Source organism: Acomys russatus, chromosome 14 (assembly GCF_903995435.1).
Source record: "Acomys russatus chromosome 14, mAcoRus1.1, whole genome shotgun sequence".
Taxonomy (NCBI): Eukaryota; Metazoa; Chordata; class Mammalia; order Rodentia; family Muridae; genus Acomys; species Acomys russatus.
Window position 1 is genome coordinate 28,994,569 of NC_067150.1, and position 142,622 is coordinate 29,137,190.

The 142,622-nt window shown below is 42.8% G+C and overlaps 7 protein-coding genes and 1 pseudogene across 12 annotated transcripts; 3 read left to right on the forward strand and 5 right to left on the reverse strand.

Moving 5' to 3' along the window:
• Positions 1–3,478: 3,478 nt before the first annotated feature.
• On the reverse strand, positions 3,479–22,797 carry Ddx25 (DEAD-box helicase 25). 2 transcript variants are annotated; one of them, XM_051156160.1, is made up of 12 exons: positions 22,606–22,797; positions 21,975–22,041; positions 21,676–21,720; positions 21,083–21,218; positions 18,885–18,977; positions 18,673–18,775; positions 16,773–16,887; positions 15,322–15,499; positions 8,590–8,827; positions 7,417–7,579; positions 5,067–5,255; positions 3,479–3,715 (listed from the first exon to the last, which is right to left on the reverse strand). In XM_051156160.1, exons 1-12 carry the CDS (start codon positions 22,666–22,668, stop codon positions 3,654–3,656), a joined length of 1,452 nt encoding a protein of 483 aa, XP_051012117.1. In that variant the 5' UTR covers positions 22,669–22,797; the 3' UTR covers positions 3,479–3,653. The 2 variants fall into 2 exon arrangements, with proteins under 2 accessions (XP_051012117.1, XP_051012118.1); XM_051156161.1 differs by having other exon boundaries at positions 3,483–3,715; positions 21,975–22,018; positions 22,606–22,711.
• Positions 22,798–23,675: 878 nt separating this feature from the next.
• Positions 23,676–31,841, forward strand: Pus3 (pseudouridine synthase 3). Of its 3 annotated transcripts, none has more exons than XM_051156163.1 (4): positions 23,676–23,807; positions 29,053–29,459; positions 29,570–30,132; positions 30,974–31,835. In XM_051156163.1, the coding sequence occupies exons 2-4, from the start codon at positions 29,085–29,087 to the stop codon at positions 31,473–31,475; spliced, it is 1,440 nt and encodes a 479-aa protein (XP_051012120.1). In that variant the 5' UTR covers positions 23,676–23,807; positions 29,053–29,084; the 3' UTR covers positions 31,476–31,835. The 3 variants fall into 3 exon arrangements, with proteins under 3 accessions (XP_051012120.1, XP_051012121.1, XP_051012119.1); XM_051156164.1 differs by lacking the exon at positions 23,676–23,807 and having other exon boundaries at positions 28,747–29,459; positions 30,974–31,522; positions 31,705–31,841; XM_051156162.1 differs by lacking the exon at positions 23,676–23,807 and having other exon boundaries at positions 28,747–29,459.
• Hyls1 (HYLS1 centriolar and ciliogenesis associated) lies at positions 25,404–35,173 on the reverse strand. 3 transcript variants are annotated; one of them, XM_051156167.1, is made up of 2 exons: positions 35,127–35,173; positions 25,404–26,434 (listed from the first exon to the last, which is right to left on the reverse strand). In XM_051156167.1, exon 2 carries the CDS (start codon positions 26,407–26,409, stop codon positions 25,501–25,503), a length of 909 nt encoding a protein of 302 aa, XP_051012124.1. In that variant the 5' UTR covers positions 26,410–26,434; positions 35,127–35,173; the 3' UTR covers positions 25,404–25,500. The 3 variants fall into 3 exon arrangements, with proteins under 3 accessions (XP_051012124.1, XP_051012123.1, XP_051012122.1); XM_051156166.1 differs by lacking the exon at positions 35,127–35,173 and adding an exon at positions 35,037–35,094; XM_051156165.1 differs by lacking the exon at positions 35,127–35,173 and adding an exon at positions 28,323–28,530.
• Positions 35,174–55,991: 20,818 nt separating this feature from the next.
• Pate4 (prostate and testis expressed 4) lies at positions 55,992–58,804 on the reverse strand. Its single transcript, XM_051155865.1, has 3 exons — positions 58,738–58,804; positions 56,975–57,085; positions 55,992–56,113 (listed from the first exon to the last, which is right to left on the reverse strand). The coding sequence occupies exons 1-3, from the start codon at positions 58,802–58,804 to the stop codon at positions 55,992–55,994; spliced, it is 300 nt and encodes a 99-aa protein (XP_051011822.1).
• Positions 58,805–81,044: 22,240 nt separating this feature from the next.
• Positions 81,045–81,365, forward strand: LOC127198773 (small ubiquitin-related modifier 1-like; annotated as a pseudogene).
• A 6,150-nt stretch (positions 81,366–87,515) lies between these two features.
• Pate3 (prostate and testis expressed 3) lies at positions 87,516–88,193 on the reverse strand. The gene is made up of 2 exons (XM_051156804.1): positions 88,046–88,193; positions 87,516–87,640 (listed from the first exon to the last, which is right to left on the reverse strand). Exons 1-2 carry the CDS (start codon positions 88,191–88,193, stop codon positions 87,516–87,518), a joined length of 273 nt encoding a protein of 90 aa, XP_051012761.1.
• A 9,783-nt stretch (positions 88,194–97,976) lies between these two features.
• Positions 97,977–99,401, forward strand: Pate2 (prostate and testis expressed 2). Its single transcript, XM_051156805.1, has 3 exons — positions 97,977–98,028; positions 98,760–98,888; positions 99,214–99,401. The coding sequence occupies exons 1-3, from the start codon at positions 97,977–97,979 to the stop codon at positions 99,348–99,350; spliced, it is 318 nt and encodes a 105-aa protein (XP_051012762.1). The 3' UTR covers positions 99,351–99,401.
• Positions 99,402–117,244: 17,843 nt separating this feature from the next.
• Positions 117,245–119,614, reverse strand: Pate1 (prostate and testis expressed 1). The gene is made up of 5 exons (XM_051155788.1): positions 119,563–119,614; positions 119,253–119,288; positions 118,590–118,622; positions 118,189–118,311; positions 117,245–117,479 (listed from the first exon to the last, which is right to left on the reverse strand). Exons 1-5 carry the CDS (start codon positions 119,612–119,614, stop codon positions 117,346–117,348), a joined length of 378 nt encoding a protein of 125 aa, XP_051011745.1. The 3' UTR covers positions 117,245–117,345.
• Between the last annotated feature and the right edge of the window lie 23,008 nt (positions 119,615–142,622).

Consider the following 142,622-nt stretch of genomic DNA (forward strand, 5'->3'; position numbering starts at 1 on the left):
CATAGATGATTATGAGCCGCCGTGTGTTTGCTGGGAATTGAACTCAGGACCTCTGGAAGAGCAGCCAGTGCTCTTACCCACTGAGCCATCTCTCCAGTCTCCCTAATGGTGGACTTTAAAAGTTAGTAATCTTCAAAGCATACAGTTAACTTATATTTCACAGGTTGGGAAGCAAAATGACACACAGGTCTTAGCTACTCCTGATTATTCCTAGAAGTGGCTAAGGGCTGGAGTGGTCAGGATGGAAGAGAACAGAACCTTCTGTACCTTCCTTGAAAGTCTAGTTAGACACCCAGTGCTGGCTCTGGGAGACCCACTGAGAAGATCAGTGTGCGTGACTGCTGTTCAACGGGGCCAGACAGAAGAAGGTCCAGTGGGAAAAGACATGCAGACCCAGACTGAGAGGCTCTAGGTCTGGGCTTGCATTTCCATTTCCAGCCCAACAGCAGGGAGGTCTCTGCTTGAGTTCTTTTTCTAATCTAGGCACCTGCATGAACTAAGAGGCCCAAGAACCAAGCAGAGGTATGGTACGACCAGCATTTTCCCCGTGTCTGGTAAGGAATCGCTCACTTCCACAGCCCCGACCCACTCCTGCAGTCCTCTAAGAGTTTCCATCATTGCTCAAATGTGCAGACTGCCAGCGGCTGTCATGGTAACCAGGCTCCACCGAGGAGGATCAACACCTTCTCTGAACACAGGAACGTCCTTTAAGCTCTCAGACAGCCTAACAGACCATGGGCAACTCTTCTGCCCTTTTAATTGTCAATGGCTGCCTTAGATCCTGCACCTAACATCACAGCACAGGGCGCAGGCTGACTGATCGCTCACAGTTCCCCAGCAAATCACAACCCTGCTGCACAGGACCACAAGGTTTAGTATGCTAACCCTACTGAACTGGCCAATGCAAACCTGGATTTGCTTTAGTCCCTGGCTATTTCTTGCCTCTCCATTTCTTCTTTCTTCCAGCCAGCACTCAGAGAGATGACCCCAGCCATGCCATTGTAGAGATAGGAAAATTGCTTTCCATTCTGAGCAAGGAGCTGCTGAGGCAAAACAGTCTCTGGATTGCTGTCTCACCAAACTGTGACAGTGGTTTAATGCAGCTGTGTCCTTGATGCCTAGGTGGTGAAGTAAGAGAAGGTGGGTGGCAGGAGAGGGACAAAGGTAAGACAGAAGAGGGTCTAGTGTCTGTAGACCCTGTGGGAAACGCTGTCAGGTGGGGCTTACCAAAGGCTCTTGTGGTGAAAGGGACCTGCGGAGGCCTTACCAGAGATCTGCACTGAAAAGAGTGTGCATGTGTCATTTATTTAGGATACACCAAGGCTGAGCTGAGTGGGATGGAGGGCCTGACTCATTTCTCAAATAGTGAGACAGAAATACCTTGTTTATCCTGTGACTTATGACTGGGGTTCAAAACTAGGGAAGATGCTACTGGCTGAGCAGACAGCTTTTTGCTAGCTACTAGGGGAGCAGCAGCTATTCATGGAGGTGCTCTCATGGGTACCATGATGGGTGAGGTGCTGTGTCCACAAGACTGGCAGTCTCCAGTCATCGAGAGGAAAGCAGACACAGTGTAAACAATGGCGCGGATGTTCCCAAATGACGGCTCCAGGATGAGCTGGGCCTGGAACGCTGCCTCAGGGGACCCATGTTAGGAGACTCCCCGCCTCTCCCCTCTGTAGGCCTGGGACAGCTTATCTACAGCTGGCCTACAGTAGGGACCCATCTGTGTGACCCTAGATACATATGTTCTTCTTTAGCTTCGCTGATGCTGGCTTGTGCTGGGTCTCTGCCGGTACACTGTCTGCTGGAGTGTCCTGAATCTTATTTATTTCCATTTTCATGCCTTCTGTTGCATGAAGCAGCCTGCGAGTCTCCCGTTTCTGAGCCCTGTACTTAGGGATCAACATGGGCACAGTGGTATCCAAGTGGACTATCAAAATAGGTAAGTCCCAAAGCACATCCACAGCATGGTGGCAGGAAGGCCCACTGGCAGCTTGGGGTGTGGCAGTGTGGTGGGCTTCTGGCACAAGTGAATCAGCTTTGTGAGAATCTAACCTTTACTCCATGTTTTCATGATCACGATTTAATTTGTAAGTAGCAAATGTGGAAATTAAGAACAATTTTGTGTGCTGGGCGTGCTGGTACACGCCTTTAATCCCAGCACTCAGGAGGCAGAGGCAGGCAGATTGCTGTGAGTTCGAGGCCAGCCTGGTCTACAAAGCGAATCCAGGACAGTCAAGGCTACACAGAGAAACCCTGTCTCGAAAAACCAAAAAAAAAAAAAAAAAACAAAAAACAAAAAAAAACAAAAAACAAAAAACAACAAAAAAAAAACCAAACACCAAAAAAAAAAAACCCAAACAAACCCAAAAAACCCAAAAGACAGACAAACAAACAAAAAACCACATAGAAAATGTCCATGGAAGATTTAAAAATTTCCTTAAAACCCTTGTCTGTCTGTCTGTCTGCTTTCCTTCCATTTTGGGACAGGGTCTTGATGTGTTGACTAGGCTGACCTCAGACTTGTGGGAATCCACAGACAGTTTCCTAATGCTGGGATTACAACTTTGCACCACCATGATGTTTTTATAAACAAACTCTTTGACTCTCTGGGCTTATTTTGGTTTTGCTTAATTCTTTTGTGGATTCATGTAATGCATGCGAGGGTATGCATGCATGTGTGAGTGTGCACACGTGTGTGTGTGCACACGTGTGTGTGTGTGTGTGTGTGTGTGTGTGTGAGCACGGATGCTTGTGGGCATGTGAAGGACCTTGAGGTTGGTGCCACTCTTTTCACCTTGTTTTCTGGGGCAGCGTCTCTCACTGAACCTGGAGCCTGCTCTGTCAGTGAGAATGACTCGGCCTGTGAGCTCCCTGATCTCTGTCTCTGTGCAGACCCATTCTCCCAGGTCTGGCCTTTCCACTGGTGCTGGGGATATGAACTCAGACCCTCATGCTCGCACAGTCAACACAGCCAGAGCAGTACCCGCTGAACCTTCTCCCCAGCTCCTGCCTTGATGTTGTTAAAATCTTCAGTGATCACTTTTTGGAACTATCTAGGATAAAGCCACATTTTTAAAGCCTATGAGATAACATTACGGAATAAGTATTTTCTAATATGTAGACAGCAGCAAGCAAAAGAGGGAACTATTCATAAGTTCTGAGTGTCACCTGGAATATTAGAAGGCAAAATGCTCTCCCCTGCAAAGTTTTACAGTACACATTCACCTCAGAACATGGGGAGGGAATGGGGAAATGACTACGCAGAAAGGGCAGCCTGTGAGTGAGGCCTGAAAATGGGTGGCTTTTCTTAACTGCTGTGTTAGTTTACATTCTAAAATTGGTGATGTTCTGCTGCCCCCTTGTGTCCAGGTTCACACACAGGCATGATCTACACAGTGTATAAACTAAATAGAAAGCCAGCTAAGAAGCCCAGGTAAACAGGTTAGAAGAAAAAGGGTCACATGCTTCGAAATCAATTTGGTTTCAAAAAGACCTCAGGTCTTAGAATGAAGGGTACCATGTCATTTATTTTGTTATCTGTGACAGTGTCAACCTTGACAGAGCCTCAACATAGAAAATTATCTTCAAAGCCGGCTGGAGCATTCTCACATAAACTAGGGAAGCCTACCGACAACTAGGACCTCACTTCAGTATTCGATCTTTTCAATCTCATCCATGTCTTCTGGGTCGAGTTGTTTAATATTGCTGTCTGAAAGAATGAGAGAGAAAGGAACCAGTTTCATCCTAGCTCCTAAATGGAAGTTCAGTCCACCAGTGATACATTTCTGAAGACAGTGACACCTTTGAAAATACACACCCAAAGCAGGATGTGGTGGCGCACACCTTTAATCCAAGCACTGAGAAAGCAGAGGCAGGTAGATCTCAGTGAGTTTGAAGCCAGGCTGGTCTCCTGAGTGAGCTCCAGGACAGCCAAGACTATATAGTGAGACCCTGTCTGAAGAAAATAAAGAAAAGAAAAAGCCCTCCTCCTGTGGCATTTTGTACAGAAAGGCCAAGATGAGTAGCCCATACTTGCCAAATAGCTGACCCACATAAACAAAAACAGCAGCAAATGGACTACATCCATAAAGTGCATATCTGGGTCCCTTGAGCAAAAAAAGAGGCTCAGTAAGAAGAGCTGGGGAGGACCAAGCCTTTTCACTGTAGTTACTTCAGCACAGCAGTCGTGGCCTTCATGAGTGCATCTCACCCTGTCACTCCAGGTATCTCAAGATGGGGGTGCCTGAGCAATTTATTGAAGGGTCAGTGGGATGTGCAGCAGTCGGCCTGAAGACCTTTACAAATCCTGTGCCAGGTGTCCCATGAGTCACTTCCTGGGGGCTGCCCACTGCTTCCAATAAAGTTCCATTCAAGACGACGGGACTTCGTGGCTTTTAGCCATGCTCCCTGCCCATGTCTGTGCTCTCTTGGGCTTAGGGTAATTTTTTGTTTGTTTTCTTTCAATACCGACTATCATTTGTAGCTCTGCCTGTCTTTGATCTCACAGAGATCCTCCTGCCTCTGTCTCCTGAGTGCCAGCATTAAAAGCATGTGCCACTACACTTGGCTTTTGGCAGGGAGGAGGTGGAGCTATCAGGTGACACAACCCTGGATGTAGCCGTGAGTGCATTCTGCCAGTTTAGGGCCCCAGCAGGATAGCTGAGCCTGCTTGTTAGGTGTGGGGCTGGAAAAGGGTCGTAGAGCTCAGAAGTCAGGACTGTCCTGTCTGAGAAGGTGAGACAAAGAGGGGGAAACCATGCATTAAAGAGGAAGTTGGGACACAATAAATCCTAAAGGGCATCATTACTTTGTGGTAACATTCTATGGGCAGAAAAGTCCAGATTGTAGAATGTGCTCCTGTGAATTCTACTTGACACTCAAACTTCTGTTCAGCAAACATGAGGGAACTGTGTAACCACTTGACCTGTGTTACGACTCTCATCCTATGAGTTAGAAGCTTTCTCCTCATGGATTCTGTGTGACACAGCCCCTCACAGCCCACATGGCCTGTATGAGCAGGTCTACTGCGCCTACTGTGAACGTGAAAGCCTGCTACTTACTGAAGTGGTCCTGTATTTTCATAAGCAGCGGTAGCTTGTCCACTTCAATCATGTTGAAGGCGAGACCTTTTTTCCCAAAGCGTCCTGTCCGCCCTATACGGTGGAGGTAGGTCTCATAGTCTGGCTCTTCTGATTGGTTTATAGGAAGGTCAAAGTTTACAACAATGGTAACCTGCTTCACATCAATTCCTAGGAGAAAAAAGAAACTATAGAATTTTCTTCCGATATTTTCTCTAGGACAAATCCACCAAGAACTGTATTTGCCGAAGGAATGCTCACTAGTAGAAAAAAATTTGAAAAATTCAAACTGGCTTGATGTCATAAAATAGGTCAGTTTGCTTATAAGCTGTCATGTCTGTAAAGCTAGTAAGAGTGATAATGAAGGTTAATTCTGCATAAATCTAAATAGGTACAAGGCATGTATGTATCCATTGAGTGGGGAAGGGGAGAGAGGCCCTCCCTATTTCTGTTGGGCTATGTCCCCTGCAGGCTTGCAGGTCCAGAGTCTCCTGCCCCATTACAGGTGGCAGCTCCATTCCATTCTACAGCTATGTTCTTTCTTTCTTTCTTTCTTTCTTTCTTTCTTTCTTTCTTTCTTTCTTTCTTTCTGTTTTTTCAAAACAGGGTTTCTCTGTGTAACAGTCCTGGCTGTCCTGGACTCGCTTTGTAGACCAAGCTGTACTCGAACTCACAGCGATCCACTTGCCTCTGCCTCCCGAGTGCTGGGATTAAAGACATGCACTGCCCGGCACACAGCTATGTTTTCATCAGGTTTTCCTTCTTCCCTCTTCCTCTTCTTTTAAATCTCTCATCTCTTCTTCCATTCCCCTAACGTCTCATAGGATGGTCACCACCCTGGGCCAGCACTTGTGCTCAGAGCCTAGAATACAAGTTCCTCAAGCCCTTGTATTCTAGCTCAGTTACAAGGGCTAGCCATTTTCTTGCCTACTGAACTGTTCTACTGGCTAGTGCTGTGGCTCAGTGGAAGCGTATCCACCTAGCAAGCACAGGACCCTGGACTAAAAAAACAGTCTGCTGGTGTGGTGGCACACGCCTTTAATCCCAGAGGCAGGCGGATCGCTGTGAGTTCAAGGACAGTTTGGTCTACAATGCAAGTCCAGGACAGCCAAGGCTACACAGAGAAACCCTGTGTTGAAAGAAAAAAAAAAAAAAAGTCTGAACTGCTTTCCTTTCTTCAATACCTGTCAGCCTTAGTGCTGCCTAGGGTACTTCCACGCTCTTGGGGCCTTCCATGCCCACACTGACAAGCTGCCCACATCACGATCTTGCCCTCTCTGCTCTGAGCCTTCATCTTGGAGCCTCCTTTGCGCCCCCGACTCTTTTCCCCCCCCCTACGGCCCAGGATTGTTTAGTCCAGAAAGAAAACCATGAAACCTTATATGGCCGTTCACATTTAAACTAGTCAAATTAAAACAAAAAAGTTCCTCAGTCATACTACAGTGTTTCAAGTGCTCAAGAGCTGATACAGTTCGTGGCCACCATCTGGTGAGCACAAAGTCCCTTGGGGGTAGCCCCAGGCAAGAACAGTTCCCAAGGGTCAGAGGCATCACCATTTTTCAGGCAGGCTACGCTTTCAATCCTATTTGCTAAACTCCAAATGACCTATAGAACACGGTCCAAGCAAGGACGTGGGGAGGATGAAGAAAGAGGCAGCTCCCTTTCTTAATACACCCCAGCCCGCAACTGTAGGTTTAAAACTGGAAATAACTGAGATACTAATAATGCTGGCATTGTTTGTTATTAGTGAAATCAAAACCATGTGGAGATACTATACACGTGCATCTGAATTGTTGAAACAAAAAAACTGATGAGGTTAGTGAAGGGCAAGGCTGGGGAAGCAATACAGTGCGAGCGCACCCTGCTGGTGGGAGGGCACAATGGCTGCAGCATGGTGGAAGAGCTGTGCAGTTTCTTAGAAGCAGTCACACTGCTAGATACTTACCCGAGAGAAACAAATGTTTTCGTGGATACAAGTGCCTGCATACTAGCACTATAGATGCATTCAAAGTAACCCCTAGCCGCAGGCAATTCAAATGCCCAACTGGTAAATGACTATCAGTGGGGGGTACTATTCCCAACGAAAAACAACAAACTACTGTTGCATGTAACAAACAAAGCTAGAGACAAAAATACACACAGCAACCTCATCGGCAGTTGCCAAAGGCTATGCTGAGAGGATATGACTGCTGAGAAAAAGAAGGCGAGGTTGGGGAGGAGGCAGGAATAATGTGATTTTGCTTACAGAGGTGTTTACATGACTGTGCATGTCAGCCAAACTCTACATTGCATTACCCATAAATTCCATGGGTAACACCCAGCTTTCACATACCTCGGGCACAGACATTGGTTGTTATAAGAACCTTCTCTTTGCCATCTCGGAACCTCTGAATGATGGAAGCTCGCTGCTCCACTGTGAGTTCCCCACTTAGCAAGGACACCTGGTGGCCATCCTGCATCATCTCCACAGTCAGCCACTTGGCATTCCGGCGAGTCTACGAGAGAAATAAAAGCAGTGGTCAAAACAGACTGGCTCTTCCTGTTATGATCATAGGCGCAGGGCAAACGCTGCAGAGGAATTTTACTTCCTTCCTCCCTCAGCCTTCCAAGAAGCCTTAGGACGTGGCATAGCATTCGATGACTGAAAGTCTAAGAGTCATGTTCTCTTAACCCAGTCAAGCGTTGGCCTTCTCTCCCACAAACTGATGACAGCAAACCAAAGCAACACACACTGCCAGAGTTCTTTGCATGACCATTCGACTACCATCTTTATGTACAGAATAAGATGGCTACCCAATTTCCATTTCTCCCTCTTCTTTTTCTGTTTTCTGCTTCTGCTTCCTCCACCACCTCCTCCTCTTCTTTCACTTCCTCTCCTCTTTTTCTTCTCTTCTTTCTTCCTCCTCCTCTTCTTCCATTTCCTCCCCTCCTTCTCTTCTTTCTTCTTCCTTCTTCCATCATCATCGTCGTCATCATCATCACCATCATCTCTTGACCCATTTACATGGCTATCCTGGGGGGGGGCAGAGCTCATCTTGTTTTCATTCTACAAAGGATTTCAGTTCTGTCCACATGTCAGTAGACGCCTAGTTCAGGAGATAAGTCTCAAGACCCTGCTCATAATGTTTAGGAAGTTCACATGGCAGGGACGCAAATAAACCATATGTGCATGAAAAATGTCAGAAAGAAGCAAAACACAAACCCACATTAAACAAGCATAGTGGCATGTCAGTATCGAGTAACATCATAGATGTGGAGAAGCTACAGGGAACTGTATGGTAGGAGCAGGGCCTCTAAAAGGAACCTTGTTTAGCATCACACTTAAGGTCCTACCCCATCATCCAACCCTCCTAAGTTTTACCCCAGAACTGGAGACTCCATTCAGAGATGTCTGAGGATGACATTGATCACAGTGCCCGGCTAGAAGGCATTTATTAACAGTATCGTCTCCCCATCCACTTGTATGAACATCTGTCCATGGCAAAGACACAGGCAGCAGGCTTACCTGGCAGAAGATGATGGCCTGGCCAATGGTGATGCCACCATAGATGTTACACAGTGCTTGGTATTTGTCTTTCCTGTTCTCACACAGCACATAATACTGCCGGATGTTGTTCAGGGTCAGTTCCTCTTTTCGCAACTTGATAACATTGGGGTCAGGAATGATTCGCTCAGCAAACTGCCATACAGAGTCCTCAAAGGTGGCTGAAAAGAGGAGCATCTGACATTCGGAGGGTAAAGCTCTGAAAGAAAGAAAGGAAGATGGCCATCGCCCAGCTACCAGACTGTCACTCTTCAAGCACTGCCATCAGCTGCTCTGTGCATACTTGTACATGTGTGGGTACTATGTGACGTGATCAGTTCCGCTTTCATGCAAAAGCCAAACATCCTGACTGTGAATCTCAGAGCAAAGCTTAGGTGTACATTCTAGAGGGTCAACAGTCACTCAGGTCAATCTCCTGCCACTGTAAGATTCAGCAGTCTCACACTGGATATACATCTAAAGGGAATGAAATGAACCACTTATTTAATTGTTTTAACTAAAAGAAAGGAAATGGAATCGGGGGAGGTGTTGAGCAACTAACACAAATGCTCTAATTAGTATATAGTATTTTCCTGAGTTGGAAATAAAAGGATCCTTTAAGAAAGCTTCCCTTTGCCTCCTAAATTGTTCACTCTAAGACATAAACATATTAACTTGCTGGTTAGGGGCTGGCAAGAGGGAGTCTTCCTTGGCCTCTGGCCATAAGGAACAGTTGGATCCATTAACTTCAGGCAACTAAGCACACACCATCAGGAGACTAGGGCAGAAACTCTCGATTTGGAGATACTTTAATGGTAGGTAGAGATAAAATCACATGGCTAAAGGGAATGAGTCATAGGAAAACATGCATACTTCCTGGAATCCTCCTATCAACCCAGACTGCCAGCAGCCAAGCCTTATCTCTTGAAAGGAGATCAGAGCACCACATAATTCTAATGCCCCACCTGACAATCATCCTGGGATAAAGCTTCCAAGTTACATGTACACTGGGCTGTCTACTGGGATCCTCAGATTATCAAAGAATGGGCAAGCACTGCCAGATAGGAAGAAGTGGGGTCCACCTTCTGTGAAATACAGACGCAGCAGCAGCAAACAAACAAAACAGGAGAACTGGGCTGGAGAGACTCAGAGGTTAAGAGCACTGGCTTCTAAAGGCCCTAAGTTCAATTCCCAGTAACCACATGGTGGCTCACAATCATCTATAATGAAATCTGGTGCCCTCTTCTGGCCTGCAGGCACACATGCAGACAGAATACTGTATAAACAATAAACAAATCTTTTAAAAACAAAACAAAGCAACAACAACAACAACAGGAGAACTGGCCAATTCAGAGATGGTGTTGAAAATGGAGGGGGATAGGCTAAACCAAGATACCAACAACATGGCCCTGCAAAACAAAACAAAACAAACAAACAAACAAACAAAAAAAAACACTGAAATTAGCATCCTCAGAAGGGAAGGCAGATGTTGTGTCTGTAGCACAAGAAAAGGAAGTGTGGGAAAGAAACAACTAGAAAATACCACCAGTAGGGTCCAAGGAGGAAAGAGAAAGCTAAACTGCCATTTTAACTACAGACAGAGAAAATGCACAACAAAACAGATTAACATAGCACCCGGACTAACAGGCTTTAGGATGAGGCACTACAGACAGGGCCAATGTAGAGACAGACGTGTAGGTTTAGGGAGAGGAAGGCAATGCTTCCGAAGTTCTAAATCTGGCTTCCCCAAGATGCCAGTGCTGAGGGGGAAAACAGTAGTCTGTCAGTTGTCTCAGCCACCGCACGCAAATGAGCATGCGTGACTGTGCTGTCCCTGGTCTCTATCTCCGTGACACTCTTTATAGCACAGCTTCCTAAGCTGTGGGCTGTGGCCCCATCTGGGGTTGTGTCCTGAATGTGGGGGATGTGAAATAGTCTGAAACTCAGTAAAAGGTATATGAGCAGACAAAGATCAACAATTAATTCAAACTTAAGCACATGTTTCTATCAGAGCTTGCCTGGGCTGCACAGTGACCTCACTGTGGTCTTGTTTCTGGGCACCTGGCATGTGCACTTGGTGCTGTGCATGCCACCAAAGCCACACAAAATGCCGACAAATGCTGCTCGGGACACATGGCTCCAATTGGTCTCCTCTGTATGCTTATGAGTTCCCTACGCAGCTTTCTGCTCCTATGGACACATCCCTTCATTATGTTCCTATCACATTAGGATGTTGTAATTGTTGTACTGTTTGATTTTAAGACTGCTGAGCTTCTGACTTGAGCTTGATAAAAAAATATTAACTGTGGCTTGGGGTTAGGAAAAAATTTTCTAGAAATTTCCAAAATGGGAAGAGACATATTTGCTATTTGTATTACATACTTATGCAAAGTGGTATTCTCAGCATTGGCAATTAAAAAATATCAATCAATTCTGGAAAAATATTGAATATATTTTTAGACAAGATTTAATTCTCGAAATAAAGACAAAAGGCATATCCATCTCATCACTATGCAAATTTGTTTTATATGCATACTAACACACTGTTTTTAAAATAAACCTGTTTATGACCTATTTTCAGTAAATGCTTGATATACATACTTACGTCATGTACCTAAATATCTGGAGTCATGTAAAAATTTCTTCCATGAAAATGAGTCCCAAGTAAAGAAATTTTAGGAGCTGGTTTATACAACTCTAAATGGGATGTCGCCATGAGATCCTTCACGAGAGCTCAGAGAACATGAAAGTGGATGCAGAAAGAGTGTAAATCCAGAGGGGATGGAGGGACAACAGGAGACCAAGGCCCTCTTGAGTAAGGCTCATATGAATTCAAAGAGATGGAAGTAGCAAACACAGGGCTGATGTGGGTCTACACCAGACCCTTTGTGTGTGTGTGTGTGTGTGTGTGTGTGTGTGTGTGTGTGTGTGTGTGTGTGTGTGTGTGTATAATAGCTTTCAGCTTAGTATTTTTATGGGAGTCTGAGTGTGAGAACAAGTGGGTCTCTGATTCTTGTGCCTGCACTTGGGACTCTTTCCCCTCCATTGGTTTGCCTTGTCCAGCCTCCATGTGATGGGTTTCACTTTATCCTATTATATTTTATTTTGTTCTACTTTTGTTCTACTTGGTTGTTATCTTTTAGAGGCCTGTTCTTTTCTAATTAAGGGAAGTAGGGAGTAGATGGGAGGGGAGGAAAGGGGAGGAGAGGAGGAACAGGGAGGAGGGGAGGGAAGGGGAAGAGAGAAGGAACAGGGAGGAGGGGAGGAACAGGGAGGAGGGGAGGGAAGGGGAGGAGAGGAGGAACAGGGAGGAGGGGAGGAACAGGGAGGAGGGGAGGGAAGGGGAGGGAGGAGAGGGAAGCAGAGGCGAGGAGGAATAGGGAGGAGGGGAGGGAAGGGGAGGAGAGGAGAAACAGGGAGGAGGGGAGGGAAGGGGAAGAGAGAAGGAACAGGGAGGAGGGGAGGAACAGGGAGGAGGGGAGGGGAGGGGAGGAGAGGAGGAACAGGGAGGAGTGGAGGGAAGGGGAGGAGGGGAGGGAAGGGGAGAAGGGGAGGAACAGGGAGGAGGGGAGAGAAGGGGAGGAGAGGAGGAACAGGGAGGAGGGGAGGAGGGAGGGAAAGGGAGGAGAGGAGGAACAGGGAGGAGGGGAGGGAAGGGGAGGAGAGGAGAAACAGGGAAGAGGGGAGGGAACGGGAGGGAAGGGGAGGAGGGGAGGGAAGGGGAGGAGAGGAGGAACAGGGAGGAGGGGAGGGGAGGAGGGGAGGGAAGGGGAGGAGAGGAGAAACAGGGAGGAGGGGAGGGAAGGGGAGGAGAGGAGGAACAGGGAGGAGGGGAGGGAAGGGGAGGAGAGGAGGAACAGGGAGGAGGGGAGGGAAGGGGAGGAGGGGAGGAACAGGGAGGAGGGGAGGGAAAGGGGAGGAGGGGAGGGAAGGGGAAGAGAGGAGGAACAGGGAGGAGGGGAGGGAGGGGAGGAGAGGAGGAACAGGGAGGAGGGGAGGGAAGGGGAGGAGAGGAGGAACAGGGAGAAGGGGAGGGAGGGGAAGGAGGGGAGGGAAGGGGAGGAGAGGAGGAACAGGGAGGAGGGGAGGGAAGGGAAGGAGGGGAGGGAAGGGGAGGAGAGGAGGAACAGGGAGGAGGGGAGGGAAGGGGAGGAGGGGAGGGAAGGGGAGGAGAGGAGGAACAGGGAGGAGGGGAGGGAAGGGGAAGAGAGGAGGAACAGGGAGGAGGGGAGGGAAGGGGAAGAGAGGAGGAACAGGGAGGAGGGGAGGGGAAGGGAGAAAGGAGGAACAGGGAGGAGGGGAGGGAAGGGAAGGAGGGGAGGGAAGGGAAGGAGGGGAGGGAAGGGGAGGAGAGGAGGAACAGGGAGAAGGGGAGGGAAGGGAAGGAGGGGAGGGAAGGGGAGGAGAGGAGGAACAGGGAGAAGGGGAGGGAAGAGAAGGAGTGGAGGGAAAGGGAGGAGAGGAGGAGGAACAGGGAGGAGTGGAGGGACAGGGAGGAGAGGAGGAACAGGGAGGAGTGGAGGGAAAGGGAGGAGAGGAGGAACAGGGAGGAGAGGAGGAACAGGGAGGAGTGGAGGGAAAGGGAGGAGAGGAGGAACAGGGAGGAGGGGAGGGAAGGGGAAGAGAGGAGGGACAGGGAGGAGGGGAGGGAAAGGGAGGAGGGGAGGGAAGGGGGGAGGAGGGGAGGAACAGGGAGGAGGGGAGGGAAGGGGAGGAGAGGAGGGACAGGGAGGAGGGGAGGAACAGGGAGGAGGGGAGGGAAGGGGAGGAGGGGAGGGAAGGGGAGGAGGGGAGGGAAGGGAAGGAGGGGAGGGAAGGGGAGGAGAGGAGAAACAGGGAGGAGGGGAGGGAAGGGGAAGAGAGGAACAGGGAGGAGCGGAGGGAAGGGGAAGAGAGGAGGAACAGGGAGGAAGGGAGGGAAAGGGAGGAGAGGAGGAACAGGGAGGAGGGGAGGGAAGGGGAGGAGGGGAGGGAAGGGGAGGAGAGGAGGAACAGGGAGAAGTGGAGGGAAAGGGAGGAGAGGAGGAACAGGGAGCAGGGGAGGGAAGGGGAGGAGAGGAGGAACAGGGAGGAGTGGAGGGAAAGGGAGGAGAGGAGGAACAGGGAGGAGGGGAGGAAAGGGGAAGAGAGGAGGGAAGGGGAGGAGGGGAGGGAAGGGGAGGAGAGGAGGAACAGGGAGGAGTGGAGGAGGGAAAACTGTCATCAGGATGTACTGCATGAGAAAAGAATCTATTTTTAATAAAAAGAAAAAAAAAAGAAGCCTTATCTATGGATCTAAATAATATGTCTTTCAAGTAAACCAATGCAGAAGTGCTGGTAACCGGTGACACAGTTCTTTCAGTGTGAGGCCTGACTGACTCAAATCTATGATGATCGATTTAGACCACCCTTTCATACACGCATATCCCGACCATAGAAACATGCCCATGTCAAATATTTTGGTCATGCCTGTGATCTTAGCATTTAGGAGGCTGAGGTAGGACTGCCATGAGTTTGAGGACAAGCAGGGTTATACAGTTAGTCCCAGATCAGCCTGGGGTACAGGGAAAGAGTCTTTCTACACACACACACACACACACACACACACACACACACACACACACACACACACAGTAAGAGACTTCATTTTTAAGAATAGAGATGATATTTATGAACTTTTCATAAAACAAAATGAAAAACAGGTCTGCTCATACCTTATCCAAATATAAACTAGCAGTAGAGTATAAATACAAATTCTGGCAAATTCTATTTACCTAAGGAGTTTATGAAAGTCCTTAGCAATCCAAACAAAACCACTACCAACAGCTTCATGTCTTGCATACTTTGCAACTGACATCTTACAAAGCAGCTAATATCTGACCCTCAATACCAAGCCTTTCATTATCAAATGCTCTGGCCACTTTTCAGTTTAAAGTTTGAACTTGGTAAAATCTTTGAACTGTGAAGACATGTGCTCATATGCTGACTACCACTGTTGGTGGCTCTGGCCTGGACTTGCTCTGCTTGGCCTCAAACAAACTCATCAATCTATTCTAATCTTCTGGCTTCTTCTCATTTTCTGGCTTGTTCCATCTTCACCTGAGTTCTCTCTCTGTGCAATCCAACTCTCTGTTCCAGTCCTGGTAAAAACTGCCTCCTCTCTCTGGAAAAACTGCCTCTTAAGTAGCTGCCTTTCCCCTCTCTTCTCCTGAGAACTGGGTGTATTCTATTCTGTCAAATCTTCTCTGATTATTCACCTTTTCTGCCATGCAATTAGACATCACTTTTAAACATGGGTGCTTCCTTTTACAGGCTAATTTTACCTTTGTTTGGGACTAAAGGCATGTACCACCACACCTGGACCTAAGCTTTTCTTTACCTGATACCTGCTCTATACCAGGCTGACCTTGAATTCAGATCTGCTTGCCCCTGTCTCCTGGATTAAAGGCATGTTTGTATTCCAGCTGGATCACACAGACCTAGAAGAAGATCTTTGGATGTGATCTCTTGCCAGATGGAGCACATAGCCCTAGAAGGTCTTTGGATGTGATATCTTGCCAGAACAGCCATGTCCTGAATTAACATTTTTCTGCAAAAGCCCAGAGCCAAATTGGAGGTGAAGGTGGCAAGAAATTAAACAGTGAAAGTAATTAGGAACAGGAGATACGGAGACACACACAATTCGCCACTTAAGACAAGAGTCCCCGGGGAGAAAAGGGTGAATGTGAAGATTACCTTTGGATACGAATACTCTGATCCGAGAATCCTTGGGTGTCGATCATCACATCTGCTTCATCCAGGACAAACACACGAATCTTAGTCAAGTCAATCAATTTTCGCTTGAAACACCAATCTAGGACCGTCCCAGGAGTACCGATTATAATCTGTTTGGTGACTTCAGTGCCTCTAGGAACTGTGGAGAAAGGGGTTTTAAGTGTTCCCATAGATGAAAACAACCACACTCAACTCTAACCGGACACAAGTCAGGGTGACATGTGCAAGCCCTGAGGGCTATGGGCATATATAAATTCTGCAGAATTTTAGGATAGATTTCCAAGTTGTAGGTTTCTGGTACTAATAGCCCTATATATTTGGTTGTGCTCTGTGGTCGTTTAAGCTATGCTTGGATACGCTGGATTTAGTGGCATCCTGTAGGCCCAGCCACTCAGGAGGCTGACGCGAGAGGATCACTCGCTCACATAAGCTTAGGGCCACCCTGAGCAACACAGTGAGACCCTGTCTCACAACAACCAAGCAACCAAAACAAAACAAAGCAAAAAACACCCACCACCACCACCACGACCACCCCCACCACCGCCACCACCACCAAACCTCAAACCAAAAGCAAAGCAAACAAACAGAAACCACATTTGGCATTTCTATTGTTCTATGGAGACAATGGCACAATGGTGGGGAAACCGGTTAGGTATGGCAGTACAGGCAGGGAATGAACAGCCAGCTGCTCTGGAGGGGTGAAGCTCATAGCCAGCCTGCTACTGCATGAGCTGAGAGACCCCATTTCAGCTACAGGGGTGACATACACTGTGTGGGATGCACTTAGGATGGGAGCACTCACCTACCATGCACAAGGCCCCAGTGTTTTTCTACAGCACCCCCACACCCCGAAATAAAACAAAACTCTACAAACTGCAAAGCTTTTCCAAATGGGAAACAAGGATAATGTTTTCAGTAACCGGCCAGATGTAAAAACCACGGGATGCTCTGAAGCTACACAGGAGGCGGTGTGCTATGCTTCCATTTTGTGAACTCTCACTGCAGATAGAGGAGCTCAAAGAAGAGTGAAGACTGGCTTTTTGCCTTTCTCTGGAGGGCAAAGAAGGGCAAACTTCCATCTCCTAATCTTCCATCCTTTAAAGTTTCATTTTACATGACAAGCATGTAATATTTTAATGGGGAAAAAAATCTCCAGATAAAACTTGTGTGGCACAAAATCACCAAGTTTCAAGAAGCAGACTATAGGAAAGGCAGCCTCTTGAAAGACGTGGAAATAAGGTACCGCCTGCTGTGTACTCATTACATTTCAGGCGGTGCCAGTGCTACAGTCTGTGTCCCCCATTTACTGACACCCCTGCTTCAGAGACGGGAAGGCAGACAAGTTATAACCGCTTTGCGAGGTGTGAAGGCAGGGTTTAACAAGCAGCCAGGACAGGCTGATTGGTACATACTTCGATTTCCTCGAATGGCATACATCACTTCAACATCCACACAGAATTTCCCCATCCTTTCAACCACACGGCCAGTCTGCAGAGCCAGTTCATAGGTAGGAGCCAGGCAGAGGCACTGCGAGATAGAAGAGGGGAGGAGGAAGGGTCACACAAGCCACTGTTCACAGTGGAATCACCGTGAAATGCTGCATATGAGGAGGCATAGAAATGACACTGAGGAGTTATGCTGTGGGAAGCATTTTAATTTGAGTATGATTTGACAGCTGATAAGTACTTGTTAGGTCTGAGGTGAAAAAAGAATATATATAGAGAGAGAGAGAGAGAAGAAGAAGAGAAGAGGTGGGGTGCTGAAGGACCGAGAAATAGCTACTTTATACATTCCTCTCTACACAAGTGTCTGGTCACTGTGTTTTGATGGAGAGAGAAAGGATGTTGGGAGCAGGGAATCCACAAGGAATGCAAGACAAATCACAGCTTGGGCAACACCTAGCACCTCTTGCTTGCCCATCAGCGTCTGCCTGTTTCCAGCACGCTGTGCTTAACTCACATTGTAAGTATGTACTCCTGCCAGAATAATATGGCCCCTACTCCCATTTGCTAGGCCACCTCCCACAGAAGTCATGGTCGTTGAATGAAGACGCTGATTAAAGAAACGGGTAGTATTTTGTGCGTCATGTGCAGGATCTATGGTAGAAAAGGCCACTACAAAAGTGCTAAAAATTGAATCTCAGCACTCGGGAGGCAGAGGCAGGTGGATCACTGTGAGTTCAAGGCCAGCCTGGTCTACAAAGTGAGTCCAGGACAGCCAAGGCTACACAGAGAAATCCTGTCTCAAAACAAAACAAATAAAACAAAAAAAAGTGCTAAAAATAGTTTCCACACATTTTCAACTCATGGGCTCAAGCATAGCTCTCTTGCATAATTTTGATCAATACCATACTTTAAATATAAATTTCAGCAACCTTATCTGGAAAGTACACTTTCTGTGTTTGGCCTCTATCATGTGTGTCTATAGCTTATAGGAGTCACTGGACCCTTGCTGAGAAAGGCTTTTAGCACATATGGGAAGTCAGCCTATGAAAGAACTAGGTGAGTGCCCTTTGCAGGAAACAGGGAAAGAGTACCAGATCCCCCTGAGGCCAGGAGAACCATGAGCTGGGTGCCTTGACCAGCCACTCTGGGACACTTCTCCCAGGAAGATACCTTTCTCCCTAAGAGTCTCTGATAAATGAGTGGGGTGAAATGAATGACCTTCTGGCCCTACAACTAAGTAGCCATCATCACTATATTCTTACTTATCCCAAACATAGCACCAAAAGGTATGTGATTTTGCTGTATCCACATGCTGATCTTAGGAGAAAGACAGTCACTCACTCACTCATTCATCATGAATGGTCTCTACAATCCAGGCAGTCTGCTGGGTGTGATGAGTCAAGTGTGAGCAGATCAATGACGATCTATACCTTTCAAGTGCTGCCTTTACAGGAAGGAAACAGTCTCAGGGAGACTTACTAACCTGCTCCAATCCTCAGCTAGGTGGACAGTGGTGGCAAAGCTGGGATCCTCAGCTGGGTGGACAGAGGTGGCAAGGCTGGGATCCTCAGCTGGGTGGACAAAGGTGGCAAGGCTGGGATCCTCAGCTGGGTGGACAGAGGTGGCAAGGCTGGGATCCTCAGCTGGGTGGACAATGGTGGCATGGCTGGGATTGGAGGCAGCTGGACTCTAAGGCCGGTGCTGCGTATCACTATCCCATATTCTACCCCATGCTCTAGGATTTTATGAAGGAATGCCTATTCTGCACCTCGCTGAAGTAATCATATGTTTGCAGAAGGAGCAGACACTGCTTCAGCACACTGCTGGCACTGCAGTTACAATTATTTCCACCACAGCTCTCCCTTACCTGTGGAAACAATTCCAAGGCATTCACTCTGCTTAGCATTGCTAAGACAAAGGCAGCCGTTTTACCCGTTCCGGACTGGCTCTGGGCTATGAGGTTCTGGGGACTGTGAAAAGGAGAAGACAACTGGACATAAACCGAATACAAGATTCTGGGTGTAAACAGACGAACCCCCAAAACAGCCAACGTGGAGGACTGCCCCTCTGTACACTCACGGGTGTGCAAGCATCATGGGGAGGGCCATCTCTTGGATTTTGGACGGTCTATTAAATCCCATTGCGTAAATCCCTTTTAGTAACTCTTCCTTTCTGTAAAATAGATGATAGATAGATAAATAGGTAGTTTCTCAGACACACAAAGCCTCTGCTGGTCAGCAGCCCATTAATACATGTACCAGTAGCTTTCGGAAACCCACACTTGAAAGGTGCACTTCTGAGGTACGCCACTTCGCGATTGAGCACTGTCACTTTTCTATGATATGGTGCCCGACATGTATAAGAGAGTTATTTTAGTTCATGGTTTAAGAAGGGGTAAAGTCCAATATGGCGGGGAGGGCATGGTGGTGAGGGTGGAAGGCTACTGGCCTCATTGTGCCTGCAGTCAGCTGCGTTCTCCTTTCCTGCGTTTTACTCAGTCAGAGATTCCCAAGAGACAGTGCCACCCATGGGCAGGACGCTCTTTCCTCCTCACCTAAATCCCACTGGAAACACCCTCAGAGAGACACCCAGATGAGTGTGACCTAGGTCATTTCCAAACCCGGTGATGTTGACAAGGAAGACTAACGAACTACAAACACCGAAAGTAACACTTAGAAATACATTAATTATACCTCAGCACTGCCGCCCCACCCCCCAACTACATACAACTATGCTTCAAGTTGGACTACTAAAATAATAAGCTGGGCTAGAAGCCTAGCTTAAGGGAAGGAGTAAAGGCCTCAGGTCAAACTTTCTGTTAGGGAGATGATGTGGATGAGGACTCGTCTGACGAAAGGAGTATGTCCATTTACAACAAGTGTTATTTTTCCATAAAACTGGGTAACAAAGTGACATGTGTGGTTTAATTTCTTTTTATAAGTGACAGAAATATTCAGAAAAGAAAAAAAGTATCGAAGCAATTCTTTTAACATTTCTCTCAGATTTGTTATCCGATAATCTCATCTAGAGGATGCAGGAACCTCAAATGCATCTTTCCTGTATTCCTCTGCAAAATGCCAGAATGACAACAGCACAAGCAGGCAGGGGCGGTTACACCTTTCATGAGTCACTGGTACATTTCTAAGTTCTTTTCTTTTTATTCTTTTTTCTCCTTCTTCTTTTTCTTCTCCTCCTTCTTCAAGATAGGATCTCTCTGTGTAGCTTTAGCAGCCCTAGAACTGTCTCTGTAGACCAGGCTGGCCTCAAACTCATAAAAGATCACCTCTCTCTGCCTCCCAAGTGCCTAGCTATGCTTGTTAATTTGGTATGTTGGTGGATGACTGGTGGCCACATTTTAATCATAGGCCTCTCTACCACTTAGAAACTGTCTGGGCATCAGGATGTTAGATATTTTCCTTTATATAAGTTCATACGTTACCACAGCTTCCCCTTGGAAACCAAATATTGGGTGTTCCCAATATTGGCAACAATTGCCAAACGAGAAACAGGAATGCAATCCTCCATAATCTGTTTAGAATCTTTCAGAGCCATAAACCATTTTTCTACTACAAAGTAAAACTGTGTGCTAAACATTAGCAACACTGAGGTGCAGTAAGGCCTGGGATCAGCTGCCCACACTCACTCACAGGCTCTTAATTCAAGTAATGGAGCCCCTGCAGCACTGGCAAAAGGTGTGTCTAGATTTGCCTTTTGGGAGGTTGGCCAAACTGCTACCTAACTAGGTCCTTTCTGCCTACTGTGCACGGCAGGCAGAGTAAGCTGGGTTTGGTCACACCTATCTGCGACCTTTTCTTTTTGTTTGAATATATTTTCCTCATGTCAATTTCAGCCCTAGGGGATGAAAACTCCTTTGAGAAAGCTACTCATTTTAATACCATTTGAAATACATTACGGTGAGAGAAGTAAAACTTTTATTTTTATAACTTTTTAAAAGGGGGGTTAATGTTTCTCGATCACCAATGCCTGTGTCTGGATTCTGGTATGGATTGTGACAACATGGCTGTGCTTGGCTTGGGTATCCCCACGACTCCTGCAAGATTAAATATTTTCTACCAAAATGCGCTCAGTTTGCTAGGCAACTTGGGGATCCATCCAAGTGATCCTTGACTTATATTCTAATTGCATGTAAAATTATAGGATCTACCTTGAGACTGCATACTAGAAAATGAAGGGGTGCCGATGGTCGACAGCACGGCCCAGCTTATTGATGCTTACGAGCATAAGTGTTCTCACACACCAAGAGTTAAGATACTCACAGCCGTAGCTCTTCAAACGTTTTCACTGAGTACAGCGGAGAGCTGGGATCCTTCTGTAAGACTTCTACTCTGTGGCTGGATTCTACTAAGGACTGACGGATTAGCTTGTTTAGGAGTGAATTGGCTGCCAAGTCCACTAGAAAAGCAAAACCCAAAGGTGCCATCAACCCTCCAGAATAGCAACTAAAATTGTTATCTCCCACTCAGCTTCGGTCTATAAAACAACTGCAGCTTATTCTCATCTTTTTCCTAAAAGAAAGTTCTAGAAGGAATGCCACAGCACTGAGAATTCCCTTTTCTTATGCTCTGTTGCACCACCCCCTGACCTTGGGCAAACCAACATCTAATTGTAACAGGACCTAATCTTTCTTGCCAAACTGAAAATTCTTAATCCACTCGTTGCAGTTTTCATTTCAACTTAGCCTAAAGAAATATGCCCCCTCCTAATTTAGCATTTTTTTTTTCTGATAGTACTCATTCAGAAGGAAAACAAAGACAGTCTTTTCCCAATGAAATCCTATTCATTAACGCCATTAAAACGATGATAAACCAAGCAATGCTAGCAGGTACATGCAAACAAACTTGTCTCCTACCTATATCATCTTCATCATCATCCTCTTCTGCGTTAAGAGAGCCGTCTAAGCGGGTGAAATAGAAATAGTAAATGTAAAGAAAAATGTTGAGCAAAAATACCCAGTTGCATGCTTAAACATTTTTCACAGATTCTACAGTGTATGCAGACAGCCATCTCCTGGGAGAGTAAAGTGACTGAGGAGGTGGAGGATCTTGGGTGTAAATTAAGGAAGCCAAAGCTATTTCAGCTGGCAGACACACAGCGGGGAAAGCAATGATGTTTAATTAAGCCAGTAGGCTTTCGCCTCACAGCACTCACCTATGTTTGGGACTGTGGCACTCCTACTACCACGAAGGTTCTTCCTGGGGTGGACGAGATTTGAAAACTATTGAAAGGCACAAATTTCAACCAGTGTTAGGAAGCAGGACATCAAGCAGGAAGTAGCCTAGTGCTATCCTACAGCAGGGGCAGGGAAGCCCACCCCAAATGGCTTCCTTTGCAACGTTAGGGGTTAATGATTTCATTTTAGGAATCGGTGTACTGTATGAATCATCAGACGCTAGGCTGGGAGTTTGTTTCCATGGTCTCTCTTGATAAGGTCTCTTAGTCTGAATATGGGCAGTACCTGGGTGATGGGATGGTTTTACAACACCTACAAGGGGAAGGTAGCTATGAAAATGGGAGGCCAAACCGGGAGAGAAGAGGTAGGACTAGCAGCTGCGCGCTCTCTCTGGATTTCCAGGGGTCTCTGCCCTTTCAAATAAAAGGTCGCTCCTCTCTAGGAGTATCCTTTTCTGTGGCCCTTCCACCCAGCCCACACCTCCCCCCATCACTTGACAGACACCCCACTCTACACGCCAGCCGGTCGCTCCCCATCCCGGCGGACTTCCCTCGGGAGTCCCTGTTCTAGCCCCTGCCCCTGGGCCCTCCCCTGCTCAGCGGCAGTTACGTGGCCGTTCAGCCGCTCGCTCTCCGCCGCCCCAGCGTCGCCTCCCCAAAGTAACGACGCCATAGCTGCGGTCTCCGCTCTCGCCCCCGGCACGTGCAGCCACCCCTGCGCGGGGCAGGGCTCCGCTCAGCGGCCAATGGTCAGGCTCCAGGACCGGCGTTCGCCTCGCGACCACCCGTGGTGCGGCGCAGTGCGCAGGCGCGGGCCCGGCACGGAGCGGGCGGAGGGAGAGCGGTGCGGGGCGCAGCTGTGCGGGACAGCCGCGAGCTTTCGCTTTGGCCTGTCCGCCATCCGCACAGCTGAGAGAAACTGGGCACCAAGGAAGCTCCCACACTGAGCTGCAGGCTCTGTGCGGGTGTCTCCCACACAGCGCCTCTTGTGTATCACAAGGTGTGAGGTTGCACAGGACAGTGGAAGGACAGATGGCCTTGACCGGAGGTTCGGAAAGAAAGCAAATTCAAGTGTAGACATCTGTCTCAATCCAGGATATTTGTACTATTCTATTTTTTCCTAAGGTGTGATCTTTTTAAAGCAAACCGCACCACTACCACCTATGACAGATATTGCACAGATCTGTGGCAAATCCCTTATCCTAACTTTGCACCAAAGAACCAGGATTTTCAGTTTTCCAACTGGAATTTTAAGAGTTGGGGGACCATTTCTAGAATTGGCAAAAATAAAAAATCAATAGTGTCGCCATGATCTCTCCGTGGTGCTGAAGCAGAATTCCTTGGCTGTGTTCTGTCACAATCTTTCAGTTTTCAGTCGATAGCATTTCCCTTTAGCCTTTTCATTTACATTATACTAGGTTTTTTGTTTTGTTTTGTTTTGTTTTGTTTGTTTTTTACACTCAATGTTCTCAATGTTAAATTTGTTAATTAAAGGATGTGCTAGATTGGGACAGGCTCTTCAGTCTCTTAGTTTTCACATAGAATAGCCAGCATTTGAAAACCTCTTTTCTCTCATTTTAGATCAGAACTATAATTTCGCCATTTGTCCTTGTATTGATTGTTCCTTGAGGTGAAGAGGCTGCTGCATGAAAAACCTGCGCATGCGGTGGGCTTTGGTTTAAAGCGGACACTCCGGCATTGGAACTACATTTCCCAGAACCGCAGGCGCACACCTAAGGGCCGCGCATGCTCACTGGGAACATAAGGGCACAGCTTCCGGATAGTGCTGTGCCCCGCGCTGAAGACCGGAAGGTAAGTGTGGACTCTCCTAGGTGGGAAGCTTTGAGTTCTAAAATGAGCAAATGGAGGCTGAACGGCTGCCTCCTGTCCTGGTACTTAAGTGTTTCAGGAAGGCGCCGGTGTATGAAGTGGGATTTAAGATAGCGCGTGCCGGATCGTGTCTAGGACTTCTTAGAGCTAAGGAAGTCCCATTAGCGGGCCTTAGATTCTGTAACTAGCTTGAGGGCCTCTGCCGTACCAGAATTGCTCAAATACTAACAGTAGTTCATTAAGGATGGTATGGAAGGCGTGGCGGGAATTAGGTAATTTTGGGTTTTATGTATACAATACTCTTCAAAGTAAGTGATCGTAGCGCGTCCTGAACCCTTTGTCATGAGGAATTGTGTACCCACACCACTTTTCGTACATTTGGGCCTATTTTAGGGTGGATACTTAGTTGACCCAGGAATTCCCTTTTTGGGTGTTTGGCCATCGACACTAATGCCTGTCTTTTAAAATTTATCAGCAAATTGATAAACCTAGTGTGCAGGAGCAAACAACCCTGGGCCTAGAGTTTTAGGGTCATCTTTTTAAAAAATAAATCTGCCTGGTGACCGGATTAATCTCCTGGCCCAATTCATGCTTATAAGGAGCTGAACTGTGATACTTACTGTTGAGGTTCGGACCGGAGACAAGCAACTGAGGTGCATATTTAACATATAGCAAAGTGGACCTGGTCTCCAGACTCTTCCAACATCCCTCAGCCCCTGCTACAGGGCGTGGCTCGCTATACCCTACCCTCTACTGTGAACTTTCTTTCCCCTCCCTCCCATTGGCGACTTTCCTGGCCTTGCAACCAGTGAAGCCACCAAGAGCTGCACCCAATAAACCTGCCTTTGTTTTAATCTGACTCATTTCGTCAGCAGAGAAAACCTACAACTTACCTTGAAAACTTTTTAATTTTGGTAATTTCAACTTTTAAGGTTCAGCTAAAGGTAAACTATTTTTTTTTTTTTTTTAAATAAAGCGTTTTGGAAAGTTAAAATACGTTTAATCATGCACCTAGAATTGTTTGACTTCTTCCCTGTGCCTCTGCATGGCAGATCTTGCTGTTTGGCTCAGACATACCACTGAGTTTGCAGTTAACTCTCTTGGATCTAATGTGTACACAGTAAGTAGCTGGGTCACTGATTATCTTTCTTCCTGGTCTAGCAGTGGGTGGACCTGGGTAAATGCATTCTATCTGTAGCATCAAATACTGTTGAGAAAGTATATTTTAGGTATTAATTGCCAGAGCTGTTTTTCCTTCTTGAAAAAGCACTCTGATGCCAGCTTTCAGGTCAAAATTTAATGCCTGAGATAGACAACTCTGACTTTTAGTTATTTCTTACTGAAGATACTTAAAACAAGGTTAATTGCATCATTTTCTAAAATTCTTTAATAGATGAGCTTAATACCCACTAAGTTAAAAACAAAAACAAAACATTTTGTCGTTTCAAAATGACAAAATCCAAATTTCAGGTCGTTTCCCCTCTCCCAACAGCTGTATTTGAGAGTGGCAATTTAGACATTTAAGTGGTGTAGATAGCTATGAGACCATAAAACTAGGAGGAACCAGAGAGGTCCATGTTCTGCAGGCTTTTCAAGTCAGTCGTATTTAAAAGTGAGAGAAGGAACTAGGTTATCCTAAATCCCATGGAAGGAGAGACAGGTTTTAAAAAAAGACTTAAGAAGGAGAAAGAGGGAAGGGAAGTTTCTTGGGCATGACACCATTTGCAAGGTCACAACGGACACCCCAACGAAGGGCAGATCTTTTCTTCTCAGTTGGTACTAGGTAGTTGTTTGGAACATACACATGTTGTGGCTTGGCCTGGGGTTCTGTTCTGGAAAGCATCTGTCCTCGGACATTCCATCGTAACTCCTTTCTATGATCTTCACCAGGAAACCGCATTGAGTCCCAGTCCCTTTTGTATTCAAAGTATCTGGCTACTCGGTCTATCTTGCCCCGGTTTCGGCCTAACTGATCCAGCCTGGGGAGAATAAAGGACTTGGGTCTGCTGGCAACAATCAAGTCTTGCTCATAAACAGGAGGGCCCATTTCTTCTCTTCCTAGGTAGCAAATGAGCCGATCTTCTTGTGAAATTCCTTGGTATTCATGTGGCAGGTTGAATTTTTGGGAAGCGTCCACTGGGGACTCTGTGCCCTCTTGGAACTGCAGGTTCATCAGCCTGTGTCTCAAGTCCCAGAGATCCAGCTCGTTCTCTGTGCCAGATTCCGATTCACTGATAATAGACTCATCTGTCACTAGTACTTCCCCATCTGGCCTTCTGCGCAGCACCTTCCTCTTCATCACTGGCTTTCTCCATTTTTGGGAAGCCTCTGAAACTGTTGATGAAGTGACACGGTTTCCTGTAGCATGTGGGTAGTGCAGCTGCACAGGAAGAGCAGGTCTCTTTCCTGCTGTTATCGAGGCTTTACTGTAGGGATCATACTGGCCAGCCTGGGCTTCTCTCCTTACATCTCCTTCACCCTGTCCTGCACAGATGTGTGTAAAAGCTGTAGCAGCAGCTAACATTCGTTCTTCTGGATCCATATTGGCCCATTTTTGTCCACTAGGTGCTATCAGTTGCTCCATTGCTTCCTCTACACTATAAGGCTGCCTGTAAGAGATAACACTGGTTAGTTTCTTGTGTGTTCTTGTCTCAAATGGAAAATGGCAAATAGTTGTGTAGGCATAGGGTTGCTGTGTGGTTTAAATTCTGATTTCTGCTTCAGTGTTGTATAAACATTGCTCTCCAAATGGAAAATGGCAAATAGCAAATAGTTGTGGTAGAGATGTATCTATTTCTGCTTTCATTTCTATCCTTTTCTTACACTTTCTATTGCCTTGTCAAATTTAGTAGTTCCTATGATAAGGGCTGAGTTCTACAAATGTAAAGGGGGAGACTTACATGTGATAGAGCATGATGCTTAATGGTCATTACATAACATGTTTAGAAGATGCTTTATGTACATGGCCTTACTCTCACATGTATATTGATCCATATAATCCTTCCATTTTAGGATTAGTTCCTTTTCACAGGAAGCTCCAAGGTTGTTAACTTGCCAAAAGCTATACAGCTAGTAAACAGTGAAGCTAGATGTAGCTCAGGCAATCTGAATCGGGCTATATCCTTGCTTTTACTCCTAAATGATCCTAAATGATATTACCCAACCACCAAAGACACACACACACACACACACACACTCACTCACTCGTAAATGCATATACTCCAAGACAAATCTGTTCTAATAAAAATACTTGAGTGTCCAGGCTCCTAAACACCCAATGGTTGGTTTCCTAACTGGATTTAAGGTAGGTATCTATTGTCTGTTACTTTGTTTCCCTACTCTTTCTCTTGAAATTGAAAAATCATGCATATAATTTTAAATAAGGATTCCCCCCTCCCTGGAGAAATTTCTATCTAAAAATTTCTCTTAGAAAACTGCAGCTTCTTAGCAGTTTTCTAGAATTTTCCACATTTCAAACTAACTTTTTTTTTTTCACATTATAAAGGAGCATAGTGCTAGACCTCTTAACTTTAAAGAGTTGTGGTGATGTCTGTCAGTACACAAAAACTTGCTTCATTTAAAGTGTTGCCAAATTTGTCCAGTTCCTTATTGACATAATCTAGACTTAAGCATATAGCACACGTTACATTTCCAGCAGGGAATTACCTTTACTATGCTATACTGTCACACTTTCTCATCCTTGTAGACTGTTCTACAATTAACTCTTCTCATATACTTGAACATATTTTTATAAGCCTTTCCTACTTTTGCATAAAATGGCTGGTGTTTGCTCATTTACCTTTCAGTTTAACATTTAATTGATCCTTATGTTAAAATTGGCTATATATTTACATACTAAGTTATATACAAGTTCTAAGTGTGTGAAATCAAACCTAGGCCTTGCATAGTTTAGGCAGGTGTTCTACCATTGTGCCAGACCCCCAGGTTTTGCTTACCTTTTAAATTTATTCTTGCCAGCTTAAGTGTTTTATTTTTAGGTAGTCACTTTTCTTTCTCCTACAATTCCTGGGTTTTTATAGTGTTTAAATTAGAAATGCCTTTTCCCCTAGGGCTACAGCTCAGTGAGAAGAGTGTTGCCTAGCATACAGGAGGCTCTAAGTCCAATTCCTGGTGGTGTTCCCCCAAAAGATTTCTCTCACAATAAAGGCATTTTTCTGTATTTCTTCTAGTAATTAGTTTGATTTATAACATTTAAATATTTAGCCTTCTATCATAAGTAAACTCCAAAGATTAAAAAGAAACTATTTAGACATAGCCTTAAACAGATGGAGAAATGCTCACCAAGTAACCACAGTCACAGGTTAGTTAGAACCACCTCAGTGTTGACACTGTGGTATTACTGCCCTTTGCTTACTGATATACACCAGAAATTTCAACTTCCAGATCCAAATTATGTCAGACTAACTCTTGTAACTGTAATAGAAATCTTTTATCAACACATGAATTTGGTTGTAAAAAATTGCCAGTAATTATTACCTTTTTTCTGACATTAAAACTGCTTAAAGTAAGAAAATTTTGTCTCCAGGTTTTACTCCCAATGGGAAATACAGTCATTGATAGTATTTCTTTAATTAAGACAGCTTCTGTTGTCGCACCTTTAAAACAAAACAGTATAAGATAACAAATGGGCCACTTACTTGAAATACTATAAAATAGAAACAGGAGTCATAAGTAGCCCACATAAATATTTACCATTAGAAATACTAGACTAAGAAATACTAAGAAATCAAGAGGAAATGTTGTAGGGAGAAAAAAAGCCAACACGAATGCTCAGTTATCTTGGTTAGTGAGAAATAGAGAAATGAAATCAAAGAATTTCCCTAAATTTAAAAATAGTTGAGTTTTTTCTTTTATGAAGTAGCCAGATAGAAAATAAAAGAAAAGTCAATGTTGAAGAAAATAAAAGAACAGTGAATGTTGAATCTATAATAATCAAACTGGTACCTTTGGGCACCTTAGGTAAGCAAAACCTACGTTCTTTAACGCCACATTAAATCTTAGCAGTTCTTTTGTTTTCTTGAGGTAGTATCTTGTTCTGTAGCCCTGGCTGGCCTGGAACTTGTAGTCCTCCTGTCTCTGCCTCCCAAGTACTAGGACTCTACACCTGCACTACTATGCTCAGCTTAGATATTTAATCATGTGACACTGACATCAACAAAGGAACCAGCACTGAAATTGATGCATTACCTCACTATCTTTTCCACAGGTGGACCTGCATGATTTCTTCCTGGGGCTGTCATGGCTGAGGACACAGACAGAAACCAGATTGAGAAGCTCCTAAACAGAGTAAAGGAATTGGAGCAGGAGGTGGAAAGACTTAAGAAAGAACAGGCCAAAAATCTAAAAGATTCAAGCATCAGAGAAAGTTCTTTAGGCTCTGGAAAAGCTAAGCGTGCATTTGATTTCAGTGCTCATGGGCGAAGACATGTAGCTCTAAAAATAGCCTACCTAGGCTGGGGATACCAGGGCTTTGCCAGTCAGGAAAACACAAGCAATACCATTGAAGAGAAACTGTTTGAGGCTTTAACCAAGACTCGACTAGTAGAAAGCAGACAGACATCCAATTATCACCGGTGTGGTCGAACAGACAAAGGAGTTAGTGCCTTTGGACAGGTAAGGCCAGTATACTGTTTCTCAGAGACAGTAACAACAGGAAATCTGAGTGTACATACTGAGCTTTCAGATCATCATCTTTGAAACTGTTTCTCTCTATAATTCTTCAGGTGATTTCTCTGGACCTGCGTTCTCAGTTTCCAAGGGGCAGGGATTCAGAAGATTCTGATTTAAAAGATGAAGCTGATGCTGCTAAGGAGATCCGCTATACCCACATTCTCAATCGGGTGCTCCCTGCAGACATCCGAGTATTGGCCTGGGCCTCTGTAGAGCCTAGCTTCAGTGCTAGGTTTAGCTGTCTTGAGCGGACTTACCGATATTTTTTCCCTCGTGCTGATTTAGATATTGAAACCATGAATTATGCAGCTCAGAAATATGTTGGCACTCATGATTTCAGAAATTTGTGTAAAATGGATGTAGCCAATGGCGTGATTAATTTTCAGAGGACTATTCTGTCTGCACAAGTGCAACTAGTGGTCCAGAGCCCAGGTGAGGAAAGAAGGCAAGATCCTTTCCAGTTATGCCAATTTGAAGTGATTGGCCAGGCATTCCTGTATCACCAAGTTCGGTGTATGATGGCTATCCTCTTTCTGATTGGCCAAGGAATGGAGAAACCAGAGATTATTGATGAATTGATGAACATAGAGAAAAATCCCCAGAAACCTCAGTATAGGTAAGTTAAACCAAACGAGTATATCCTTGTCCCCCGCATGACCACTAACATAACTCACCATTGACTCTGCCCCCATAATTAAACATAATTTGAAAAGAGCTTATTTTTTGTGTCTGGGCATTTTTGTCTGCATGTATGGCGGCTGCGCACCACGTGTGGGCCTGGTAACTGCAGAGGCCAAAAAAGAGTGTCAGTTATTTTGGAACTGGAGTCACGGAAAGTTGGGGGTCACTGTGTGGGTACTGGGAATGGAGCCCAGATCCTCTGCAAGAGCAGTTAGTGCTCTTAACTACAGAGCCATCTCCCCAGTTCCCTTCATAAACACCTCATTTGTAGAATGTTATGAACACGTAAAGAGGGGGAGCTATCTACTAGCTTTTCTCTCTTTCCCATTAGTGAGGAATTAGATATTTGAACTGGGCTCCTAAGTCCCAGTTTCTGAAATTACAGGGAAGGTAGGAAAGACTGGGGTTTTTTTCTTTGTTTTTTTTTTGTGAACAAGCTGTAGCTACACAGGCACCAGTAGTTCATTCTTAGGTTGTGAGAATGTCATCAACAAATATGGATATAGAACCTGTTCTAAATTTTCTGATATCATGGGGAGCCCTATCAACCCACCTCCTGGCGATGTTACCACTGACACATAACACAGGTCAAACTGACCATCATTGCTCTTCTCCCTTTCTAAAAGGAGTTATGAAGTTGCTCCAGATTGAGACAGTGCTGTTTTCTGGCATTAGTGGAGCTTCCTTGCCCCCGTAATCTCTATTAGACTAGCTCAGTATTTTAAAAAAGAACTATTGGCTAACTGCTGTGTGTTCTCATACTTGTTTCTCTTTAGCATGGCTGTTGAATTTCCTCTAGTCTTGTATGACTGTAAATTTGAAAATACCAAGTGGATTTATGATCACGAGGTTCAGGAGTTCAATGTTACCCACCTACAACATCTGTGGGCTAATCATGCTGTTAAAACTCACATGCTATATAGCATGCTTCAAGGACTAGACTCTGTTATGGTAACAGGTGGGGCAGGAACAAAAACGGATGAAGCAACAGAATGGAGAAGCATCAAGCCCCCTGTCATAAAGCACATTAGTGCCTTCATAGAAGGAGTGAGAACACGCACATATAAGCCCCTCATGGATCGCCCTAAATGCCAAGGACTAGAATCCCGGATCCAGCATTTTGTACGAAGAGGACGCATTGAACACCCACATTTACTCCATAAAGAAGAGTCAAAAGCCAAAAGGGACTGTGCTGAAACAGAAGAAGAAAATACTGTTTTGGAGAATCCAACAAAGAGAGTCTGTATAATAGATGCAGAAATTAACAGCACTGTATAATCCCAGGAAGCTAGGATCTCTACCGGGATCTAGGAAGCAACCACTAGGTAAAAATCTAATGATTAGCCCTAGCAGGTTCTTAAACAGTTATGGGTCTAAATATTCTCCCCAAAGAATTATGAAAGAAGCAAAAGGCACTTGTCCCCTATATGCACCTGGAAATCTGTGCTTTGCATTCAAATTCATTAAAACGTGATCTCACAAACATCATTTGTTGTTCTTTTTCAAGGCAAATCTGATAACTATTATTCTGAAAGATCTTTGCCAAAGTGTCTTACTTTTACAAACTTAGAAGTTTTAAGTTCCATCAAAGAAGAGATCAATGGGGTCAGTGGCAGGTATGAATCTGCCCGAAATCTACCTAACTCAATGTAGCACAGCATATTTTTAACAAGGCAGCTAAGTGCAGGGACTGGCAAGCTTTTCCTGCTATGGGTAACAGCAAGTATTTTGTAAGTTCTGAAAAAGTGCTATGCTTCATTTGTTTTATGACCCTTTAGAGATGGTAAAAATGTCTGTGGTTCTTGTTGACTAGGAAGGTTCAGCTTTGCAGAATTATGAAACAGAGGTGGGAAAGAAAGTTTTGAGCCAACCAGGTGTAGAGGCACACACCTATAATCCCGGCCTTTGGGTGGAGACAGGATCAGGAATTCAAGGTAATCTCTTCTGTACCTGGTGAATTCAAGGCCAGCCTGGGCTATTAGAAACTCTCAAAACCAAACAAGAAAAGGCTTTGAGTCTAAGGTGGAAAATACAAGGGTTGGAAATTAGCACATACTTAGTATGGCTGGAAATCAATGAAAGCTTAATTTAGGTTAGCTACTGTGTCACAGTCATAGCTTCAGAAGATTATGTAGCAAAAGCACTGCTATTTTTTAAATGTTATATAGGAGTTTGTTAAATGAGCCACGGGGAGAGAAGGAAAGGGAGGGGTACCCAAGAATATGTGTGTGTGAGAGAGACGAATAGACAGGAAGAGGGCAGAGAGCGCTACACTGCTAATATTTATTCAAACATACAAAATTCTTAATTCATTGTCCTTCGTAACAAATACTACACTAAATTAACTTACATTTCTACTTTAGTAACTGTCACTGCAGTAGTGTTACTCACATTTACTAGACAAATAAAACCCAAACATTTATTTACCAACCAACAAGTAACTAGTTCTTATATTCCAGACTCAAAACATATCATGCCCTGAAACTGCTAAATATAAGGAACAACTGAACAGTGAGAAACAATATTTAAAGTAATTTGGTACTAAGTGCTATAGCTCCTAGGGATGGAATAGAGAATAAAGACTTCAAGAATTCCTGGTTTAGAAGATAAAAGAGCTTTAAAAAAGTGAGGAAACTTGTGCAGAAGTGGTCTCACATAAGCTTTCACAGCCTAGCAGAAGAGCTAGAACAGTGACACAAAGTAAGATTTCTTGTCAATGTAACATTCTGAAAAGGACTGCTTTGTCCTTTAATTTTTAAAAGTCTTAAGTGTTTGTATGTGCATGTATAACATGGGGGTTCACAGAGTGGGGGAAGGCCTCTTTAGATTCCTTAGAGCTGGCATTAGAGGCACTTGTCAGCCATCCACTGGGTGCTGGGATCTCAACTCTGGTAATCTGATAGCACAATTTCTTACCTTATTTTGAGTTTAACAAAAAGTAAACCTAAAGAAGAAAAAAATTACTTTAGGAGGCATTCTTATTTAAAAAGTCAACTTTAAAGCAATAGTTCATTAGGGGAAAAAAGCCCTGACTAAAGGGTGTTATATCCCAGGAATCTATAGAGCAAGAGTTCAAGGCTGGGTCAAATCCTTTCAAGATGTTGCGGGGGCATGAATAGAAAAGTCATTGACCTCATGGTTATAGTCATCACAGAAGCTAATGAGGAGCCCCTAAATGTATTTTTACAAAACAACTTCAGAGAGGTAATATTCATACAAACTCCAAAGAAGGACTGAATGTTAGAAAAATGTAAAGTAGGGCTTAAAGCTTATATTCTTCGTTTAAAAAGTGGGATTAGGGACTGGAGAGATGGCTCAGCGGTTAAGAGCACTGAATGCTCCTCCAGAGGTCCTGAGTTCAATTCCCAGCAACCACATGGTGGGTCACAACCATCTACAATGTTATCTGATGCCCTCTTCTGGCCTGCAGGAGTACATGCAGGCAGAGCATTGTGTATATAATAATAAATAAATATTTTTTAAAAAGTGGAATTATTTCAGTAGGTTTTTAAAGTGTAATTGAAGTGTGTGTGTGTGTGTGTGTGTGTGTGTGTGTGTGTGTGTGTGTGTGTGTAGATATATCTGTCTTTTGGAGTTGGCCTGGGGGACTTTTTACTAAAGCCAAGACAATTTTTAATGGCATGCTTACAAGACAGTGATAAAGTTCTGTTCCTTTATGTTCAAAGTATGCCCCTTCATTTTTACCACTCAAATATGGAGAGGCTTACAAAGTGAAATGCAGCTTTTCATAATGTCTACAGGTCATGGTCAGTTCCTTAGCTTTCTAATAAAACACAACAATATCACCAGCTAGAGAGAAACTTACACAGACACGAAACCATCTTATATTTACATAAATGTGGTTAATATTGACCAAAATATCATTTTTTTTTCTTTTAAAAGATCGTATTTTATTGCTCCAGGGTTGCCTAGTTACAGCTCAAAGGGTTCAGAGGGTTTCTAAGTGTTAACAGCCCTGGCTGTCCTGGAACTCACTCTGTACATTCGTCTGGCCTCGAATTTACAGAGATACACCTGCCTCTGCTGCCCAAGCGCTAGGATGCCTGGCCAGGAGGGTGGAATTTTTTTTAACCCTTTAAGTTCCTCAATTTGGATATAACCCAAATTCTGGTGGAATTTCTAAGCCAAATGACAAACTGCTCTCTAGAAAAACTGATTACCTCGTGCTTTTATTTACTCACTTTCATCAGCCCTGCGTATTGATAAACCTAAAAAACTTTAAAGGGCATTGTAATATTTTTGTTTGCAGTTATAACTGTACAGCTTTTTATAAGGTCTCTCTCTACCTGGAGTACGCCAACCCAGAGCGGTTACCTCAGCTTTACCCGCTGTCCTAAAGCTTAAGCAACCGCTATGGACGGCTGGTTGTAGGCATGCACCTACGAAAGGTGTAACCCAAACGTGAGGCGACTTCCCTGCTCTTCCAACAATAACGACACGGGTCGCACCATCTGGCCGCGGGCGTGCCGGGAGCTCGGCACTTTCCCCTGGGACCGGTCCCCAGCTTCAACGCTGGCCCCGAGGGCTGGGTCCGCTCGCTAGGCCGCCCTGAGCGCTCAGTCCGCTCGCTCGGCCGCCCGGCAAAAGTGGCGCAGACAGGGTACACATTGTGACCTGGAGGGGCTTGGGGGAAAGGGGGCTCTACCCCGGCAGTCGGTTAAAGACGCCCCGGGCAGCGCACGCCGGGGTTTACCGTGAACGCAAAGAGCCCGGCTGGGGAAGAGAACGCGAATCCACGCGCAGCGGCCGACAGGAGCACGGGCCTTCGCTGCACCCTGTCCCAGGAAAAGCCCACCGCCCCAGTTCCCCGCACGTCACCAGACTCAGCCGCCGACGCTGCCGGTCAAGTCGTCTCGCCGCCGCTCGCCCTAGAACCCGGCTTTCCACTCGCGCAGGCGCACAACTCACCCACGCTCAGCGAAGTCGTTAACGGTCCGCCGTTCAGTTTAAATCCCGGAGCGAGCCCACGCCCTTTGGTTCCGCCCACCAGTTCTCTCATTGGTCCAGAGGCTAGACCGCATCCACGCGTACATAGAGATTGGTGCACGTTTGCTTTCGGCCCGCCCCCTAGGGTCCGGAAGCGGGGTTTGGAGCGTGGAGCTGAAGTGGGAACCCGCCGTACTGTGGCGCGGAAGCCGTTCCCTGGTTGTCTGAGTGGAGTTCCCTGGTTGTCTGGCGGAGGGGCAATAGGCTGGCCCCGTTGGGCGCCCCAGCCACTCTTGGCCGCGGTCGGCGGAGGGGAGCGGAGGGGAGGGTTCTGGGGATGCAAATGAGGCTGCATCCTGGCGTTGGACAGCTGTAGCCTTCCCGCTCCTTAGCGTACTCGTGGAAAAAAAAAAAGTGTGTGTGTGTATGCCTGACGTTTAAATTTTTTGGCATAGATACCTGAAAGGAAAAAGCACTCTAGTGCTTTGGGAATTGCTGAGGATAAGATTGGAAAGGAGAGGTCCCCCCCCCCCCCCTTAGTTCAACATTTCAGTCACTGGGATGCATCAAATCCAAAGAATTTTGTCCAAAACCTGACAGTTGTATTTTCTAACACAAATAAGCAGGTGTTTATTTCTTAAGATCTCTTTGCTTTGGCTGGTGAGATGGTTCAGCAGTTAAGAGCGCTGGCTAATCTTCCAGAAGTGGAGTTCAATTCCCAACAACCACATGGAGGCTCATGGTCTGATGCCCTCTTCTGGCAGCAGGTGTACATGCAGACAGCACTCATACACAAGAAAAAACAAAACAAAACAAAAAAGCCTAGAATGCCTGACTCTTCCAAACAATTCTATCGCTTACCTACCTAGCTTTTTCTCAAGGCCTTTGCTCTACCTCTGACACACTTGAGGATTTATTGAAGAAAATGGATGACTGCCCCTTGCCTGACATTACACTACTTTAGTGCACACATTCTTTTCTCAGGAACAGATATCTTGTCTTCATGTTATGCTTGCATGAATGTTTCTTTGCATAGAATCTCCAGTTAACGTGTCCCAAGAGTAGATGATTAATTTTCTTACCTGCTTTTGGACATTCAGTTTTACCCTATACCTAAAGTTAGGGGTTTGCCATGTAGCCCAGGATGGCCTTGATCTCAAAATCCTCCTCCCTCTGGTAGGATTGTCCTGCAGCTTGGCAAATGAAGATAAGTATAACCATAGTGCTACAACTATATTTGCGTCATACATGTTAGTTAATATGATTTAGTGCCTAGTGCTTAATTTTTCGCTTGCTTCTCCAAGTCACAATTCAGAGTTGCATATTGTGATTGGTCCATCTATCTTTTGTTTTGTTGGGTTTTTTGTTTTGTTTTTGTTTTTTGTTTTTTGTTTGTTTTTTTGTGTGTCTCTGCCTCCCAAGTGCTGGGATTAAAGGCGTGTGCCACCACCACCTGGCTTGGTCCATTTATCTTAAATATCATTGATTCTAGAAATACCTCAGCGGCCCGGCGGGGTGCATTACTGTAATTCCAGCACTCAAGGAGGCAGAGGAAGGCAGATCTCTGTGAGTTTGAGGCTAGCCTGCTCTACAAAGCAAGTCCAGGACAGCCAAGGCTACCCAGAGAGACCCTGTCTCGAAAAACCAAAACAAACAAAAAAAGAAATACCTCAGTTTTCCTTATAGTTTACTTAAAAAAAAAAAAAAGGAATATAAAACTATTTATTGACCACTGCTCACCATTATTTACAATAAAGTAAAAATACAATTGGATGACAGTCTGATAGTACAAAATTACTTTTCTGGCTCATTGAACCAGAACCAAATACTGAAAAGATTGATCCTACCAGTAAGGAGCTAGTCAGGGAAAGAAAAGGCATGCAAGTCATTAACTGATATCCCCAAGGTTTGTTTACTTGCTTTTGTCAGCAGGCTGTAAATTGCCAAAATCTCTAACCATAATTCCATCTCTATAGCAAACAGATTCCATGAATCACAACCTTTTAGTACAGACTTCAACTTTCTACAAAGGAATGGTTCACCAGAAGAACCTTGACACACCCTGGCTGACCTAGAACTTGCTCGTGGACCAGGCTGGCCTCTAAATCAGAGATCCATCTGCCTCCAGAGTGCTGGGTTTAATGGCAGCCACTGCCACACTTGAACTAAATCTTGTCATTAAATCATACTGCTACTTTGTCTTATTCCATTTTCTGTAGGGGAGTTAGTACGGACAAAATTTTGTAAACTACTGTATTCATGTGATAATACATAAATTCTGACATGGTTGCTTTTAAAATTGTCAAATTACAGAATCTGCTTAATTTGAAAGGTTGTAGTTTCAGGAAAATGTTCACAATGATGAGATCTCTTCAATCTGTGCTTTCATCTTTAGTTTTTTGAGTATTTAAAAAACAAGACAAAACAAAAAACGGTTACATGTTTTATGTGAATAAACGCATATAAGCGAAAAACCTAGAATGGTCCTTCTGTGTCCCAGTTAAAATTAAGTTCTGATCGAGTAATGACTGTTGATTCTCCCCAGCATTTAAGAAAAGCTGTTCTTCAAAGCCAAGGAGATACAGCACGGCATCAAACATTGTATTGTTAAAGGAAGCAACTACAGAAAGCTCTTATTTGCTCAAGGGAATGAGTGCCGTTTGATACAAACCAAAACCCAGTAAGATCCCAACCACTGTCAATAGTTTCAAAGCCAGCATAGCAAACTCGATTTTTATTAGAACTCTGTTTTTCACACTAGTAACTCAAAACCCAAGATTGATCTATGTATGTGCGTGCGTGCATGTGTGTGTGTGTGTGTGTGTGTATATGCAAACAATTATTGTGCTTCATCTTTGGGACAAAAATGCCAAGCCAGCGTCATCTGAGTCCTTCTATTTCATGAGAAACATTAATTTTCCACTGCTGTCTGCGGCTCCGATTACTTGCTCAGGATTGAGACCGCTGGCAAAGCCCCGTGGTTTGTCAGCAGTATCTCTTTTCTTCTTCGGTTTGCTATAATCAGATTCACTGTCAGATAAGGATTTCCTTTTTGTGCCATCTTTTTATGAATTAATAAATGCTTCAGTTAATTCTGGAAAATCTGAAGTTTTTTTCTGGTTCCCAAGTACTATCAGCATCTGTGAACTCCGTCCACTTCAGGAAGTACGCCACCTTCCCATTCCCCGATGGTCCAGTACTTTTTCTACCACAGATTCTTCAGGATCTGCCCCTTCAGTTTTTTTACTCTTTGCATTCTGTTTCTTTCACATCTTTTGCAATGTAGTTTTATTGGAGGCCGTTGGTTTTTTTTGTTGTTGTTGTTTTGTTTTTTTGAATTGAAGATTTGAAGAGTTCACCCTTCAGATGTTCAGGGCTGTGGGTCCTGCAGCATCTCCCAGCTCTGAGTTTCAGCTCTACAGTTTGGTTTTTAAAGGAGCCAAGTTACTGGATTTTGAGGAATACCTCTAGTGAGTGTCTTCCTTACCTTTTGGCTGCTGCATAGTTCTCAACTAGCCATAGTTGACTTTAACCCATCATCATCTTTATTTATAGGTTCAAATATTTCCAAGTGGTTAAATGGTCATGTGTAAGCTTGCCAGTCCTGTGTGATGTTTGATGCTTACTCCATTGTTGACTTTTGTTTTTGTTTCTTGTTTTTCGACACAGGGTTCCTCTGTGTAGCCTTGGCTGTCCTGGACTTGCTTCGTAGACCAAGCTGGCCTTGAACTGATAGCGATCCACTTCCCGAGTGCTGGGATTAAAGGCGTGTGCCACCACACCCAGCTACAGTTGTTGACATTTTAAAATACCCTCAGCTATATGTCTCTGATTATATCCTGTCTCTACCATTTTCAGCTTTTTTCCTTCTTTGTCTTCCCAGTATAGGGAGTTAACAGTAAAGACAACAGCAAAATGGGAAAAAAGCAACTTTCTCTTGACACTGCTGTTGTGTCCTGTCAGCCTGTCTGTCCATCGTCTTGTCTTCTCTCTTGTTCAGTTGCTCCCTGGGTTTTTCTACATTCTGAACTTCCTCTCACCTGTAAACTCAGGCTACTTTTGAGGGTTGAAAGTGATTTTAATAGTCATCAACTTCAATTGTCTTGCTCAGTCCTATGAGTATTTGATAATTTATCCAATAAATCTTTATTGGGCACTCATACGATTTGCTGTGGTACGTTTTGGTGATTTGATAATTTAATAAGAATTCCAGAAAATAGGAGACTAAGAATGCAGGATCTTGAGTCTGAGGCAAGCCTAGGCTACATAATGAGACTGTGCCTTAAAACACAAGAGGCTGGGGATATAGCTTGTGGCAGAGCAATTTTCTGGCGTGTACAGGACTCTGGGTTTAAATCCTCAGCACCCAAACTAAAAGGCCCAATCTCAGCCCATATGAAACTTCTTCTTTAGGAGTAACTGACACTGGTCAATCAAAAATTAAAATGATAGTCTGTCAGCACTAAGGAGAAGAAAATTGTTCAGTGAGAACTTCTTATAACAAGGGAACTCAGGATTATGTGACAGAACCAAGAAGTTAAGGATAAGAAAGTGAGTGGATGTGGAGGGCAGAGATGCTGTGAAAGCTGCTTTGCAGGGAGCGGAAAAGCATATGCAAAGATCTAGGCAGAACGAAGCCTTAGATTTAAGAAAGATGAAAGACGGCTAGGAAAAAGGTAGGTGGTAGAGACGAGATTCAGAGGTAGGTTATGTAGGCCAATGAGAGCGATTCCAACTTTATACAAAAAGCCGTGGAATTGGGTGTCTGAAGCAGAATTGGGGCGTGCTATAAAACACTGAGGTTTACTTTTGAAATTATTTTCTCCCATGGAGAATAATGACGGGCTAGAGGAGTATACAGTTTTATGTAAAATCTGAATGGGAGATAATTGCATATTCCAGGTGTAGGTTATGGTGCTTTAGTCTAGGATGGTAATGGACAGGACACTAGGGGACAAATAGATATATTTTGTGTCTATGACCAGAACATAAATCTTCTGAGGCAGAGATATGAAAGAGAAGGGTGTGGTTTATTCATTCATGGGTTTCTGGTGTGGGCGGCCGAATGAGGGAGCTAGAGCTAAGCTTTGAGCATGCTGCATTTGGGGGTGTGTTAGTAGTCTGTTGCTGTTACTTAACAGAAATGTAAACAGAGGAAAAGATTTATTGTGCTCCGGAGTTTGAGCTCATGCTCACTTAGCTCTTCTGTTCTCAGGTGGTGGAGGGCAGAAATACATGGTGGGTGCACGTGGCAGAACAGAGCTGTTCGTTGCTACAGGATATTTGATCTCACTGGGAAGCCCGAGATTGTGAACTGCACAAACCTGGTTGTTGTTTGGTGTGGTCCAGCCCTAACACACGCCTTTAATCCAAGAACTTTCCGTTTATTGTATACAGGTGATTATGGTGTGGTTCAGCCAGCCCTAACACACACCTTTCATCCAAGAGTTTTCTGTACACAAAATTTAATAAAGTTAACCCTAGCTGAAGAGGTAGAGCAAAAAATCAGCTGACAGGGATTAAAGAGTAGGAGGGACTTTGAGTTGAAGGGTATTTAAGACAACTTGGATAAGAAGGGACTTTTGAGGTTTGAGCTAGTAAGCTCTTCGGCTTTTAGTTTTTCAGATTTTCCTCCTGGGCTGTCAGCTAAGCTAGTGAGTTTTTGGGTCTTTCCTCTGATATGTGAGCTGAGTAGGAAAGTCAGCTGGGTGCTTTTTATGCCTCTCTGAGCTAGCAAGTTTTCACCCCAACATCTGGCTCCTGAGTCTTCATTGGTTAAATCAAACATTTGGGATTTTCATTTTTTTAAACATCATTTGAGTGCCCAAAATGGGGCACGACCTCACACACAGAGAGGACAGCTGAGGACAAATAGAAGCCATCAGATTTGGCAAGTTATCAGGAAAATCCTCAAGGAGTGAGTTAAGGATGAGAAATAGATGGAACGTAATAGAAGGCTTTAAGACCCTGTATAGTGCGACTCTAGGTGGCTTGAAAAAAGCCAACAGAAAATGAAAAGTGAAATGGCTTAGCTGAAATTGTCCCAAAACCAATTATGCTTATTATCATTTTGATATTTTATACTTTATTTTTAATAGCCATAATGGCCCTCTGTAGTCACTCAAAAAAAAAGTGGATATAAGAGAGATTATAAATGAAAATAAAAATACACAGACACAGACAGAAGGATTTCGACAAGCCTTAGAAAGACCTATAAATGAGAATAAGGAAAATTCTCAGACACAAACAGAGGATTAGAGAAGAGCCTACCGTGTCACTGTACAATGAAACTGAAAGGTCGTGGCCTTTTTGGAGCAGATGTGACTTTATTGAAATATGTGCATCTCTAGGGGTGGGTTTTGAGGCTTCAAAAGCCCGATCCAGGCTCAATGGTTCTCTGTTTATGAATCAGGATACAGTTCTCAAGTACTTTTCTAGCTCGTTGCCTGCCTGTGTGCCACCATGTTCAGAACCATGGTAACAGTGAACTAACCTCTGAAACTGTGATCAGGTCTACAGAGCTCAAGGTCTATGTGATTACAGACAGCACTAGAGCAACTGGAATTGTTAAACACTCAGGCTTTTTTTTTTTTTTTTTCTTCCTCGACAGAAATTGACATCTCTTCACTCAGAAGGGTGGAGTGGATGCAGTTTAGCAACCTGGTGATCTTTTGCTCTTCTGCGGAGCTAGCCTCGACCTAAATTCTCTAGACTCCTGAGTGTTGTTTCTCAGTCAGTAGAACCTGTCTTTATGAAAGAGGTCCCAGTACTTTGCAAAAGAGCTTTGTTATCATACTTAATTATAACGTTATCCCCCCTAGACCCTTATCCTGAGCATCGTGTCTCAGTCAGTAGAACTCGTTCTTGTGGAAGAGGCCACAGGTGCTCAGCCAAAGATATTTGCAAGGGAGTTCCAATGTAACCATGCCTCAAGCTTTGTTTCAACAATCAGGAGCTGTACTGTATTTTAATTTGTCAAGATTAAGCTGCTCAGGGCCAGACTCCAAAGAACTGAACCAGCCTGGCTAAATCTTGCTGTCCTGAATTTCCATCTTACCTCACACAGTCTGTTTTCACACTTGCAGGGACTCACACAACCAAGATAACTCACGCCACCTTTTCAGCCTTATTTCCCAGCATCCCCTTCTAGGAGCCTTCTTCTGTAATCACTGTCCCCAGAGCTCTTGGGTTATTTAACTTGGAGTTCCACAGTGACTTCCTGTTCTATCTCCTCTCAAATCTTGTGCACCTTTAGAGATCAGTTCCAGTCCATTTCGCCCCCACCAAACCTCTCTAAATGCTCTCAAGTTTCTAAAATCTGACCCACTTTGAAAATCCTCATTGTCAATGAACATGTCCTTGGACATCTAGAACACGCAGTACAGGGGTGTCTTGGCTTCTTTGGGCTACGTTGGATGAAGGATGGTCTCAGGCCACCCACTACCTACACAAACACTAATGTAAGCTGATGAGAAAATAAATATTGGCGTGCAATTTTCACGCTATCCCTCAGCACAGATAAGCAATCACTCCTTACATCTGAGTTATGTGACTCCTGCTTGGAGACTTATTTAAAAATCATCAAGTTCAATTCCTAGCAACCACATGGTGGCTCACAACCATCTATAATGTGATCTGATGTCCTCTTCTGTCATGCAGGTGTACATGCAGACAGAGCACTGTATATATAATAATAAATAAATATTTAAAAAAGGAAAACAAAACAAAACAAAAATTGCATTTATCAACGAAGGAGATAATAATTGAGATGTAATTGAATAAATTAATAAAAAAAATCGAGCAGGTCCTGAGTCTGTGATCACCAATAAAGAAAATGACCTATCTAAGTAATAAAGCTTCATGGATTTACAAGATTTTAAAAATTAATGAAAATAGTATAACACAAAGCTAGAGGGATGCTTGACAATGTATTGAGAAATGTCTGCATCCTCCCTTCTCTGTGGGTTCTCAAGTTGTGCACCTGAGAATTGCCTCCTAGTTTTACTCTTCGTGTGCTTCATTCTTGAAGACAGTCGCTTACGATTGCAGGCACTGCCATCAGGTGATGACGCACATACAGGGGATTATGAAGCAAGAGACGTCTGCCTCTGCCACAGGGCACTTCAAACACGAACACATCTTTTTTTCCTTTTAACTTGAAGTCAGGTTGCAGCTTTGTGAATTCTCTTTGAAAACGTGCAGACAGGGAACATATTTATTTGCTTTGACTAAAAATGTGATTGCAGATATACTGAAATATTGATTATTTCTTAAGGCATCTTGAAACCCAGTCACATTCTTTTATCAAATTGAAAAATATACTCAGTACTTTTCACCATTCAGAGACTATGGTAAGTCACCATAACAAAATGCATAGAGTTGTGTCTTAATTTGAATTTGTTCTAATTTCAGTTTTGTTTGGAACACTGTTATGATTTGAAAGGTTTTTTCTTGAAAACTAATGTTTTAAATGAGTGGTTAAAGTAACTAGCAATGCTAAATATGTAAGCCAGTTTTCATTGCCAAATTCTAGCACAAGTTTTGTTTGGGGTACCAAAAAAAAAAAAAAAAAAAAAAAAAAAGATAACATGTCACAAATCATAAAATCTCTTAAACATTTGCCCTAAGCTTAGCTATCTTACTTTTGAAAACTAGATGATGTTGCCATGGTGATCATCAATCCTTTGAAAGATTTCCTGGATTGGTGATGATTTAATCCATTGGCTTTATGAAATTCACAGTATTGTTGACAATTTGTGCTGAATTATGCGCTTATAAAGCTTTTGTGCATATTTTTTCTTGTTATGCTACGCAGTGATACTTCAGTTAGTATCAACTTTGGGTAGCAATTGCATCATCTGTTTATTTTATGAATTTCCCTATTTTACCTTCAGTTGTTGGACCGCCATCGGTAACTATATCTCAGACATGTTGATAATGGACAAAGAAAGCCATTTGAAAATATCTATGATTTGTATAAATTTATTGATTTACTTATGTCTTTTAATTTAATTTTATTTTTTTTAAATTATGTGTCTCTGGGTATGGGCATGTAAGTGCGGGTGTCCACAGAGGCCAGTGGAAGGGCTTAGATTACCTGGAACAGAATTACAGGTGACTGTGTGCTGCCCTATGTGGGTGCTGGGAACAGAACTCAGGTTCTCTGTAAGAGCAGTATTGTGCTCTTAACCTCAGAGCCGTCTCTCCAGCCTCGAGCTGTGTCTTTTCATGGTACTAAAAAGGTTGTGTGTGTGTGTGTGTGTGTGTGTGTGTGTGTGTGTGTGTTTCAAATACAAGAGTGCCATTGTGTTAATCAGTGATCCTATAAAAATGGAAAACAAGCAGCATTTCTAGCCTCACTATCATCCATTACCACAGCGTAATTAGTAGATCTGCTCTCCAACTTTTGTTTGATAGGTTTTCCATCTTCCTCAATTCAGCTGGCTTATAGTCAGGTGAGACAACCTATTTTTTATGAATAGTCCTTCTTTTTTAACTGGGCACACTATCTTAGATTGAGTTTTATTTCTGTGAAGAGACACTATGACCAAGGCAACTCTTGTAAAGGAAAACATTTAATTGGTGCTGGCTAACAGTTCCAGAGGCTTAGTCTATTATTGTCATGGCAAGAAGCATGGCAGGGCACAGGCTGACATGGTGCTGGAGACAGCTGAGAGCTTAATCCACAGGAAGCTAGGGAAGACTGTGTCACTGGGGGGGGCGGTGGTGTAGCTTGGGCATATATAAGACCTCAAAGCTGGCCTCCATTGGGACACACTTCCTCCAACAAGGTCAACCTACTTCAATAGGCCACACCTCCTAATAGTGTCACTCCCTATGGGCCAAGCATTCAAACACACGAGACTATGGGGGCCATACCTATTCAAACCAGCTCACACATCACATCCGCTACTCTTTCCATCCATATCTTAGTAAACACCAACAGTATGATTTTCTTGCTCTTAAATATACTATTATATAACTAAATTTCATAATCTGAATTGAATAATGAGGCTTGATATAATTAGAATCTGAATTGTAACATCTTTTTAAAAAGGTTATTGTGGTTGAGAAGACAAATGTACTTTTCTGTTCTGCTACTTTGTCTTTACAGCACAGCCTTTGATTCACCAAATCTGTTATCATGTTACCGCGTAATGCAGGTTTTCAAATGACTGTGCACAAATCCTTGCCATACCAAGCAGAGTGCCTTCCAATTCGCCTTGAAAAAAAAAAAAGTAGTCATCTGCCTGCTTTTTGTTAAATAATCCTCCTCCACCTATAACTTGCCCTTTGTTTGAGTTCTGTTTGTTTCTGTACACAAGTATATATTTGGAAAAATACAAGTGAAGCATTATGATTTTTACGGTAGAAGTTCACTCAGTGATAATGCACATTATGTAATATAGTTTGTGATAGACTTTGTGTTTGATAGTTTCAGCAAAGCACAATCCCATGCGGGTTATAGCATAGGGCTATAGCGATGGGTCAGTGGTTAAGAGTGCATACTGTTCTTGAAGGGGGCATGGGTATGGTTCCCAGCACTCACACAGGGCAGCTCACAGACACCTGTAGCACCAGTTCTAAGGGTCCCAATGCCCTGTTCTGGACTCCTCAGGCACCTTCACTCACAGGTACACAAACCCATGTGAACACATGCATACACATACATAAAAATTTAAAAAATAACATAAATCTTTTTTGGAAAGGAATCATGTTAGAAAGTGCACCTAAGATTGAATTAGAAAATTCATGGCTCACAAAAAAAAAAAAAAAAAAAAAAAAAAATTAAAATTATGTTGACTGCTTGAGAACATCATCATGCATTTCCTGAAGGCACAGAACAAAATTTGCAGGCTTGGCATTCGGTATGCCAAACATTTGCACTGCATCTACAGATACTTTGGATCTACTGATTCTTTGCCTAATGAGATGGATGCATTTGAAGTAACTGATTATATTTCTCGAGGAACTGATATTTTATCTTATAGCCAAAATCTGTTGGTTTTACACTATGGCTCATAATCAATTATTATCATTATTTTATATAATAATTATTATATCATCCTTTACCTCATGTTACTTTTTTATCTCAAGAAAATAACAGGTCCAAAGTGATGGGGCCTTCTGGCTTAACACATAGTTTATGTAACTGATGGTTATATACCTGGTTATTTCAGAGAAAAATAGAAATCCTATTTTGTGTATGCTCCCGCCTCTCTCCAGGGGAATCTGACTGATACAGCAGGTACACAGGCAGGCAGGTAGGCACTGTTTCTTGGAATGCACCACACAGAATCGTCCTCTGTTTGCAAGGCACGTGATCAGCTCAGGGGACAAGCTCCATTTCGTCCTCTGGCCTTCCAGAAAGAGAATGTGGGTTATTCACGAAGGAGAATTTTTTTTTTTTTTTTTTTTTTTTTTTTTTTTTTAGAGAGGGAACACTTCTCTTTATGAGATGAACTCTATGAGAGATGGCAAAGGGATTGTGTCTTCTTAAGATCAAAGCAAGTTCTACTTCTTAATAAATGGGCTATAGTGTTAGTCACAAAAGCACCACAATACCACACATTCCTGAGTGCCGTCGGTTGAGGCCCTGGATGTGCAGGCACCTTCTTAGGCCTTTGGTTTCAAAGAAAGTGGGTGGCAGACAACACAGTTTTGCATTTCTGTGAAAAGTCTATTTCTGTGAAAAGTCTGTAGATAGGATTATTTCTAGGGAACCTTTGAAAACACGGCAGAATCATAAGGTGATCTTGACACCATAGAGTCCTACGAATCAAGGTGTCCAGTGTCATGAGCTGAACATCTGCACGGTAAATGCGTGTGAAAGGGGGAGAGGATAGAGAAACCCCGCCATCAACTTGGCTGGAACAACACTATTTTCTTTTTTCACAGTCTGAAGGGCTCCCCCTTGCGGCCGCAGGGGAGATATTCCTCGCATGGCCTAAGTGCTGTGTGCTCCCTTGGGGACTGCAAAGAGGAAACAGCCTTCCTTCAGTTCTTCCTTGCCTTATCCTAACTCAGACTGGCTGCAGGAGCAGTTCTGGTTCTCAGCGTATCTGTGCAGCTCGTTTTGACTGTTTTCACACAATCTTTGCCTCTCTGTGTAGACTGGGTAAGTCTGTCTGTCCGTTTTATTTTTATTTTGCATTTTTTTGAAGTGACTATTCACTGTAGTGAATTACAAACATTTTGTCTCTATTTCTCTATTGAATCTTGGACCTTATAATCAGCTAGTCAAAAAGTATTAAAACAGGGTTGGGTGCAGCAAAGTGCTTGGTGTTAAAGAAATTGTATTAATTAGATAATTAGATTACTAGGGGGTTAATTAGAATATTATTTTCATCTGTAGCACAAAGTTCAGCGACAGTCTCCAGGTCTATAAGATGTGTCTTCTTAAATATTCTAAGGGCATTTGTTATTCCGATAAAGGTCCACCCGGTTAATCATCTCTGCAAAGACACTGGTTATTTTCCCCCCAAATAAAGTACCTTTTACAAGATACAGTAATACATTTATCTCAACTTACTCTCCTATTTCCTCCTCTGTTGTTTTAAAAACAAAATCCCAAATGTTCGATTTTACCAAGGAAGACTCAGGAGTCAGACGCAGGGGTGAAAACCTACTAGCTCAGAGTGGCAGAGAAAGCACCCAACTGATCTTCCTACTCAGCCAACGTCCCAGAAGGAAAAAGCCCCTTCTCCATGCTGTCTTAAACACCCTCCTTCTCAGTGCCCCTCTTTAACAGCGCGGTATGGAGCTTTGACTTTGATTGTTAACTATGTTGATCCCGAGGACTGCTTGCTGTCTTTTACGAGCAGACACTCACGTACCCCAAGTATTGCTATGTAACCTCGCCTCCCTCCCTCCTGATTGGCTGAATAAAAGGCCTATACCTGGACGGGGCAGAAATGAGAAGCAGAGCTAAGGTTTGGGGGGCTTTGGGGAGAGAAGGATCATGAGGAGGAGACAAGCAGAGGATGTAGGAGGAGGCAGGGCCAGCAGGGGTTATCCTGGAGAGAAGCACGTGACAGGATCGGTGTGGATAGAGGAAAACAGCTCAGATGAGGAACATGTGCAAGTATTTATGGATTATGAATAGGGAGTAGCCCAGATAGCAATGATAAGCCCACACAAGCAACTGGCTTAGGATGTTGCCCTGGGAGATAAAGGGTAGTTTAGGAGGATAGTATCTGCCCTAACCCCAGGTAAAATAAGGCTTATAAAAATCTCTCAGGTATCTGTGTCTCTTATTGATTTGATAGCAGGTTAAATGAGACTGCCATAATAATTATAGGCTTTTAATACTAAACATTATTAGCTCATATTTATGACAGTATTCCCCCCTTTCTGTTTACTTATATTCACTCCCAGTGAGCTAGTTACTTGCTCTGCCTCTCCACCTATGGGTGACTTTATTTAGTTCTTGGATTAAAGGTGTGTGCTAGGGCTGAGCCATATCACGAGTACTTGTTTACAGTAAACAGAAAACTCTAGGGTCAAAGACTGAGCCATATCACAATTAGAAAAAGGTTTTTACAGCTCACAATCTTAGGGTTGACAATGGGGTAAAATATCCCGCACCTCCCCTTTTCTGAAGTTTCTGCAAGGCCAAATTATAGGGACCCGTCTCCAGGAGATGGCTTTGTGCGAGGGTGAACACGGGGAGGGAATCAGTGAAGATTCTGCAAGCTCGGTGGCTCGAGACAATTTTATGTTAATGACTTGTTATTTTCATACCCAGCAACGGCTGTGCTTCTTCACAGTATGTCTCTCTCACACTGTCTCTCCTCCTTGTGACCACTTAGGTGATCCCACCTGATCGACCCACCAAGTCAGCTGATTAGCAGTTTTAATTCTGCTTTCAACGTTAATGCTGCCTTTACCAAGAAACAGGAAACATCCACGGGTGGTTGCTTTATGCCTTTTTTCCTTCTCCTTGATTCTTTCAGTAGAAATATATCTGGCTTATGGTCCTAAAAATATCCCTCATTGTGGTGCACACCTTTAATCCCAGCACTTGGGAGGCAGAGGCAGGCAGATCTCTGTGAGTTCAAGTCAAAGTGAGTCCAGGACAGCCTGGACTACCAAGAGAAACCCTGTCTTGAAACCTACCCCCCTCAAAGAAAAACAGAAAAAAAAAAATTCCTCAAATCCAGCTTTATTGATTTAATTGTAATTTGTTTCCTAGTTTAAAATGAATTTAATTTGTCATACCTCTTTATTTTTTGTACTTTTCTCTCTCTGTGTACAAGTATATGCATGTACGTATACACATATGTATGTACATACATACATTTATGTACATGTGTGTTCACATGCACGTGGAGGCAGAGGTTGATGTTGATTCTCCACTTTAGCTTTTGAAACAGGCTCTCTCACTACTGAATCTAGAGTTCCCTGTTGTAGATAAGCTATTAATATCTACTATTAATACATATAATTATTATGGCGGTTATTATTTAACCTGCTCTTATGTCAATGCCTTTTTTTCTTCTCCTTGATTCTTTCAGTAGAAATATATCTGGCTTATGGTCCTAAAAATTTCCCTCATAGTGGTGCACACCTTTAATCCCAGCACTTGGGAGGCAGAGGCAGGCAGATCTCTGTGAGTTCAAGTCAAAGTGAGTCCAGGACAGCCTGGACTACAAGAGAAACCCTGTTTTGAAACCTACCCTCCTCAATAAAAGATACAGACACCTGTTAGATTTTTAATATACCTATACATTGGAACTGGGCAGAAACTAACCTCATAGGTTATTCTTTCTAATCCCAGCCAAAATCCCATAAATACTTACACATGTTTTCCATCTGGGGCTGCTTCCCTCTAATGACCGATCCTCAGAGCAAGCTCCTCCCAGCTATGTGTTTCTAGTTCATGCTTAGCCCAAGGCAACTCCGCTTCCTACTTCCTCCTCTCCAAAACAAACAAACAACCCAAAAACATTTAATTCGATGCTTCTTAAAAAAACAAAACAAGGGAGACAGAGGCAGGCAGATCACTGTGAGTTCAAGGCCAACCTGGTCTACAAAGTGAGTCCAGGACAGCCAAGGCTACACAGAGAAACCTTGTCTCAAAAAACCAAAAACCAAACCAACCAAACAAAAACCAACAACCCCCAAACAAACAAACAAACAACCCCCCCAAATGTAAGGCTCCTTTAGTCATTTTTTTTTTTTTGGCCTTTCTTTTCTACTGTACACATTGTAAACATTTTTCAATTTTGGCTCTAATTCATAGCTAACACGCTTTTTCTATAATATGTCATTTTGATTAAAAATATTTTATGTGTATAGATGTTTTGCTTGTGTGTATATATGTGCACCATATGTGTGCCTGGTGCACATGTTGGCCAGAAGAGGGTGTCAGATCCCCTGGAATTGGAGTTACAGATGGTTGTGAGCCGACACATGAGTGCTAGGTCTCAAATAATGGTGCTTTGCAAGAGCAACAAGTTTTCTTAACCAATGAGCCATCTCTCTAGCCCCAGATTAAAAAAAAATCTCTTTTGTAGGGAGCCCTGAGCATGTGAAGTCGTGAATGAAAGTGTGTTGTTGACATGAGCTGGCCATGTCAAGGACCTTAGTCTCAGACCTATGGGGAAGTGAAAAAGCCTCCCTACCCCAGCATAGTGGTTTGAATTAGAATGGCCACCATAAACTCATAGATTTGAATACTTGATCACCAGGGAGTGTCACTATTGGAAAGGATTAAGAAATGTGATCTTGTTGAAGGAAGTGTGTCACTGGCTTTGAGGTTTCAAAAGCCCATTCCAAGTTCAGAGTCTCTCTCTTCCTGCTGCCTTCAAATCTGGATGTCCCTCAGTCTCATGTCCTTCTCCAGAACCATGTCTGCCTGTGTACAACCATGGTTACATTGGACTAAACTTCTGAAACTATAAGCCACCCTGACTCAATGCTTTAAATTTTTTTTTTTTTAAATAAGAGTTTCTGTGGTCATAGTGTGTAGTGAGAATTCTGGAATTTTGGTTTCTTTAAAAAACCCAGAAATATAAGAACATGGTTTTGTTTTAATACCAGGTACAGGGACATGAGGTTGCTTTCCAGCAGCTGACTATGAGCTGCCTTGTGCTCTAGCAGAGGTATGGTTTTGCCAGCTGCAGATGGTTTCTGTGATTGTGTGACATTAGAAATTTTGGGAACTTTTCAGGGGGTATATAAATGCTGGAGCCCTCATAGGTGAGGTTGGTTGATGGTTGTTGGTCGTTTAGGGAGGTTGGTTTCAGATTGTTAGTAGTTGTGCTCAAAGAAGAAACAAATTCAATTCAAGGCTTTCTAGCCCTCTTTCTCCCCTCTATCCTCCTTTCTCTCTGATCTAGTGATAGGAGTTGAAACCAGAGAGATAAAAGGTGAGGAAAAGAAGAAGCCACAGAGTAGTAAAGACCAGCTACAATAGCTTCATAACAATAGAACACTTTCTAAGACACCCAGGGTGAGGCTCAGAAGGATGGCAAAGCCTTCCTCTTGTCCATATGTGGATGTTGACAGTGTGTACAGAAAATGCCCACCACATCTTTCTCTCCCAGGATGTTTACAGCCTTAAGACTGCTCCCCTCCAGAGATTGCTCCTACAAGCTTAGCTAAAGCTGTCTCCTTGTTCAGCTGTATTTTTATTTGTTAGCCTGATGTGTCTAGTAAAGGCATTGTTGGCCCATTATAGGACAACTCACAACTCTGTTTAAACTCTCACTCTTTCTCTATGTATCTGTTTCTCTGTCTCTGTCTCTCCCCCCACTTCTCTCTGTCTCTCTGTCTCGCAGTCTCTGTCTTTGTCTCTGTCTCTTTCTCCACACCCCTCCCCCCCACATATTTTAAAGAAGGTTCTATGTTAATAGGTCCCTATATGACTTTTCCAAAAAGCCTTTAGTGTTAGTTACTTCTCCCCTTAGAAAATGTATTTGTTAGGCATCCAGTTCCATGTAATTAAGGAGACAGCAATAATGGGCAGGAAGTAGACTATTGTGCTTTGAATAGGAAATGCCCTACACAGACTGATGTATTATATTAAAGTCTCGGTACTGGGGTGGTATGCTATTTGGGAGGTGCTGGAGACTAGGTTATGGGGACAGGTTCTTGGTGGTAACTTGTCCCTTGACTCTTCCTGTCTCTTGTTATGCTTCCTGCCTGCAATGAGGTGAAAAGGTCTCTGCTTACCACATTACTCATGCTGCCATGATGCTGTGCTTTATATGGTTCTCACTTTAGTGGAGCCAAGGGACTGTGGACCAAATCCTCTGAAACTGTGAGCCAAGATAAATCTTTCCACCATTAAGTTCCTATCATGCATTTTTGTCACAGTAGCACTGAGCCTGACAGTAGACAAAGACATGTCACACTGAATGGGTGTTTCTAGTCAGCTATAGATGTCATCCTCAGAGCCCCAGGGATAAATGGTAGTCATTTTAAAAAATTTAAAATTATCTTAAACAGCTTGGGGTACTAGTGCAAGAATAGCACATATGCTGACAACACACATTTGCTGCTCTCAATGCTGGAGGCTGGGTAGTCCAAGATGGAGGCACAGTCAGGTTTCAAATCTTCCCACGGCTCACCCTTTTCACTGGTGATGCTTTCTTTCTGAATTCTTCCAGATTGGATAGGGCAAAAAGCACTTTCTGAATTCTTCTATAAGGCCATCCTTCCTGTTAATGAAAACTCAGCTCTTAAGAAGTAGTCACCATAGACTGGAGAGATGGCTCAGAGGTTAAGAGCACTGACTTCTCTTCCAAAGGCCCTGAGTTCAATTCCCAGCAACCACATGGTGGCTCACAACCATCTATGATGAGATCTGGTGCCAACTTCTGGCATGCATGTGTATATGCAAGCAGAGCACCGTATACATAATAACAAATAAATAAATCTAAAAATAAAAAAATAAAAAAAGAAGTAGTCACCTTCTCAACTATGATTACATTGCAAATTAAGTTTCAACATGTGGATTTTGACACATTTAAGCAATATAGGCAATGGAACACAATAGCATGTTAGCTGATACAACACAAAATCCATACAAATAGTTTCCTATGGATCAGGGCTGAACTTAAGACTTTTTGACTTTATGACAAGGTCAGAGGATGCCGTTTAATAGACATCAAACTTCGAATTTTGACTCTGCCCCCTGCCTGCGCCCCCTCCCCCCAGGTGAGTGACACAAAGTTTAACATTGTTTTGTCCTGTTGAGCAGTAGGAGGAAAACATAGCCCCCAGCTAGCACCACGTTCAGGAAGTAAATGTTGGGCACTTTCTATGCACTGTGCTGCTGATCTATGCTGATCTCTAGGCTACGCGTGTTCATTTTTATCTGCATGGTATTTTTAGCTTGCAGGAGGTTTGATGGGGGGGGCGTTTCCCACCATAACTTAAAGAGCAGTTTATTTTGTATTTGTGCATGGCTTCTGGCACAAAATAAACTGCTGTGATTTCCTAAGTGATAAAAGTAACGGGAACACCTTTTGTTACAGGATTTGGCATTTTGTCTCAATTCCTGAACCATCTCTTTCACTACTTATAATAGACTTCAGCCATACCTGAGTTTACACTGGGAAGATGATTTTTGGGGAGACTTGAATAACTGCGGTATTGGGACTGGTCATTGCTACTGCATGGTCTTATGCTTTGTGGTTGTTAATTGCTTGCCCTCACCAGCACCCCCAAGACCGCAGATCATCACGTACCCCAAGTATTCCTGTGTAACCTCGCTTCCCTATTTGGCCAACAAAAGGCCCACACCTGGGCAGGGCAGAAGTGAGGGTCAGAGCTAAGGTTCGTGGGCTTTGGGGACAGAAGGATCATGGGAGGAGACAGGTACTGGAAGAGGAGAAGGAAGAGGTCATGATGGTTTAGCACGGAGAGAACCACGTGGCATCGCTAGGAAGAATCATTTCTGAGGCACAGTATGGAGAGCAGCAGCTCAAATGGCAAGAATGTGCAAGTATTTTGGGATTACGGATGGGAAGTAGCCCAGATAGAAATGATTAAAGCAGATGGCCTGGGCAGGGGGCTGGGAGATGAGGTAGCTGAGGGGCAAATATCTGCCCAGCCCCAGGTAAACTAAGGCTTATCTAAAACCTATCAGGTGTCTGTGTCTTTTATTGATATTGACATTGGCATTTAAGGTAGTGGGTTAATAATAACCACCATATTAATTGTAGGCATTTAATAATAAACATTATTAGCCACTTTTTCATTTACTGCAACAGGTCATGAGAGAACCAACTAATATGTGATTGATATTTAGAACTTTTAGTCTGCTTCCTCCATTCCCAATCTCTGGGAAGATAGGAGAGGGACTGGAGGTTGAATTCATCACCAGCAATTGATGACTTAATTTGCATCACTGATGTATTATGAATCTTATATCAAAATTTCCAGCAAAAGGAGTTTGGGTGCTGCTGGGCCAGGGAATAAAGTGCATTTGTGTGCTGCGAAAGTGGCTCGACTCGTGCTCTGTAGAACGGAAACTGACGCTTCACATCAGAGGTGAGGTAAGTTGTAGGACGCTCTGCCAGTGTCCAGTGGAGATGCAGAGGACCCATGCCTTTGGTATCAGAAATCTTGTGTGAGAGAGATTAGTAGGTAGCAGTGGATTTTTCTTTTTCAATCTATTATGAAACAATATCACAAAGAAGTGGATAATTTAGAAAACATATTAGAAAAATGTACTCTATGGAGAAAAATAATAATGGACATGTGTCCTCAACAGCGCATTGTTGACTTCCCACAATAGAGTAGGAGCCTGAATATAAAAACACCAGCACAATAAAACCAAGCCAAAACTGTGTGCACAGACACTAACCTGCAGGAGAGCTAGAAAGGCACAGCTCGTATATAAAACTGCAAGCTCATCTGCTAGAACACATATTTGAGTGTGTTAGAAAGTGGTAAGGGACTATTAGCTTCAAGGTCACATCTGAGGGTTGTCTGCGTCATGTGAGGTTGAACTTTAGAGGCTAACTTCACTCACTCACGGCAGCTACTCCTCATACCTTTCCACTTGCAGGTCATGGTAAGTCTGGAACAAAGGATTCTAGATTGTTCCCCCGCTCCCAGTAAGGGGTCAGGAATACCAACACTTTTAATTTCTAGACGCTTATTGGGATTGTATTAATTTCCCATCATTGACATGACAAATGACTACAAGCTTAACTGCTTAAACAACACACATTTATTCAATTTGTAGAATCCTGAAGTCAGAAATAAATCTTATAGAGATACATTTAAGGAACAGTGTGTGGCTGGTTTCTGGAGGCATTGAGGAAAAAATAATTTCATTGACCTTCTCAGCCTTCTAGTGGCCTTTTGCATTTCTTGGCTCATGAGCCCCCGGGTTCATATCCAAGGGACATCTCTCCAATTACTGCTCCCATCAGTCCACAATGATTTTCTTTTTTATAGTCAGCCACTCTACTTTATAAGAACATTTGTACTTGCAATTAGGACCCATCCTGACAATTCAGGAATAGCCCTCCATCTGAGATCATTAATCACATCTCCAATGTCTCCTTTGCCACCTATAGCAGTATTTACATTTTCTAGAGATTAAAATAAATATCTTTGGGAAACTATAGATTAGACATTGCAAACTGGAAGAGTAAAGTAATATGGTTTATTTTGTGGGATTGTTTTTGCAATGGTCATGATTTTAAGGATCTAATGGTATGTTCAAGGAGCCCTTCACTGACGTGAGGACACAGCCTCTATTACTATCTCTGGGATCTCAGGCCAGAGTGGAAACAGCATAGGAAAGCGAGATCCTCATATTGGTTGGTTTGTAATTTTGGATCTTGAATAGAAGATGATCTTCTTCAAGAAACTTTTCTCCATCTAGAAAGTATTACACAAGTTTTTGTCACAACACATTATGTAAGTCAATTTCATTCCGTTGTAGGTCTGCATTTCCTTGCAGCCAGACATACACAATTGCCTTGAGTACACATGCTTTGGTCCTAAAAATAAAGAAGCCCATTATACATATTGGAGGAGATTATCTTAATACAACTTTCTTTTCTTTTTCTTTCTTTCTTTTTCTTTTTCTTTTTCTTTTTTCGAGACAGGGTTTCTTTGTGTAGCCTTGACTGTCCTGGACTCACTTTGTAGACCAGGCTGGCCTCGAACTCACAAAGATCCACCTGCCTCTGCCTCCCATGTGCTGGGATTAAAGGCATGAGCCACCACACCACAACTTTCTAAAAGCTACTGCCAAGAGAAAAACTCCTTCACGGTAGATCCCCTTCCCAGTCTCCTTGAGAGTCATGTGCCCCCAACTGAGGACAGTACGTGCAGTATACATCTAGCCAAGGGACAGGACATTCTCTACAGATGAGTGAAGAGTGGGGACGGACTTTCACAAGAACTTTGGTGCCCCATATTTGACCACGTCCCCTTGATGGGAAGGCCCGGTGGCACTCAGGGGAAGGATAACAGGCTACCAAGAAAAGACTTTATACCCTATGATCATATACAGGGGGAGGAGGTCCCCCTCAGTCACAGTCATAGGGGAGGGGAATAGGGTGAAAGGATACAGGGATGGGATAATAATTGAGATACAGTATGAATGAATTAATAAATAAATAAATTTAAAAGAATTAACAAAAAAAAAATGAGAGTCACATGCCCATATTGACTCTGACTCTGGATGCCATGCCTCTCACTGGTAAATTTGAAAGTACTCTTTTCCTCCCTCCACATATCTTATTCACTGCCTTACCACTTAGCAAGGCCAAACAGTGCGAAGTTCCTTATCCCAGGCACTAACAGGACTGATAGTCTTTAGAAGGCATGCTGGAGTCCGTCACAGCACCACTTACCGTAGAAGTACGATATGGTGGAACATCTCTGACCAAGCTTTGCTAAGCACGTGCTCCGGGAAAGTTTACATCTTGAATTTACTGATCTCTCACAGATATTGCAGATCAGGCCTGCATTTGTTGAATAAGGAGAGAATAGGATACTGAGGGTGAACTCAGGGCTATGGGAACGAGTGATTCCAAGATCAACGCGAGGCTTCAGAGTTACGCATAGACTATATAGGCCGTTCATTTGCTCCGTCAGCTGGCGTTCAACCTGGCTTTGTGAATTAAGCTGGAGGATGATTAAAATAACGATGGCGCTATTTGTGTTACCTGACTAGCACCTGCTTGTGCTTGAAGATGAAATAAAAACGGAATCAAATATTTTATATATAAAAACACTTCATTACAGTATAATGAGGTTGCTCTGGAAAGATGGCTCAGCTGTTAAAGGTTAGACTCACAACTGAAGTACAGCACGGTGTGGTAGTTTGAATGCAATTTGATTTACATGCGACTGTATCTATAATACGATTTCATATAAACAGAATTTCTGGCTAAAATTTGTTATTCTGATAGATTTGCAAGACACACTCTAAAGGAAATGAAGCTATATACTCTCTTGTTATCAATCTTTAAACAGTTCTTATTTCTGTACAACTAGGATGCCGTATCATGTCAATAGCCTCTTTTGTACTTTTCTTGCTATATAAGGAGTGAGATTGAACAGTTTTTGTACATTTAATCCCTATCTGCATTTACGGTGAACGTTGATTTCTTTAACTTATTTTTTTCTGTTAGATTATTAGTGCATTAGATTAATTTTACTGGAAGTCATTATATATCAGGAATGTTAGATATTTATTCACAATACGAATTGACCTTTTGTTTTTTGCCATAAGGACTCTACATTTTTTTCTTTATATTATTTTTTATTCTTTTTTTGAGATTATAACATAATTACATCATTTCTCTCCTCACTTTCCCCCTCCAAGCCCTCCTGTATGGCCCTCCTTGATCATTTTCAAATTCATGTGGTCTTTTTTTTTTTTTTTTAAAGAACTCTATGTTTTTGAAGTATGTTAGAGAGGTCTCTCCCTTACTGGTAAAAGAAGAGTCCTACATTTTCTTGAATATTTTATGGCTTAGCATTTCTTAATATCAAAAGGATGACAAAATAGAAATGCCATTGTTCTTTGAGTACATTTAATAAGTAGAAAGAATAAGAACAGGCTGTTTATTTTCATTTAGTCATGGGGGAGAGCTATGTGTCAAGGCTGACTTTCAAGGAAGGTATGCATTCACTAGAGACTCAGAAGAGAGATCTGCCTGAGGAGTGAATCTGGGTATTTCCAGCTGTAAACTGTAATTGGCGCCTTGCGAGTTGAAGGGAATCTGTGTGAGTAGTATTAAGCTTTGAAGAGCCTGGGTGTAATCAGGTAAATAAAGATTCCTGCAAAATACACGGAGAAGAAGTTACCAGAGAAAAAAAAGGGGGAAGGAGTGTTGTGCGGAATACAGCATAACAGTGCTTCAAGAAAAAAAGGAAAAGAAAATGGAAACTAATGAATAAAAACTCAAAAACGGAAGGTCTGAAAATCCTTGTTCTGTTTCTGTGCAATTGCCACTTTCTTCTTGATTAGTATGCTGCATGTGGTCTCTCTAATGCCCAGAACCTCAGTCCTCAGGTGTGAGCTGCAGTGCCCTAGTGAGACTGGAGGGCAGTGGTTTAGTGACTAGCACCCCCAATACCTCCCTCCACTCCCCTTGTGGACACTTACCCTCCACAGAGCAGAGAATAGATAAGGTCAATATGAGCAGTGTGCCGATTTTTGTCACTGGATTCATGTTGGCTGATAGAAGGTGGCTTGAGATATTGTAAAGGAGGGTCACTTGCTCCCTTTATAAAGCTGGAGAACAGGAAGAAATCTCCCAGATAGGCCCAAGGAGGAAATGCCCTTTCTATTTACGTTTGAGAAACCAGATGTATGATAATGTGGGAAGCACAGGCTGCGTGGTGTCCAGCTACGGCTGATCAGATAGTTTCCCCTCCCTTATCTAAGCTTCTGTGTGTGCCAGTGTGTGATGATGTTCTCTGATCCTCCCAGAAGCTTCTCTGTACACTAAGTGGGGAATGTCTGCTCATCCTAGGATTAGGAAATGAGTAAAGGTGGCTCGGAACTGAAAGGCCTCCAGAGAAAGAACACGCAACATGAAAGTTTCCTGCACAGGGTATTTATTCCAATGCTGGAAAAGTCTCCAGTTGGAGTCACTGGAAAGCAGAGGTTTTGCACCCGAGAGTCCACATTCAATTCCCTAGGCTCCTGTCTTCCAATACTTCCATCTTCCCTCCTTAGGAAGCTCTACATCTCATCCTGCTGGAATTCTGGGATATCTCAAGGTTCCCAGCAACTCTCACAGTTGGGGCATTCGAGGGTGAAGGAAGAAATGGGGGTGCTTCTTCAGAGGCATTTCCAGTGAGCTCCTTCTTGGGATCTGAGCAGTTTCTGGGTATTCTCTGTCCTGGCTCTTCGGGAATTAAACCTGGGACCATACCTCCACTATATTCAGCCTTGTCTCACAGAGCCTGCCTCTCTGAGGTTCACTCTGGAAAAATAAACTAGCCTGGTTCCAACTTCACTCTGAGCCATTCAGCTCCATTCTAGAGCAAAGTTCTAGAAGAAAATGTAATATTTGTTACACTTGTGGCCACCCTAACTTCTCAGAGAGATTTACTTCCTGCAGGGATCCTGCTATCTCTGGTGGGGTGCACTCTTCCCACCCCCCCTATTTTAGTTAGCAGGTCTCATTACCTTTCTTTTGTTGTCAGCCTTGTCCTCTTGTGGGAGTTAAGTATGTGGCACATTCTAAGACCTTGACAGACCAGCTCAAGCACATAGGGTAAATCAAGGCGGGTAGCAGCATCTCACCCTTTACAATTAATTGAAGTGTGAATCTCTGTCTGGGCAGATCATACAGAAGATTTAAACACTTATAGACAGTTGAAGATGGCTGTGACTATAGTGTCCACATGTTAATAGCAAGCTGTGAACTATGTTAGATACCTCATAGGCGTGCTTGTATTTGATCTCAGACACCTCTGACCCATTATAGTGTCAGGGAGGAACATAAATCTATTTATAATTAGCATGACATGAGGTAATTAGACATATCTCATGTTTTGAATCTGAGTCTCTATGTAGAAGATAATTTGCTCTAAAGCATTAATTGCATTTTTTTAAAAACCTTAATCATTTCTATCCTGAGTAATCAGTGCTAAGGGAATATTTGAGTCAAGGAATCTGCATGGTTAACAGTGCGTACCTCTTGAATTAGAGAGGTATCTTAAGCTGACTCATAGAACCTTCTGTCTAGAATAACTGCAGTAGTAAATCTCTTTGACTGTAAAAAAGCAGTACCAACCCATTCTAATGCGTGTATAGCAAAGTCCTCATTTCAAAACTGTGAGAGTAACAGGTATTAATACATACAATAACAAGAACATTAGGGATAATGGTGAAACTTGCACAATAGTTAAATAACATTTTTTTTACAGGAAATGTTATACATAGACCCATATTAAGTGATTTTTACATCCCCTGTAACCCCAGGGTGTAGAATAGCAAAAGGTGCAATAACAGGACCAGAGTTCATAACAGGTAGAGGATGCAGGTGCTGGTCCTCAGGGTCTTCTTTTAATGAAGTATCTGACACAGGCTGGAAATGTTGATGGCTGAGGCAGGTGACAATCTCTGCCTTCAAGCTGGAGGGAGTGTCCTGGCACAATCAATTGGTCTGGCATCCATAAAGGTGGATCAGTGTCCTGTGGAAACATGCAAACAAAGCTTTCCCGGAATGATACATCGGGTTCCTTTTATTGTCCTGTTAGTGGGGCTTTTATTTTGACAGAGGTATAAGGCATGACTTAGACTATGATGAGGAGATGGGTATCTCTATTCTAGATATCTGTGCCCTAAAAGGCCAGATGAGCTTGTTCCACAAGAGCCTGTCCCTGTGGACACAGAGGCCAGTGGAATGTGAAACATTAAAAGTTAAACATCATTTTAAAAAGTCTTTTGAAGTACAAACAGCAAACAGTGTCTAATGCTCTTGGCATATTCAGCATTGTAAAACAGGTGCAGCTTCATATCTTTGAAAGCCTCCCCAGATGAGTCAGAGGTGCAGATGCATGAGAACGCACGGCTCTGCTGAGCTGCCTGTCTTTAGACTTTAAAAAGCAGTGGCTACTGCTGTCAGCTCAACCCACAGTGGAGAAGTTTCTTGCGTGGGGAAAGATTCTTTATGACCCTCAGGAATCAAAGGAGCCTGACCTGAAACCGACCCATCAGTGAAAGCAAGTGCTGCTGTGGAAGGCAGTGGCCTAACCCTGTAATTTATTCTCTGGGATCAGGAGAGAAAACATCATGTTAGTCTGTAGCATAAAGGATATTGGACGAGATATTTTAATTCTTGAACCCAGAAAGCTTTGTCATTAGAGTCAAACCCTGCAGCTCCAGGTGGAGCCTAGGGTAGCTGGGCTGCTTGTGACCTGATAGGACAGCAGCCATAGTGGCTTCTCTGAGTGAGAGCCAAAGGTAAACATTGTCATGGGTAGCAGGACGAGGCTGGTTCTAAAGCTGTAACTTAGCTGTAGATATTGTTAAAGACAAATCCAATTGCTATTTTAAAGACGTTTGGGATAGGCATATATATATATATATATATATATATATATATATATATATATATATATATATAGTGTGTGTGTGTTTTCTTAGGGGGTTGTGCTCAGAGGCAGTTAGTGATTAGCAGGTTTGATTTAAAAATTTTGAGATCAGGGGTGAAGAGCAGCATTCAACCTGTGCTTTCAAAGCCCCTCCCTTAGCTGTAGAAATGGAAGGGATCTAGTTAAGCAATAGTCCTTATAAAGCCCCTTCATTCCAAGTAGCTCGATTTTGAAGTGACATATACAATATTATATCAAAGTAATTAAGCCCAGGGGTTGGAGAGATGGCTCAGTGGTTAAGCGCACTGACTGCTTTTCCGGAGGTCCTGAGTTCAATTCCCAGCAACCACATGGTGGCTCACAACCATCTATAATGTGATATGATGCCCTTTTCTGGCCTGCAGGTGTACATGCAGGCAGAGCACTATATACATAATAAATAAATAAATAAATAAATAAGTCTCTGATTTTGGGGGCTTAAGGTCCCTACCAGTCCTGTATTAGCTTCTCAGAGCTATGTGGCTCTGGGAAGGCAGCAGTCCTTTCAAGCCTAGGGAACTGGATTAGTCTGAGCTGCTGCACCTCTCTCTCTCTCTCTCTCTCTCTCTCTGTCTCTGTCTCCCTCCCTCCCTCCCTCCCTCCCTCCCTTCCTCTCTCTCTCTCTCCCTCCCTCCCTCCCTCGCTCAGTAAAATGACCTGGTCCTGTAGGACTAGTTTGAATTTCCCATCCTAAAAGTATATTAATATTTGAGGGCCCAGTACAATGGCAGTAAATCTCATGAGTGTCTTTTAGTTTCTATTTACACTTCTGAACAGGTTTTGGGGAGTGGCTTATGCCCAGGTGTTGTGGGGGCCAGTTAGAATTGTTGCCTCCCCTCTCCAAGTTAGATTTCTCCTCCTAGGTTAACCTCTTCCCCATACATTATTATCCTTTCCTGAGCTGTCTTTTTTTTAGGCTTTTATACCAAGAGAAAACACTATTTTGAGCTACAACAAGGAAGGAGGGGCTGAGGGCTCCCGAGCATATAGGAGCTTCTATTGTCATTTGTTCGTGTCTGTCTAAACAGGCTGTAAACAAAATTATGCAGCAGGAGGCATGTTTTTACCTTCATTTTTTTTTTTTTTTGCAAACTAGTTCTTTTATTTATTTGTACTTTTTTCCATGTTTCTTCATCTAAGACTTTCCAGTCTAGAAGTTGGGGGCTAACTATATAAAATGAGATTGTGTATCTGAACATTTTCTTGTCCATTTGAAGTCCATATGAGCTCAGCTGCTCCACTATGAACTGCAAGGTCACTTGTAAATAAGCTCAATCTTTATAAGAAAGTAAAATATCATCCATATGGTGAATAAGATAAACATCAGAATAAACTTTACAGACTTGTAAGATAGCAATATCCACATTTTCTAACAAAGGATAGGGCTACCTTATTTATATATTTTTGTTTTTATACCCTAAGGACTCACTTTTCATAGTACTTTTAATAAGGCCTCTGAAAGATACGTGACATTAAACAAAAGGCAAAGTGTTGGCAGTAAGATGGGTGCAGTGGAATGGTAAAAAGGAAATCATGGAGACTTAATGACAATAATATTATCATCTATGGAATGACAGAAGGTGACAGTAGCCCAGGCTGAAGGGTTCCCATGCCTTCTAGAATGTCAATTATTTCTATAAGGTCTTATAATATTCTCCACATGCCTGATTTTTTTCAATAACAAAAATTGGTGTGCTCCAAGGGCTAGTGGAAGGCTCAATGTGACCTCGGTAAGCTATTTCAATGTTTTGTTTGTTTGCTTGTTACTTAAGGCCCTGATATGGGAATAAGAGCAGCTCAGCAAATTTCTGTTCTGAATGGACTTGAACCGTTTTGGTAGGAGGTTGTATAATGATCTCAGTTTCTCCAGTGAAATCAGAACCAGTCACCCCAGGGACCATATTTATTTTCTGTAAAGAGGTGAAACAGGTGCAGCCTCAGTTGCCCATCAAGTTGCTGAAAGGTTCTTTGCTGGCAAGTGGATTGGTTGTCTGAGGTTGTTGGGTCCCCTTTGTTATTTGGGGGGACCTGGCGTGGTTCCCTCACCCAGTTCCTCTGGTTCAATGGTGTTCTTACTTATATAAGGCGCACAGTCGTGTCAGATAAGGAGTGCCGTTCTTACGAGAGCTGGGTCTACATTCCCTCTTCCTGTGGGATCCTCTCATGCAGCGAGGGCATAGCGAAGGAGGCAAGCTTGCATTTGTGCCTTGAGTAAAGTTCATGGGGCCTCCTGTCTTACTGGGACATTGTCTGCTAATATGTCCAGGCTTGCCACATGAATAGCATTTTTAAAAAAGATTTATTTATTTGGGCTGGAGAGGTGGCTCAGAGGTTAAGAGCACTGGCTGCTCCTCCAGAGGTCCTGAGTTCAAGTCCCAGCAACCACATGGTGGCTCACAACCATCTATAATGAGATCTGATGCCCTCTTCTGGTGTCCAGGCATATATTGTAGTCAGGACAATGTATACATAGTAAATAAATAAATATTAAAAAAAAAGATTTATTTATTTATTATGTATACAATATTCTGCCTACATATATGACTGCACGCCAGAAGAGGGCATCAGATCTCATTATAGATGCTTATGAGCCACCATGTGGTTGCTGGGAACTGAACTCAGGACCTCTGAAAGAGCAGACAGTACTCTTAACTTCTGAGCCATCTCTCTAGCCCCTGAATAGCATTTGTAAGCCATGTCCCTCTGATAAGATTTTCTTTTCTCTTGATTAGGTAGAAACTGGGTAGTAGACTGTTAGGGTTTAAAAATGAGATGTCACACATTTATGGAGAGACATATTGTAGAAGCATGGGAGAAAAGAAAGTGGGGGAGGGAGGAACGCTCCAAGGGAACAGAGACAGAGACAGGCAGAGAGTGGGAGAGAGAGAGAGAGAGAGAGAGAGAGAGAGAGAGAGAGAGAGAGAGAGAGAGAGAGAGGGAGGGAGGGAGGGAGGAGAGAGAGAGAGAGAGAGAGAGAGAGAGAGAGAGAGAGAGAGAGAGAGAGAGAGAGAGAGGAAGAGATTGAGTAAGAGACATAGTAAGAGAGCAATGGATGGCTTGTCCTTTTATCCTGGGCCCCTGGCACACACCAAGTGGTAGGCAGGTGATGATGTCAGAGGTTGCTAAGCAACCTAGGGGCAGGCTGCTTTTATGCCAACAGTCTGGCCTTGCAAAACAGCTGTAGTAGTTGGGGATATGAGGGAGTAAATTTAGTACATGCTCTAATAAAAATCACAAATATTTCCAGATTTTCTAATTGGTCTCAGTAATGACTGATAAGCAGGCATAGCATTTTCAAAGGCTAGCTGCTTTAAAACGGTATCTTTATCCTCAGAGCTCAGAACTACCTTTTCCACTGTCTCCATTAGCCAGGCAATACATTTTTCAAAGGGCTCCTCCAGTTTCTGTTTCACATTAGCAAAACCCTCTAGTATTTGTATCTCCCATGTTAAAAAGGACTACCTGTCTATAGATTCACCTTGTTCCATTCTAAGGGATATTAGAGGATGTATGCAAGGATGTCAGGGTTGGTGGCTCCTGAAAGGGGTTAGACACAGCTGATACCCCAGTACACACAGCTAGGTGCTGGTAGCACATTGCTTATCCATCTGTGCTGGTGGATACAGCTCCAACTGCTCATCTATCCTTTTCCTGCTTTCTGCTAGAGGCTCTGCAGCACCCCAGGTGAGATCCTAGCTACAACTTATCTTCCTCAGGCCCCTATTTGAAGGTGCTGAGATTCTAGATACCATTCATCCACATGTACATAAACATACACACACATGTATGTATGTGTGTACACACACACACACACACACACACACACACACACACACACACATTGATGGTAATGGAAGGAAACTAAAACATTGTCCACTACATACTCTCAGAATCAAGATCATGATACCATCTCTGTGGGCCCTTCTGATTACCCAAATGGTATTCTTCAATAAGATATGTGTCTCTCTCTGCCTGGCCTTCTTGTATGCTCACAGCCCTGTATCTTCTTCATTTAGGCAGCTGGGAATACCTGCTACTTCAACATTTATTTATTTATTTAAAACCTTTATTCTTTGACATTTGCTATTCTTCTGGCGCTTTCATTAACTGTCTTTTCTTCCTTACTGGTTTTCAAAGTCCCCTCCCCCTTTTTTTCCTATTTGTTAAATTTTATTTTAATTAAAATATAATTATAACACCCTCCTCCCCTTTCCTCCCTCCAGCCCTTTTCACATCCTTCCCATCACTCTTGAAACTCATGATTTCACCCCTTGTTCTTTGATTATTATTGTTATACACATATAAATACATTTTACTGAACCGTTTTTAATGTTGCTTGTGTGTATGTAATTTCGGGGTGGATAAGCTGTATACACGACACCTCAAAAGCGTGGCTGCCAATAGAAGATGTGAGCGATGAGAACACCAACAGACATTCTAACGTAGAAGGAAGGAATGTCATGGGGACTCCTAGACAAAGAACTATAGGCGGGTAATAGCTGATGTGAGAAGGGGAATTAGTCCTGCACAGGGAGGGGCCCCTTAACTGGCCATCCAATATTGAGTGGCCATCCAAAGCCCTTCTTTTTGAAAAGAGGCTTACCTGAAAAGATTGTCTAATCTGATTATCTTCTCATCCCTAACAGCCAAGTCTTTGGGACACACTTGTCTGTGAGGGCATCAACTAGTGGCTTAGTTTAGCGGAAAGCCTCACACTTAGGAAAGGGATCAATGGAAACTTTCTGAGTGGTAGAGGTGGGAAATTAGTGGATGAGTAGAAATATTAAGGGCAGAGACTTAGTTCAACTTTAGAGAGAATTTTTACAACAACTAGGACAAAGACACAGTAGTGCACTTTGTGCAGTGACTTTCCATTAACTGTGGAGTTAGGGTGAACATTCTCCTGGGATTGCATGGGTAAATCAGGCAGGGATGCTGTGTTCTTGGAAACATCCTATCTGGAATGTGATCTTATGATCTGTAACATTAAGTGACTAGTCCAGGAACACATCACAAAGGGGGACGGTGAGCACATTTCCCAGGTAGCCTCACTTGATGAAATGCTTGATAATGCTTGATCCTTGTCTCTGTCCATACTGAGTACAATCACTCTGCTTAGTTTGTTTGTAAACAACTTCTGTAAATGGAGGTGCACTTGGTGATTCCCAAAAGAAAGAATGCTAATTTTTAAAGTGGCACACAAAGAAATTACTATAGTTGACTGCGAAATTGTAAGAAGAATTTTCTTTTGTTCTCAGGAGGCTTACTGAATGCCATCAACAGCAAAATGCTTGAATAAATCTGCTTTCCTGTGGAGCCTTTGAAGAGTGCCTACTTTGGAAGATGGTATGTTTTACCCACTCATTCTAAGTATCTCCATCCCCTTGTTCTCCTATGGTCCTCAGCCTGTTGACTTCTCCCCTCAATCCCTCTTCCATTGTAAGGCTTACTGATAACTGAGAGCTGGTGACTTGTGGCCTTGGATAGTCTTTCATAGCAGCTCCATTCAAATGGAAATACAACACTGCTTTTACATTTGTGAAAATCATCACATGAGAAGACAGGAGAACCACAAATTGTAAAAGGGCCAATACATTGGGTAATATCAAATTTAACTTTCTTCATCAATGAAATGGAGAGTGGGGCTCTAACAGTTCAACTGCTAGTGACAACTGAACTCTGATAAATTTCTTGAAAAGTATAAATAAGGACAAATGCACTGCTTAATGTTTTAGCTAAGAGCAATAAAAGGCAAAAGAAGGAAATGGAGGGGACACAAACAGAACTATGAAGTCAAAGTCCTCCTACTTGATGATGACATAATTCTATATCTAATCAACCTTAAAGATTACATCCTAAGCTCTTAGAGTCGATAAACACTTTCAGCAAAGTTGCAGGCTACACAATTAACACATAAAAATCAGTATATAAGGGTTTATGTTTTTTTATCTGCATCCTTATCAGATGTTTGTTTTCTTGGTGATCAACAATCTAGATGCAGGACTAGAGAGATAGCTCAGCAGTTACAAGCACTGACTGCTCTTCTAGAGGACTGTGGTTCAAGTCTTAGCACCCACGTTGTAATTTACAACCATCTGTAATTCCAGTTTCAAGGAGCCTTTGTGGGCACCAGGCATGCATGACACACAGATGTCCATTCAAACAAAGCACCAATACACATAAAAAAAATTTAAAAATTCCAATTGGGATGAGATGGAGTCTTAACATAATTCTCATTATCGGTTTCCTGGAGGCTAATGTATGGTATGGTCAATGTTCTGAATTGTTACTGTTCTAATAGATGATAGCATCATGGCATGTTAATAGTTTGATTTGCATTTTTGTGATGGATATAATGTGGGTCGTGTTTCATGTGCTTATTTGACATCACATCTTTTTTGATGCTTCCTTAGGTAGAAACTTAGATAACTGATGCTGGAGCTTCCTTTCCTATCTTGCAGTTGAGTGTATGTTTCATGTGAACTTGAGAAGACTGTGCAATATATTTGACTTTCATTTTTTGATTAGTTGTGAGGTGCACACATTTAATGTTATTTTTCATTGTAAAATTGACCGCTATATTTTTATATAAAACTTTATTCTTGCTTTGTCATTGGCTGTGTCTGAAATTCAAACATAAGCCTGTTTTGTTCAGGTCAGTGCTAACATGGGATACCTTTCCTCATACATTAATCTTATATATCTATATGATATCCTGGCTTAGGTAATGTATCCCAGTGGTAAAATGCTTTTTAATATGCACAAAGGATTGAACCCAGCATAGCAATCAGTGAGTCAATCAATCAATCAGCCAGTATGCTTATGAAGAGACATAATATGGACAGTATACAACTGGGTTTTGCATTTTGATGCTCTCTGGAAGTCTTTAAGTTCATTCACTGAAATCATTGATATTTGAGGTGACTTTTGACAGAATTCGATGAATACTTACCATATGTATTGTTATTTTGTTTCTTTTATGTGCTTTGTTCTTATTTTTCTTTCTTTTTTTTTGTGACTTTGTGGGATCAAACTTTTTGTACCATTCTGTTTTCATCTTAGCATATTAGTTATATTCCTTTTTACTTTTTCTTTTTAAACTTTTAAAAGTGTTTGTCCTCAAGTTTCTGTTATGTATTTAGAACTAACCCATGTCTTATTTCTTTTTTTTTTTTTTTTTTTTTTTTTTTTTTTTTTTTTTTTTTTTTTTTTGGTTTTTCGAGACAGGGTTTCTCTGTGTAGCCTTGGCCGTCCTGGACTCACTTTGTAGACCAGGCTGGCCTCGAACTCACAGTGATCCGCCTGCCTCTGCCTCCCGAGTGCTGGGACTAAAGGCGTGCGCCACCACGCCCGGCAACCCCCCATGTCTTATTTCTAATAACAAATATTTCATAGGCAACATGAGTATCTTGTACCAAGAAAATGATCCTCATTTCTCTCATATCCCCTTATATCAGTGCTTCCGTGCATTTTACACATGTAATCTGAATATTTATCTATTACATGTGATAGATATAAATGTACATGTAATTGTGTACATTGTTGGTGTTATAATTTCAAACAAATTGTTTGATATTAGATCAACTATGAAAAATCAAAATTCTTATTTTATCCTCTCTTATTCCTTCATGAGTGCTTCTTGTTTTATGTAGTTCCGAGTTCCTGACCATATAGCTTTTCTTCCTTCTGAAGAACTTTCCTGACTTTTCTTGCAAGGCAGAACTACTTGCAAATAAATTCTCTTAGTTTTTATATGTTTGAGAATATTTTGAAAAAAAAAATCTCTTTATTCTTGAAAGATCATTTTGCAGACGAGAGAATTCCAGATTAACGTTCTTCTCTCAACATCTTAACTGCTTCCCTCTTCTTGCCTGCGTGTTTTCCGAAGAGGACTTCACTGTAATTCTCAAACCATATCTTTTTATGTAATTTGACTGTTACCTCTGACCTCTTTCAGGTTTTCATTTGTGCTTCACTTTCTGCACAAATACCATGGTGTAACTAGATGTAGCTTGGTGCTGTTGTTGGCAGTGATGGGGAAATATGCTTGGTGTCCTCTGGTCTCCCTGGGACTGTGGGTTGGCATATACAATTAGTTTTGCAGGACTCTTGGTCGCCACACTCTCTCTCACTCTTCCCATTACAGAAAGTGTTAGCAATTATCATGGAATTATTCTCTTCTTTCTTCATCACTTCTCCATTTGCCATTCAGTTTTGGAGTTTTCTATCGACACATCTTCAAGCTCACAGTTTCTGTCGCTGTTCAGAATTTAAAGCACTATGAAAATAAATCATGACTATGTAGTCTAAGTGGATAGAGTGTGCACAGTCCAGTCTGATGTGCCGTCCTCTTCTTTAGTCTATGAAGTCATTTGTTTGTTTCATCTTTTAGGAAAAGGATCAGTAGCCAATTCTGAATTCTTAGCTATTATATTTAAAAGTCCTTTACAGTGGCATATATTTTTTTTTTACAAAGATGGCTTTATAGCTTCCATTTCATTTTATAGAATATCAAGTACTACTTATTTTTTTGAGATGATGGATCTTTCCCAAAAGGCATAGATTAGAAGAAATTCAAAGCTTTGGTCAATAATTGATTAGTATTCTGCTTATGTAATGGGTCAAATTTTAGAAATATACTTAAAGGTTCTTCCAATAAAATAAGTTTCATTATAACTACATAATTTGTCAGGAATACTCCAAGCAGGAATAATTCTTACTAGTAAAGCAGAGTTTCTCTAACAAGTGAAGGCTTTGCCCAATGGAAAAACATTAAACAAATAAATATAAAACCTAATCAGAAGGCTTAACTGTCTTAATAAAAGGATAAAACAAATCCTTGTCTTTTTCTAAGTCAGTTATTTTTTTGTAAAATTACTAAGAATTGTAAGAAGATTACTAAAACCTGACTGTTGTGTAGAATCAAACATTACCTTCATCTTGGTTTTGAATTTTGACTTAAATTTTTTGATATTTTTATTATAATCAATTTAGTTATAACCATATTTACTTTCTTTAAGTTTAATATCCACGATCTGTAACATACCTTAATATTTTAACTTTGTTTTCATTCATTTCTATTTTGGAACAATCTGACCTTACTGTGCAAAATCCTATCTCACCCCCAAAGCATTTCTTTTTTTTCTTTAACCCCTTACCAAAAAATATATCTCACATCTATAACCTTTATATTTTTGTTTTTTTTTTAAATATTTATTCACTTTACATCCCTATCATAGCCCCCTCCCTCCTCTCCTCCTGGTTCTCCCCTTCTTCCTTTTTCCTCTCTCCCACCCCCTATTCCTCAAAAGGGAGCCCTGCCTAAGCTCACCAAGTCATATCAGAACTGAATTTGTCCTCTTCCCTTGTGGCCTGGCACAAGGGAGAAGTGATTGAAAAGCAGGCAACAGAGGCCGTGACAGAGACAGCCCCTGCTCCCATTACTAGTGGACCCACATGAAGCCTGAGCTGCCCGTTTCCTACATCCATGTAGAGGACCTAGGTCCAGTCCATGCATGATCTTTGGTTGGTGCTTCAGATTCCACATGCCCCTCTGGCTCTGGTTAGTTGGCTCTGTTGGTCTTCTTGTGGAGTCTTCTCACTGTAGGTCCTTTTATCCTTCCTCCAACTTTTCCACTAAATTCCCTATGCTTTGCTCAATGTTTGGCTGTAAGCCTCTGCTTCTGTGTGTATCCACTCCTGGGGGTAGCCTCTCAGAAGGCAGCTATGCTAGGCTTCTGTCTGTGACCATAGCAGAGTATTGTTAATAGTGTCAGGGGCTAGCTCTCTCCTATGGGGTGGGTCCCAGATTAGCCCAGACATTGGTTGCACATTCCCTCCAATCTCTGCTCCATCTTTATCCCTGCACATCTTGTAGGCGGGATAAATTTTGGGTCAAAATTTTGTAAGTGGTTTGGTGTTCCCTCTCCCTCCACTAGGAGTCTTGTCTAGTTAGAGGGTGTCCTTTTCAGTCTCCATGACCCCTGCTACTAGCAGTCTCAGCTAGAGTCACTCCCACATCTTCTCAGAAGCCTGACCTGTCCTAGGTTTCCGGCTTGTTACAGAGATGCCTCTGCTCATGGTTTCTCTTCTCTCTCCAGGCCTTCTGTCCTTCTGTCGCCACTCTTCCCAAGTCTGATCTCCACCCTCATTTCTCTCTGTGTTCCCACTCCTACCTTGTTCCCTCTTTTCAACCACTTCTGTTGTCCATTCTGTGGCTTTAGTTCTATTCCATTGATCCACCCGTCTATTTCTATGCCAGTACCATGTAGTTTTTATTGGGAAAAGATCTTCACCAATCCTACATCTGATTTCAAGTTGTACTACAAAACAATAGTAATACAAACTGCATGGTACTGTCATAAAAACAGACAGGTTGATCAATGGAATCAAATTGAAGACCCAGAAATAAACCCACACTCCAATGGGCACTTGAATTTTGACAAAGAAGTCAAAACCATACAGTAGAAAAAAGAATGTATCTTCAATAATGGTGCTGGCCTAACTGGAGGTCCGTATGTAGAAGAATGCAAACAAGTCCATATTTATCATCCTGCACAAAATGCAAGTCCAAGTGAGTCAAAGAACTCAACATAAAACCAGAAACAACGACTGTAATAGAAGAGAAAGTGGGGAAGAGCTTTGAACTCATTGGCGCAGGAGGCCATGTCCTGAACACAACCCCAACAGCTCAGGCACTAAAATCAATAATTAATAAATGGGACCTCATGAAACCAAAAAGCTTCTGTAAGGCAAAGGACACTGCCAATAGGACAAAATGGGAGCCTACAGATCAAGAAAAAAATCTTCACCAACCCCACCTTTGACAGGGGGCTAATATCTAAAATGCATAGAAAATTTAAGATATTAAACACCAACAAACCAAATAATCCAATCAAAAATCGGGTACAGAGCTAAGCTGAGATCTTTTTTTAATGGCTGAGAAGCACTTAAAGAAATGTTTAATGTCCTTAGTCATCAGAGTAATGCAAATCAAAATGACTCTGAGATTCTAGCTTATACTTATCAGAATGGCTAAGATAAAAAACTCAAGTGACAGCACATGCTGACAAGGATACGGAGCAAGACCTACACTGCTCCATTGCTTGTGGGAACGCAAACTTGTACCACCACTTTGGAAATCAATCTGGTACTATCTCTGAAAATTGGAAATGATTCTATCTCAAGACCCAGTTATAGCTGGGCACACACCTTTAGTCTCAGCACCTGGGAGCCATTTTATTGTTTGCTGATTGAAGTAGACAGATCCAGCCCACTCTGGGTGATACCATTCCTAGGCAGTTGGGTTTGAGTTGCATAACAAAGGTAGCTGAATTGGGCCCAAGAGCAAGCCAGGAAGCAGTGTTTCTCTGTAGTTTCTTATTCAGGCTCTTGCCTTGGGCTCCTGCCTTGGCGTCTCTTTATAACCTGAAAACCGAACAAACTCTTTCCTTCACCAAGCTTCTTTTGGACATCCTGTTCATTACAGCAATAGAAATCAAATCAGAACATATTCTCTCTTTTGTATCTCTCCATCTGTCTAATTAATTAGTGAGACAGGTAGGGAAGTTTAAGAACAGTGGCTGTTGTAGTTGGATCCTTGTCTCATAAAAGTCCAGTTACAGTAGAACTGAAAATAATTTGTGTTTTATTTATCAATTATAATTCACATGGCACTTACTTACAAATTAATTTGGTACCATGTAAATGATATAAAAACATAAACATATGTAGGCAGTAGATAGATGGACACATACAGTTATGTGTAAAGGTGTATTTTATAGTCATTTAGATTTTTCATTATCACAGAGCTTTTCTCCAATCATCTTCTCATTTTATATTTTATACTTTCTACCACTATTTGTTTGTTCATAGAGTAATCACACTTTATAATTACTTCTCTTTTTTGAGCTAAGGTATAACTATATAGCCCAGGCTGGCCTCAAATTTTCTAAATGCTAAGATTATGGTCATGGGCTTGCCTGCTCAGCTATAATTATTCCTTTAATTTTTTTGTTTGCATATAAACATCAGAAGAATAGAAACAAGACTTATTATATCTACAATTATTTTCACAGCTCCTAGGCCAGTGCCTGGAGGTGGGGCCAATAAATACCTATGGAATGAATGAAAGCCTTTCAAGGCCCTGCTCTCTGCCTCACTCTATAACAATGATGCATGCTCCAGCAGAGGGCACAAGAGAAAATGCTTCCGAGGTGAGGTTGGTGCAGCCTCCACCCTGATACTCCGTGGTCACACGAGGATTCCTGTGACAGTTGTCCACTTAGCATGTTGACTACAATCCCTGCAAGGCGGTAGGATCAGTTTATTAACCGGTCATCAAGAAAGTGTGTGACTTGAGAGTATACGGGCCAGAGCATTAAATTTTAAAAAATGTTCTTATGTTATTTAAAACTTGTAGCATGTGTTATTTTATAACGAAATTAAGTGGAAAGTTAAATGTTTGAACATAAGAAAACAATTTGCCTGGAAGGGAGGGTGGATGAGAGCTCCTGAATGGAGTTTTCTGTGGTCCCCAGGAGATTTGCTTCAGGTGTCAACTGCTTCCTTGAGCAGATCCAGGATCATTTTTACCTTTTCCCAGCTACTATTTTTCTTCCTCATACCCCATTCTCAGAAGCATAAGCATCTTTATGTCACCATCTGCTTCTAGCTTTATTTGCTTAACTCTGTGACAATTATCACCACTCAGCTCTGACTTCATCTTCTTAATCCCAAATCCCCATGTTTGTAGGAGAAATCAAACTAACCAAATAAATAAAAACCAGATTACTTTTCCTACTAGAGCCATGGAGTTGTCTCCATTTAATTCAAGCATCAGCTATGATTTAATCACCTGAGGGCCAGAGGCTCATGTGGGATGGGTCTGCTTTTCCCTGGCCTCTGTGAGGGTAACGAACGCACTGTTTTATAAGTGTGACCAGATACCTGACAGTGTCACTGCTAACATTACAGGAAATATCCACATGGTGATGACTTGACAACATAGTACCTGATGTCCAGGGGTTTTCATTTTTAAAGCAACCTGCCTAGATGCAGAAACTCTGGGGGGAAGAACCCCTATTTTGTAGAATTACCTTCATAGCTGAGACCAGGTTGTGATGTTTGACAACATTTTACCAAAGTCTACCAGTGTTTCTCAACGTTCCTACTGCTGCGGCTCTTTAATACAGTTCCTCAGGTAATGGTGACCCCATCAACCATAAAATGATTTTCATTGATGCTTCATAAATGTAATTTTGTCACTGTTATGAATTGTATTATAAACATTGGTGGTTTCTGATGACCTTAATCAACCACTGTGAAAGGGTTGCTTGACCCCCCAAGGGATTACAACCCACAGGTTGAGAACCACTTCCTAGCTTTAAATGACAATGCATGAAATGTTGGTAAGCATCACCCTACAGCACGTGCAGGCCACCTTTCTCTCCCTAGCACGCTGAGCACTGCAGCTGGAGCACCGCTTAAGATCTGTAAATATTGGAATCAAATGGCCTCTCAAGACATGAAAGCCAGCGTCCAACGTACATGCTGCTTTCTTTATTTCCAAACTAGTGAAATCTTTCATTTTTCCCTCATGGTTATCCATGGGAGAACTTATGGTTATCTGTGCTTCTGGCCTAGTATATCTTTCTGTGTCCCACAATGGCACTTAGCAAAACTACATTCTTGACAGTTTGCACAAAGGCAGGGTCTGCGCTACAGACCACAGATGAGGCTTGGAGTCCCGAAGAGCCAGTGAGGCCCACAGTGGAGTGCTGTGTTGTTAGTCAGAGATGGAAGAGACGTGTCTGTATCCAGTAATGCATCATAGGCAGCCATAACATCTGCAGGGCCTAAGTAACAAATATCTACTGAGCCGGACTCACTTATGTCTGAGGAAGACAGAAAGAGAGAAGAACAGAGAAGTTCTGTGACCCAGAAGAACATCCCAGAGTGGGAATATACAGGCATGTGCCCCACACCAAAGACACAGGGCAATGTGCAAGAGACAGTTTTTTTTTTTTTTTTCTTTTTACCATATCTGTCCTGGGGATAAAACTCAGGTCCTTAGGCTTGGCGGCAAACTCTTGGCCCCCTCGACAAAATCTTGATGATTGAAAATGCCACGAGTAGGGATAATTACATGAGCCCTCTGAACTTCACTGTCGTAGGATTTTTAAAACATCAGAAGAGAAAGTGATCTCAGAGCCAGCTGCATCTCTCTCTGCACTCACTTGCAGAGAGGCACATGATCTGCAGCCTCAAGCTCCTGCCACCGCGCCTTCCTGACATGGTGGCCTGCTCCCTCACATCATGAACCCAAACAAGCCCCTCCTTCCTTAAGGCCCTCTCTCAGGCATTTTTGTCACAGCAGTGAGAACAGCAACCAAAACAGTCTACGCTGCCAACTTTGCCCTCTGTCCGTTCTCGACTCTAACGTGGTGTCTCTTCAGGGGTCATTCTCTTAAGTTATACATGAGATTTTCAGAGCTCTCATTTAGAGATCTAGTTTTTATCCCTTTTTGAGTTTTATAAGAATTTCTATATCTATTTGGTTTTTGCATAGCTCAGTGGATCAATCCTATAACCTAATTGGAGGCTGAAGCTTCACTCTCAGGCATGTGGCATATAGGTTATGTAATGACGCAGGGTGTCTCCTCCCTCTCCCACTGTCCACACCCTGACATCAGGCAGAGAGGACTAACCACACCAATACTAATAATAGCGAGTATTAATTGTAGGTCTGTGCTGCTCTAGTCATTGAGATCAAGACTTATCATTTAATTTACACTATTTATCTATATTATATATGAGACCCAGGTAAGAAGTGACTTTCTCAATGAACTACCTAAGCAAGCACCAGCATTTTCCCTTACTGTGGCCAAATCGGCCAAGTACTTATTTTTCAATGGCATCTCCTTACCTGTTCATTTTCACCCATAATCTATCTCAGCGGTTCTATCTCAGTATCCTGAATGTTGAGTCCCTGTTACACGACACTAATCATGCTTGTGGTGACTTCATTGCTGCCTCCCTGCTCTGCTAAAACCAGGGCCTGAATCTAATCTGTCCCTTCATAGCTCCTTGGTACCACAAACATAGTTGTGGGACTTACTATGTTTAAAATAAATTTATGAGGAAGAAATATGGGAACACTCTCTAATGGAGACAGAGAAAATGGCATGGAGGTTGGACGCTGGATTTAATGTCTTGAGAGGCCATTTGGTTCTAACATTTACAGATCTTAAGCGGTGCTCCAGCCGCAGTGCTCGGCAAGTTAGGTAGAGTAAGGTGGCCAGACTGTGCTTTATGGTAATGTTTAGCAAATCATTATGTCAGTCTTTAGTGTGGTTTTGTTTTTTAAATCACATTGCAAAGAGCTAAGGCATTTGCTATCTGTACAGGAATTCCCTCCTTCCCTTTCCTTCTCCCTCTCTCTCCCCCATCCTTTATTTCTTCCTTTCTTCTCTTCCTTCCTTCCCTCCCTCCCTCCATTCTTCCCTTCCCTCTTTTCTCTTTTTAAAGACAAGGTTTACTTTGTAGCCCAAGATTACCTGAAACTTATTATGTAGCCTGGGTACCCTTGAACTCATGGCTATCTTACTGAGATTACAGGAGATTACAGGTGTAGCACCACATTTGACTTTGTCCAGAGGTTTCTAATTGAACTCACTTTACCCTGGGGGCTCTTTTGTTTGTTTATTAGCATATATTAATTACACATATAGTGTGATCCATCCTGACAATTTCATACATTTATATAATGTATTTTGGTTATACCTGCCCCCACTACCCTCTAATGCCTCTGCTGATTCCCTTCCTTTCCCTAATCCATCATCTTTCTACTTTCATGATTTTCTTGGGTTAGTTTGGTTTGGTGGACCAATGAGTTTAATTAGGGTTGCATATATGAGCATGGATGATGGGTCATTTACAGGAGCATGGACAATTTGCCAGTGGTTACACCACTGAAGAGAATTTATCCTTTCCTCCCAGTAAGCATTAACGGCCAGTAACTGCTCATGGAGGTATGAGACCTTGTGAGTCCCTCCAGAATCCATGACAGACTGTTGGCACACCCGGTCTTGTGTAGATCTTGCACAGGTTATCACAGCAGCCATGAATTCATGAGTGGAGTGGCCATGCCATGCTGAGAGCCAGCCTTCCATAGTATCTGTCTCATCCCTCCAGCTCTTCCTCCCTGCCCCCCACTTTATTTTCTGTGATATTTCCTGACTCTTAGAGGGGACTACAGTATAGGTTTTCCATTTACAGCTGAGAATTCAACAGTTGCTTATTCTTAGTATGTTGGTCACTTTTGAATCTCTGCAGGTTATGTTGCCCACTGCAAAAAGAAATGCAGAGATCTGTTTCTCTGTTCATATATTGTTGAGCTAGTCAGCAATTAGTTTCTCTAATGTGTGCTAAGTTCTCCAACTGTTGTGTTTTCCTCCACCTGTGTAACCATCCCTCCGTTTTGGGTGTTTTTCTTTCTAATAAGTAGTTTGACACTGAACTTGCCTTCCATTGTTTATGAGGCCAAATACTCATTTCAGAGAAGCTGGGAGATTGGCACTTGCTGCTTTGAAACCACAGATAGCAGAGCTGGTTCCAGTTCCAGAAGCTCATTTTCTCTTATGTCTTCTAGAAACTTGAAGACAGAGATAAAGGTCAAAATGGGCCGAACGCCCTCAGATAGTTGCACACACACATTGACTTGGCTATGATTCATGCCAGGAAGCCCGGAGCTGCACCTCAGCAGCCCAGAGTAATGAAAGACACTCTGGGAGGACTGTGGCCATCAAGAACCTCTGCAGATATGCCTGAGGCCTTCTCCTTGCCTCCTTTCTCATCTGCAGGCTTCCTTATTCCGGGATGTTCTGAGATGGATGCCTTTCCTCTTAGATGTAAACTCTGAAGTACAAGTAGTTTTCCTCTAGCATTCCAGTAAGTTCTGGCCCAGGGACGTTAGAGGAGAGCCCGGTTCCCTCTGCCTTGGGCTTGCCACCTCTACAGTTCAGTGGCTTGATCCAGGAATGAGTCATGTACCGATTCTGGTTTTCTGTTTCTTAAATCCCATTCCAGGGGGGCTTCTCTTAGTTCCACTTTGTCCATGTAGGTCAGAGAGTAAAGGGTTATGTTGTCACATTCATTTCTGTGCCACTTGACGGGCCGCGCCACCTTTGTTCCCTGCGGGTCTTTCTTATACACTGAATTATCTTGTGTGCTCCGAGTATATCTGTTGAGTTCTTTTGCTCAGTATGTTAGAAAGTGGCCATATGTGGGCACAGAGCCTTTAAAGAGGCGGTTGTGGCTAAATGGGACATTGGAGTGGTCTCTAATTCTAGTATCTCTACAGAAGAGAACAGAGCTAGGATTCATGTGTGCAGAGGAAAAGACCCAGGCAGATCAAGGTGGCCATCTACAAACCAAGAAAGCAAATCAGAAAAGCCGCCCCTGTCAGCACCTTGATCCTGGGCTTCTATATTCCTTAGTAATGAAAAAAAAAAAAAAAGGCTATCTGTGGTTTGAGCTGCCAGTTATGCTACTCTGTCTGTCATGGCCCTAGCCGACTGACATGGAGAGCAGCCATGGATATCTGAATTGCAGTGTTTAAGGGTTGTGCCCCTTTGTTATGAGGATCAGTGTCTGACTCAGAAGCCCTCTTCTAGGCCCCTGCTGTGAGAAGAGCTGAGCAGAGCATGTGTGCTTCCCTCGATGGGATGCCATACAGGGTCATGCGTCTGGGGCAACACAGAGAGACTGGCAGGACTGATGCGGCTCCCACCTTGGCTACTGCCTGGCTCTGGGATTGACTGGAGTGCGGCTCTCTTCTAACGTCCCTGGACTAAAGAGTATTGATATTGTAGAAGAAAACTACTTGAGCCTCAGAGTTTGATCTAAGAGGAAAGGCACCCAGAAACTCTCAGAAACTCCCCAGGAGAAGGGAGTCTGCAGATGGAGAAGGGAGGCGAGGCTGCAGACACACCTGTGGAAGTCTCTGATGGCCACGGCCCTCCAACTGTGTCTTTGATCAGTCCAGGGGCGGAGGTGCAGCTCCAGACTTCTCTCTACGACTCAGAGCTAAATGAATCTGTTTGTTTAGCTAATCTGGTTTCTCAACTATCTGAGAGAATTCAGCCCATTCTGAACTCCAGCCCAGACTTCAAAGGCTGTCTAGAAGAAATTGTTCTTGATTTCTTGCCCACTGCAACACGCAGACCAAATTCAAGTCATGAGGGAAGTTGACCTTTTTCGGGCAACTCCTACAGCTATTCCTCACTGCCAGGCTCTTTCTCTTCCCATGCCAAAGGGTCACCCATAGGCCTTGGTCTTCTGTCCTCCCTGGACTGGTGACCTCTAAAAGTGTCCTCTAACTGAAGGATCTGAGTCCTTTTTTTTTTTTAATTGTCAAGACAGGGTCTCACTCTGTGGCTCTGATAGTCTTGGCATTCACTATGTAGACTGGCTGGCCTTCAACCCACAGAGATCTGGCTGCCTTTGCCTCCTAGGTACTGGGTTTTAAAGGTGTGTACCACCTTGCCCAGCTCTGAGACCTACCCTTGTTAAGGGTTCTAGATGGCTCCCAAGAATCCAAAATGCAAGTCCAACCTTTGTCCGGTCAGGATATCCTCTGCTTTTTCTTGTCTCGTTTCTTTGAACCACTTGACAAACCAGCAGGAACAGGAACCAGCAGGAGGAACAGCTGTGCCCCCTTTCTTAGGCTTCTGGTCTTTTTATACCCTCTCTAATGTCCCTAGAATTAAACCATCTTCAGCTGGCCGAATCATAGCCTTGCCAGAGCAGGTATGAGGCAAACAGTTTGTTACTGTGGGACAATCTGAAGCAGCCACATAGGCCACACCTGGGATTAAAGCAGAAACATGTTTATACAACATAACTGGGTTTTTAAAGACACCAAAATTCTCATTACAACAACCAGATGGAGAGCTTGAAAGGCGGGAGGTCATGTGTTGGGACAGCCTGTGAGAGTAGACTCAGGGCAAAGCCTTTCACGAGGCACACTGTGTCTCAGTCCAGGCGAAGACACAGGAAGGGCTTGGTGAAGAAGCAGGCAGAGAAATCTTTCTGAGGGAGTTAATTTTTGGTCTTTTGGGCTTCCCCAAATTCTCTGTTCATGAAGTCAGTAGCTGAAGGTTTTATGCCAGGAATGAGGTAGAGCTGACCTGTTAAAAGACGTGACTCCGGAGCTGCGGTGTTGTGCTGTGCGGAAGAGACAGATTTGTAAACCTCAGAGTGCGGTTCTTCCTGCCGGAGGCTGCTGTGGCGTGGAGACCCCTGGGTGAAGCTGCCGTCACCATGTCTGACCAGGAGGCTAAAACCTTCAACTGAGGACTTAGGGGAAAAGAAGGAAGGAGAATACATTAAACTCAAAGCTATTGGACAGCCTAGCAGTGAGATACCACTGCTAGTATTTCAAAGTGAAAATGGCAACATTCAAGAAACTCAAAGAATCATACTGTCAAATATAGGGTGTTCCAGTGAATTCACTCAAGTTTCTCTTTGAAGGTCAGAGAATTGCAGATGACCACACCCCCAAAAGAACTAGGGATGGAGGGAGAAGATGTGAATGAAGTTTATCAGGAGCAAATGGAGGGGGTCACTCGATGGTTTAGATAGTTCTTTTTTATTTTTTTCTCCTTTTCCCTCAATCCGTTTTTATTTTTAAAAATAGTTCTTTTGTAATGTGGTGTTCAAAATGAAAATCGAATACTGGCACTCCACCTCTTTAGAGCATCTGGTGATCTGAATTCTAGTGTTCAATATTCATTATTGGTTGTTTTCGTTGTGCTGATTTTTGGTGATCAGATCTCAGCTCCCTTAATATTGCCCTTCTTCTTTTAAAAATTTTCATGTGTGCACAGAGAGGCCACACTTTTCAGAACTGTGCGTTTTCAGGTTCGTGATGCTAAACATTGGCCAGTGTGAGCTTCCCTATGACCTCCCAGCTGGCCCTGAAGTTCCAGAATGTGGCTGCTTCACTCCTGGACTATGATTTTCAGTGGGAGGTGGAAGTTTTTCAGAGAACTGAACTGTGGAAAAAATGGCTTTTCCTGAACTTGAAGCTACTCTTAAAATCTGAGGGTCTGGACCAAAAAAAGAGCGACATGCTATAGTTAAGATGACAGATACAGTGGAAGTAACAACTACCTACAAAGAAGGCATCACTGGAGAGAAAGTGTCTTGAGGAAGCCAGTCTTGTCAGAAGATCCCAGGAAATTTCTAATTTTCATCAGCAGTTAATAAAGTTACTCATGCAGAAGTGTATGCAACAGACACTGATCCGTTTGATTCTGTTTGTACTTTTTGGCCTGGGAGATGAGTTTTCAAGGGACATCATCTGTACCAGCTTCATTAAAATAAACAATATTTATAAAAACTGTAAAAAACATGAAGTGACTCAGAATCCCTGAGCCAAATTTATATGCCATACTTTTCTCATCTGGCATCCGGTGTGATAACTGAGAGCACGTGGATCAGGGACTACCTCTGCCTCCGTATTTTGGTGCCATTTAAACTGGCTTCTATATTCTTATGTATAAGACAGAGTGAAACTGCATGGCTTCTATTCCTAACTCCCTTACTTTACATATATGACAAAATAGTGTCATGGGAATGTCTCCAGAATAAGCACCTGACACCAATGAGCATGGAAGAGAGATGTCGCCAATGGACTGCAGCCACGGACTTCCTGAAAGGCCTCGGTATCCAGTTCAGTTTGCTGATTTGTGCAGAATTGTGGCAGTCAGCAGGCTGTTAAGGGCAATGACCTATTGTTCCAGCTATTTCTCCAGGTGTCAGGGGAAGTCATGCTCCACAGAGAGGCAGTGCAAGCAACGGTTTAAGTAAATCAATAAATAAATCATTAACTCGGTATCTAATAATTAGTCTTTTAAAAAAAATCTTATCCTACTTAAATACTACCATCCAAAGCTAGAAAGTTTGGAGAGTAATTAGGAGTAATTACAAAGTAATTAAAGAGGGCTCTGTCAGGATGCTTTCCTTGGTTGGTGGTACATGTGGAAATGGATAGTGAAGGGCTTCTTGGTGGGATACGGGCAGATGGGATAATCTTCTGGGATGTGTGAAGGCTGCCAGAGGGTGTTTGGGTCTGAGGAGGTCACAATATAAGGGGACCCAAGTGCCCAGGTTCCATTTGCCTTGCAGACCTGGGAGTGAGGCAGATCAGATGCCGTGGAGAAGGACTATGACTGCTGGGACTGTCGCTTCATTTTCCATCTGCATGGAGGCTCTGGTGGAGCCCTGCCATGTACCCTTCTCACTGACACCCTGGCATTTATGGGTCTACTCTTCAGGTCTCCCCCTTGGTTTCACTGAATATAGAGCACTTTCTCTGGGGAAGTAAATCACTCTTAGATTGTCTCCCTCTGCTTCCCTACAGAGGTTAAACACAAAAGAGCAAAATCACCCTTCAAATGTTCCACTTGCCTTTTCTCTGGCAGCATTTGGGGAATGGGTGAGGGGAGACACTGGGCAAATAGTTTGTCCTAAAAACCCTTGTCTAACAAAGAGTGGTGAAGAATGACAAGGCTTTGGGTCAGAGTCAGTTTGGGAGGTGAGAAGGTTATAATATTTCCTGGCTTAGGAGAAGACTCCGGCAAAGACCAGGGGGATTCTGGGGGCTCAGATAACAGGGGTGGGGAGGGCAGGTTGGGCAGCAAGTTTTCCTCTCTGTGGGAGGGCAAGGGGTCCCCAGAGGTTGTCTATGGTCTATACAAACCTGGCAAGAGTAAATGGTCTCAAGAGGGAACCTGTGCACCAGCCGTTCACAGTGGTTCTTCTGATGACTGATTTATGCTCAACTCTAGAACTCACCTTCTAGAAGGGATTTTGATATAAGTGATAGATTATGCAATAATATATTAAGTGAAAAAAATTGTAAAAACACAGCTATTGATATATCAACCATGATGGTGTTGTTAACATGGACTTGTGGTTATATGTATGGAAATAATACTGGATGGAAATATGGTACATTGTCTTCTCAGAATTACACAGAAAGGTGATTTTCTTTTACTTCTTAACAGTTTTGTTATAGTTGCAAATTTCCCATTACCCTTATTCTGGGAATATGTTCTGATTTTCCTGAACTATAGAAGACTGGGGTTGGATGGAGATAGGCATTCCCTCAACATATTTAATCACTGGAATTCCATAACGGTTTTCTGGGCTGGAACAAGCGGTCTTTTGCTGGGAGACATGAGCTTGGTCCTCTTAGCTCGAACCCTCTACAATGGAAAAGCTGCATGGCCAAGAAGAAGCCTGACTTCTAGCTTGAAGCCACCATCTTATTATATCTCATTCACCGGAAGGAGAGGTCAACCTACCACCTCATCGTTCACTGGAAGGGGAGGGCTACCCACCACCTCATCATTCACCGGAAGGGGAGGGCTACCCACCACCTCATCATTCACCGGAAGGGGAGGGCTACCCACTAACCCATTGTTGAGCTCTTCATTGTTTGCCAGCTCCCAATAGCATGTATAGCTGTATCTCTTCAGGCTCTCTAATCTGTGATTTTCTGTTTTCAGGACACTAGAGAGGCTCAGTGTCAAGAAATATGTCCTGTCTCAAGATGGTTTGTGGGTATAGTTCTCCAAGGTATAGAGAATGAATGCCCTAGGGATATATTCCACTCTGACTTATTACTCAGGATTCCACTTGAACTAAGAATTGTGAGAACTCTGGGCCTTCTCCATGGCTAGGATTGATTTCCAGGCCCTTTCTGAACAGGGCTACCTGGAGTCTTCAACTTCCTCTTGCCCTCACTGGGAAACTATCTTCACTGGTCATAGGAACTCTTCTGTGAAGTCCGATGCCCTTCCTCTTACCTTATCTTCAGTATACCATTTATCCTTCCTTTCTCGGAATGTTCTCAATTTTTGCGTCACACAGAGTCAGCTTGCTCTCCACCATCTTGGCTTGACTCTTCAAAATGAGTGGTTTTGTAGAAGAGAAACCACATTGTTATCAGTTAAGATCTTTAGTGATGCCATGTACTGGAAGAACACAGAATTCTGTGTTCATCATTGTGTGATGTTCCTAGTGCAAGTCCACCACCTGAGTGTAACCATGCAGACACTGTGGGCTGACCCAATTTGAGGAACTGTAGAAATGTTAAGACATCAAGACTATCAAAACAAAGGGAATACTACGAAACTATTCTGGATTGGAGGAACTGGTTAGATGTAGGAACTAAGAGTCATATTGTGATCTTGGTTTGAATTAACTTGTTAAAGAAATGTTACTGGAAAATTGCTGCGACTTAGCCAGTAGATGATATTTCCGCTATAATCTTGTGATTCTGATGACTATCTTGTGGATATAGAGGAAATATTCTTATGTTTAGAAACATACTGAAGAACTCAGGCATCAAGTACTTTCATATAGGTCAACAAATACACTCTTTTTAGTAGTAAAAATGACAACACTTCAATAAAATATATCTGCTTTTAATGATTGAGCCCAGAGCTTGATTGCATTAAATACATTTTTAAAGGAAGTAAGACCATATAGAAAAGGTTAGAATTAAAATGGTCTAAAAAATTCATGAGGAATATACAAAAGGACTTGTCAAAAACTTTCCCATTGGAAAAATGGACTTCTTGAGTTTGCTAGGGCACAGAGCCCTGCAGGGAAAGAGCAACATGGTACACAATAATGACTGGAAAATGGATCACACCCACAAAAATCAAGTATTCTAGCTTATTAGGGAGGGAAAGGGTTCATTTCATCTTATATTTCTAGTTAACAATCTGTCATTGAGGGAAATCAGAGCAGGAAGTCAAGCAGAAAGCGAAGCAGAAACATGGAGGAATACTGCTTACTGGCTTGCTCTCTCTCTGGTTCATGCTCAGGCAACTTTCTTACATTATACAGGACTCTACCTGCCCAGGGATAGCACTGACCATAGTGGACTTGGTTTCCTTTATCAATTAGCAAAAAAAAAAAAAAAAAAAATGTCCTACAGACATGCCCAGATATAATCCAATCAATCTCCCAAATGTTTGGGACTCCCTCACATAAGTCTGGGCTATATCAAGTTGTCAGCTGAAGCTAACTAAGAGAAGCCCAAAATGGAAATTTATTTAAATATTTTCAAATGTATTTTTTTCAATTTTTATTGTGTGAGAATTTTATCCATGAATGTATATTTTTATGGCACACGCACACAGGAAGTTGAGGCAGGATGATAATGAGTTTGAGACTAGCTTGAGCTACACGGAGAAACCCTGTCTCAAAGCAAAGAAAGACAAAAATCCCACTATAAATCAACTCATGAAATGCAAAGAGTAGATGGTTAAAAGTTGAGGAGGAGTTTGCCACTTTAAAATGTTTGCTTCTTAGCAACTATTATAACCCCACCTCTGTCAAGATCATGTCCCATTTTAGTGCTAGCTCCAGCCAGGACTCTGCTTTGTCCCAGGGTGACTGCACACACAGCATGTTGCTTGACTTGAGACACGCTGTGGTACAGCTGTGGCCCAGCGGATGAATGCATGAGTACACCCAGTATGCTGCCCATGTCCTGTGGCCAGAGCGGTCAGCTTCTTCTCTCTCATTTGTTGTCCCTTAAGGCTAGAAGATCATAACACTATGCAGTTTGCAGAACAGTTCGATTCCCGAGGCAGCGAAGAGCATGTAGCGACTGACTAATTTACTCTCTTTCCTTATGAAAATTAAGAAAAATTTAAAAATCAAGTCCTTCACAGCAGGACTTTTAATTAAAACTGAAAAAATCAGATATTCTTAAGTGATATTGGACACTTGTAAATTCAAAGCAAAACAACAAACAAACAAACAAACACAACCCATATTCTGGAAAAGATGAGCCCTTATTGTGTGAACAGAGAAGAAAAGCAATCTTTCTACTTGAAAACAGCCCAAGACTTTCTCAGTAGAGGGTAGAAAGGGTGCCTAGACAGACTTTGGCTGAATAGAAGAAACTAATAAAGTTCTAGTGGTCTGGTCTGGTGTGTGTGTGTGTGTGTGTGTGTGTGTGTGTGTGTGTGTGTGTGTATGGTTTTGGACACCTACTTTTATTGGGAGAGTGCATGTAGCAGTGGAATGTGAAAAGATGCCTGGCAAAGGAGTACAGGGATGGAGACAGGGAAAGAAAGGGACTAAATGTAATGCAATAAGCTATTGGCATACTTCTATAGAGGAATACTCATGGCCTTATTTGATCTGGGAATGCCACAGAGGCCAGGAATCCTGTATTTACTCTGCCCTGTGAACATGCATGTGAGTGTACTTTGGTTGCCAAGAAAACCAGAATGACTGAGTCTGAAATGGGCACTGTCTGCCATAGGAAACAACTTTGGATCCAGAGAACAAAATCTTCAGTGCCCACCTCCATTCTGTTGTTATTTCTGCTTAGCTATTAGGGTGATTCATGGGATGTTCAGTTAAAAATATTTGTGAATTTCCCATTGAAGTCTCTCTGGTCCACCTCAACTATCTAAACTAGTGAAGAGTTCTAGGGTGGCTCCATTTATCAACTGTTTAGAGTTTCTTGGGATAGGTCTTTTAGTGGCTAAAGATGCCAGTTCTAGCAATAGGAGAGATCTATTGCTTAAAACCATCATATCCTGTTCAACCCGAGATCCAAGCTGAAGGAATCAGGAAGAATGATGGGAAGGGAGCAGGAGTATCCTTGATGCTTATAGGGTGGCAAGGCAGGATAAGTAGAGTGTAAAGGAAGAAACACATCGGGGATATTCTAGAACGAGGTCTTGGGTGAATATCTTAGAGTCTGAAGTTACAGTAATCATAGTTGCAACATTTATGAACATAACTTCGATTGTTGGCGTTGTATGTCAAATTCTTGCAGAATCTCTGACATACCATGTATGACATCAGGAGAGTGCCATCTGCAACAGGAAAGAACCAAAGATGTAAGGCAGTGATCTCAGTCTCCAAGGCAGACCATACCTGGGCTTAATTAGGCAGGTTAATGGATGGCTTCCCAGCACATCCAGAAATTGCTAGAAAGCTACAGGGTTGGCTTGTTAGCCTGTCATCTCTGACAACTCAAATCTATGCACCTGCGTCATTCCTTCTCCTGCTAAAAAGTGAAAGAAACAGCACTTTTGTATTTTCAAAGTAAAAATCTGGCTGTTTTTGTTATGCCCCTTATCTTCTGCCTGTCTCATAGGACTGTCCCCTCCATACCCGGGCACTTTGTGCTGTGGGCCGGGTCAGAGATGCAACTCTACTGCAGCCTTTTTTGAAGTTGCCCAAGCTTCTCATAACCTCACCCAAATTCCACAACTTACTGGAGTAGACCCTCATGCTCATGCATGTTTCATGCTTCTGCGCAACGCAAACACCGAAGCCCCTTCTGCAGTGGTCTGACTCTGTGCGGAGGTGGCATGTCACACACATCAGTGATGTTGCTCCTGGAGAGAGGACAGAGCCTGGCATGAGGGCAGGGACTTGGAATATGGAGGGAGAAGGCAGAGTTGGGTGGAGGAGCCTTCCGAGGATGAGTGGGCAGATGAAGAGCTGATGGTTGAATGTTTAGGAAGTGAAATTGAACTCTCGTCATTACTGATGGAAAATAAAAGGCCATTGAGCAAGTAACAGGATTCTAGTCTCAGTTTCAGCCTTTACATCCTGGATAACGTTTTCTCACTGGTTTGGGGCTCACCTATTTGGCAAGGCTGGCTGGCCTGTGAGCTTCAGGGATCTGCCTGTCTCCGCCTCCCTAGCACTGGGATTAGAAGCACACTCCACAACATATGGGTTTTTTTTTTTTAGGTGAATTCTGAGGGTCGAACTCAGGTTCTTATTCTTGGGCAGCAAGTATCTCTCCAGCCCTTACTTTGTGCAAAAATTTGACCTCTGTATAGTTTATTTCTCTAACTTAAAATTGTCAGTGAGTAATGCCTTTAGGAGGCTCTGGAAGAGTGAATAACAGAAATACAGGCCCAGTTAAAAAACAAAACCTCTTTCCAGAGTTGTCAGCTGCCTTTGCTTGCTGTCAAACTTGATTGACCTGAATTTGAACCCAGGACCCACATGATGGAAGGAGAAAATTACTTCTGACCACATGTGTGCTGTGGTGTGTACAATGTGCACACACACACACACACACACAGTTAAAAATATCTCTTCATGGTGCTAAAATTAGAAAGTATGTATCACTTATTGACCGTCTTATCGATCATGTTGTTTTGAATTGTAACTGATCCGATACAATGTAATCCGATCTTAAGAAATACTCTAAGAAGGTTTTGTCTCCACTCAGACAGTGACTGGACCAATTTGAAAAAAATCTATCTCATTCCAGGGCATATAAAATTTCCTGTCCCAAACATCTTGTAACAGGGTCCTTGAAATGGGTATCAGAATCCAATGTCTACGATTAAAACACATTACAGAATCATCCCTCCACAGCACAGATTTGTGAATAGAATGGATGTCTTAGGGGAAGTCTTTCTAGGCATTTAGATTCTGGGGTTTGGCATTGGCAGAAAGGATACAAAATAAAGGCCTACACACCCAAAGGGGTGTGGGAGAGTGCTGGGAAAGATGCAGAAGATGCGCCAGAAGGCAGGGAGAGCATTCTGAAGGCCATCTCCCTTCCCTTCCCTCTCTCCCGAATGTGGTCAAAGCGCGCGCGGCCCACGTGGATGGGGTCGTGAATGTGGACATTCACTGCAGCTCTCTCCATCCCACCACTGGAGCTCACTCCTCAGGGAGGAGCCTCTGAGACTCACCCACAATGAGGCAGAGGAAGGAGAAGAGCAGTGAGAAGTGTCCGTTCATTTGCACTCAGGTGGCTTGTGCGGAGCAAAGCTAGGAAGGGCTGCAAGCAGAGGACTGCTGGGCTCCAGGGAGGGCCTTTCTCCAGCTGAAGTTGGTGATTATTCATGCCTGAGGGGAGCCAGTCACACAAGGTTTATTTTGGGAGCTCAAGTCCATTGGCTGTGGTCTCCATAGTCTTGAGACCTGGAGTCTGCAGCTGACCAGTCAGTATTAGGGTAAAAGGACCGTAAAACGCAGGCCAATTTCTTGCCTAAAAGCTGGAAATTTCTTTGAGTATGTGGGCAGCCTTGCACTTGCTAGAGACCAGGAGTGTGTGGAAAGGTTTAAGGCAAAATATCTCTGATTTTGTCAGGGAGAGAAGCCAGAGATGGCAGAAAGGGGAGGTTATCTAGGTTTTCCCTGTTGCTTGTCCTGGAAACCATACTGAGTATATATGACAGAAACTCAGAGGCACCTGGATGGTTCAATGGAAGCCGGACTGACCAGGTCACCCCAGTCCTATTCCTCCATTCAGGAAAGCATTGTTAACCTCAAGACAGTGAGGCTCATGGTATCCTCCTCCAGGGCACCCCTCCTGCTCTTCAGGAACTCTGGCTTTTTCTTTTCTATAGTAAAATACTTTTTTTTTTGTAAAAATTTCCCTGTCTGCTCTGGCAATTTCATTCTTCAAATTTGTAAGTCAAGAACATGGAAGTCACAAGCAAGTCCCCAGGACTCCAGCCCACTGGGCCCAGCCAACCCAAGAGTCAAGAAAGACTCTTTTGCTCTCAAAAGTACCTCAGCATTCCCATATCAACAGAAGACAATAATGATAATGAATAACTGTTAATGGTTCCATTGTGTTAACTTCTTTTTACAAAATAGTCTCTATCATGTTAATTACAGTTGTCTTCCAGTATCAAGAAGAGATGGGATCCAGGAACCTCCACAGATACCCAAATCCTTGATATTCAATACGTAAAATCATGTAGTGTTTGCATGTAGCTTATGCAAATCCTCCTGTGTACTTCAAGTCATATTTAGTCATTATATGGCAGTTATATTATCAACTTCAGAGCCCTTATCATGTGTCACGAATAATCTTTCTAGTAAGCTAACCCCCAGTAACCCACATGGGGGTCACCCTTGAGTTATACAGCCGAGGTTTCCCAAGGCTTACCAGGTATTTCATTTGTCCCCTGTTTTCTCTGCTTTATTCTCTTTCGAAAGACAAAGTGAAACAAGACTTATGACAATGGAAGCACACATTTAGAGTCCCTTGGAGTGGATTTGCATAGCGTCTGTCCTTCCTTCAAGGGTCTTCTTGGATGGCACTTTTCTGAACTAACTGACCACTGAGGTTTAAACCTCTAGTCTACCAGCTCGTTTTTAGTAAATAGCGTATAATTGGAGTTTCTGGGGAAAATGCCTGACTCTGACAGCCCCACTAGGTTAAGCTTCAACAGAATCTAAAAATGCCTATGCTATTAATGAGAGCACACACAGGTGTGGTGTGCACATGTGTGATATGTATGTGGTGTAATTTTTAGGATAATTTTAAATTTCACTAATGTAACGTCAAAGAACAGAGCGGAGAGATTTAATCGATGTGGCCATGTTGGTAGAAGCAACTAGAGAGCATTTGACTGCACCAGGTCTATATTTGTGGTGCTGAAATGAGTTTTATTTTTAAACAGAAAACAAATTTAAACTGTCTAACCAGGCAGGCTTGATCTAAGATAATTTGTTCAGTTGATCTAAGATAATGTAAGAAGAACACATTGCTTGAGGGGACGGACTGGTTCTCAGAAGATGATTGTTTCTGTTCCAAGATGTACCTTTAACCTCATGGATGATTTCTGTAATCCAAGGAGTCATAGCTGGGCCTTGCAGTTCCTGGACTTATTAACTAAGACGATGATTAATTCTCTATTTAACATGATTTTGCACAGGGGCAAACAGATAGCCCTACGAAAGGAGGCAGACACAGAGCGAAGAAAGAAATCACAGATTTCTATGTTGCTATTAGTTGAAGAGAAAAATCAAGAGGCTGTGGAGACTATTGACAGGGCTTCCCAGTACTTCAGATGCAACTTTCTGTGTTTGTTGAAATGCAGCTATTTTAGTAAGAGGAAAAATATCGGAGAGAATGAGCAAGAGTGAGGAAAGGCTGGCATTTAGCAGGACTGAGCAAGAGCTGTGCCCAGGTACTTCTCCTCATACTTCTCCGTACCCTTTTCTGACCCAGGTTTCCTTTCAGAAGAGGTGGGGCTCGCTGGTTTTCTGCCAGGAACATGCAGTAGCCTGGAAGACAAGCACTGGTAGGAGCAGTGAGGAAGGGGAGAAGGAGTCATCAAGGGTTCAGACAAGACATTGCATAGGCAACAAGTCATTCACTAAGGAGGTGGACCAATGGGTTAATGTTTGAATCTGGATGCTGTGTGCAAAAGCTATGAAAAATTTAACAAAGAGCCAAAATGCACAGACACTTTATTAAACTTATAGCATCTGTGAGGATATTCATTTCAACTCTGTGACCTTATGAGCCTCTCTAGAATTGGTAGAAAATCACAGATACAAAGCGTTAGTTCATAGGTGACATTCAAGCAGAGGCAAATATTCAGTGGAGCCTGTGACCACCCTTGTAGCATTAAAAGTGGTCTTTTCAGAATGCATTATAGTATTATTAAGATATCTTGAACCTCCCGAAATTACCCTAAGCATGACTTTTACCATAAATATGCATAAAATCACGGGAGTGCCAACCTGTGAACATGTTTTCCAGGCCCACTTAGAGATGTGGAAGATGGACAGATACTCTTTGTCCATGATGGCCTTTCTCCACCCATAGACACAATGCATAGAATAAAAGCTTTGGGTTGTTATAAGAAACTTCACATGAAGGCCTGATGTGTTTTGGCTGGATTGGGATAATTTACCATGTGATGCTGACTGCACATTTGGATAAGACATTTATGAATCACTGAACTTAGTATCACCCAGCACCTCATCATGGAGAGCCTCATGCAATCTAGTCAGTGCATTCTAGACTACTTAGTGAAAGTTCTTCCTGCAAACACCTTTCTTTGTGTGTGGACATATGCCTGACTTAAAAACAAAAGAGTATCTATGTGTTTCTACAACAAACAGTGACCCGCCTTGACGTTATGCCACATCATGGACCGAAACGCGCCATACCAATGATGAACATTTAGCACAGTGAGAGTACACTATGCTCTAGGCATGTCAGTCCAGCAGTTGACCTGCTGTATTTATAGTAATAATTTTTTTCTTGACTACTTAAGCAAAAAGGGCAACATAATGATTCACCTCCTTTGTGCTTATTTACTTGAAAACTCACAAGCTCAGTTCTGTCTAATTTATTGCCCTTTATTTTATTGGAAAATGTAATTAACTGAAGAGGAGATTCTTTTAAAAATTCAAGGTATTTATTTTCATTAGACTAACTTACTATTTCATGTTTATCTGTACACACACACACACACACACACACACACACGGATGTATGTAGGGGAATGTAAAAGGGACTGCTGCCAGGGTAGGGAGATTGGAGAACAACAGAGAGGGGAGTAGCAGTGAGCAAGTAATTTGACTGGGGAAATGAGAAATAAGGGAAGGGCTCTAATGAGAGAGAGGGAGAGAGAGAGAGAGAGAGAGAGAGAGAGAGAGAGAGAGAGGGAGAATGATAAAATGATAAATGTAGAAGAAGGGATGTAAAATAACAGTAAGGATATTTGAAAAAGTCATAAAGAATCATAATATAAGCTACCTAAAATCCTCTAGTATATATAAGTTAGTGTATAAATATACATACATAGTTTAAATAAAATATCCTTATTTTGGCTTGATAGTGCTCTCTCCAAGAAACAAAGACAACCTAATGAAAACCTCAACACCAGGCATGAGAAGCCTTCTTTTTAGTTTTTGGGCTGGGTTTTCCAAGAGACTCCCACGAAAGCCTTCACTTACCAGGAAACTGGGACAGAGGGGAAGGCATCCTATTGGGACTCTAAATGAGAGACGCATAGGAGAATAGCAAAATAAAAGGATACAGAGGGTCCTAGAAACCTACAAGTAGAACATTATGATAGGCAGATTTGGGCCCAGGGGTCCCGCTCAAACTAAGGCACCAGCCAAGGACAATACAGGCGGTAAACTTTAAACCCCTTCCCAGATCTAGCCAATGGTCAGAATATTCTCCACAGTTGAGTGGAGAGTGTGATATGACTTTCTCATGTACTCTGGTGCCTCACATTTGACCATGTCCCCTGGAGGGGGAGACCGGGTGGCACTCAGAGGAAGGACAGCAGGTAGCCAAGAAGAGACTTGATACCCTATGAGAATATATAGGGGGAGGTAATCCCCCTCAGGAACAGTCATAGGGGAGGGGAAGAATGGGAAAATGGGGGAGGGGAGGGAGAAATGGGAGGATACAAGGGATGGGATAAACATTGAGATGTAACATGAATAAATTAATAAAAAAAAATTTGGGAGATGTAAAAAAAAAAAAAAAAAAAAAAAGAGACTCCCTAAACATAAATGCTGTTGCTATTTTCCTTGCTTGCTCCCCAGAGTTGGAAGGTACGTACTTACTGTTGAAGAAACCATGCACTTAGGACACAGGGCCCAGAGGGTTATGAGTTGTATCTGATCTGAGTGTTTCCTTGCTGAGGACTAGCTTTTTTTTTTTTTTTGGTACCAAAAGGCACTATGCAAACTTCCAAAGGTGGGAAGCAACCAATAGTCCTAACCAGCTATGATGTCTGTGAATCATAACAATGACCAGGATGGCCACAATAACCTTAAGGAGCAATAGTGGCATGCATGCTTTGGCAGTAACCAACAGGTCTCTAATTGGATTTAAGACCTACTCAACAAGAGAGATACTACCCAGGGCTAGCGACGTCATGGATCTTGGAGGAGAACTTACCACAACCACTTCAATAAACCAGCAAAATTTATTAAAAAAAAAAAAAAAAAAAGAAACCTTTTTATTGGTTCTTTGTGACTTTCACATCATGCACCCTAATTCCACTCATCTCTCCACCCTTCATACCCACCCTCCAGCTTTGTCACCTCACTCCATAACAGACAGACAAACAAACAAACAAACAAAACAAACCTCAGTGTAGAAGCTGTAGTGTGTCGTACGGTACACCTTTTTATCCACACTTCTTTGCTTGCAAGTGTTCACTGCAATGACTTGTTGGTCTGGTAGGAGGCCTCTGGCTTCTGCTACTCTATCAATATTGGAACCTCATTGGAACCTCAGATATCTTGTTGTTGCTCTGTGCCACGGAGATGCTATAGTTTTGAATCTGTAGGACTGGCCCCTTCATACATCCAGCAGTTCATCAATGGGGTAGATGTTGGGGTGGGCCAATTCAGGGCCCTGGATCTGGGCCTGAGAGGTATCTGAGCTGGCCAGCTGATCAGCTTTCCTGATCCTTTGCCCTTAGGGCTAGATCACTGGGAAGCCTGCAACCAGAGACAACTCTACCCTAATGTCCAGGTGAAGCGCAAGGCCTGCTCTCCTCAGTGTTGCAGCAGGGGGGAGACAGGGCCAATTCACCCACTCTCATGACCCCAGGACCAGTTCTCTTACCTACCATAGTTGGCAAAGAATGAGGGAAGGGAAAAGGGCATCTCTCCCTTGTCTGCATCACCATACAGCAGGTAAGTTGAGGGGCTAGCTCTACCATGCTCACAGCTTTGGGGCCAGTTCATCCTCACTGTATCCCCACTGTCAGGGTCTTTTCTACTGTGCTGCCCAGGTGAAGTACAGGGACTGTTCTCCCAAGTGCTACAGCAGGTAAGGGGCAGGGACAGCTCTCCTGCTCTCATGACTACTGGGTCCAGCTCTTGGGGTCAGCTCTCTGTCCATTGCAGGTGGTGAGGGCACAATGGGGCGGGCCAGGGGATCTTTTCCTTGCTGATAACATTGCACAGCAGACAACACATTGCCCTCGCCTTTGGAGCCGGCTCACCAAGAACCCCCACATCCAGGGCCAGCTTTTACTATGCTGCCCAAATGAGATGCAGGGCCTGCTCTCCTGAACGCTGCAGTAGGTGGGGAGAGGTGACATCTTTCCTGCCCTCATGACCCCAGGGCTAGGTCTCCAACCTGCAATAGGCATTGAAGGGTGAAGAGGGAGGGTGTCTTTCCCTAGTCTATGCCACTTCACGGAAGATGAGTGGCAGGGCCAGCTCTCCTATGCTCATACCTTTGAGGATGGATTACCTGCAACTCCCACAATGTGTGACGCCTGATCTCCTGAGTACTACAGCTGGTTAGGGGAAAGGTCAATTTTCCTACTCTCATGCCTCCAGGTCCAGCTCCCCCATGATGCCCAGGTGAATGGTGGGACCAGTCCAGTATAGCCCTCAGACAATAACATGTCCTTGGGCAGCAGCTAAGACTAGGCATGTCCCTCTGGCCTTTGGAGGTAACAAACCCCTACTGCTGCAGGGCCATGGACCCAGACATGGCCCCTGATGGTAGCATAGTCCAGGACCCACCATGGTCCCAGGTAGCATCACCAGCTACTCGTATTAGGCTGTTTCTCACTACCCTCAAGTGTCCAGTTCTACCTCTTCTAACTGTGTCCATATCCTTCTGTTTCTCTTTCTCTTCCATTTCTTCACCACTTGTACCTATTAGTGGTGTCCAGGGTCTCTGAATGTTTGGAAGGAGGAAATGGAAAGGAGAAATGGTTTAATTACTATAATCTCAAAAATAAAACAAAAAAATTCTGGTAAACATCTTTGCTCTATGGAGAATGAACTATGAATCCAAAAGTAGATGTGGCACGACTATCATTCATTCATTTCACAAATATTTATTGGATATTTTTATATTCAAAACTCCAAGCTGCAGGGTGCCATGCTAAATAAAAGAAAACTCTTGTTTTGTCCTAGTGAAATATCCAAGAAGTGAAGAAACAGATATGTAAATTCAAGTAATGAGACAGGATGGAAGCTGGAGATGCCATTTTCCACAGTCTGCTGAGGTAATGTTGTTTCTGTTCAGGTGACATCTGAGGTGGGACCCAAGTCAGCAAGGTGAATATGTCTGGAAAAGCATTGGAGAGGCAACCATTATTATTTTTCCTCAGGAATGCCTTGTTAGCTTAAAGAGTTTTTAATTTACTCCCTAAGTACCCTGAGAACTCATTGGAGTATTTGAATTCCCAATGTGGCCCTGTGATTTATAAAGGGTTCTCTGCCTTCTACATGGAGAAGTGAAAAGTCAAGAGTACAAAGAAGGAAGCCCCCCCCATCCCAATTAGCTATTGGTTGGTCAAAATATCAATAGCTTGGATCCCGGTAAAGACACATGGAGAAAAATGTATTCAGGTGCAGGGAAGTCAGTAAGGATGATGGATGAGGTTTGCTGTCATTCTCCTTCAAAGATGGGACAAAGGAAGCTCTCAAGAACAAGTTTGTGTAGGGGGCCTAGATCTAGTCCATGCATGGTCCTTGGTTGGTGTGTAAATATCCACAGGGCCCGCTGGGCCCAGGTTAGTTGGCTCTGTTAGTCTTGTGAAGCTCCTGGTCCCTCTGTGTCCTTATATCCTTCCCCCAACTCTTCCACAAGGCTTTTCGTGCTCTGCCCAATCTTTGTCTGTGAGTCTCAGCATCTCTTTCAATCCTTTGCTGTGTGTAGCCTCTCAGAAGACAGCTATGCTATGCTCCCATCTGTGTGAGTGGCAGAATGTCTGTTAGTTTCAGGGGTTGGCTCTCTCCTATGGGGTGGGTCTCAGGTTGGGCCAGGGATTGGCTAGACATCCCCTCCATTTCTGCTCCATCTTTATCCCTCCACATCTTGTAGGCGGGGTAAATATTGGGTCAAAGTTGTTTTGTGGGTGGGTTGGTGTTCTAACTCCCTCCATACCCGATGGTCTTCTTATGGGTCCTCTAGTAAGGGGAGTGGGGGCTGTTTCTGACATGGACTCTGTTGCATGCTTTTTGATCACTTCCCCATGGAGGGGCTGCCTTGCTAGGCCACTGTGGGAGATGATATGCTCAGTCCTGATGCAACGTGAAGTGCTAGGGTGGGTTGTGTGAGTCCCTTTATTGTGAGTAGAGGAGGAGGGAAGAGAGAGGGAGGGTGGGACCAGGAGGAGAGGAGAATGGGGGCTATCATTGGCATATAATGTGAATAACTAAATAAATAAAGTTAAAAATTAAAAAAAAAGAACAAGTTTGTCAAGATCTGCATTCTGGAAATAAGAGCAGATTTGGTGAATTAGGATTAGGGGTGTTCAGAGGGCATCAGACATGATAATTTGATCCTAGGAACTGAGAGTACTGTCTGTGCTGGAAAATTAATGATGTGATTTAGATGAATAGGCTGAGGACAGATCACCTTCTCCTCACAAATGAGAAAAGAGCCAGTACCTTGCACGGGGAGCTGCTGAAGACAAGGGTTTCAGCATGTCTGCTCTTTTTGTGCTGGTGATGTTTTTTCTGTTCAGCCCATATTGGGGTAAGTCTCAGAAACAAAGATGCAGCTGGTGAGTACTTAAGAAATGGCCAGATGCTGGGGAGGAAGGGGCTTCCAACGTGGGTGTCGGGGCTTCAGATGTCTATGAGATTGTGACAAAGGAGACTGTCTTTCCTTCTCCTCATAGGTGTCCTTCATGAACCTGAAGAAGGTATGGCCATAGGCGGCATAAAGGTTTTGGTAAACAGTTCACTTGTGATACAATTAGGAATAAACCTCCCTTCAATTTGTGATAGAATCTTTAGAGTCCAGTGCTCTCTTGGCATATTTACGCTATTTATATTAGTAAGGAGTTTAAATTACCTTTGTTTCCTTTTACTCATTACAAATGCGTATGATAAAATAGTCAGTCTATACAAGGTGTTTACTACATGAGATCCATGGGTTAATTCTACAGAAACCCTGACCCTCTCAAGTGGTATACGTTTGGCTTGTGTCTATAAACTTCTCAATCCATCCCAACACTTGAACGACAAAGACAGGTGGATCATTGTAAGTTTGAGGCCAGCCAGGGCTACATACAGAGATACTATATCACAAACAAAACAAAATGAAACAATTGTTTGTCTCTCATGAGGTTATTTTAGGGGTCCTATTCAGGGAGGGTTAGAACCTACGGGTCAATAGTAACTTTCTACAGAGAAGGCTCTAATTACAGAATTCCCCCCCCCCCCAGACCACATTCACTAAATACTTCTTTCTGTGTCTGGCAGATCTTGGAACAATGTGTTATAAATGCAACAAATATCATCTTGGGATCTGCTATGATATGATGAGATCCTGCATGCTGAGGCATAGACAGTCCTGTGCTGCTGAGAACTTTTACATACTCACAGAGAAAGGTAGTGTGGAGAATAAGGTGATGGGCAGCTAACCACACCTATCAATCATTCTAACTAGTAGTGTCGCCTTGTGCTTAGGATGAGTGTGAGAGTGCAGTTGATGAGGATGAGTGTTTTTGTAAGGGACTGGAAAGATGGGCTTTTCTTTGAGATAACATTAAGTTACGGAGAAGCTGATGTCTCTGGTCAACTCCGGAGTGAAATCCATTCTCTGGATTAGCAACGAGTACAGAAACTGTGGGAATTTGAAGGTGTATTATTACCAGGAACACGGAAGGAGGGAAATAAAGCCTCTAAAAGTTGTTTTCCCCTTTTACTTCCTCAGGACAGAGAATGTATCATTATTCAAGACTGTCATGCATGACCAACTGTGAGGACATCAACTTCCTGAGTTTTGAAAGGAGGGCAGAGATCATCTGTTGCAAACACAGCAGCTATTGCAACGTCCCAGTGGGATTCTAGTTCTGAATTTCCTATGGATTTTGGGTCATCTTCAACTTGCTAACAACTCCATTCCCACGCCCCCTTCCCAAAGTCGGTATTTGCTCTCCTCTCCTAACTAACGGTAGAGAGAGAGAATGACATCTGAAAGCGAACAAGAAAGCAGTCATAGGGGGAGCTGAGCTAGGAGCTCAGCCTCATCGCCAAGCGAATCTTTGCAAATTCCTTTTCTCACCTCTAGCAAGGCATTTTTATTTTTTAACAATACTGCTTATTATGAGTAGGCTCAGAATTATTAGTTATCTCCTATACAAAATGCTTGTTTTCCCCTCAAAATGATATCCCAACTCTATATAACAAAATCTGTAAGTATACTCCATCCTGGCTTGTACCAAATTCTTTGAGTCAGGATGCTCTTTGGGACTTTCTGGTACAGTAGTTTCACTTATGGATTATGTAGATAGGGAAAAGTTAAGACTACCTTCCCAATTTTCTGACAATCTGAGACAAGTTTTCTTTCCCTCTGCTAAATTTCATGGGGAAAATATCAGGTGAGAAAAACCAGGACTAACAGAGATGAAAGAAGAAAACTTTAGGAATTTGTGAAAATTGTCATTGAAACAGAAACAGTTTGGTGTGTGCACCTGGTTTGTATTATTAAGGGTCTGGTTGAACCAGGTGATTGGATTGGGAATTAAAGCCTTGTTCAAAACTGACTACTTAATTTTTTTCTGGTGGGAATGAAAAACAAATAAAAATGGGTTTCTATTGTAGCTAAAGGTAACAGACTATGTAGAGCTAGCATGAGGAACCATGTACTAGTTTCCTTCCTGCTGCTGCTACAAAACACCTTGACCAAAAACAATTGAGAGCAAGGAAGGGCTTATCTGGTTTACACTTCCAGATTATAGTCTATCATGGAGGGAAGTCAGGGCAGGAACTAAAGGCAGGAACCTAGAGGCAGGACCCATGGAGGCACAATGCTTGATAGTTTGCTTTTTCATACAACACAGGACCACCTGTCTAGAAATGGTACCACTCGCAGTGGTCTGGGCCCTTTTATGTCAATAAGAATAATCAATATTGTCCCTCCCCCCACAGACATGTCTACAAGGCAATATGATCCAGGCAATTTCTTAATTGAGGTCAGATCCCTGTAGGTGTGTCAAGATGACAAAGTTAACAAGAATTTGGTGTTTGGGTTAGAATGTGTGCCATTCATTTTAAGGTAATGTTATGAGTAGCAGAAAGTATGATAGGTTAGAAAGTTTAGAGGAGCAACATGCAGATACTACATGAATCAAGTACCAAGGTACAAAAAAAAAAAAAAAAAAAAAAAAAAAACCAGAATAGCAAACACAGGAGCATCACTTATGGGCACAAAATAGACAGAAGGTGACTACATGTTTCTCTGCTTAGGAAGCCTACTGCAATTTCCAGTCCTGGATTCCTATGAGTCTTCTCAATTATATTAAGCCACATGAAATTCTCTAATGAACAAACTGATTTTATACTTCAGGAGTTAAATGAAATTTCTGTATTTGGCTTGTGTTGGAGACTATAGTTCGTGCTTCTTTTTGAGGAATTTCCAATTTGGACTCTTACAGCCAAGATGTATAAAACAAAACAAAATAAAACAAAATGGAACAACCCCAAAAACCCCCAAAACAAATCAAACAAACAAACAAACAAACAAAAAAACCGTGGAGATAGTTTTTCAAAATAGATAAGCAGGCTGGAAAAGCCAATGTAACATGGGGGTTTGAGTTTGAATCATGGAATTTTAGCATATCTGGATTCTTTCACCCCCTCCCTCAACCACAGGGAGGATGGCAGAGGTCAGTGTAGGAAGCAATGCTATCCAGCATTGAATTTCAAAATTACATTTAAAAAGATCCTCAAACCAATGTTTAACAAAGCCAAGTTTGTGTTTTGTTGAGCAAGAAGAGTAATTATAATCTTGTTCTATGCTTCATGAATAAATACCAGGAATGGTATTTCCACGGCATTGGACTTATGCAGGTACAAGTGTTTTTGATGTCTGTGAAGTCTCTGTTCTGGTCAGTGTACCCAGTTGCATAGGCTGTTAGCTTTTGAAAGCTCGGTTTCTTACTTTTCTATAGGTTTTCTCTCTGCTGAGCAGGATTTGCTTTGTCCACATGGGAAACTCCCAACTTGGGTGTAGATATCAACTGAAGAGTGTCTGGACTCTTGGGCCAAGGCATAAATCGGTCTATGGCATACTTTGTGCCCAGCACATTTTATAAATAGGACAAAGCTAAAGCTATTCTGTAGCTGACACCACATTTTTGTTAACATTTTTCTCCTAACTTCATTTCTTTCCTGAGGGTGTGGTATATGATGCTGGGTACCAAATCCAGAGCCTCCTGTACTAAGGAAGTACTTTACCACCTAGCTACACCATACACCCTTTATTCTCTTGATAAGTTTTAAGAGGAAAATACCCTGCCACGGAGACTGGGGCTCTCAAACAAGATGTTTAGCCAGACTTTTGGATATTTTATTGGGTTCTTTTTCCTGCCTCCTTACACCACTCTTATCTCTTCCAACACCCCAAAACTAGCTAGGAGAGAAAGAAAGTTAGAGGGGAAAAGGGACATCACTATGATCAGACTATTTCCTTGGGTCAAATTTGATCTCCAACCAGCAACTAGCAGTCCAGCAAATAGCAATGAACAGTGACCAGCAACAGGGGCAACCAGCACCCAGCAATGGCAGCAGGAACAAACAGCAACCAGCAAGAGCAGAAGGAGCAACAGGGATAGCAACAGAGAGGGCAGCAGCTGCCACCTCTCTTGGGACATTTTTATTCTCTTGAGTGAGAGGGTGAAGGGTATGAATGCATTACTCATGAGAGAGGAGGCTCTTTGTAACCAGGATTCTTCACAACCTGGATGAAATAGTTACATTCTTGAGCATATTTTCTTTTAATAATAATAATAATAAGGATCCAAGATGGCGGCGAGCAGTGTGGACCGCGTTTGGAGGCTCCAGTGAACAATTCAGGGAATTGCACAGATTTCTGAACCAGGAACACCGAGGTCCGAACATCACGGCAGCGGGAGTGCTCCACGGTTCGGAGGGACCAGGGTGCGGAGGACCTGCGTGCCCCTGCACACGGGAGGAGCGTGGTTTTTCTCTGATCGGAGCGGCAGCGGTAGAGGCGGCAGCACCAGCGGCACCAGCAGCGGCGGCTGAGGTTTGCAGCTCATAGCCTTCCGGTGGAGGCGATTGGTGTGGTGGCTGGTGGGAATTGCTGCGGGAGAGGGGACTCGGGGCAGGATTTGGGTCGCGTGGAGCCTTTGGACCCAGATTGGACTCGGCGGACAGTTCGGCCCCAGAGTCCCGGGTATTGGCCCGGCCCAGCAAACAATTCCGCCTGAGGCACTAACTCAGCGTGGCCATAGCTCCCCTGCTATGGCGCAGGCTTAGTTGAGCTCGCTGCTCCACACTAGGCACTACCTCAGCTCAGCGGCAGCTCCCTTGCGGTGACACAGTCTGGGCGGAGCACTTGGTTTCACCACAGGCGCTAACTCAGAGCAGCCGCAGTTCTCCTGCTGTGGCGCAGGCTTGGTGACGTGCTCGGTTCCATCCTAGGCACCACCTCAGCTCAGCGGCAGCTCCCCTGCGGGGACACAGTCCGGGCGGAGCACTTGTTCCACCACTGGCGCTAACTCAGAGCAGCCACAGTTCTCCTGCTGTGGCGCAGGCTTGGTGACGTGCTCGGTTCCATCCTAGGCACCACCTCAGCTCAGCGGCAGCTCCCCTGCGGGGACACAGTCCGGGCGGAGCACTTGTTCCACCACTGGCGCTAACTCAGAGCAGCCGCAGTTCTCCTGCTGTGGCGCAGGCTTGGTGACGTGCTGGGTTCCATCCTAGGCACCACCTCAGCTCAGCGGCAGCTCCCCTGCGGGGACACAGTCCGGGCGGAGCACTTGTTCCACCACTGGCGCTAACTCAGAGCAGCCGCAGTTCTCCTGCTGTGGCGCAGGCTTGGTGAAGTGCTCGGATCCATCCTAGGCACCACCTCAGCTCAGCGGCAGCTCCCCTGCGGGGACACAGTGCGGGCGGAGCACTTGTTCCACCACTGGCGCTAACTCAGAGCAGCCGCAGTTCTCCTGCTGTGGCACAGGCCGGACAGAGCTCTCGGTTCCACCAGCTCTAAGACTCTGGTTGGACACAGTGTACAGTTTGAATCCAGAATTCCTGGCTGAGATTGGTGGTCAGTTCGGGCCCTGAGTCAATAACTGACCACAGCACGCACTTTGGGCCAAAAGGCCCTAGTGGAGCTTGGTGCGTAGTCCCAGCCCAAAAATTCTGGCTGGGCCCTGTGTGCATTTTGGGCCCAAAATCCCTAGCTGAGCTTGGCAGACGGTTCTGGCCCTGAGAATCTAGCTGAGTTCTGCCCGTGGTTCGGTCCCAGTGCTCCTGGCTGGACTTGGCAGGGAACACAGAAGGCTGTGGATACCTTGGCCTGACCCAACGCTCATTCAGAGACCCAGAACAATTGCAGGATCCACAGCAGAGAGGGACTGAGGATCACTGGCTGTGAGAGACCAGAACAACAGGGCTAACCTCCTAACATCCACACCAGTGAAGCTTTGAGCTCGCAGCCTAGGGAAATCGTAAGAAAACAAGTGAATCTATCATCAGACACCCTCTATTCAACTCTGGAAACTACCCAACAAAAACAAAGACGGCAAGATGTCTAAAGGACAACGAAAAAGCATACGCAAAAAACCCCAAAACAACATGGCGTCTCCAGTTTCCAGCTATCCCAAAGAAAACCACCCAGAGAACTCAAATACAACGAAATACAAGAAAATGACCTCAAATCCTTAGTAATGAGGATGATAATGGAGGAAACAAATAAAATTCGTAATCAAATGCAGGAAGACGCAGACAAACAGGTGAGAGACATAAAAGAAGCACATAGAGTGGAACTGGAAAAATTGCAGGAAAATGCAAACAACCAGATGAAAGAAATAACTAAAACGGTTCAAGCTCTGAAGACCTATAAAGAGGCAATGGAAGAAACTCAGGAATATACAAAAAATCAGATGAAAGAAATCAAAAAATCAGTTCAAGATCTGAAAATGAAAATGGATTCAATGATAAACACACAGACAGAAGAAAAACGAGAACGTGAGGACCTCAGAGAAGAAGGCGAGCAACACAGAGGTGAGCTTTTCTAACAGAATCCAAGAGATTGGAAGAACGAATCTCAGGTCTAGAAGATACAATCACAGATATTGAATCAACCATTAAAGAAAATGCCAAATCTGGAAAACTCCTGACACAAAACATCCAAGAAATTAAGGACACCATGAAAGAAGAAATTTGCGGATAATAGGCATTGAAGAAAGAGAAGACATCAGACTCCAGGGCCCAGAAACTATTCTCAACAAAATCATAGAAGAAAATTTCCCCAATCTAAAGAAAGAGATGCCTATAAACATACAAGAGGCCTACAGAACACCAAATAGAATTGACCAGAAAAGAAAAACTGCCCGCCACATAATAATCAAAACACAAAACATGCAGAACAAAGAAAAATATTAAAAGCTGCAAGGGAAAAGGGCCAAATAACATTTAATGGTAAACCTATCAGAATTACACCTGACTTCTCAGCAGAGACCATAAAAGCCAGAAGGGCCTGGACAGAGATCCTGCAAACCCTAAGAGAACACAGATGCCAGGCCAGACTACTTTACCCAGCAAAATTATCAATAACCATTGATGGAGAAAACAAAATATTCCATGACAAAACAAATTCAAACAGTACCTATCCACAAACCCAGCTTTACAGAAGGTACTAGAAGGAAAACTCCATCCCAAAGGGTCAAGCTACAACCAAAACTACCCAGGAAATAGATAACTATCCCATGGCAAAAACACAACTACACAAACGCTCGACTGGAAACAACATCAAAATTAAGACTCTTAACAGTCACTGGTCATTAATATCTCTCAACATCAATGGCCTCAATTCTCCAATAAAAAGACACAGACTAACCGAATGGGTACATAAACAAGACCCAACATTCTTCTGCATCCAAGAAACACATCTCACCCATAATGAAAGGCATTACCTCAGGGTAAAAGGTTGGAAAAAAATATTCCAAGCAAATGGTCACAAGAAGCAAGCAGGTGTAGCCATTTTAGTATCGAACAAAATAGACTTTCAACCAAAATTAATCAAAAGGGATGAGGAAGGACACTTCATACTCATCAAAGGTAAAGTCAACCAAGATGACATCACAATTCTGAACATCTATGCTCCCAATACAAGGGCACCCACATATGTAAAAGATCTCCTAAAAAAGCTTAAACCACACATCGATCCCCACACAATAATAGTGGGAGACTTCAACACCCCACTCTCACTGAAGGATAAGTCATTGAAACAGAAACTAAGCCGAGAAATAACATCATTAACCAATGCCATGGGTCAAATGGATCTAACAGATATCTATAGAACCTTTCACCCAAACAAGAAAGAATACACCTTCTTCTCTGCACCCCATGGAACCTTCTCCAAAATTGATCACATCGTAGGTCACAAAGCAAGCCTCAACAGATACAAGAGGATTGAAATATTACCTTGTATCCTATCAGATCACCATGCTCTTAGGCTGCAATTCAACAACAACAGAAATAACAAAAAGCCTACACGTTTGTGGAAACTAAACAACTCTCTGCTAAATGACACCTGGGTCAGGGAAGAAATAAAGAAAGAAATCAAGGAGTTTCTGAAATTCAATGAAAATGAAGAAACAACATACCCAAATTTGTGGGATACATTGAAAGCAGTGCTAAGAGGAAATTCATAGCACTAAGTGCCTTTAAAAAGAAATTGGAAACATCGCACATAAGCATCTTAACAACACAACTGGAAGCCCTAGAAAAAAAAGAAGCAGAAACACCCAAGAGGAGTAGACGCCTGGAAATTATCAAACTCAGGGCTGAAATTAACAAATTAGAAACTAAGAAAACAGTCCAAAGAATCAACAAAACCAAAAGCTGGTTCTTTGAGAAAATCAACAAGATAGACAGACCATTAGCCAAACTAACTAAAAGGCAGAGAGACAGTATTGAAATGAACAAAATCAGAAATGAAAAGGGAGACATAACAACAGACACTGAAGAAATTCAAAGAATCATAAGATCCTACTTTGAAGGCATATACGCCACAAAATTTGAAAATCTAAGGGAAATGGACGATTTTCTTGATCAAGTTCACTTGCCAAAGTTGAGTGAAGAACAGATAAACAAGTTAAATAGTCCCATTTCCCCTACAGAAATAGAAGCAATCATCGATGGTCTCCCAACCAAAAAAGCCCAGGGCCAGATGGTTTCAGTGCAGAATTCTACCAGACCTTTAAGGGCGAGCTAATACCGATACTCTTCAAGCTACTCCAAAAGATAGAAATGGATGGAAAATTACCAATTCATTCTATGAGGCCATAGTCTCATTGATACCTAAACCTCACAAAGACTCAACAAAGAAAGAGAATTTCAGACCAATTTCTCTTATGAACATAGATGCAAAAATACTAAATAAAATACTTGCAAACGAATACAGGAGCACATCAAAGATATCATTCATCATGACCAAGTAGGCTTCATTCCAGGCATGCAGGGATGGTTTAATATACGGAAATCCATCAATGTAATCCATCATATAAACAAACTGAAAATAAAAAACCACATGATTATCTCCTTGGATGCAGAGAAAGCATTTGATAAAATTCAACACCCATTCATGTTTAAAGTTTTAGAGAGATCGGGGATACAAGGCACTTTCCTCAACATAATAAAGGCTATATACAGCAAGCCAATAGCCAAAATCAAAGTAAATGGTGAGATACTCAAGGAAATTCCTCTCAAATCGGGAACAAGGCAAGGCTGCCCACTCTCTCCATATCTCTTCAATATAGTACTCGAAGTTCTAGCCAGAGCAATAAGACAACAAAAGGAGATCAAGGGTATCCAAATGGGAAAGGAGGAAGTCAAATTATCCCTCTTTGCAGATGATATGATAGTGTACATAAGTGACCCTCAAAACTCCACCAGAGAACTCCTAAAGCTGATAAACACCTTCAGCAAATTGGCTGGATACAAAATTAACTCAAAAAAGTCTGTAGCCTTCCTATACACAAATGACAAGCTTACAGAGGAAGAAATTAGGAAAACCACACCCTTCACATTAGCCACAAGCAATATAAAATATCTAGGAGTTACCCTAACTAAGCAAGTGAAGGACTTGTATGAAAAAAATTTCAAAACTCTGAAGAAAGAGATTGAAGATGACCTGAGAAGATGGCGTGATCTTCCTTGCTCATGGATCGGGAGAATTAACATAGTAAAAATGGCCATCCTACCAAAAGCAATCTACAGATTCAATGCAATCCCTATCAAAATAACTACACAATTTTTTAAAGACATTGAAAGTTCAATTCTGAACTTCATATGGAAAAACAAAAAACCCAGAATAGCTAAAACAATCTTGTACAATAAAAGATGCTCCGGAGGAATCTCCATACCTGATCTCAAACTGTACTATAAAGCAATAGTACTTAAAACAGCATGGTACTGGCACAGCAACAGGCTGGTTGATCAGTGGAATCGAATCGAAGACCCAGATATGAATCCACACACATATGGTCACTTGATTTTTGACAAAGAAGCAAATCCATTCAATGGAAAAAGGATAGCATCTTCAACAAATGGTGCTGGTCTAACTGGAAGTCTATGTGTAAAAAAATGAAACTGGACCCATATTTGTCACCTTGCACAAAACTCAAATCCAAGTGGATTAAAGACCTCAACATAAAACCAGAGACACTAACTCACTTAGAAGAAAAAGTGGGAAAGAGCCTGGAACATATTGGCACAGGAGACAACTTCCTGAACAGAACACCAACGGCCCAGGCCTTAATGTCAACCATTAATAAATGGGACCTCATGAGGCTGAGAAGCTTCTGTAAGGCAGGAGACACTGTCAAGAGAACAAAGCGACAGCCTACAGACTGGGAAAAAATCTTCACCAACCCTACATCTGACAAAGGTCTAATATCCAAAATATATAAAGAACTCAAGAAATTAAACACCACCAAACCGAATAACCCAATTGAGAAATGGGGCTTGGAACTAAACAGAGAATTCTCAACAGAGGAATATCAAATGGCTGAGAAACACTTAAAGAAATGCTCAACCTCCTTAGTCATCAGGGAAATGCAAATCAAACAACTCTGAGATTCCATCTTACACCCATCAGAATGGCTAAGATCAAAAATTCAAGCGACACCACATGCTGGCGAGGATGTGGGGAGAGAGGAACACTCCTTCATTGCTGGTGGGAATGCAAACTAGTACAGCCACTTTGGAAATCTATCTGGTGCTATCTCAGAAAAATGGGAATAGGGCTTCCTCAAGACCCAGCTATTCCACTCCTTGGAATATACCCAGAAGATGCTCCAGCACACAGCAAGAAAATTTTGCTCAACCATGTTCATAGCAGCCTTATTCATAATAGCCAGAACATGGAAACAGCCTAAGTGTCCCTCAGTAGAAGAGTGGATAAAGAAACTGTGGTACATATACACTATGGAATACTACTCAGCTATTAAAAACAAGGAATTCCCGAAATTTGTGGATAAATGGATTGAGCTAGAAATGATCATAATGAGTGAGTTAACCCAGAAGCAGAAAGAATCAAATGGTATATACTCACTTATATCTGCATACTAGCCCAAGGGGCATGTCCCACGAAAGCCTTCACTTACCAGGAAACTGGGACAGAGGGGAAGGCATCCTATTGGGACTCTAAATGAGAGACGCATGGGAGAACAGCAAAATAAAAGGATCCAGAGGGTCCTAGAAATCTACAAGTAGAACAATATGATAGGCAGATTTGGGCCCAGGGGTCCCGCTCAAACTAAGGCACCAGCCAAGGACAATACAGGAGGTAAACTTTAAACCCCTTCCCAGATCTAGCCAATGGTCAGAATATTCTCCACAGTTGAGTGGAGAGTGTGATACGACTTTCTCACATACTCTGGTGCCTCACATTTGACCATGTCCCCTGGAGGGGGAGACCTGGTGGCACTCAGAGGAAGGACAGCAAGTAGCCAAGAAGAGACTTGATACCCTATGAGAATATATAGGGGGACGTAATCCCCCTCAGGAACAGTCATAGGGGAGGGGAATAATGGGAAAATGGGCGGGGGGGGAGGAATGGGAGGATACAAGGGAGGGGATAAACATTGAGATGTAACAAGAATAAATTAAAAAAAAAATAATAATAATAATAATTAATAATAATAAACAATAATAAATTATATTTGTTAGATTATAAAATAAACTCATTTGAAAAGTTTTAACAAAATAGGAGGAAAAAGTACTCCAAATTGTATTTTGCATAAAAATCAGGTCATAGCAGCACTAAGTGATTTTTCTTCTTCTTTTGGATTACTTATTGGCTCTTTGTGAATTTGACACCATGCACCCTAATCCCATTCATCTCCCTGTCTCCTCATACCCTCCCTCCACCTTTAGAACCTCCCCGACAAAAGGAAAAAAAGGTCTCGTTGTGGAAGCTGTAGTGTGCCACAGTGTGCCCCACAGTACACCCTTTTGTCCACATTTCTTTCCTTGTAAATGTTCATTACAGTGAATCATTGGTTTGGTTTGAAGCCTCTCACTTCTGCTACACTGTTAATACTGGGTCTTCACTGGACTCCTCTCAGATATCCTGTTGTTGCCCTGTGTTACAGAGGTCCTGAAGTGTTGGATCTATAGGACTGGCCCCTTCATGCACTCCAACAGTTCATCAATGTGGGAGATCTTAGGGTAGGCCAACTCAAACCCTGGATCTGGGCCTGGGAGGTATCTGAGCTGGTCACTCAGCCAGTTCTCCCACACCCTCACCACCTGGGCAAACTCTTAAGTCCTGCCTGGCTAGTACATTCAATGTGGAAGACGGCAAGGAGAAGAGCCAGCTCTCTTCCTCTCATGCCCTTTGGGCCAGCTCACCCTCACCCATGCCATAGGGCTAGCTCTACTGTACTGCCCAGTCAAGGTGCAGGGCCCTGTCTCCTAAGTGCTGCAGCAGGTGAGAGACAGGAACAGTCCTCCCACTCTCATGACCCTGGGGCCCAGCTCTCCTGCCCACCACAAGTAGTGAGGGGCAAGGACATCTCTCTCTTACCCATGCCATTGCCCAGCAGATGAATGGCAGGAACAGCTTTCCTATGCTCACACCCTTGGAACTGCTTTATTGGCTTAGGGTTATCCACAACTCCCACAGCCAAGGCCAGCTCTAATTAATGTGCTTCCTGGGTGAGGCACAGGGCCTGCTTTCCACAGAACTGCAGCTGGAAATGGTCAGAGCCAGCTCTCTTGCTCTCACACCTTTCAGGGCTGGCTCTCTCCTGCAGTGCCCAGGTGAGGAGTGGGGCCAGTTCTGCCCAGCCTCAGACATCACCATGCCTCCAGGTGGCAGCCCAGACCAGGGATGTCTGGCTAGCCTTTGGTGGTAACAGATCCTTGCTGCTGCAGTTCCATGGTCCCAGACATGGCCCTCAGTGTCAGCACAGGCCAGGACCTCATCTTAGGCAGTATCACTGGCTACTCACACCAGGATGTTCCTCACTAGCCTTGAGTCGCCAGTTCTGCCTCCCTTCATTGTGCACACGTCCTTCTGCTTCTCTTTTTCTTCCATTTCTCCACTGCTTATTTGTCAATCTTAGTGGTGTCCAGGGTCTCTAGGTGTCTGGGGTTGTCTCAGGAGTAGTCTCAAGCATGCTAGACCCCACCTGCGCTTTATGGCACTGGGCAGGGGTTGTCTCAGGTGTGGTCTGCCCACCTGTTCCATGCGGCCAGATATTTTCTTTTACTTTACCATGGCATATTCTCCTCAGTTCCACTATGCAATGTGGGGGGGGGGGGGGAAAAGAGCAAAATCTTGCTGGAAATTCCACCCCCCCGACAATGATAACATACCACGGATCTATTCTTTAGTCATCAGATGCTCTTAATTCATGTGTTTTAATAGGCATACAGGGACTTTTTACACATATCTTTTTAAGAGTTGTACTTCAGCCAGAAAACATGTTAGTCTGGACCAATATATAAGCCACAAAACTTTATACATTAATCCAAAACGAACTTCACATGTATTAAAGCTTTAAATGTCAAAAATCAAATAAACCTTGATTTAAAAAGTTTCTTTTGACTATCATTAGTTTTTAATATATACTAGATAAATTCTAAATACCTTACATACGTATGTGTAGCAATACAAGCTTACATATTTTCACAGTTTCTATAATGTAGACAAGTTGATAGCTAAGAAATCTGATAACAGGCTGGTGAAATAGATAAGAATTACAAAATGACATTTTCTAGTCACACCTGATGTCATCACCATAACCAAGTGAATTCCCAACTGAAGCAGCTTAAGTTAGAAAAAGAATCGTTTGGCTCTCGGTTTCAGGTTACATAGTTGTGAATTGAACTTTCCGCTCCCCTTCCCCCATCCTGACCCAGCAGGGCAACCCAAAGTTTTAAGTTCAAATGTAACTTCTTTATGAAGATTTTTTTTCCCCATGACCCACTCTGTACCGCCTTTGTTTTATCCATATATTTTTCTCCACTGATTAAAGTGCATTTGTAGAGAAGTCTCCAAGGCTGCCTGAATGTGAAGCAAACACTCAGGTTTCCTACATTTATGGCCTTCACAACTAGTTTAATAGCTCACTGATTCAGTTCCTTTAATTGTGGCTCATTAGATGGGCATGATACCAAAGCTGCCCATCATGGGCTGGCTTCTCCAGGTCACTGCGCAGTAATACTGAGTGTGTAAAGTTATAGTCCTTATAGGAAAATGACCATCAAGTTATCAGAGTTCGTGGTGCGAACACCTAGGTGGCTGTGCTCCTTACTTCCTCTCTCCCATTACTGATTTTTATGGCTAACCGATTTGACAAAGAGGGAATTGGAATTTAGAAATAGTCTGTCAATAATGGTTGAAGCATTAAACTCAGATCAAAAATGTCCCTGAGAGACAATAATGAAGAAAAATATCACCAACAGAACAGTTCATTATTTATTTCACTCAAACATCACTAAGTTAATTCAAGGTCATTTGCTAACAGTCTAGCAGGAAGTAAAGCCCTACATTAAGAATAGAAGTTATTTTTACTGAAATAAACACACATTTTTGATAGGACTGTTCCGGGTAATGGCTCTGGTTGCAATGGCATTGTTATAGGCTTGCAAAAAATCCCATTCTCTGTCAAGACACTTCATACAGCACTTTTTCCAAGCAAAGAATTCATTTGACTACAAAGATGGTGTAGCCATAAAGAGTACTAATCTTATCATGTATCTCATTACTGCCGGCCACTAGTCTGACAATATGTGGAGGTGTGTCAATAAAATCTCAGTTAAAATGTGATTTGGAATCAAGCACTACAGTGATTTCCTGTCTTATGGGATATAACATATACTCTAAGATTAGATAATAATCTATGGCTTTCCTTTTCTCTGGTCAGAAAACATAGGTCCAGGAAGCAAGATTTAGAAATAAGAATAAATTCTCTTGTACTTAGCATTTTTTATTTGTCAGCTGAGAAATGTTTCTGTGGATTGGAAGGGCATACTCTGATGGATTGGGGCTCCTTACGCCACCACAATAAGAAGAATGGAGGTTTTCTCTCTGATTGGTAAAATTAATGCGGATGTCCTTGGGAGAGTAGGCTGTGGTAGCACAGCGATGTGAGGATGAGTTTGCCTGGCATACAGAAGGGCTAAATTAAAATATTCATGAAACATTGGAACTGAAAACAGCAAAGCTACTGAAGACTTGAAATCTTTAAGAAGACGCACCTCATCCCTCCAGGTAGACAGAAGGTCCAGAAGGCTGTATTTGGGGGTGGGGGGCAAAACACAGGCTCAGATGTTATGGATATAACTTGTCAGTGCAAACAAACTCTGGGCAGCTGTGCGCACCTCTCTTGTTTCTTGAGGTAATAGCTCTTCCCTATCTCTTTACTGCTTCATGTGAAAACTGTTGTTGGTTCACAGGTGGAACTGAATGGGCTGAGGAGTATTTGTCATTGCACAGAAATGAATATCTGTGCTATTTCCCCAAGATTAAACTTGGAACTCTCTCCTTGTATTTAGTCAAAGGGCAAGAAGGTCTATGTGGAGGATAAGTGAGCATTATTAACCCAAACCATAAAGTGATCTTTACTGTTAAACAGAGACATCCAAATACATATAGAAGGATATGAATCACCAGAGAGAGGGGTGCACTGGTTGTTAAATTATTAACTCTCACTTCTTCTTGAAACACATAGGAACAAATACAGAGACCCACCGGCAGACATCACACGCGCGCACACACACACACACACACACACACACACACACACACACAACACAGAGAGAGAGAGAGAGAGAGAGAGAGAGAGAGAGAGAGAGAGAGAGAGAGACAGACAGACAGACAGAGGGAGACAGAGTGAGAGCAAGAGCGAGTGTGAGAGAGATAGATCTTGGAACACACAGATCTAAATGAGATATCTTCATTAAATCTCTCCACCAGAGCTCAACAAACCCTGTGGAAGAGAAGGCAGAAGATGTATGGGAGTCAGGGGACAGAGGACCTAAGGAGAACAAGGCCCTTTAAATCAACCAGACAACGCTTCTGGCTTCTGTGAGCTCACAGAGACTTATGCAGAATGGGTCTGCACCAGGTCCTCCATGTACATATTATAGCTCTTAGTTTAGTACTTTGGTGGGACTCCTGAATGTATGAACAAGTGGATCTCTGATTTTTATGCCTTCTCTTTTCCTTCTGTTGGTTTTCCTTGTCCAAATTGTATGGGATTTTATTTTGCTATGTTTGGTTGCTCAGAACCCTGTTCTTTATAATGAAATACCAAAAAAGATTGGATTCAGATGGGAGAGGAGTGGGGAGGAACTGGGAAGAGTGGAGAGAAGTGAGAAACTGTAATCAGGATAGATGATATGAAAACAGAATCTGTTTTTAATAAAATGGAAAAATTATTATCTCTCAGCTTTAAGCACACTGTTCTCTAATCTGCTATATCAGTGTTTTCAACTTGTGGGTTGAGACCCCCAAGGAGTCTCATCAGCTATCCTGCATATCTAATATTTACATTACAAATCATAACAGTAGCAAAATTATAGTTATGAAGTAACAATGAAATACGTTTATGGTTGGGTGTTACCACAACATGAGTAACTATATTAAAGGGTTGTAGCATTAGGAAGGTTGAGAAACACTGTGCTATATGATGTCAACTTTCAAGGGTTCTGTTTTATGCCTTATTTCCACCCTACTTGCAGAAATATACTTCATGGTGCTCCCTAAAAAAACCAAACCAAACCAAACCAAACCAAACCAAACCAAACCAAACCAAAGCAAAAAAACTCTAAAATATCATCAATGAACAGTGTTCATTCCCTTGAAATATACATGTTATCCATGTATATTTTATCTTCCTTGAAATTTATTTTATTGCCATTGGAGGCAAGATCTGACTCTCTAGCCCAAGCTAGCCTGGAACTCATGATGTAGCCCGTGCTGCTCTTGACCTTGTGACAGTTTCTCTCTTTCATTCTCCACAGCGCTGAGAGTACAGGCTTGAGATGTCATACCTAGCTTCCTTGTGGATTTTGAGGAGTCCACAAGCAGGTACCCCAATCTCATGACATCTGAGTCTCAGTTTCAGAGGGTCCTTCTTCTAGCTTGCTAAAGTCTAGTGACATCAACATTCCCACTTTGTTTTCAGAGGTCTGCGGGTTTTAGATGCTTTCTACAGTTTCTATATGTTAAATCAACATCTCCTTTTGGTCCCTCAATGTCTGGATAACAACTCTTTACTTCAAAGTTTTTGTGAGAATGATTGGCACTATTTCCTCTTCCTGCCTGATCTGAAAGATGTCACTGGTGGTGAGCTTCTCAGGCTCAATGGAGAGGGAATGAGAGAGGGGAAATGAAATATTTATGCAGATGACTCTCACACAGGGATTGCTCACATCATTGTTGTTCATTCATGTCTGAACATCTATTAGACTAAGCTTCATGAGGACTGAGATCATGCCTGTCATATCCAAGCGTCTAGCATCACCTGGAACATGGTATGATTTGAATGAATGTTTGTTAAACACATTGAAGGAGAGTTTGGAAGGGAAGAGAAAGAGAAAACAATTATGGGTATTGAAGAAATGTAATTTATTTTTTGTTCTCATGATGGGACTTAACCACCCTTTCCAAGGTCTATTCTACAACAGTGTTAGGAATCAGCTTCAGTCCCGATGACACATGCATTTTGTCCCGTTTCACATTCTGTGCTGGAATTACACATCATGGAATGTTTGAATGTGTGAGAGATGGAAGTGGTCAAGGGCTTTATGTAGCTTTATGTAGCCACGGGCATCTAACAGCCAAGTCTAGAGAGCTTCCTTGACCTCACACCTATCAGTGTCCACAGTGCTGGGGTTCATACTGGCTGGGCCCAGCCCCTTTGGGGGACCCTGCAGGTCTTCCTTGCCTGTGCTCTTCTCCAGACAAGATGGTGCCTGGGAACCTCCAGAATCCCACAGACCCCTCCCACAATCCCATATCTCCAGTCTATAGCCCAAAAGACTAGAAGGCAGAAGATCCTTCTCTGTTTATAACTCTAATACCTAGTACCGGTTCCTTCTCACAACCTAACCTTTCCCTCAGCCAGGCAGAAGCATCAACAAGCAAAATCCAAGAAAAGTCCAATTACTGATTATCTTTTCACCATGCGCATCGATTCTCCGGAGCCCAGTGGTACATTGAAGTGAGATAAGAGTTAGGGAGGAAAACAACAGAAAGAATTAATAAAATCTCCAGCTCCAATGGGGGAGGTTATAGGCCCTAGTGAGGAAGCTACAACTGTTGGTCTGGTAAACAGACATGAGTGGACTTGGTAAACAGACCTGTCAGCTCACCTTCTAACTAGCTGTGCTGTCTCCACAGATCCATGTTGCCACCTGCTTTTGTCAAAGAACCTTATTTTTGCAGTGGGGAATAATAGCTGCAGAGATTTATAACTTGTCATAAGACAGCCACAAGTAGGACAACTTCCAAGGCTCAGGGAACATCACAGAAGAGAGCTCAGGGAGAATAGAAGAGCTCACCACTGAGGTGGAGTGCCATGACATGTTGTTTTCTGGGGGATAATATGGCCATTGTACTCTTGAACCCACAGTAGTTGTGCTTACCTGGGAAGAGGATCACGTGGCCCCACCCCTCTCTGAGGATTCATAAGTGTGGTGGTTGTTGGAGAAAGGAGAGACATTTTTTTCATGCCTGTATGTAACATTTCAGAGATGCTCCTCTAAGCAACCCTGATTAAATTCATTGAGCTGTGCCCGTGCGCGCGCGCGTGCACACACACACACACACACACACACACATCCTGTATGACATGAAAGTGGAAATAGCGAGGTAGTTGAGAAGGTGATCAGTGGAGTTGAGGACAAGAGAGTGTATGGGGTAAATATGGTTAGAATACATTATCTACATGTATGGAAACATCATCATAAAGCCAATTTGTATGTATGATAATCACCCAGTTATTAAAAATTAGAAAATTCTGCCATGGAATAGAAGAAAGGAAAAGAAGGAGCCATCTTTTGAATTTTAATTATTCCTTTTGTCCTTAGTACTTGGTATCCAGTGTTAAACCTAGATACGGCAGATTTAGTAATAATCCAAGCATGTGCTGATCTTGGTAAGAAAGTTTTATTTATTCACTTTTTATTGGTTTTGAAACAAGTAGGGACTTTAGAAAAGGGGTGCTTTCCCTATGAGATGTAGAAGGCAGATACAGATGTTTGAAGTCTTCCTCTGTAGTGTTATCCTCAAGAGGTCATTGTGGAGAGGCCATTCCATCACCCGGATGTTGGAGCTCAAAAGGACCAGAAACTTCTAAAACCTTTCATTGCACATGTCATAGCCCCGGCAACACCTGAAGTGCACCAGATAGGAGCCCCACTTTATGTTTTCCACATTAGCACAGTTCTTTAAGCAGCCCATGAAGTTTAACCAGATGGTACCATCTTCTGCAGAAGAGGAGGGGACAGATCAGCAAGCCTGGCTGAAGCTTCTGTAAATACACCTCTCCCCAACCCACACTGGCATCTGAAAACCAACACATGGAGTTCGAGCTCCATTGTTCAGATGTGAAGGATTGGGAGGTGCTGGAATTTGGAGGATATCCAAAAGAAAAGAAATGGTGGGGTCGTTTGAAGACTTTACTGGAGGCAGAAGGTAATCACGAGAGAAGTGCATCAGAGATTACCATAGTAAGAGGCTTCAAATGAGAGAATGGGTATCATGGAGCCTAGGGAAGCAGAGAAATGGTGTCTAATTTTATTCACAAGGAGTTGTAGCCTGGGCGGGCATACTGCTGATGCTACCACCTCTTGGAGTCATTCATGCAAAAGCCCGAGTAGGCACAAAGAGAACTACTTTCATTACCAACCAGCTGGCGTCCGGAGTGTGAGTATTATGTCCGTCCTCTCACCTGCCTTCAACCCCCTCTGTTTTTTTTTTTTTATTCATGATTCTTACTGTTCCCTTGAGTATCACCCCTGCTTCAGCAGCGACCTCCATTTTTTAAAAAGTTACAGCGGATCATGGGAGCAATACTACCAGTTACCTTAGGAGTGAGGCTGTCTACGGTAACCGGAAATTTTTTCATTCACCTCCAGCCCCACACACATCCTGGTTCCTCCCCGGCTGCCTTTGCTTCCTTACCTCACCACTTACTTTTGTAGATCTTTCCCGCCATACAGGCCTCCTCTGCTGTCGCAGTACATATCCCTCTTCCCCTGGAGCACTTTTCTCCAGGGAACTGCAGGTGGCACATCCTACACTGCACAATTTCCACAACTTGAAGAGATGGGAGAGAAGATGATTCTTCCAGGAAAGAGCCCATCTCCCCCTTCAAGTTTCAAGCCTGCTTAGAGCGGGGAGTGTCCCCACCTCAAACCCCATCAAAGCATGGGCATGTGCCTCTATTAGAATGGGCGAAACAGAAAGAGTGACAGGAGTTTATGGTCTCAGAGGCTCCATCTTGGAAGGTGGGCAGGGATAGAAAGGAGAAGGCACAAGACAAAGAGAAACATATTAACACCAAGATGGTCAGGCTAGTGTCTCTTTGCACTCACCATTGTTATTTTCGTAAAAGGGCACTTTATCCTCTGTGTAGGTGAGAGAAAGAGAACAAGCCTGTAATTCTGTCTGCAATTTACCCTCCCTTTGCAGTCCCTCTCCTCCCAGGGCTCATTTTGCCTTCTAGTCCGGAATCTTTTTTTGGGGGGGGTGAAGGGGGGGCTTCTTCTAGTACCCTAAAGCTGTTTATGTCATCTTGTAGCACTTTTTTCTTTTATCCTCTTTATCTCTTTATGGCCCCTTATATAGGTATATAGCAGAGACCAGAAAGAAGAGGATAAATACACATGGTCTTAATTTCATTTTTTCCCCCTTCCATTGAACTTCACAAAAGTCTCTCCTGACGTGACAATGAGGACAGACCTCTGAAATTTAGGAGGTTGAAGTTGCTACCTTAGATTTGACTGCCTTGAATCTGCGACCCTTACATTCCATTTCTCTGGTCCCTCGTTCTTGCCTTCCTCTTTGTCAGTAGCTGTTCCAGTTCTTTGTCGGCCCTAAAGGCAGCTCCTGCCCTGGCTGTATCCTGCCAGAAGAGGCTGCTGAATGTGGGAATTTTGTCTACTTGTGGTTTACTTTTAGGCCCCGTGCCCACCCCACTCCAGTCATCCTGCATCCTCCCATCTTCTTATTCATTTCTCACATCCATGTCTACTCACGTTTGTTAGCATCACCTGGAAGTGACCCAGAGAAAACTGTTGATAAAACAAAAAGATAAAAATCATACTTCCCAGAAGATAATTTTCCAAACCCCCATTTCACAGCTTCTAGGAATCTCTCAATTTGTTGCCAAAACATCTACTTCCTCCTTTGAACAAGAGGGCTTATCAGCGACCTGATACAGTGCAGATGGGAGGCATAGCACACAGAGGTCTCTTTTCCTGTTGGGCTGCCAAGACTGGTCTTCATCATGGAAGTTTTCCCCCATTCCTGGATCCCAGACATTTCTCACTGACTCTCATGACTCACCCCTCAAATAGCAGAGTAAAATGAGACATCTCATTAAGTGGGGCTTTCTCATTTTGGAGGCAGAAATGTTCAGGTTAGGAAGGATGTGTCCCTATTTATACAGTGGTGACGCTGAGTTTCTTCAATAGGAATTAGGGGTGGGACACTGAGGAAGTCACTGAAAGGCTTACCCTGATCCTAGAAAAATCAATGACCCTAATTTCTTTTCTTTGTAACTTAGGGGTAGAGACTGGCTAGGAAAGGCCTGGACTTGATTTATTCTAGCCATGTCTCTCAAGATTTCTGATATCCAGCTCTGAAGTCTTGTTGTTATATCATTCTGTGAAAGGGTACAGAATAGATTAGGGTTGGATCAGTGGGACCAGAGTGACCTACACCAAGGTACCTATCAAAGCTGACAATACACATGAACAAAGAATTGGAACAAAGGAAGGCTGAGAGTCTTACAAAATATGTGGTTTTTGGAAATGGAAATGAGAGGAGCAGAAAGGTTAGGCTCCAAGGCCCTCCTGGAGGACTCTCACGAAGGCAATGGAGCTCCTGTCAATCATTTTGTAGGGAAAAATGCCCTGAGGTAGGAGGGGAAAGCTGAGAAGGGAAATGTCCCCACTCCCTCATTTTTGATTCTGATTGAGGCTTCAGTTAGGAGAGAGATAAGCTTATCCTCCTAAATACCAGGCAAAATTAGGTAGGGAGGTGGCTGGATATATACAGAGGATAGAATTTGAAGCGGTAAGGAGCTATACATAATCGCTCACCCTAGTCTTCTCTTTCTTTTTTTTTTTTCCAGCAAGGTGTATGTGTGAAATTGTAGCTTTTTTTTTTTTTTTCAGCAGAGAACCAAGGAGAAGGGTTATCCCAGACTTGGGGATACACAGTAGGTTACTCTTTCCCTGGGAACACCTACTACCCTATTAAAGGCTCATCATTTGGGGTTCATGTGTTAAACATTTTTGTGCACATACATGTACTACTATGCCTGGCCAGTATAATTCATTATCTGGTCTACAGAGATTTTATTTGAGTGTGCATCAGCTCTTTGCTCCTGTCTTCATTGCAACCCCTTTGATCCCTGAAGATCTCCTCCTACCCCTTTTAGAGGCAGTCAAAAGCGGGGGGGGGGGGTAGAAAGGGAGACAGAGAGAGAGAGAGAGAGAGAGAGAGAGAGAGAGAGAGAGAGAGAGACAGACAGACAGACAGACAGACAGACAGACAGAGACAGAGAAAGATAGCCAAACAGAGACACAGAGAGATAGACAGAGACACACAGAGAGAAACATAGACAGAGAGACGGCAGGGGGGGGGGCGGGGAGAGAAGCATAATGAATGATCTGATAGTTAATGTTAGTGATTAAGGTTAGAATAAAAGAAGATGTGATCGATAATAGCCAAGTGAAATCAGGAACACTTGGTGAATAAAGTCAGGGGACTGATGTAGCTCTTGTACATATTGTTATCTAATAAATTCTCACATTGTGGAAAGGAACAAGTGTTCCCATCTGGTTTTTTTTTTTTTTGGCATATCTCATACATATTTAAAACATAGATCCAGGGGACTTCCAACATGGCTCAGTGGATAAGGTACAAGCTGACAACCTAAATTCAATCCTCAGAATACACATGGTGGACTTACAAAGCTGATCGCTGTGAGCTACTCCACAAATAAATGCACAGTAGTACACACATGCCCTCCTCTATCTAACAGAATAAAGAAATAAATGTGAAAACGCAAACAGAAGTAAATAAGCAAAATAGTAAAATTGCCAAATTAAAATATTTTTTGTTAAATTTGTTCTTTGGAAACATGTGTATATATTACATATATTTCATACATATATATGCAGTGCATTCTTATTATAGTCATCCTTACCCTCTCTTGTCCCTCTGTGGTTCCTATTGCTCTTACTCTCCTTTCTACAGATTCCTTTCCCACATTCTTGTCTTTTTGTCTGGTTTTGTGACCCATTGAATTCAGCCAGGGCCATTTGTGTCACCATTGGTTTGGAACAATTCATTGGAACATAGTGGTCCCACCAATGGAGTGAGAGCTTGAAGACAATGGCCGTCCTTTCCTCAGAGCCCATTAGACGTCCATAGTTCAGCTAGGAAGGGTAGGAGCACATGGGTCCCTCATCTGTGACTTACTATTGATGCAGGTGGTCTAGTGCAGGCCGATTAGAGGCATCTACTGCTGCTTTGGGATCAGGATCCCATTGGTTGTATTTTGTGTTTAGCAGTGAGCGTTGGAACATCACATTCTTTTTTTTTAATTTTAAAAATTAATTTATTCTTATTACATCTCAATGTTTATCCCATCCCTTGTATCCTCCCATTCCTCTCTCCCATTTTCCCCTTACTCCCCTCCCCTATGACTGTGACTGAGGGGGACTTCCTCCCCTTTTATATGCTCATAGGGTATCAAGTCTCTTCTTGGTAGCCTGATATCCTTCCTCTGAGTCCCCCTCCAGGGGACGTGGTCAAATATGAGGCACCAGAGTACATGAGAAAGTCATACCCCACTCTCCACTCAACTGTGGAGAATGTTCTGTCCATTGGCTAGCTCTGGGTAGGGGTTTGAAGTTTACGGCCTGTATTGTCCTTGGCTGGAGCCATAGTTTGAGCGGGACCCCTGGGCCCAGGAACATCACATTCTTAACTCTCATGTTTTTTGGTTTTCTTGTAAAGAATCAACTTTCCATATGGCTTTACAATACATCCTTCAATTTGATCAGTTTTCCTCTTTATTCCCTCCACTTCCTCATTCCTCTACTTTCATACACGTTTAACATCCGTTCTCCTCAGCATCCCCTGCTTTGTCTTCATATCACCTATATTCTGCTATTCCACTCCCTTCAGTCATCTTCCTCCCTTTACTATTTTCCTGGATTCTTTTAAAAATAATTATTTTATTTTTAATTATATATATGTATATATATATATATATGTGTGTGTGTGTGTGTGTGTGTGTGTGTGTGTGTGCATGTATGTGTGAGTGCAAGCACCTGTAGAGGTTAGAAGAGGGTGTTGAATCCCCTGGAGCTTGAGTTACACAGGTAGTTGTGAGCTGCTTAATGTGGGTGCTGGGAAACAAATTCAGGTCATCTCCAAAAGCAGTGGGTCCCTTTAACTTAAGGCTCATTTCTTGCCTTTTACAAGTTTTCCAAATTAAACACACAGATCTAAAGATTGGAATCTAGGGTCTGCACATGAAAGAGATTGTGCGGGCAGGTTTGTCTTTCTGGGCTTGAGTGGCCTTGCTCAAGATAATTCTTCTAGCTCTGTTTCCTTACTGAAAGTTTCATAGTTTTGTTTTTCCCTAAGTTGAATAAAATTTCATTGTATTTACTTACCACATTTTCCATTAACCATTTATGATGAATGGCTGTTTTTTTTTTTTTTTTTTTTTTTTTTTTTTTTTTTTTTTTTTTTTGCTCTTTCTGTTTCTTTATTTTAAAATAGATCTATGGCTGATGAGATGGTGCACTGGGTAAAGTCACTTGCGTAGCAAGCTTTGTGGCCTGAGTTCAATGCCTGGGACTCACACAAAGGTGGAAGTGGAAGAAGGGAGAAAACTGACTCCACAAAGTTGTCCTCTGAGCTTCACATGTGTGCTGTAGCATGCGCATATGCACCCACATGCTTGCATGCATGCATGTGCGCGTGCACACACGAACAAACACATGGTGTGCATCCACTGATGTACAATAAAAATAAATTTATCCTTCATAAGATACACAGAAAGCATTTCATTGGTAGTAGGAATGTTTTCACAAAGTAAACTTGTTGAATAGATCAGTGAAGCTGATGGAGAGTGGTAGAGCTTGAGGAATAATGAGAGCTCAGATTGAAGCTGTGTGGACAGATTGCCTGGCTGATAAAGGGAATAAACAAGAGAAAAAGCCCAGTTGTTATTCCAATCCAGAGCATCATCTTCCCGGAATCTACTCGATGCCTACCGGCATATACTAATGACCCAATGTGCAGAGAACAATTTCTTCATTAGGGTTTGGAGCAGATACAAACAGCTTATCTCATTGCCTCAGGTAAGCGAAGGACACAGCCTTTCAAAGCAAGGGCCATGAAGGATATGGGATAAGAGAAATAACCAAGCTTTATGTTCTGATGCAGGAAAAGATACTTTCTTGATTTGTATAAATGCCAAGGGCATCACCAAGATGACAGAACAGGCCCATGCTTCACATAAGCTTCCAGGAGCAGCCACACAAAAATATTTTCCAAGGAGGGAAAGATTTGAGGTAGGACATTCCAGGAGTAAGGTGTAGTACAGAAATATCTAAGGATGGGTACACTGCGAAAGGAGTATTATTATATTACCAGCCTCAACTTCCTCACACATAGGCAACATAGCAGAGATGAAGAAAGGGACAGGGCAGAGAGAGGGGAAGGGGGGATGAGAGAAGAGAGGAGAGCAGAGAGAGAAGAGAGGGACTGGGGAAGAGTATGAATCTCCTTCTGGGGACAGGAAGATGGACTGAGAATATGGCCCAACAAAACCTTGCATTAAGCAAACCCTATGACTCAAATTCCAGGCCTGAATATTCCATCTCTAGTACCAGGACAACACTCTCAACATTGGGATCAGGTCAGTGTCCATGGACCCCAGATTGGGCTTGGCCCAGACTTTGGGACTGACTCAGTACCAGGGGGTCCTTTGGCCATAGGCCTCAGGCCAGCCCCTCGGGACCTATACTCCAGGTTAATACCTATGTCCCATGTAACCATGGCTCTGTTTGTCACTGAAGATGTTTGACTGGCATGGTATAGTATTTTGTATTAAGAGTAAAATTATTATTGTGCCTCGCTTATTTAACTCCATGTAATATGTTCAAGAGGAGGGAAAACATAACTTTATTTATGCCAAATTCTATAAAAAATGTTCATAGAAACTTTATTTGTAACAGCTCTAAACTGGAAAGAACACTGATTTTTCTCAAATGGTGAATGGATAAGTGAACGGGGGTATAATGAAAGATTATTCAACAACAAAAAAGAATGAACAATTAATAAATTCAACCAAAGCATTGTACAAAATAAAAATTGGATTTAAAATTATTATGTATTGTATGATTCTACCTGTGTAACATTCTTAGAATGTCAAAATTGTATGAGTGGCAAGCACATCAGTGCTGTGGAGCTGGGTGGAACATATGACTGTCACACCACAGAGCTTTTTGGCAACAATGGATAGTCTATGTCTTGCTTTTGGAGGATTTTATACAAATTGTACGTATGATAAGATTCCATAGTGATACATATCGCTACTGACATGTCAATAGGTACATGTGAAAACTGACAAAACCCAAATAAGTTTACATTTAATATGACTGTATATCTGTTTACTGGCTTAGAAAATGCATCATGGTGATTGAAGATGACATTGCTGAAAAAGCCACCTGAAAATAGCACAGACACTATTTTTTTCAGCTTTTTTTTGCAGTTCTTTTGAAATTTAAAAATAAACTTGGCTCTTTAAGTAGTCTAGGTTCGTGGAAAACTGATGTGCTTGTGTGATTGAATGGCCGACCAACAACCGTGACCTATTTCTCCATTTATGGATTGTGTTGACTATTCTAATTTATTATTCCTTACCCCCTAGAGAATTTGTTCAGTTTGGATTAGATTTCTTTCTAGATTCTCAGGACATTGTTCCGGGTACAGCCTGAGATGCAACACAGTTAGGATCAGAACATCCACTTCTTGAACTAAGGACACTTTGATAATAAAATCCAGATGGGCAGTAGATGAAAGGCAAAAAGTTTAACCATGTGAGAAGAGGGACCAGGTGTACTCAACCTATCAGCACTAGCAGTCTCCACAGCGTTCGGCAGTGGGTGCAGATGGAGAAAGAACCTGTGAGAACATTTGAGAGACACAGCCAAACCAAAGAAAAACAAAACATCTCTGTCCTTCCAAAGACAAACATGCATCCAAAGGTTGACAGCCCAAGGTTATGAGAGGATACAGCCTTTCCTCCAGGCTAAGAAACTACCTGAGCAAGGGTTATGTTCTGATGCACTACCTAAAAGTAAAATTAGTTTCCTCAGTGCTGGGGTCAAACTCAAGGCCTGTGAGTGCTAGCTGAGTTCCCCATCACCATGCCCCAGCCCTAGACATACTCATCTCTCTCTCCGTCCCATAGAAATGTCTAGAATGTAGTTCCAAAGTCATTCTTCTGGGTTGGCTTATTTCTGTTCCACTTGGATTGGTGGGCACCAAGTGCCCTGGTCAATATAGTTCTAAAATTAGTGTAATAGTCAAGTTAAGTCTAATGAAAACATCTTTTTGTTTCTTGTTGTGTATTTAGTTTTTGACTGCCCCTTTTCTCATCTGTTGCTATTCTGTTTTCTATCCCACCTCTTGTCACTCAGTACCACCTCTCTGACTTTATAGTATGTCGTTTGGATCCCTGAGAGTAAATGAAAAAAATAGTCTTCTGATGGAGGAGCATGCCAATGCATTAACCAACATCAAAAAGCCAGTCTAAAAACATATATACAAATAACATTACACAGACTGAGCATATATTTAGGAGAGAGAGAGAGAGAGAGAGAGAGAGAGAGAGAGAGAGAGAGAGAGAGAGAGAGAGAGAGAGAGAGAGAGAGAGAGAGAAGTGTGTGTGTGTGTGTGTGTGTGTGTGTGTGTGTGTGTACTTTCAACATTACTTAGATGTCTGTAGTTCTTTGGGTAGGACTGAGGCCTTATGAGATTTCTCCCATGGATGTTAGCATGAGGATTGCTGTTTTTTTTTCACCTTATATTGGGACAGTCATGTTGGTGAGAATTTATGGGTGGCATTTCAGACATTCCTAGGAGACACAATCTCACAGAAAACTATCCATCCTCTGGCTTCTAAGTCTTCTTGTTGCCTCTTTCACAACGATCCCTGAGCCTTAGATGCAGGAGTTGTGTTGTAAATAGAGACATCAATTGTGTGTGTGTGTGTGTGTGTGTGTGTGTGTGTGCTGTTGTTGTTGTTGTTGCAAAAGGAAATTTCCTTGATGAGGGGTGAAGATTGCACTTATCTGTGGGTAAAAGGACACATATTTAGACTGTAGTCAGGGGTTTAGTAAAGTGTTGGTTGTAGGTTCTCCTTCTTGATCCATGATATCAGAAGTTCTAGGTAGTTGGGTCAGGCTTCCAGGACCAGACATGCTTTCCTCCTGTGAAGCTTTGGTGAGCTTTTTGGTGCCAGGAGGGCTAGTCTCCAGGGAGTAGGCTTTAAAGTTAGCTCCAGTTCAAGCTCCTCTGTGTCTGAAGTGCATGGTGTCTTCAGCAACAGGGACTTAACCTTTTTCCTCTGGGGGCAACCAAGGACAGTAGCAATAGCAGTAGCAGTAGCAGTAGCAATAGCAGTAGCAATAGCAATAGCAGTAGCAATAGCAATAGCAGTAGCAATAGCAATAGCAGTAGCAATAGCAATAGCAATAGCTTGTAATGTTTGAAGAGTTTCTTGGACAATCTTAGCCAACAACTCTGAAGAGGATTTCTGATGTGTGTTGTTATGTGGACTTTGGCTTCTGCAGGAATCATTGTCAGCTCAGATGGGAAAATGTCACTTAAACTATATATGTGTATTTAATATGGACTTATGTGCATGATAGGTGTTTTTATATCATTAAATAGTGTTACTCCTTATGATGACCTTTTCAGATGACCTTACCGTTACTTACCTTCCTCTCTTTTTTTTGCATTTCTCTCCCTTCCTTTCCCTAATTAGAGTCACTATTTTTCCATTTCTCCAATAAGATCACTTGTGCCTTGCTAGTCCCCATTCTATTACTCCTCAAGACTCTACTCCCAGCAATGGTTCCTTTTTACTTTACTGGTTTCTGTGGTCACTCCAGGATATGTACTCACATTTAAAGATTTGGAGTTAGGAGCCTCACATGAGAAAGAACAAGTGACATTTGTCTTTCTGTGTATTGGCCACCTCACTTGGTACCACCTTTTCAAGTTCCATCTATTTACCTGCAAATTTCATGTTCTCATTTTTCCTTTCGTTTAGAGCTGAATGGCATTCCGTGGTGTCTATGACCACCACGGACACATTTTTGTCATCTACCCGTTATTTGGAGGGCATTTAAGTTGTTTCCACAAAGCTATCATGGACAGAGTGGCAATGAACATGGTCTTGAGCAAGTATCTGGAATAGGATGTTGAGTGCTTTGGCCCCATGGAGTAGAAGAGTTGGGTCACATGGTAGATTCACTTTTGGCTTTTTGAGAGTTCTCCACACTGACTTCTAGAGTGACTGCGCCACTATGAAATCCCACCCACAGTAAAGTAGGTTTTGCCCTGCCCCCTAATCCAGACCACCGATTGGTGGTTCTTTTGTTGATCTTTGCCATTCTAGCAGGTAAGATGAACTCTCAAAACTGTTTTAATTGTTAGGAGTAATGTCCATTTAAGAAAGCTATTCTTGGGCATTTTTTTTTTCTTTTGAGAACTCTCTGTTCAGGCTCAAGGCCCAGTTTTGAAATTGGTGGGTTCTTTTTTTTTTTGTGTGTGTGTGTGTGTTCTATATATTCTGGATATTAATTATTTGTCATAGGTATAGCTGTTAAAAATCATTTTCCACTCTTTGGCCTTCTCTTTATGCAGTAGATTTCTCCCCTTACTTGTACATAAACTTTTTTTGTTTATGAACCCATTTTTCTATTGTTGGCCTTAATTCTTGGGCAAGTGGAGTCCTATTCAGAAAGTCCTTTCCTACATCAGTATCATATAGGATGCTGCCCATGATTTCTTCTAGAAATTCCTATGTTTCAGGCTTCAGTTTTTACCTTAAGTCTTCGATCCACTTGGAGTTAGGGTTTTTTCAAGGTGATAGGTATAGGTCTAATGCCATTCTTTATTTTCTGTTTTTTATTTTATTTTTTCCTAATGCTATTCTTCTGCATGTGGACATTCAGTTTTCCTAGGACCATTTGTTGAAAATGTTTTATTTTTTCCAGCTTTTGTCATATTTGTTAAATATTAAGTGATGATAATATGTACTAATATTTTGATCTTCAATTTTGTTCTATTGGTCTACATGTCTGATTTTGTGCCACTACCACATTGTTTTTGTTACTATGGCTCTGTAATATATCTTGAGACCTTGAATAATAATTTCTCCAGCACTGTACTTTTGTTCAGGTTTGTTTTGGCCATCTTGGGTCATTTGTGGTTCATATGAATCTTATGATAGTATTTTTTTTCCTATTCTGTGAAGAACAAGATGGGGATTGATTGCATTGTATCTATAAATAACTTCTGGTAGGTGTTCATTTTCATATTTTTTCTACAAATACATGAGTATGGGATGCATTTTCATTGACTTTATTTCTTTTTTCAAAGGTTTAAATTTTTCACTGTAAAGGCCCTTTACTTTCTTGGTTGGGTTTATTACTAGATACGTCATATTTTTTGAGGCTATTGTGAATCAGAGTGTGCCCACAATCTTTGTTTCTGTATATTTGCTGTTAGTGTATAGAAAAGCTACTGATTTGTGAAAGTTGATTCTGTATCTTGCCACATTGCTGAATTTGTTTATCATTTCTTGAAGTTTTGTGGTAGAATGTTTGGGGTTTCTAATGTATATATGCCATCTGCAAATAGGGATCGTTTGATTCTTTCCCTATTTATAGCCTTTCAGTTTTCTTCTCTTGTATTATTGCTCCACTTAGTGTTTTGAACACAATACTGAAAGGGAGTGGGATAGTGGCTATCCTTCTGTTGTTCCTAACTTCAGTGTTATTGTTTCATGCTTCTCTCTGTTTAGGATATTTTTTGGCTGTGGGTAGATTTTATTATGTTATGTTCTCTCTAGCTCCACATTCTCTAGGACATTTATCATGAAAATATGCTGGATTTTGTCAAAGGCTTTTTCTGTAGCTGTTAAGATAGTCATGTGATATTATTCTCTATAAGTCTACTTATGTGGCCTATTACATTTATTCATTTTGTATGTTGAACCATCCTGAATTCTAGAGATAAAGTCAACTTCGTCATAGTAGATAACCTTTTGACATTTATCTGTATCCTTCTTTTGTATTTATTTATTTGTTTCTTTCTTTCTTTATTTTTATTAATTTTATTTTATTAATTTATTCTTGTTACATCTCAATGTTTATCCCATCCCTTGTATCCTCCCATTCTTTCCTCCCTCCCATTTTCCTATTATTCCCCTCCCCTATGACTGTTCCTGAGGGGGATTACCTCCCCCTGTATAGCTCATCATCGGGTATCAAGTCTCTTCTTGGCAACCCTGCTGTCCTTTCCTCTGAGTGCCACCAGGTCTCCCCCTCCAGGGCACATGGTCAAATGTGAGGCACCAGAGTATGTGAGAAAGTCATATCCCATTCTTCACTCAACTGTGGAGAATGCTCTGACTATTGGCTAGATCTGGGTAGGGGCTTAAAGTTTACCACCTGTATTGTCCTTGGCTGGTGCTTTAGTTTGAGTGGGACCCCTGGGCCCAAATCTGCCTATCATAATGTTCTACTTGTAGGTTTCTAGGACCCTCTGGATCCTTTTATTTTGCTATTCTCCCATGCGTCTCTCATTTAGAGTCCCAATAGGATGTCCTCCCCTCTGTCCCAGTTTCCTGGTAAATGAAGGCTTTCGTGGGACATGCCCCTTGGGCTAGTATGCAGATATAAGTGAGTATATACCATTTGAGTCTTTCTGCTTCTGGGTTAACTCACTCATTATGATCATTTCTAGCTCAATCCATTTATCCACAATTTCGGGAATTCCTTGTTTTTAATAGCTGAGTAGTATTCCATAGTGTTAGATGTACCACAGTTTCTTTATCCACTCTTCTACTGAGGGACACTTAGGGTGTTTCCATGTTCTGGCTATTATGAATAAGGCTGCTATGAACATGGTTGAGCAAATTTTCTTGTTGTGTGCTGGAGCAATCTTTCTGGGTATACTCCAAGGAGTGGAATAGCTGGGTCTTGAGGAAGTTCCTATTCCCAATTTTTCTGAGATAGCACCAGATAGATTTCCAAAGTGGCTGTACTAGTTTGCATTCCCACCAGCAATGAAGGAGTGTTTCTCTCTCCCCACAATCCTCGCCAGCATGTGTGTCGCGTGAGTTTTTGATCTTAGCCATTCTGATGGGTGTAAGATGGAATCTCAGAGTGTTTTGATTTGCATTTCCCTGATGACTAAGGAGGTTGAGCATTTCTTTAAATGTTTCTCAGCCATTTGATATTCCTCTGTTGAGAATTCTCTGTTTAGTTTCTGTGCCCCAATTTCTCAATTGGGTTTATTTGGTTTGGTGGTGTTTAATTTCTTGAGTTCTTTATATATTTTGGATATTAGACCTTTGTCAGATGTAGGGTTGGTGAAGATCTTTTCCCAGGCTGTAGGCTGTCGCTTTGTTCTCTTGACAGTGTCTCCTGCCTTACAGAAGCTTCTCAGCCTCATGAGGTCCCATTTATTAATGATTGACATTAAGGCCTGGGCCGTTGGTGTTCTGTTCAGGAAGTTGTAGGGTGTTTGATATACTCGGACTTGTGTTTTTTGTGCAGGGTAATAAATATGGATCTATTTTTATTCTTCTACATGCAGACTTCCAGTTAGACCAGAACCATTTGTTGAAGAGGCTCCATTTCCCCCCCCCCATTGTATGGATTTGGCTTCTTTAGAAAAAAAAAAAAAACAGCTTTCCATAGGTGTGTGGGTTTATTTCTCAGTCTTTGATTCTATTCCATTGATTCATCTGTTTTTATTATGCCATTACTATGTGGCTTTTATTACTATTGCTCTGTAGTACACCTTTGAACTCATGGATGGTGGTGCCTCCAGCAGTTCTTTTTTTAACTTAAGTAATTTATTCAGATTACAATTAAATTGTTATCCCCTCACTTGTATTTCCCCTTCCTCCTTCCTCCCTCTTTCTTCCTATTCCCTTCCCACAGATGAGGTCTGTGACAGAAGGGGACCTCATCCCTCACTATAAGATCACAGCCTATCAGGTCTCTTCCTGGTAGCCTGCTTACTCTTCCTCTACAGCAGTTCTTTTATTGCACACCATTGTTTTTTTTTTTTCTTACCCTGAGTTTTTTTCTTTTTTCCATATAAAGTTGAGGGTTGCTGCTTCAATGTCTGTAAAGAATTGTGTTGGAATTTTAATGGGAATTGCATTGAATCCATAGATTGCTTTTGGTGAGGTAGCCATTTTTACGATGAGCTTGGGATATCATTCCATCTTCTGAGATCAGAGATGTGACATTTTGTTATACAGTCTTTCACTTGCGTGGTGTCAGTTACACCAAGATACTTTATATTATTTGCGGCTATTGTGAAGTGTATTGTTTCCCCAGTTTCTTTCTCAGCCCATTTGTCATTTGTATACAGGAGGGCTACTGAGTTTTTAAAATTTATTTTGTACCCAGCCATTTTGAAAGTAGGGAACAAGACAGGAGAGGGAGCAAAAAGAGATATGAGGGTGGAGATCAGACCAGGGAAAGCATGGCGGGTGGGGGAGCCGGGAAGGACAGAAGGCCTGCAGAAAAAATAGAAGTTCTGGGTGGGGGCATTTCTCTGACAAGCTGGAGATCCAAGTCTGGGCAGGTTCCTGGGAAGATATGGGGGAGGAACTCTAGCAATGACTCCCAGTAGCAGGGGTCATAGAGACTGAAGAGAACTCCCTCTAACTAGATAAGATTCCTAATAGAAACTAATAGAGGGGAGGGAACACCAACCTACCCACAGAAACTTTGACCCAAAATTTACTCCATCTACAAGATGTGCAGGGATAAAGATAGAGCAGATAGTCCAGAGATTGAGGGGATGTCCAACCAATACCTGGCTCAACCCAACACCAATTCCATGGGGGAGAGCCAACTCCTGACACTCTTGAGGATACTCTGCTATGTTTTCAGACAGAAGCCTAGCAGAGTTGTCTTCTGAGAGGGTCCACCCAGCAGCACTTTGAAACAGATACTGAGAGTCACAGCCAAACATTGGGCAATGAGTAGGAGGGTCTTGTTGAAATGTGGGGAGAAAGAGAAAAGGACCTGGAGGACGCAGAAGCTCTACAAGAAGAGTCAACTAACTATGACACAGAAAGGCTTCCAGAGATAGAAGCACCAAACCAAAGACCATGCATGGACTAGACCTACATCCCTTACAACAGATGTAGCTGATGGACAGTTCAGGCTTCATGTGGTTCCTCTATGAACGCGAGTGAGGCTCTCTGACCTGGACTTTGTTCCCAGATTTTTGATCACTTTCCCTTGGTGGGACTGCCTTTCAAGGACACGGGAGAAGAGGACATGCTCAGTCCTGATGTGACTTGATGAAGTGGGGTATATGGGAAGAGGGGGCTCCCCTTGTCTGAGGGATAAGGGAGGAGATGTGGAGGAGATGGATGGAAGGGGGCAACTGGGAGGAGATGAGGGATATGATTATGACCAGAATATAAAGTAAATAAACAAATAAAGAAAAAAAGAAAAAAGAAAAGAAAAAAAAATAGAAAGCACTCTGAGCAAGTCAGGAGGGAGGGAGATAGTAAGCAACATTCCTTGATGGCCTCTTCATCAGCTCCTGCCTCCAGGTTCCTTGAGTTTCTGTCTTGACTTCTTTTGATGATGAACAGGGATGTGAAAGTATAAGCCAAATAAACCATCTCACCACTAATAATGACATCATTTCCCTTTTTAGTTTCCTGCCTCCAGCCCTCCCACACATCCTTTCTTGCTCTGTTATAAATTCATGTCCTCTTTTTGGATTAAATATAATTATATACACATGTGCAACCTGATCAATTTGTGTAATGTTACTTGTATTTATGTCTCCAGAGCTGACCATTTGGTATTGGATAACCAATTGATGTGCTCTTCCCTGGAGAAGATTATTCTAGTTCAGTTACTGGGTTTTTCCAATTTCATCTTCATTTCACCTTTAATTACTTCCAGTTTTTCTTTCTATTAATTGACATCAGTTTTCTAGTTCTGGATTGTCTTCATAATTTTCTTAAGTCTTATGTTTGTATATTTTGGGTGGCATCATTTAAGTATTTATTCTCCTTAAGCTACATTTTCCTTAATGTTATTGATCTTTTAAAATTTGTGTCTCCTTTAAATGACTTGAATTCTTTGATAAAGTTTATCAATTTTGATAAATTTTATTTAAATGCTGGGTTCTCAGGTTAATCTCAGAAATTCTCATTGATAAACATTTCTACAGGCTTGGTAGGTTTTAGAGGAGAGATATTGGCTTGATCTCACACACACACACACACACACACACACACACACACACATATATATTATTAATTTATTCTTGTTACATCTCAATGTTTTTCCCATACCTTGTATCCTCCCATTCTTCCCTCCCCCCATTTTCCCATTATTCCCCTCCCCTATGACTGTTCCTGAGGGGGATTACCTCCCCCTGTATATGCTTATAGGGTATCAAGTCTCTTCTTGGTAACCTGCTGTCCTTCCTCTGAGTGCTACCAGGTCTCCCCTCCAGGGCACATGGTCAAATGTGAGGCACCAGAGTATGTAAAAAAGTCATATCCCACTCTCCACTCAACTGTGGAGAATGTTCTGACCGTTGGCTAGATCTGGGTAGGGGCTTAAAGTTTACCGCCTGTATTGTCCTTGGCTGGTGCTTTAGTTTGAGTGGGACCCCTGGGCCCAAATCTGCCTATCATAATGTTCTACTTGTAGGTTTCTAGGACCCTCTGGATCCTTCTACTTTGCTATTCTCCCATGCTTCTCTCATTTAGAGTCCCAATAAGATGTCCTCCCCTCTGTCCCAGTTTCCTGGTAAGTGAAGGCTTTCATGGGACATGCCCCTTGGGCTAGTATGCAGATATAAGTGAGTATATACCATTTGAGTCTTTCTGCTTCTGGGTTAACTCACTCATTATGATCATTTCTAGCTCAATCCATTTATCCACAAATTTCGGGAATTCCTTGTTTTTAATAGCTGAGTAGTATTCCATAGTGTATATGGAATATATATATATATTGGTATTTGGAGATGAGATTTGGGTATGTGGACTTCTTTTGTTAGTTCTTTGTCTTGTGTAGACAATGCAGGTTAGAGAAGAGAGAGAATGTGCAGGCCAGTTGGATTCAGAGGTTGGAAATGGCTTAGGTGGAGTGAAGTCAGCTGGATGGAAGAGATTGAGATGCTGCAAGATATGTGTCCTGGTCCTAGGGTGGGTCTGGGGTGTGGGAGTAGATCTAGTTGTGTGGAGAGGTTAGATTTGGCATGAGAAAGCTTGAGGATGGGGCTGCCAGGAAAGGTCCTGGCAGAATACAGTAGGGTTCACTGTACTAGGCCTGACCACTGGAAGTGGGATCCAGGCTAGATTTGGTACTTGGGGAGAGATTTACTTGTTAGACCCTGGAAAAGAATGCAGATTCTGGCTCAGTAGAGGTTGGATGTGGTGCAGGATGGCTAGAGTTTATTTATTTATGTATACATCTATCTATCTATTTATCTATCTATCATCTGTCTATCTATCATTATCCTCCACTCATGTATCATCTATCTGTCTGTCTGTCTGTCTATCTATCTATATAATCTATCTATGATCTGTCTATCTACTGTGTGCATATACATGCACTATGGAGACCTAGTTTATGTGCTGTAAATCTCAAAGCAGTAATAAAAGCAGGTATAATTCAAAGTCATCTTTGGTATGGGCAGTAGGGGGCAGGCTGCAGCTACAAAAGGGAGGAAGGGAAATCTGTGATAAAGGCATGGCTACAGCAGACTTGCTTATCAATTCTATGTCTGGAGAAAGACTTCATGGTGACTGAGACCTATATTTTGGGAGCCAGAGAAAGGCAGCTAGAGGGTCTGTGATCTAAGAGGAAATACACAGTTTTGAAGACCATTTCTATCTCCAGGAGATGCCAGGCCCCAAATAATACTTAAGACTCAGAGGGGGCACAGGCACCTGAGAGCACTTAGCACTCTATGTCATATCTTCTTGGATGTCTCTTTCTTTCCTTGTGGGATATTGCTGGATGAGGTTGAAGTCCATCCCCTCTGGAAGTCTGGTCTAATGTGCTTAGAAAAATGTGTGTGGGGGACTCCCTTTTGATCCCAGGGGGCCCCTAAATACCATCTGGTGAGAGGTGTCGCAGACCTGGTCCTGCTTTGATAAAAAATTTCAAAGCCAGCTCTGGATTACCAAGATAAGGCTCTCAGGATATTTGCTATAAACAGAAGCCATATCCTGGGTTCTGTCCTCTTTTACAATGCCCAGGCCTTAAAGTCCCCTGATTCATGAGTAGGGGGTCGCTTTTCCTGGTCCTTTGGGTCTCATGCCCTTCCTTCTCACCCTGCTTTTTGCTGCTTTTTAATCTTTTGGCTTTTAGCTTAGCCCTGACTCCCTCTCTACACCAAATATGCGAGGCTTAGAATGCACAATAAAGTCTAGTTCCTGGCTGTTTTGGCTGCCTCTTTTTGGTTCATGATTTGGATGCTGCTTTTTGCACTTTCCAAGTCCTGGCTTCCCTCCCTGCTATCCTCACAGACAGGAGCCTAGCATAGCTGTCTTTCGAGTGGCTCCACCCAACAGCAGATTGAACAGATGATGAGACCCATAGCGAAACATTGGCCAAAGCACAGAAAGTCTTGTAGAAAAGTGACAGGAGCTCTACAAGAAGACCAACAGAGCCAACTAACCAGGGACCAGAAGGGCTTGTGGAGAGCGAAGCAACAGCCAAGGGCCATGCATAGACTGGACATAGGCCCCCTATACAGATGTTGCCTATGGGCAGTTCAGGTTTCATGTGGGTCCAATATGAAGGTGTGAGAGCTGTCTTTGAGATGGACTCTGTTGCCTGCTTTTTGATCACTTCCCCATGGGGGGGCTGCCTCACCAGGCCACAGGGAAAGAGGACGAGCTCAGTCCTGATATAACTTGATGAGCTGGGGTAGGTTGGTGGGGGGAGACTCCTCTTCTCTGAGCAATAGGGGAGGGGAGATAGAAAAGGGAGGGAAGGACAAGGAGGAGAGGAGGGAGGGGGTTACAATTGGGATGTAAAGTGAATTAATTAATTAATTAAAAACAAAACAAAACCAAAACCAGAATCTTAGTTAAGACTGACTGTTCTCATTTTTAGAATATGCAGGTAATAGACTGCATTTTGGTAAAATTCTATCCCTTACAAATACTTCAAATACATTTTCTTATGTTTTCACAAAAGTACCATACCACACTTATTACAAATTGTGATGGACAGTTCCTAAAGACTCTAATTACCAAAGTTCACAGAAGAGGCGACAAATACTCACGTATCTATTGTGCATATTTGTTTTGCCTCTATAATTACTAAAATAAAAAGACTGATACCTTCCTTGGTAAACTCTATCAATCGTTTTATGCTGGAAATAAGCAATTTCATAAAAACTTTCCCTGGTGTGGAGAGACTTCTCAGAGGATAAGGGTTCACATCCCTGCACCATGTCAGACAGTTCACAAATACTGTAACTCCAGCTCTAGGGAATCCAGGACTCTCTATTGGTGTCCAAGAATATTTGCACACACATATGCACATACACTCACTTAGGCGTATGCATGTGTGCATGTGCACACACACACACACACGCGTGCGCGTGCGCGCGCGCACACACACACACACACACACACACACACAGAGTTCTTACACCACAGCACATCCATATCTTACTCTTTCATACAAGTCTGTGGTTTTTCCTTTGCTGAGTAGATTTGGATCCCTGTAGATGGGCAATATTGTAAAACATTCTGAAAGGAGGAATTAGATTTTACAACCATAGAGCTCAGAATAGGCTTCTTGTTTGGAGAATTGAGCTTTAAATTCACCCACATATAAGTGGAGATGTTTGAAAATGGGGCAAGGGAAATTACTAGACCACTGGCAAACCCCTGCTTGTTTTATCCAGGCTAAAGAGATTGAGGCCTAACCTTGGGCTGTACGTATTGAGACCATCTTCAAATAACTCAATCAAAAGGCATGAAAAAAGCTAAGTGGGATTGTGGGTTGTTTGCCAGGAGAGAGAGGCAGAGAGACACACAGAGAGAGAGACAGAGAAAGACAGACAGAAAGAGAGAGAGAGAGAGGCAGAGAGAGACAGAGAAAGACAGAGAGAGAGAGAGACAGAGAGAGAGAGAGAGGCAGAGAGAGAGAGAGAGGCAGAGAGAGAGGCAGAGAGAGAGAGAGAGAAAGAGAGAGAGACAGAGAAAGACAGAGAGAGAGAGAGAAAGAGAGAGAGAGGCAGAGAGACAGAGAAAGAGAGAGAGGGACAGGGGGGGAAGAAAGAAGAAGAAGAAGAAGAAGAAGAAGAAGAAGAAGAAGAAGAAGAAGAAGAAGAAGAAGAAAAAGAAGAAGAAGAAAGGAAGACATGCCTTGAATAAGTGATATGGTTTCTTTCATATGGCTTGCTGTTTTTATTTACTTGGGAAAATTGAATTGTCTCCATTTTGTACATTAAAATTCCCTCTTCTGTGGGTTGCTCAGTATGATATGGGGTCATCTTTAGTTCCTATGCCAGATCTAAATATGCAGTCTCCTGCCAGCATACTGAAACTCTGAGTTAAGCTTGGTCTTCACTCTCTTTTTCATGGAGTCCCCTTTCTTCAGCTTAATGTGATATGATGTGATTGGCTGGGGAAATACACATAGTATATGTATGCCATGCCCTTGTAAATCTGTGAGGCAAAGGTACTACGTCCTCCTTTGAAACTAGATCCATCTGTCTCTTGCCAATGTTATTTCCCAGGCCAACACCCAGATTAGCTGTGAAACAGAGAGAGGAAGCAGAACACCAACTATGGAGAATCAGACCCTCCCTGCACCAATAAATGGGCCACATTGTGCATAGCCCAGAACATCACTTACAGAGTGGGAGGCCAAGGAGCAGTCTCAGCTTCAGCTCCCTCTCACATCCTGCCCTGAGCACAGTGCTTGAGCACCTGCTGGACACTGACACCCCATCCCTCTTTCCTTTATTGTTTTTCCCCAAACACATGGACTGGTTCCTGTTCCTCTTGTTTCCAGGATTCCTCCTGGTTTTGCACAAGTCTCATTCAACGGGTGAGTGTCATGGCAGGGAAGCAAAGGGGGCAAGGCGTTGGGGTCTATGGGTGATGTCCTGAGCATCCCTATTGGAAAGGGCAAGAACTACAAGGGCAGCATTGAATCAGTCTCTGAATTCTCTGGCTGGTACAACCCCATTCCCCACCTTTGGGGCTTTTCTGGGGGCCCCTGCTGTCTAATAACTTGACCAGAATCTTGTTGTATGGAAGTATCAAGGACAGAGTTTGGTGGGAAGGGTGATAAACACCATCAGGAGAACACAAGGGTTCTTTCAACTGAGGTACAGCCCTCGGCAAGTAACTAACGTGAACTCTCTTCTTTCCTTGTCCTCACTGGGTCCCTAGTGTTCTCTCTCAATCTTCTCCCTAGAAGCAATGTCTTCCCCCATCGTTCTGACATAATATCTATTTCCTGTAGGAGAACCTACTTTTTGCACCTCCTGTGGTGAATATACTGACAAGACCTGCAAAAGCAATCCAGGGGTCTGTCGACCCAGATATCCTGACTATGCGTGTCAAATCAAAGACGTATATATTCAACTTGTTAGTGGAGGTGAGGTGAGGGCAAGAGGAGGGGAGAAGTAGGAGACTGACTTTATGGCTTGGCTCATGGAGGAGAAGAAAACGAGAACTGAACCATATCTGCTGTCCCATCAGCATTGGCATCGATTTAGCTGATGGTCTAGGACACGCTCCATCTATCCCAAATTCAAACTCCTCATCTATACAATGATTTAGTTTAATTGGTGGTCTCCAGGTTACTAACATGTCTTACCTTCAGTGACTTAAACTAACAGATCACTGTGTTACATCTCTTGTGTGATAGGTGCATGTGTGTGCTGGGGTTAATCTTGGGTAGAGATTTTCTCTGGAAAGGGTGTTAAGTTTCAAGCTGGGGAAGATGAGGGAGGGACAACTCAGGTACATTTCCTCTCATTGATTTAACCTGCATATTATGTCTCTTCCCTACTTTCTTTAGAATATTTATACAAATATTCTACCTTGGGCTGTCCAAGAAGATGTATGGAATATGTACGCTACTTCAAATTTCAGAAAAATATCTTTTCCTGCTGCAACAAAAGCTACTGCAACAGCCTTCCAGAAAAACATGCCCAGTTCTCAAAAAATAATTTTGTCTAAGCCCTCCTTTGGTTTACAGACCCCTCCTGCTAGCCACATCCTGCCCATTACTTCCTGAACAAGCTTCAATGTTTGGAAGTTTCTTCTCTTCCATCCTACACCCACGGAGTCTGCTGAGAGCCAAAGGGCACAAGACAAATGAGCTGTGGGCAGAGAGAAGAAGGTCGTGAACTTTGAAATGCAACCATCAGCCATTAGGATCTGCAATTCCGATTGGAGCCAATTAACAACTTCAAATGTGCATGGAGAAGGAGTCATGCTGTGTAGGGACATTTGTTACACCCCACATAAATTACCAAAATGTATAATAAATAATATGAGCACATGAAGAGGATGTGTGGGCTGTTTCCATAGTAGGTCAGATACAAAGCAAAGGATTCTCTGTTGAAAGTAGTCTGCCGATGGTTCCTCAAATGTCTAGGATCCTAAATTTTCTTAAATCTGATACTGGCTGGGTTGATGAGTTCTTTTTATTTTCTGAGAAAAAGAATTAAAAAACAAGAAAATGTTCAAGGTAAAAACCAAATTTATTGGCAAGTATTATAGAATCTGACCAGAGAGGTGCCTCATTGCTGGATACTACTGACTCTAAGGGTCCTGGGTTTTATTTTGGGCTTGATTTGTTCCTTCTTGGTGATCTTGCTCTCATGTTGGACCTAAGGTTTTCATGTATTTCCTCTTAGTCCTCTGCCTCTTTCCATGAGCTGGGGAACAGCTGTACTAGGACCCCTCTCTTGGCACATGAGCACTGATGCAGTTGTGATAGTGGTCCCTGTTTTGATGCACAAGATAGAGCTCAGGCCAAAGTTAAGGCATAAGGGTCTCTCTATAGTCTCCATGCACAGTTTGCCCTGGCAATGTGCATGGCTTTCGAAGTTCGCTTGTTTCCATGGTTATCACTTTTACTAACAATCCACTCTAGTCTAGCTTATTCTTCAAGCAGTTAAGCCCGCCTTAACCTATTGTATGCCTCAGTGAGTAATCTCATGTTGCAGAGAGTTGCTTCTTTTTTCTTTCATTTATTTATTTATTTAATCACTTTACAGCCTGATCCTAGCCCTCTCCATCTTCTCCTCTGAATCTATATGAGACTGTTACTCTATTTACCTGGCTCCATTGCAGGGGCATTAACAAAATGTTGATATTTAACTCAAAGAAGAAATACAAATCCATCAGTTTTAGAGAAAAGAATTTTCTAAACATAGTGTTTTGCATGGGCTAAGCATTAACATACATGAATGGTAAGGGCCAGAGAAGACCAGTAAGTGGTACAGGATGAATGTAAACCCAGAAGTAGAGACAAGTATAAGAAGGTAAGGCTGCCAGGACAATCTAGGGCCAGATGGATGGGCTTGCTTACAACTCTTCCTTTGTTCTCCATTTCCTTGCACTATCTACATTTTTCTGTATACAATGAAACTGTCCTCGGTTTGTGAAATAGATTGGATGCTGTCACTAGTTATTTCACTCAGGACAATAACCCAGGGAAGCTTCATGTCCCTCTCAAGAATGGTGGCAGATGATGAATGAATAGCTATAGACTTGGGAACTGCCTCCTTTCTCAAGTAAGGCAGAAACCGAGAATCAAGGTCATTAGAGGTGAGAGAGACACAAATAAACCTTCAACGGAGAAAGCAAGATGCACAGCTGAGGGCATCATTGCATTCTACATTTCTGGCCAGTTTGTTATGAGTGTGACCCAAGTTGGACTTATCCAAGAACCTCACAATTTCAGAGAATTTAAAATGCCTTTGAAATAATTAACCCAGATGTAAAAACACCAGCAATAGAGAAAGCCTCTGGGTGCTAAAGATGATTCATGATCATGAGTGATTTCTTCCTAAAAATTCTATATTAGGAAATAAGTGCATGGTGGAGAAAATCCAAGAAAACTGGAATCAGAGCTCTGAGAGACTAATGTGGAGTCCTTTGGCATTTGCATTTCTTTCTTTACTGACTTTTTAATGTGGTTGGTTTCAAAAGTGAGAGCAGCAAAGGGACAGAAGTGCCATTTCTGTGACCTCTCAGAAAAGAAAGAAAGAAAGAAAGAAAGAAAGAAAGAAAGGAAGGAAGGAAGGAAGAAAGAAACAAACCTCTGAAAAAGTGCCAGAGATCTACAAAAGCCAATAAAATGTTCAATGGGGAGAAAGGAAGTCTTAAAATTATCTGAAAATTTTGTGGCTTTTGTTTATTTTGGCTCCAGGCCATGTACTTAAAGCAGCCGTGAAAGACATCTATACCTATTTTATCCAACACAGAATTTGAGCAGGAAGGTAATAGGAAGTTTTTACAAAAGCCACAAGGTGGGGATCAGATGTGGGCAGAGTTGGGGTGCAGAGAGAACCCAGAGAGAGAATGGAAACCAGTGGGGGAGGGCATCCCTGGGAAATGGGAGGCCCCTGGATGTCTATGGGGGTGACCCTAGCTGAGTCAAGAGATGTAAAATGCCAAAGAATCAAAGAAAATGAATAAAACTATTCAAGACTTGGAAATGGAAATAGAAGCAATAAAGAAAACATGAACTGAGAGAATTCTGGAAATGAAAAATGTGGGAATTTGAACAGGAACTACAGCAGCAAGCTTCATCAACAGAATACAAGAAAAAGAAGGAATCTCAGTCATTGAAGATACAATAGAAGAAATGGGTACACCAGTCAAAGAAGATATTAAATCTAAAAAAATCCTGACACAAAACACCCAGGAAATCTGGGATACCATTAAAAGACCAAACCCAAGAATAATAGGGGTAGAAGGAGAAGAATCCCATCTCAAAAACCTATAAAGCATTTTCTTTCTTTTATAAAAATATTTCTTTTTCTCTCATACAATACACCCCAATTTCAACCTTCCCTTC

Excerpts from the sequence above, each read along its gene's own strand:
- Pate2 (XM_051156805.1), top strand. The coding sequence starts at position 97,977 with ATGTCTGCTCTTTTTGTGCTGGTGATGTTTTTTCTGTTCAGCCCATAT. Across the intron at positions 98,029-98,759 it reads TCTGTTCAGCCCATATTGGG|ATCTTGGAACAATGTGTTAT; the intron begins GTAAGTCTCAGA and ends TGTGTCTGGCAG. Across the intron at positions 98,889-99,213 it reads TTACATACTCACAGAGAAAG|GACAGAGAATGTATCATTAT; the intron begins GTAGTGTGGAGA and ends TTACTTCCTCAG.
- Pate1 (XM_051155788.1), bottom strand. The coding sequence starts at position 119,614 with ATGAGAAAGCCCCACTTAATGAGATGTCTCATTTTACTCTGCTATTTG. Across the intron at positions 119,289-119,562 it reads TTTACTCTGCTATTTGAGGG|TTTTCTCTGGGTCACTTCCA; the intron begins GTGAGTCATGAG and ends TTTTATCAACAG. Across the intron at positions 117,480-118,188 it reads GGCGGGAAAGATCTACAAAA|AAGATGGTACCATCTGGTTA; the intron begins GTAAGTGGTGAG and ends CCTCTTCTGCAG.
- Ddx25 (XM_051156160.1), bottom strand. The coding sequence starts at position 22,668 with ATGGCGTCGTTACTTTGGGGAGGCGACGCTGGGGCGGCGGAGAGCGAG. Across the intron at positions 8,828-15,321 it reads CAGAGTATTCGTATCCAAAG|AGCTTTACCCTCCGAATGTC; the intron begins GTAATCTTCACA and ends TCTTTCTTTCAG. Across the intron at positions 5,256-7,416 it reads AACCAATGTCTGTGCCCGAG|GAATTGATGTGAAGCAGGTT; the intron begins GTATGTGAAAGC and ends TTTTTCTCCTAG.
- Pus3 (XM_051156163.1), top strand. The coding sequence starts at position 29,085 with ATGGCTGAGGACACAGACAGAAACCAGATTGAGAAGCTCCTAAACAGA. Across the intron at positions 29,460-29,569 it reads GAGTTAGTGCCTTTGGACAG|GTGATTTCTCTGGACCTGCG; the intron begins GTAAGGCCAGTA and ends ATAATTCTTCAG. Across the intron at positions 30,133-30,973 it reads CCCCAGAAACCTCAGTATAG|CATGGCTGTTGAATTTCCTC; the intron begins GTAAGTTAAACC and ends GTTTCTCTTTAG.
- Pate3 (XM_051156804.1), bottom strand. The coding sequence starts at position 88,193 with ATGCCAGGCTCTGTCCTCTCTCCAGGAGCAACATCACTGATGTGTGTG. Across the intron at positions 87,641-88,045 it reads GAGCATGAGGGTCTACTCCA|ATGGCACTCTCCTGATGTCA; the intron begins GTAAGTTGTGGA and ends TTCCTGTTGCAG.
- Pate4 (XM_051155865.1), bottom strand. The coding sequence starts at position 58,804 with ATGAATCCAGTGACAAAAATCGGCACACTGCTCATATTGACCTTATCT. Across the intron at positions 57,086-58,737 it reads TATTCTCTGCTCTGTGGAGG|GCCTGATCTGCAATATCTGT; the intron begins GTAAGTGTCCAC and ends CAACAAATGCAG. Across the intron at positions 56,114-56,974 it reads CACCATATCGTACTTCTACG|GACCAAAGCATGTGTACTCA; the intron begins GTAAGTGGTGCT and ends CTTTATTTTTAG.